A 144,179-nucleotide genomic window follows, 5' to 3' on the forward strand; every position below is an offset into this window, starting at 1 on the left:
AATATTTTCTGTTTGTCAAGAACATTGCAGAGTTTTGTTAACAAAACCCATATACGTGGATGCAAAAAGCCATTGAAGCCTATTATTAGATATGCATTGTGCACGTCAAGGCCTACTAAGGAATGGAAAATAAAATTCTAGGATATGAGAGGTGTAGTGGCTGAGACTTTATTGGGTGTTTTTTTCCTTGCGGATTACACTTTCCCAGGTTTTTCAAAAGCCCATTACACCTACATTTCAAGGTTGCCTTTGTCCCATCTCTGAGCATTTTATATTTGTTATAATTGTGTATTTTAACTTAACTAGCTCCCTGCCAGAATCCTTCGAGGAGTCCAAGGGGAAGGGGGGCTTCGGTTTAGATGCATTTTAAAGCTAAACACTTGTCTTGTCTCATGCTGCTCAATCCCTCCTCCCTTCATCAATGCTCCTCAGCTCTCAGCCCCCTCCATTCTGCTCGCACACAACTTCTCCCCCCTCCCTCGGGACTCAGCACCGGATTCTGGCAAGGAACCAGGCAAGTTAAAATACACAATTATGCAGCATGGGTTGTGTCTGAAGAGGGAAAAAGGGGCTAATATTAGGGTCCTTCTGACCACCCTCCGTAAGTTTAAAGCTCAGCATAAACAGACACTACAGGAGGCGAAATTGAGAGAGCTCACAGGAACTCAATTCCATGCTCTCTTTACCATCAAAACTCAGGCTTGTATTAGGGTTTGCTGCAGCTTTCACAGACTACTACAGATCGCTGAAGATTCCTTGAGATGACTCTTGCTTGGTCTAGGGCCTACTATTTTAGCGTGGATCTGGGTGCTGTACAATTCCTCACATGCTTAGGTCTGTATTAATGGCACCTTGTCTCCCTCCTCCTCCATAGGCAATGGTAAGCATATAAGTTATATGTTCTGGTAATTGAACACCTGATGGCAGCCATTTGCTCTAACAATGCCATATCTGAAATATGCATAGTGGGTCTCACATACAAATGTTCTGCAATTGCAGACAATGTCCTTTTATACATAAGAGACCCTGCTACATCTTTCCCTCCTCTAATGAAAACATTGAACACCTGTGGCTTTTATAGCAACCATAAAATTAACATTATTAAGAGCGTAGCCAGGAGGATAGGCCTTGATGATAATACAATCAACTAAAACGTGATTCCACCTTCTCCTGGTCATTGTCTACCTTGGAATGTGTATTCCAGTGTATCTAACCTCAACATTTACCCGTAATTACAGACATTTTCTACAGAAACTTTAGGGTGATTTAAAAAACTGGACCTCAAAACAACTAACCTAGATGGGCCGCTTGAGCTACAAATAATTGACTGTCCTTCCGAGGATCTTGTATCAATATAAAATAATTCCATTAACCCTCCCCAACCACATTTTTGGTAAGCTACAGAAGATGGTGAAGCACTTTCTCTGGGGCTCCTCTCCACTGAGGATAGCTAAAGCTAAACTTATTGTTAAACTTATAAGTTACATGTGGGTCTAGGTTCTTCCTGAATTTAAGGGATATTATGTGGCGGCTGTATTAGTTCGGGTTCCAGACTAGTTCCATGCAGACTCTGAGAAACTATGGATACTCCTAGAGGGCCTAATATCCTTGCCCCTCTGACCACACTCCCTTGGTGACCTACATTTGTAGCATGATAATCAGCTAGCTAGATTACACTATGTGACTTCTCAGGTCATAAAAACCTATAGAAGCGTTAGTGAAGCCACACGTTTATTTACTACGGATGGTCCGATGACCCCAATAACCGACAACCCAGATTTCCCACCAGGATGGCACCGCTTTTTTTTTTTTTTCTCTACGTAAGAAATCTACATTACCCTTTATGTTACTTCTCTGTGACTCTGGCCTCATACCCCTGGACAATGCGGCGGAATGTGTGCCCTGTTCTACAAGGATGCAGAGGGAATATAATTAACTACAGCACTTCTATGACCCACATAAAAATAAATTGTGCATCCAACTCAGCGATCCCTCACCTGATCTATGAGCTTCTGTTACCTGGGCTAAGTCAGACCTCTCATACACTAAAGTGTGGGAAATGGAACTTGGGAGGACCTGCTGCAAGGAGGACTGCTCCAAATATTTTGAATTTTGCCACCAACTTTTAAGTTCTCTCACGCTGGTACTGGACACCGGCAAAACTTCATAGGATATACCCCTCCAGCCCCGACGAATGTTGACGGTGTAGGCAATCACAGTGAACTATGTCATACATCAGGTGGGAGTGTCCCGAGCAACGACATTTTTGGTCTAGTGTTCTAATGCTACTGAACAAGCTGACAGGCCTTGAAATAGAGGATGATCTGGCTCCTCTTTTGCTTAACATGCTAACGATTGCAATAAATAAAGCTAAACACGCTCTATCTGGGTTTCTATTAATAGAAGCAAGATCCTTAATAACACGTCTATGGAAGTCCACCAGGGTGTCATCTACCTCTGACTTGTTTTCAGAAATCACACTACTACACAGGATGGAAGAGCTCACGGAAGACTCTCTTAACAACACATCAAAACTTGGGGGCCATGGCTAGATTATAAAAACTCCTCAGCATATACTTCCTTTATGTAACTTGGTCAATTTGGATGCCTTCTAGGTGGCCGAGCAAAATCTATAATACCTCCCATAGCCACCCACCCGTTCATATTTACCCTTCTCTTACCCTCCCCCCTTTTCCATAGACACCTCCACTACACTGTCTGGTCCTACTACCTGGGAAGTACTCCTAAAGGTTCTGATCTGAATTGCCAGTGTGCAGCTCTTCTTCCTTTTTTAGCTACACATGGTAATTTGATACTTAGGAGTATTTTGTCAAGTGTTTCTCATAAACAGAAATTTTTAAAATTTACAACAGTTCAACTTGTTATTCATATCTGGCACATATCTGAATAAATGTTTGAACACACACAAAATCTGTCCTGTGCCTAAAAATGCGACGTCTACATTACTTTCCTGCGCCTTTGTGTGCAAAGGGCTACATTGTGCTTATTTATGGTCATCTGGCTATATTTTGACTTAAGAATTTTTATTGAATAAACTGAATTATAGAAAAATACACAGTTATAATGAAATGAAAATGGTCATGGAAGGGACAAAGGCATCTTTGGAATGCAGGTGTAATGGGTTTTTGAAACCTGTCTTCACTGAAAATTAGTCTCTGGTGAAAGGGATTTAGGCTCAGACTATCTCCTTAATTCTGGGGCTGGAACACTCTGCTTCAGCACTCTTGCTGAAGCTTTCTTTGCTACTTTGTCACTACAAAAACCCACATCCAGACTTAGGGATGGACCCTTTTTTAAACACCTTCTTCCTATAGAGTTCTGGGCTCTCAACCAATGATACGACGATATGATAATAATAAAAGTCTTTGTTTATATAGTGCCATCAAATCATAGGGGACATATACAAATATAATATTACATTACAAAGTACAAACAGTCATATGGAACAATAGGAGTGGGGGTCTTGCTTGCAAGAGCTTACAGTATATGAATGCTTTTACTTTCTTAATGCCCTGGTGACAACAGACTGTTTTGTTAGCTTATTTAAAGAGGACCTGTCACCCATAAATCAGGCACCTAGTGCTTGAACAAACGCCGTAGTGCGTCATGCGCCGCGTCATGCGGCAGTCACCGCCCCTCAACACGCCCCAACCCCGCCCCCTCAGGAATACATTGGACCGCTTGGCAAGCGGTACGACGTTTACATGGTACTTCGCCAGAGTATTATTATTATTTCTGGTAACTACATCCTTCTTACTTTAGTAAGCAACTCCTAGTGCCCGATTTATGGGTGACAGTGTTAGGGTAGGATTCAAGACATCCTCTTTTAGTGTGCGTTGGCTGCGTGTTTCTAATCAATAAGCATGCGTGCACATCATAAGAAATTAATTCAGACACATTTGCTGATTTAAATCTCACTCATGCGATCATGGCCATGGGAAATCTGCACTGCTAGAACTTTATTTGGTTTCACAAAACTATATAGAAATTATGGAAGAAGCAGAAGGGGCGGAGAATTCCCAGCTCGTGTAGTCTCTTGATTGGAGAACTTCCTTGCTGTTGCTTATTGACGTCAGGATTGAAGTCTTGTTGACATTCTTTAGCTTTAATTGTTTTCGTTATGATCACGATGCCGGCGCCATCTTATAATGAAGTCTCTGTTACAATGATTTTAGGAAAATAGAACAAGTAGAAATGACAGGATTTGATCTATCAGCAGGTTTACCTTAACAGTCCCCCCTAAATCCTGGAATTTCTCTCGGCTACTCTTAGTCTAGAAGGACCTACAGATCTGCCCATATGTGCATCGTTCTCCTCTTCACCAGTTAGATGACAGCAGACCCCTGTTGGGTGTGGCTTGTCTAACTACTGATACCCATGATACTAGGTGGACTTGATGGGGGGAACCACATAACACACAATAAGTGACAAGAGCAAAATCACAATCCCCAATATCACCCCCACTTACAGGAAACCCTTCCAATCCCCCAACTACAAAGTGAAGGATATAGCGTCCACTTCCGAGTTTCTCTTGGGTTCCCTGGACAGTCCTTCAATCTTTTCAAGAGCATGGGTAATCGATCCATAGGGGGCGATGTCATCCGGGATGTACATGCAACAAGTCACTCCCACCATCTTACAGACTCCTCCCTTCTCAGCAAGGGTCATGTCCAAAATCATGCGGTTCTGGGAAGCATCTCGGATATAATTCACAAATCTCTGTTGATTACAATAAAAACAGTTACCCAACAAACATCTTTGCTCATAGCTATCTGGGGAATAATGATCTGTCATGGGGAATACCTGTCCATATCTGATTGTGGGCCTTGCACTCATCTGGGACCCCCCCCCCCCCTCCCCCTTGGTGCTCCCACTGTATCTGTATAAACATTGTCATCTAGGTGCTTCTCTCAGACCTCCAGAATCCTTTGGGATTCTCTACCTTTACTTTATGTGTCTGATCAAACTTATCCCTGGGGATCACGAGGAAGGAATGCAGAACATTTATCACCGTACACTCACCTTCCCAGCCTCTAGGCCTGACCTGACTCTCCTATCCCCACAAATCCAGTACACATCAGACACTGCTGATACAGGGTTACCTGTGCTGTCAGTGTTATAGAAGGTCATTGTCTTGTTGCACCAACCGTAGGTAAAGTCTCCTACCCTGGGGGCATCCTGGTTACCCCTATAGATACAGTGATAGTCATGGTTGGGGTGTCCCTGAGCATACAGTCAGTCAGAAGAGACCAGCTAGCAGGAAGAATAAGTAAGTTTGCAATAGTAAGCGTGGAAGCATGCTGACTTCCCTCTAGCTTCACAGACGTGGCACTGGTCAGCAGGACTTGGAAAGGACCATTGTAGCGAGGCTCCAGACTCTCTCCCTGGTGTCTCTTTACCACCACGTAGTCTCCAGGCTTCAGGTTATGCGTCCTGAGGTCTCTGTCTGCATCTGAAAAAGGAATCAGAAACACTTTTGCGGACCTTTTCCAAGGCCTGGCTCAACTGTGCGGCATGTTCCACCTGGTTTCCTGCCATCATCTCTAGGGTCTGTGGGAAGTAGGGGCTTAGTCTGGGTGCACAGCCAAAAAGTACTTCAAAGGGGGACAATGCCATCTTTCTGTTGGGGGTGGTCCTAACTGAATAGAGGGCAGCAGGAAAGCACTCGCCCCATGGTTTCCCTGTTTCTTCCATGGCCTCCCAGATCTCTAACTTAAAAGTGCCGTTTAAAATATCTCAAACGCACCACCAACTTGGGAAGGGTATGGGGTGTGCAGGGTCTGTTCTATACCCAGGAGGGACAAGGTTTCAGGTCTTTACCTGTTCAGTGAAGTGGGTTCTGCGACCGGACTCTATGGTCTCTGGAAGTCCAAACCTGCAGAAAAATCTCACTCACCACCTTCTTGGCTGCGGCTCTGGCAGTAGCCTTGGTCATGGGAGAAGCTTCTGGCCACCCTGGAAAGAGATCAATGCACACAGGCACGTACTCCTACGTACCACTTTTTGGTAGCTGGATAAAATCCATCTGCAGTCTCTGGAAGGGATACAGCGGCTTGGGTGTCACCTTCTGTGGGGTCTTTACCACCTTACCCGGGCTGTGGCAGGCACAGACTATAAAGGCTTTCACTAGTCTAGTGACAGGGGTAGTAATGCCCGGGGCAAACCACTAGTGGTTTATGTGCACTAGCGTGGCCATTTTGGATACGTGTGTTTGTGTCCGTGGCCTACTTGACTTACTGTCGGGTGCAGGGCTCTGGGCAGGCACACCCTCTCTCCCAGCATCCAGGTCCCATCGGCATCTGGGCTCCAGCTTTCCTCCACACTACCTTCACTTCTGATGACTCTCGGGCCACCAGGGACTGGAACACCTGTGGATCAAACTTTTAGCTCAGAACTCACCGCTGAGACTTCAGGACAGTCTCTGTGTTCCATCTGTGCAGCTGCCTTCCCCATCCCGTCAGCCATATACTTGCCCTTGGCTTGTGGAGTTACCAAATTGTGTGTGCTTTTCCTTTTATTATCCCCACCTCTTGTGGAAGTAAGAGAGCATCCATGAGCTCTTTAACCAGGGTGCCATGCTTAACGGGGGTCCCTGCAGAGGTGAGGAAATCTCTAGCCTTCCATATGGGTTCATAGTCGTGTTTAGACCCCAGAACTATACCTTGAGTATAGATATTTGCCCTTTTACCTTCCACCAGCTGTAGCGCTTCCCTGAGTGCCATCACTTCACCTCCTGCGCTGACCTGTGTGGAGGGAGTGGTTCTGCTTGTACTACCTCATGTGCGCCACTGACCACTGTATATCCAGTGTAGAACCGTCTGTCTTCTCCTGCAGACCTGGAGCCATCTATGAGAAAAAACTCAACATCTGGGTTAATCACCCTTCTCTCCTCCCCTCTCTGAATCCTGGAAGACTGGTGATAGAACGAAGGATTCAGAGCTGTGCACCTTATCAGTGTATCCTGGGGCATCAGGAGTGCACACTGGAGTCTGAGCTGTCTGGCCTTGGCTCACATGCTTGGGCTGTACTTGGGTGAGGACACTGTGCAAGGTATGTGGGGTTTGCACAGTAACTGAGTGATCTAGGGTCTAGGATCAGCTCACTGGCCATGCTGAGCAGATTGCTGGCTGCAGCTACTGACACATGCGGGACTCCCCTCACAACTGAGTCTAACCGGGCCTAATAGTGGGCCACTGGGGAGGCCACCACGTTCCTGGGCTAGGACACCTGTGGCCTAGATACTCCGTGCAAAATAAAATAAAAGGTCTTATCCAATAGGATGTGCCTAAGGCTGGGGCAGACAGGATTTGCCAGCTTAAGGCTATGGAATGCATCAATTGCCTCCTGACTAAGGGCAAATGGGGAAGAGGCAATTCAGTCAGAAAGGGGCAGCAGACCTTATCCCAGGGCTGCAGGAGCTGGCCAGTCCTAGAATCATGTGAAGAGGCTTAGGGCCTCAGGGCAGGGGCATATTCTGGACTGCCAGCTTTCTTTCCTCTGTCAGGTATCTGCCTGTGGCTGAGAAGCAGTGGCCTAGGAAGGCCACCTTCTCCTGGCAGTACTGGAGTTTGTCTCCGGAAACTTTGCAATCCTTCTGGAACAGAAAACACATAAGGTCAATAAATGCATCCTGGCAAACAAAAACAGTAGGTCCTCCACATACTGAAAAGGAGAACATCCAGTAAGGGGCTAGTCTGCCAGTCTACTCCCTGTTGGGCCATGGGGTATTGGCTGGGTGAGTTTTACCCCCCTTGTGGGAATCTGCACCAGGTATACTGGAATACTACACTGGTAAAGGCAAATAGGTCCTGGCAATCTTCATGTAGGGGTACAGAGAGGAAAACATTTGCCAAATCAATAACGTGAATAATATATCACCCTGGGGACTGCTGCCAGTTTGGGCTAGGGACCACTCATTGGCAGCTTGGAGGTCATAGACCATCCTACAGGTATCCAGCTGTTCTTTCTGGGTCTTTTCCTTGACCGGGAATGGGCTAAAATCATCATCGGGCTAGCAGAGGAGAGTCACACATCAGTTTTACAATGAAAGGCACTAACTCTGTTTGGGGGGGCCGTTCAGAAGGGGGACTGTTCTCGCTGACATCCCTGTCCATTACCACCACCCCTTGTCCTGCCCTGTTGGGGGCGTCTCCGCCACTCACTATAGTAATGTCTCCTCCCCACCGTCGAAAACACGCCCACTTGGGTCGGTCGGTTGAGACTATTGGAAATGTTGTCAGTGTCACTTTGCCGTGGTCTGTGAAACTGGTCTCTGTTTCCCTCTGGCTTTCAGTCACAATCTTATCAATCCCTGTATACGCAAATCTGGTAGAGATGTCTCTAGTCCGTTAACACCTTTGGTAACAACACACTACACAACACTGTCAGGTCATTCCCCATGTATCCCAAAGCTGCAAACCGTTCCCATGGAACTCTTCCATTACCGTGTGCGTCTCCGCTTTATCTCATCCAGACATTTAGGATTCTCTTAACTATCTATAAACTTTTGGCCAGACTCCAACATTTCAACAAAATCCAGGTACACTTATGTTGGTTTTTAATCAAAAAGGAACAACAGTCAGTCATAGGCTCTGTAATACAGTCGGGGGGCTTGTTCTTGCTTAGATTGTTCATGGGGGTACACAGGAGGACATCACATCATACTGTATCCCTGTTCCACAACCAAATAAATTCCTTCAAGTCTTTTTTAGATTGTCAGGGAGAAGTCTAAACGCAGCGATCTGCCCCCTTCTGTAAACAACTTCAGCTTACTGTAGCGTCAAGGTCAGAACAGAACACAAAGTGATAACACAGCTCAGACAGAGCCCTAGATTTTTGGAGAACTTCAGCGTCAAGGCCATGTACATGTCTTCACAAAACAAAACGCAGCTCCAACAGCCCCCACCCTTTTGTTAACCCCTTAAATGCCAGAAAGCAGGTACCAGACACATTGCAACATTTTTTATAGTAATTTTTCTCTAATTGTCGGGATCAATCAATTTTAATAATACTCAAGTAAACAACATCCCTCACTCCAAGACCCCTAGCAGACGCCCGAAAAGATAAAAAAAAAAAAAAAACGTCTGGCAGGACACCCAAGCATGGTCAGATGTTGTCCTACAAAGCCCCACAACAGCTTTTATAGCTGCCAACAGCAATCAACTTTCAGGGACTTGAAGGGAATATAACTTAAAATGGCCGCCACTGAAAAATAAACCGACTTAAGATGGCCGCCACTGAAGAATGGTAGGGCGTGTCATCTTCTCTAACCACCAGATACAGGGGTGGAGTCTGGATTACAGGGGCCATTTTTCACTCAGAGGAAAATATAATGAAATCTCTTTTTCTCAAATTCTTTCCACATCAAAAACTTTTAAATGTCCCTTATCGCCTGTCTCTTTCTTAAACGGCACTCTGAAGGATCCCTGTCACTCTGTCCTGGTCCGTCAGTCAAAGTTAGAGGTTCTCAGAGTCTGTTTGCATGTGTACAAGTTGTACAATCATCAGATCCTCTAACACATCCCAAAACTCTCAAACCTTCATTATTACTTTTTATTTCACCGCAAACCTGTTCCATTAAATCAAATTGCACTTTTCCAGCAGTCCTACTTAATTCATCCTACTTGACTCAACAACCTTCTCTCTACTTACATCAAGCCAATCTTCTGTCTACCTCATTTTTCCCTTCTTTGCACTGAACTATCGCTAGCGCACCAGTGGTTCCCTCTGGGAGGACGTCCTTTCTATTCCGAAACCGCAGCATAATTTGTCCGAGACCCTTACCATGCAGCTGCTCACGGCTTAAGGGCTGACCTTCAAGCTCCCCGATCACCAGTTATAGAGACTTAGCTCACCGCGTGTCAGTTACAGAGGTTTATCAGAAGGTCTGACCTTCAAGCTCCCCGATCACCAGTTATAGAGACTTAGCTCACTGCGTGTCGGTTAGAGGTTTATCAGAAGGTCCCCGCTTAACGATCTCCCTTTTTCTCCTAATTCCTGTCAAATCCCCAGACACCCGTTCTTTACCCGTTCTCCTATTCTGGCGGCCTATGTTTGGCGGGCAAACATCCGTCCTTTTTCTCCTTATTCTGGCGGCCTATGTCTCGTGTGCAGACATCCGTCCTTTTTCTTCTAATTCTAACGGCCCATATGTCTGATCTTCACTGCGGCTTCGCTACACTCCTCTCTATATGAACTTCGAACGTCCTCCCCCTCCCTTTCTGTTCTGGCTCAGCAAAGCGCATACACACAGCAGCCAAGGCACTTCTCATACAGAGCTATATAACAATTCAGACCCCGATGCAGGAGACACCAGGTGGCTATACATATTTACCCTCCAATCCCAGCTGTCTACAGCCACAGGTATCACCACTCCCCGAGTCACAGGCAAGTCACAGGTTAACATATGTTATCTGAAACTTACCGTGATCGTGGGCTGATCAGACCCAGTCGGGAAGTGGTAACCCCGAGGCTGCAAATAGTGCTGGAACGAGGGGGCGTCCTGGTCATCCTGATAGCGAAATCTCAGCAGTGCCTCCAATGTTAGGGTAGGATTCAAGACATCCTCTTTTAGTGTGCGTTGGCTGCGTGTTTCTAATCAATAAGCATGCGTGCACATCATAAGAAATTAATTCAGACACATTTGCTGATTTAAATCTCACTCATGCGATCATGGCCATGGGAAATCTGCACTGCTAGAACTTTATTTGGTTTCACAAAACTATATAGAAATTATGGAAGAAGCAGAAGGGGCGGAGAATTCCCAGCTCGTGTAGTCTCTTGATTGGAGAACTTCCTTGCTGTTGCTTATTGACGTCAGGATTGAAGTCTTGTTGACATTCTTTAGCTTTAATTGTTTTCGTTATGATCACGATGCCGGCGCCATCTTATAATGAAGTCTCTGTTACAATGATTTTAGGAAAATAGAACAAGTAGAAATGACAGGATTTGATCTATCAGCAGGTTTACCTTAACAACAGGTCCTCTTTAAAGTTACTACTGGAGCTACTGGATACAACGTCCAGCACTGATACACCAAGGGGTGGACGAGGATGCTTTAGAGGGGGTTACGTGCTTGCTAACAGGTGACTACAAATAATAAACATTGAACATACATTACATCAAATATGTTAATTAGCAGACACTATATATAATTATTAATACAAGTCAGTAGTCGGCTGAATTGTTCAACCTACCTCGCTCCCTGGGACACCAGGCACAATGACAGTTGTAATCTTATTACATTTGTTATCCATGGCAGTCCTAAAAAACACTTTTAAAGTTGTGCTAATCAGCCTGAGGGGCTCTGGTGGGTTTCACAGTCTTTTACAACAAGCAGAACATGTCACACCCAACCCCCATGCTCTCTCCCCCTCACCCTGCCTGTGTAATCTAGCAGCAGCAGGAAGTGCAGGAGGGGATACCTTTTTTGCTTATTGTAACAATCTGTGAAAAGACATCACTGAGGAGCACTGGAAACGTCCCTTAGAGCCCCTCAGGCTCATTAGCATAATGTATAAAACATTTATTTTAGAAGGATAAGAACTATAGGAAGGTTAGCACAGTTACAGTGCCTGGATCTTAGTGTCCCTCGTTTATCATACTGAATTTTCTTAATTTTAACATTTCCTAGCCAGGAAGTTCTGGAAATGTTGTTGTGTTTTGGCCACTGCAATTTTTACAATTGTAACATGTACAAATAAAACAGAAATGACAGCATAACGAGTTATTCTAAACCCAATAAAAGCATATATTTTCCTATAGACATAGTCACTTCCATGCAATTTTATAGTATCTATGAACTATGTTCATCTCCTAATCATATGTTCACATGAATAAATCATCATAAAATCTCTAAAACTGAAAAAAAACACTGATCTGCTTTTCAGGAAGAAATTTTGAGACTGTCACAAACTGCTAAATATACACATAAAAAAAAAGTAAAGGCAACCCTAATATCCATATATTTTTGAAAGCAGACAAACCGGAAATTGCATTTGTCTTGATCAACAATTGATAGCTCGTTAAACCCTCATGCAACTTTGTGTCAAATGCAAATGATTAAAACAGAAAAATGCATTGAAACAAACATCAAAGCAGTTAAATTTTATATACCATACTACTCAACAGGAACAAGAATCGACACTCCCAGAAATATATATATATTTCCCATTAAGAACAGACTACAAAGTACAAAATATAACTTTATAATTAATACACAATTTTTAGGCACTTTTGTAAAACACACTGGCCCACATTTGGTCTCAGGGTTCTGCATCATGAAGACCTAGGAACACACCAGGCAGGTCTCTGTTGTTGAAGTTTAAAGCCAGATTTGGATACAAAAAGATTTCACAAACTTTAAACATCCCATGGAGCATTGTGCAAGCGATCAAACTGAAATGGAAGGATTACTGCTACCTATAATAATAATAATAATTCCTTCATTTATATGGCACACACAGATTCCACAGTGCTACACAGAGCTTGCCAGATCAGTATCAGAACACTTTACCATGTTCCTGTGGTATTCCCATGGTCCTGTGGCGGTCCTGTACTCCTGTGGCCATCCCGAGGTCCTGCCTTCTCTGTGTCTCTACCTTGGCTGCCACCGTGGGCCTAGTCGCACCCGTGGAGCGACCTGGTGGCTCACCGCTGCAGCAAGACCATCCCACTTTGCAGCGGGCTCTGGCGAAGACCAGGGGTCCACTTAAGACTTCGCTCCCAGCTTGTAGCATCATTCCCCGCGGTGGTCCAGGGAGTCCACTGACTTTAGCCTCAAGAGACTCTCCCACACCCCCGTGCGTGACAGTAAGATCTGGCCAAGGTCATGAATTCTGCTAAAGCCATGGACTGTGCCAAGGACCCACTCCAGCTGCCGGCTGACCTTCCAAGCTAAAGAGATTGCTGTCCAAAAAGAATTCCTGGACAAACTCGCTGCCACTCTTCGACGGATGATTGCCTCCCAGCAACAGGCTCCCACGACTCCTCCTGTAGCTCCAGTTACCCCGCCATGTTTTCTGGCAGTAGAGTCTGGACCCCAATGTTTTATGCCTAACAAATTTGATGGCAACCCCAATTTTTGCAGGAGCTTTGTTTCCCAGTGCTTGCTGCACATTAAACTGTCCTCCCAGTTCACCACCGAACGCTCTAAGCTGGCATTTGATTTTTCTTTGCCCTCTGGAGAGGCCATGGCCTGGGCTACTTCTTTCTGGGATAGTGGTGATCTGGACATGGCTACCTATACGTTTCTGGCAAAAATACGGTCTAGGTTCGAACAACCACAAGTCTGGCTTCTATGCCTGCCCTGCTTGTCCCCAGTATTCTCAGAGTCTCCTCCAGCCTTCCCAGAGGCCGCTCCAGAGTCTCCTTTGGCCCTCCCAGAGGCCACTCCAGAGACTCCTCCGGCCCTCCAGAGTCTCCTCCAGTACTCGCAGAGGCCGCTCCAGAGTCTTCTCCAGCCCTCTCCAGAGTTTCCTCCGGCCCTCCCAGAGGCCGCTCCAGTCTCCTCCGGCCCTTCAAGAGGCCGCTCCAGTCTCCTCCGGCCCTTCAAGAGGCCGCTCCAGAGTCTCCTCCGGCACTCTCAGAGGCCGCTCCAGAGTCTCCTCCGGCACTCTCAGAGGCCGCTCCAGAGTCTCCTCCGGCACTCTCAGAGGCCGCTCCAGAGTCTCCTCCGGCCCTCTCAGAGGCCGCTCCAGAGTCTCCTCCGGCCCTACCAGAGGCCGCTCCAGAGTCTCCTCTGTCCCTCCCAAAGGCCTCTCCAGAGTCTCCTCCGGCCTTCCCAGAGGCCGCTCCGTTGTGAGTCCCTGTCCCCATGGGGATCACAATCTAATCAAAAGGGGCGTAACTCGAGGGAATGCAGAGGGTGCGGTCGCGACCAGGCCCATGAAGCCTAGGGGGCTTATTTGGTATATCTTTCCTACATGAGAAGACTTGTACTACAAACAATACATTATAATTAGGGGCCTGGCACGCATTTTGCACTGGGGCCCAGCAGCTAATCAACCTAACTGTATTTTTTGGAGTGTGGGAGGAACCGGAGGAAACCCACGCAAACACGGAGAGAACATTCAAACTCATTGGGGCAGATTTATCAAGCTGTCTGAAAGTCAGCAACCAATCACAGCTCAGCTTTCATTTTACCAGTGCTCATAAATATTTTAAAAGGGAGCTGTGATTGGTTACCATGGGCAACTAGAAATATTCTGACTTTCAGACAGCTTGATAAATCTGCCCTATTACATTACGTGTGATTTTATAGTCGTTTGGACCTGATGAATGGGACAGCTGCGTCTGTGTGTATTCCTAGATTTTGATCACAACTTTTGCACCTATTTTGCAATATTGATCAGGGGGGGTGACAGAGGGAACCCTCATCCCTTTGCCATCCATGTACCCAGCCAAGCGCAGGTTACTGGCATATGACTGTGGATTTCAATTGTAAACATATAGTACAGTGGTTCTTAACCAGGCTTCTATCGAAACCTAAGGGTTCGGTGAGACGGTCTCAAGGGTTTGGTGGAGCTTCCGCCACAGAGGTCAAGACACACACATATTTGATTTATCACTAAAGAAGGGTTTGGTGAATGTGCATATGAAACTGGTGGGTACCTCAAAAAAGGTTAAAGGGGTATTCCAGGAATCAGCATAATTCATATACAAATGGGCACTCAAAATATAAGCTAATGTGTAATTGGTTGTTATTTAAAATTTTGCTCCCCTTAGCAGAAAATGCTGTGGATATACACTGTAATGAAGAATTAAAATGCTACTGGCCCTTTAATCAGTCCGTTAATTTCCTCCGCGCGGTCCGTTGCAGGACAGAAGATGGCCGCTGGTCACATGTCCACACCACATGTCCTGCACCTGCCTGGGCAGGTCATGTGACCACCACTAAGTTTGGCTGTATTCGGTTGGTTGCACTGCATCCAGTATGGTCGGTGTTGTGGTGATGGCAGTTACACATCATTACTATGGTAACAGAGCAAGAAAACCTGTTAGATCATCACTTTTAGCAGAGCATAAGTGGTAGGAGGAGTTATTGAGAACTAAAGGATCATGGAACTTGTAGTTTCCAGTGGCAGCCATCTTAGTGATAACTCCACCTACTTGAGAGAGGTCATAAATTTTGTAAATGATAAAATCAAATTATTTAAGCTCCATTTTGTGACTAATGACATTGAGTATTGTTGTATTCATTTATTTATATCATCATGGGTTTTTGCGTCAGATGTTCATATTCCCGGAATACCCCTTTAAGAACCACTGGTGTAATATGTCTTATTGTCCCATACTGTAATGAATTGCTGTATCTAATCGTGTAACTAGTAACTTAAGAAAGAATGCAATAGCAACTCCCAAGGTCTGTTTTTTTGGCTGGTGCCACACGTAGCGCTTTGTCTGCGCTTGCAAACGCAAACAAAGTCGTGCCCACCGGGGCAGGCCTCGACCCGATCGCATCGGCGTTTCCACAGAAGACAAAGCGCTACGTGTGGCGCCAGCCTTTGTCTGCCAAGTGTCTAGGTCTTTATAACACCATGCTAGACACTTTTGTACAAAACAATTTCAATAAAGTTGTGTTGTATCCTTAATCAAGAATCTCATCTGAGATCAAAGGAAGCAAAAGATGATGCATCCAAGATAAGAATGAAAAACTGCAACCTGAAAGCCCTGTGCGTCACCAGCCTAAGGCTGCATTCACACTGCGGAAAGGGGAATGTATATACGGCCTACGTACGTCCGATATACGTCCCCCCATAGACGGCAATGGGCGCACGGCGCCCTACAGGAGTGGTATGATGCAGCACCGTACCCTGGAAAAAGATAGGCCATGTCCTATCTTTCTCCGTAGTACGGCGCCGTGTGCCATATGTTCCTATGGAGATGGGCGGGGGTGAGCTGCGCTCACCACCTCCTCCCGCTGCCGTTGCCCGCGGTGCTACGGTACGGTGGGCAACGGCAGTGTGAATGCAGCCTAAGGGTGATGGCACACGTTCAGTTTTTCAGATGCAGTTTTTGAAGCCACAAGCAGGTGTGGATCATAATGGGCGAGACAAATAATTGAAAGGTGCTGCTCCTCCTCCTACTTTTACTCCATTCCTGGTTTGGGCATATAAAACTGCATCTGAAAAACTGAACCTGTGACATCACCCTAAGGGGGACCTCTTCCATGGTAAGACCAGGGTGGTGGTCTTACCATGGAAGAGGCCATTTATTAAATATGGGATGCCCCTTTAACAGTCCATATACCCAAGAAGAGCATTACAGTAACGTGCTGCAGATGGGAAAGCCTCCCTCGCAATGCTGGAGCTCCAGGGATTTCCCTGCTGGCGGATACGGCGGGATGTGGGGTCCTTGGAGATCACAGCTGCGGTGAGCCGCACCCTCTTTTCGTCGGGGCCTGAGGTAATCGGTATGACCGGGCAGAGGGCGGGCCTTCCCCTGTGTGCTCTTGTACGGGCTCTATTACTGCGCCGCCGCTGGGATTTCCCGCGCCATAAACGTTTCTCTATCATGAGCCTCGAGTAGGTGGCGCTGTGGTGCGGGTGTGTGATGAATAGGGGGCGGGACTGGCGGAGCATGGCGCGCGAGAGCCCTCCCCTGCACGGGGGCGGGGTGTGTAAAACCTTGGCGATCCTCGTACTCACAGCCATTCTCTTCTCTTCCTCCCCCCAGAGGGCAGCGCGCTCTGTCCTTGTGTGCTCCGCCATTTTGAAGGAGTGAGACGCAGGGATAAGGAACCATCTACTGACGATTAGCCTGCAGACTACAAGTACAAGACTCCACCACCACCGCAAGCATGAGTTCCCCAGTCAACGTGAAAAAGCTCAAAGTGTCGGAACTGAAAGAGGAGCTAAAGAAGCGGCGCCTGAGTGATAAGGGACTGAAGGCCGAGCTCATGGAGAGGCTGCAGGCCGCACTGGACGACGAGACCACCACTGGCGGCGGCGTGGTCGCTGTGGGAGAAGGAATGGATGCCGCGGAGGGAGCGGAGCTGGAGGCCGGCACAGGAGAGGAGGAAGAAGAGGAGGACGAGGAAGGCATGGAGCTAGGCGGAGAGAACGGAGCCGAGGCGGCGCAGGACGACGGAGCCGAAGAGGAGGACGAGGCGGAGGCGGCAGCAGTAGTCGGCCAGGAAGATGAGAATGGCGACGACCAGGGCTTCCAGGAGGGTGAGGAGGAGGACGATGAGGAGGAGGATGAGGGCATCCCTGTAGGCCTGGAAGAGGAAGAGGAGGAGGAGGCGGCAGTGGATGAGAATGGTGATGAGACCAAACAAGACGAGGAAGCGGCGCCCAGCGGCCCCCTGCCCCTCATGGCCATCAAGTGCGAGGAGGCCGGAGCGTCGGCCCGGGGCGGTAAGTGCTTGTGTACACGGAGCGGCCGTTATTGTGTGATGTCACTTCCGGGAACCCTGCTGTGAGAAGCGACTGTGCCCCACACCTGCTCCCCTAGTCCTCCCCATCTGTGCATTGTCCATGGGTGGGGGAGGGGCAGTGCGTAGTGTACAAGGGCTAGATGGGTCTGCCTAATAATCTATTATACCCCTATGGATCATTAGGGTGCAATGGGAATCTGGATTACTTGAGGTTTGGTGGTAGAAATGGTTAATGATCTATCCCTCTGGGTAGAAACAGCAGCCTGTGGCGTTGTGTAACAATTATTGATGTGTCCGATTACAGGGAGTGCTGGGTGTGAAACCTGAATGTACTGGTGGAGGTGTCTACTCTCTGAGGAAATGCTATAGAGTAGTCTGTTTCTGTGTGGGGGTGGAGTGGCCCCCCTTTTTTTTTTTTTTTTGTAGACTTGAGGTGCATTTACACCTTTTGACTAATGGCAATTGCCACCCCATATTAAAGGGATTGTAAGAGGCTAACAAGGTGGGTTCTGCTTCTCTGAGTGGTGAGTGTTGGACCCAATGTCTGGTAATGCCCACCTATCCTGAAGCCAGGCCCTTATTCAATTACCTGGAATATATTTAGATTTCAGTCCCCCAGACAGATCAGTTTCTGTATCGCAATGTTTAGAAAGCTGCATTACTTCTCATTTTACAATGAATATGCTTGGTTTCATAACATGGGGAGATCCTGTTTGGCTGCTCCAGTTTTGCCTTTTACAGAACGTTTCTATTTGGCTAACATTTATAGGGTTATTGGCCTCTGAATGTGATGAAATGCATCAGAAGTAAAAATACAGATCTCACCAAGTGTTCAGCCCATCAATGGCCTCTGACTCTTCTGTTCAGTCATTGGCTTGTTGATATCACATAGGAAGTGGAGACCGACATGGACTGACCTAGACTTGTGGGGTAGCTTGTTAAATGCTTTTCTGACTAGTTTTGCTAAACAATTGTAATACACCTTTCCTCAAAAATCCTTATAAACCTCACGTAAACGTCTAATGTGTTGCTATGCACAGAAGGAACATTTTAACAAACTGTGGTTGTTACTGCAAAGAAACTTTGATTCATAATTGTGTAGGCTGCAGAGATTGAGTACATCCAACAAATTTGAAACCGCCATTATGCTTCCCCATCGCTTGGCTTGATGGGCCTAGTGTTTTTATAACTCTATCATTTGTTGAATATTTCTTGTTCTCCAGTGAGTTGAGTTCATCCACAAGACAAGCTGCTGGTAACAAGCAATTTGTGTATGTGTATAGGTGATGTGTATTGAGAGAACCACAGCGCCCCCCCCCCCTGCTATAGAATATGAACAGTTGTCACCATTAATAGAAGTGTTCAGAAATAAGACTATTGAAATTGTCTATTGAAATTTGTTTTGTACGTTATTAAAATGTTATATTTTCCTTGCAGATGGCAAAGATCAAAAGGATAAAAAACGTGGTGTGAAAAGGCCACGTGAGGATCATGGCCGAGGCTACTTTGAGTATATTGAGGAAAACAAATACAGCAGGTTTGTAAAGTACATGTTTGTATATTTTTTGTCTTTTGTGTTTTAATTGTGTGATAACTAACCATACGATATTGTGTAGGTCCAAGTCACCTCAACCCCCAGTGGAAGAGGAAGATGAAAAATATGATGAAACAAATGTTCTTCTGGACACATGTAAGTAGCACTGAAAATATTTGAAGAAACCCTGAATTTGTACTTTAGTGATTGTCTATAATATAGCAAATATTTATTTAATGTGGTAAAAGTATAGTCTAATTCTATGTATTTTTACAGATAACTGTGATCTTCACTTCAAAATATCACGGGATCGGTTAAGTGCTACTTCCCTCACTATGGAGAGCTTTGCTTTTCTTTGGGCTGGTGGCAGAGCCTCTTATGGTGTCCAAAAGGGCAAAGTTTGCTTTGAGATGAAGGCAAGTTCTTTTGGGCAAAGGTCTTCTAAGTCAGACTTTTGTACAACCCCCATACTAAATGTGCGTATTTTTTAGGTTACGGAAAAGGTACCTGTGAAACATCTGTACTCTAAAGACATTGATGTACATGAAGTACGTGTTGGATGGTCATTAAGCTCCAGTGGATTCATGCTAGGTTTGTTGTATTTTAAATCCCTTTATTAACCCCTCTCGGTTATCTAGCTCACTGGTGTCATCCAGGGCTGTGGAGTCACTAAGCCAAACCTCCTACTCCTCGATTTACTAACTCCCACGTACATGCGGCATGCCACTGATTCACAGTAGTTTCAGTCAACTTATGACTTAATACGGTGTTTTACATAATAAAAATTTGTTTGGGGTTCAACATAAATGACTATATAGAGTGATCAGGAAAACTGGATTAAGGCAGGACTGTTCAGTGCAGCAATTTCTACCCCTATAACTTGTCTGGGAGGACCTTCACTACAATGCATGTACATAATGTGCAGCATTCCGCAAATAAACACTGGACATTTGATTTAAGCAGTTTATGGAAACTTTACAGATGCTAATTATTTTCCTTAATCCTGATTTTCTGGTCACTGTAGATGAGTGCAAGCATTTCCAGTGCCTGTTTAGTGATCTATATGGGGAGGGGCTTCACTACTGAACATGAGCAAAAAGTGCACCTACATTAATCTCCTCTCTATATCCTTACATCAGGAATAGAACAGACATGACACATTCCATAATTTCCCTAAACTTGTAGAAAAAAATATTTGACACATACTACAGGGAAATAAATGAATTATATGTCGGTCCATTTTATCCAGACTCCACTAAAATGGTCACGACCCCACAGCTCTGGTGTCATCTTTGCAGCGCGTGTGTATCGGACCACTACATGGAGCTGCTGAGGCCAATGGCTGCCTGGCTTTTTATGGTTGGTGAAGCAGGGGATGACATTAAGGAACTTTCCTTATTGTGTGTATTGTTTGCCCCCTTGTATTAATCTGAGCAACTTATTTTTAGGCGAAGAAGAAAACTCTTATGGCTATTCACTAAAAGGATCAAAGTCTTTAAATGGGGTGGCTGAGGAGTATGGCGAGAAGTATGATGAGAATGATGTTATCACCTGTATGGCAGTAAGTGTTTTTTCAATATGATTAGTCTTACTTTGCATTGCTTGTCGTCTTACTACAAATGGTTTCCTTTACTTCCTTTAGATTTCCCTGCTTTTTAGTATTTGCTGATATTAATATAGTTTTTTTTTTTGTTTGTTTTATAGAATTTTGACAGTGATGAAGTTGAGCTTTCTTTTGCTAAAAATGGCCAGGACCTTGGAGTGGCTTTTAAAGTTGGCAAAGATGAGCTCTCTGAGAAACCTCTGTTTCCACATGTCCTCTGCCACAACTGTGCTGTTGAGTTCAACTTTGGCCAGCAAGCTGAACCATTCTTTCCACTTCCTGAAGGATTTGCCTTTATCCAGAATGTCCCACTTGAAGATCGTGAAAGAGGTCCTCTAGGACCTGAGCAGAAAAAGGATTGTGAGGTGAGAGGAGTCCCAACTATATTTCTTTGAAAAGTAAAGGTGTCCTGTGCCATATGGTTCTCATTCTATTTTCCTCTGCATTTTGTAACTTCAGGTCATCATGATGATTGGTTTGCCAGGAGCTGGAAAAACCACTTGGGTTAATAAGCAGGTTGAAGAGAATCCAGGGAAATACAATGTCCTTGGAACCAACAATATTATGGACAGAATGATGGTAAGGTTCCACTAAATGGCTTATAAATTCATGTGGTTCACTGATGTAAAATGGCAAGCCATTAAACTTGGTCCAGTCAATGCAAATATCCTTAAATGTAACTTGTGTATGTAATTTCTTTTTTCTTTTTTTCTCCTTCCAGGTTGGTAATAAAAAGACAACTGATACAGGAAAATTGAATGCTTTGCTGCAGAGGGCCCCCCAATGCCTTAGCAAGTTCATTGAAATAGCTGCCCGGAAGAAAAGACACTTTATTTTAGATCAAGTAAGTTGTGAGGGTTTTTTTTTATTTTCTGTATAATCCTAGATGCCTTGCTCAATGCTTCCTCCTTTAGTCAGTGATTTGGTTGCCACATGTGGTGGCCTACGACTCAAACTGCTTTCTTCACATCCGAAGACTCCCTAAAACCTCTTTAGTTCACTGCAGATTGTAAAGTTGCTGTGACTTCTACAGTTGTACAGATGTGTCCGAATCTCATGGTGCCCACTGCTTATATTGAGACTGTAAAAGCATGTTGTGAAGATTCTCATTGATGTCATAATCTTATGATTTTGTGTTTACATTTCACACAGTGTAGCTCAGGCCGGAAGCCACTTTGTCATCTTGTCTAATAGATTGCCTGACAAGTATTTTGTAATGGTACAAAATGGGTAGTGTAGAAAGTGTGATGGCAATTCTTATTTTCATTATATTTGAATTCCATAAGCACGCAGTCAAAAAGCTGTATTAGTATCTGTAATGAGTTCAAAAGGAGTGCGTTTTACATGTGATAATTGGGCTTCCCTTCCTGTGGAGAGCCAGTGTGGTACAGTCCATGCAATTGTATTGGTTGGAGATTGTAACAGAATATATGCTGAAATATTTATTAAGGTAATGGGACATGTAATGAAGTGCATCTTTACATGAAGAGCCCCCCCTTTCAGACTGAACCCTTTGGATTGAAACTGATCTGATAGAAATCTGTTTTTATTCCGACAGACAAATGTTACGGTTGCTGCACAGAGGAGGAAAATGTGCCTGTTTGCTGGCTTTCAGCGTAAAGCTGTTGTTGTGTGTCCAAGTGATGAGGTTTATAAAGAGCGGGCTCAGAAGAAAGCAGAGGTTGAAGGAAAAGACCTACCTGAACATGCTGTGCTTAAAATGAAAGGTAGGTCACGTGTGTGTGTGTGTGTGTGTGTTGGCTCCTTCCCGTGTAAGGTTGTTTAGTGGTAACAAGTTAAATGAAAATGCGGTCCTTGGCATGGTTTGCATTACACATGTTTGACCTTGTTTATAGGGAATTTTACACTACCAGAATCCAGTGAGTGCTTTGATGAGATTGTTTATGTGGAACTGCAAAAGGAAGAAGCTGAAAAACTTATTGAGCAGTATAAAGAGGAGAGCAAACAGTCTCTTCCTCCTGAAAAGAAACAAAATGTTGGTGCCAAAAAACCCAACAAGAACAAAAACAAATCCAGAGGTGGTGCAGGGCATGGACATGGTGGACATAGAGGCCGTGGAGGTGGAGGCTTTAATATGCGCGGAGGAAATTTCCGTGGTGGAGGTATGTTAAAACGCTGCTCTAGCTTTTGTTTAGCTTTTCCTTTTACTAAAGTGACATTTTGTTAGAAACGTCTGCAAACTGGTCTATAAAGTATTGGCAACCAATATTACTACAAATGTGATGAACAATGTGTTTAGCCAGTGGTATCTTATGGAAAAAGATGTTGGGTATGGAGGGTAGCTTTAGAAGTATTTATATACCTCCTATTGCTTTGGCAATAGTAGTGGAAATGCCAAACAAGACTGTCATAAATATTAACTTAATATTATTTTCTAATAGTTTTTTTAACATTATTTAGTCAATTTTTAACAAATATCTGACGAATATTTTGCTTTTCAGCTCCTGTGAATCGTGGAGGATTTAACAGGAGGGGCAACATGCCCCAGCGCGGTGGAGGTGCTGGTGGTGGTGGAGCAGTTGGTTATCCTTATCCTCGTGCACCAGCCTATCATAATAACCGGGGAGGATACAATAACCGTGGAAACTTTGGACGTGGTGGAGGTGGTTCTTCGATGCAGAGTCGTGGAAACTACAATCAAGTGAGTGGATTTTGTATAATGGTCATGTTTCCTTTACTCAACATGTTAAAGCTTTTAATTACTTCCTGTGATGCATATATACATGTTTAGAACGACTCATCCAGAAGGTGGACTTTAGACTACCCCAGTGTTATAAATTTTCAGGAGTACTAGATTAATGACTAATCAATCAGAGCAAAGACTCCTGGGCTAAAGGCAGCTAATTTGATCTAGGGCCACATCTAAACTTTGTAAGCTGGCGTACTGGTATCCAACCCATCTCTGGCAGATGGTGATGATTTTCATTACACAATGCATGGATCCGTGGTTCCTGAGGAAAAGCAGCAGTGTGGGTTTGTTTTTGTGTTTTTTTTTTTTTTTTGGTTTTTTTTTTCCTAATTTTGGAAACCCTGCTAAAACAAATCCAAACTAATGATTAAGACAAAGTAGACTTAAAGCCTGCTTGGGATAGTCTCAATGGATTCATGTTACACAACACATTTAATTGCTTTTATAGCAGTATTCTAAAACTATAAACTTTTGTTATTCCAGAACTATAGAGGAAGGGGAAACAACCGTGGCTTCAAAAACCATTCTCAGGGCTACAACCAGTGGCAGCAGCAGGGTGTAAGTATAGCAATCATAGTAATGGCTTCCTAACTGGTGGCCAACTCGGTACTACAGCCTCTAACATGGAATCGCCTGACTCTAGACTTGGCCAGTTTCCTTTCTTATATTCCACATACTGTAGGATACATAAGAGTTAAAGGATTTCTTGGTATCCAGTCGTCATTAGGCTCCTAGTTTAATGCATACAAGGCTAAAAGTCATATGTAACACATAACCAAGCAGTTCTTGGTATCTAAGCTTACAAGCTTGTTAACATGTTAATATTTACCCCTTTTTCTAATTGCAGCAATACTGGGGTCAAAAGCCATGGAGCCAGCAGTACCACCAAGGATATTATTGAATACCCACATAAAAATGAACTGATACATATTTCTCTTCAAAACCTTCACAAGAAGTCGACTGTTTTTCTTTAGGCTAACTTTAAAACAAAACATTCCACAAGAGGAAGTGCCTGCGGGTTCTTTATCGGTTTTGTTTAATTATTTTAGTTGCTTTCTGGGTTGGATTTTGTTTATGTAAATTTTTATTGCAGTTTTAAAGTGATTCATAAGAATCCCTCAGAATTGTGCACGATAAGAGAATGTGTCAGTATTTCAGGGTTCTACATTTTATCTGTAAATTTATTTTTGTTTTTTACCATATAAAAGTAAAGATGTTGCTTTGTAACTTGTGTTTTTTTTTTTTTTTTTTTAAAGTAAATTTCACTCCATCAAGCCCCAGAAAGGAAAGTCAGGATTTACTGCTGTCTCTTAATATGATGGCATAAAGGTTGTTGGACTGTATTGTGGTCCTTTAACCTGGGCCATGCAATGAGAATGTGTGTGCTAGTTCTGGGAGTGACCATTCTACTCTGAGGGTGTGAAGGCTGTTTGTTGCCTAGGATAGGGGGAATGTACTGAAAGTACACAGTTGTGAGCAAATTAGTGAGGCTGGAGTGCATGTCTATAGCTCTTAAATTTTCTGCTTGACCTTTGGAAACCGCAGAGACTTTAACTTGTGAAGGTTTAAAACTGTGTTTGCCATTTGTTTAATTCTGATTCTACAAGGAAAAGGCAGATTTGCCTGTTTCTTATTAAACTAAACTTGTTGTAAATCTAGTTGTCTGGGATCTGTATGAAGTTAGCCGTGTTTGTATCTCCACTATCCCTTCCCTTGCAGTTAATTTGCCTAGTATGCTTATAGTTGCACCATCATTGTAAACTAACGATATTGTGAGTTACATTACTATAGCTTTTTTGGAAAAAAAATGTCAGTTCTTTCCATTTTGCCTGCTAACCTCTATCGAGGGTGAGCTGGAATACATCCATATAACACTTGCAATAAATAAAAGTGAATTACACTCTGTTTGGGACTGTCACCAACTTTTAAGAAAAATCCCTTGCCCCCATACAACTGCCATGGCTGTGATATGCTTAGACTTGACTGAATTAAAGAGATCAAAGGAATGTGCCGATGTCCACACTCTCTCCACTATAAACTAGTGGATTGGGATGCCGTCCATTTACAGCAGTTTGGCCTTGGTCCGTATGCACATCTGAAAGGCCATAGCGTGGCAGTCGCCTCAGATATACACCAGCTGCTTTATTTTGCTATTCAAGACCTGTGCAAAGCAGTTCAACGGTGTCCCAACCCTGCGATGAGAAGCATGGTATAAAGTAAACCGTTACATCGAGGGATTTTCACCCATGTCCCATCTGACTGGTACAAAATACTATGGAGCACCTGACGTTCTATGGCTTTAATGCCTGTAAGGTAAAGTTTGTCAAGCCTGCCTCCCGTCTTTTAACTTTTGGATGGGAGCGTCTCCAATGAACTGACTTTGTAAATAAAGCTTGATTTACTATTTTAACTCATTTCTGGTAAGTTGTATACCTCCGTTAATCCCTTTTACACAAAGGGATTTCCCCCTCTTCTAGTCTGAAATAAAGTACTCTCTCATTTCTCTGGTGCCTGGTTAATTTCATGTGTGATCGTTTCCGGGAAAGTGGCAACGTTAACAAATACATTATGGTTTTAATGCAAACTACTTGTATAACTGTTCCAGGGCTGATGTAAAGGATTTGGAAGCATTGGTGTTAATGTCTAGATTTTATGCTTGGCCCAAATTAAAACTGCACCATGAAGGCAATCAAAGGCTACAATAGACAAATGTGCAGTAAGAGGTGTGCTGAAGAGCTGCTCAGGTGTGATCTGTTATACTGTAGAGGGTCTTATGAAATGTCTCACCCTTGTAGTAAGGAAGTGATTGCTATATGTAGGGGCTGTGTTGCTTCTATACCGAGCAAAAGATTGGAAGGTTTTTGTATTGCTTACAAACCTAGAAGTTGCATCTAGGGAAGCCCTACTAAACCTATTTTTTTAATTTTATTTTTACCAAAATTAGTGTGCCGCCTTTTTCTAGTAACTAAACTTGAGACCTTGTTTTGTGGCTTCTATTGCATCCCATTCTCTGCGTTACTGGCAGAAATTTCTGAAGACTGCCTCACATTAGCATGGCAATGGGGCTACAGACAGCTGGTAAATCTGCTTGTTACATTATGGTATGATTCTATTACTGGTGTGTGAATATTTTGTTTTTGTTTTTTCAGAATTCGTTTTGCATGAATTCCCTGTCAAATGTGAGTAACATTCCACATGCTTTTACTAGCACCAAGATTGAAAATGTCTTGAATCATGTCTATAGCCAGGTTAAGAGGTCTAGTTGGCCCTCACGCTGCTCTAAAATGTCTAATCACGTTGTTATGCTTTTGCATACTTACACTTTGGGGCGTTCACTTGTAACCCTAACATTGATTCTGAGTTTAGGGACTGAAAGAACAAGAATATTGTTAATAAAAGATGTCCCCGTTTCAGCAAGTGGTTATTCCATGGAGTGAACTTGGCTAAGAATTAAAGCCCGCCAATCTACATTAGATGGCTGTTAATACAAAAAATCACTTTAAAGGACACCTGTCATCAGGTCTCTGCCACTAGTCCTGTCACCTCTTCCTGTTGGAGCAGTTCACAAGGATCCCATCCCAGCCTTTATCTAGTTATTTCATACATTATTCATTTTCAAATCATCTATTTTTTATCATGTAAATGAGGCTGGTCACATGGTCAAAGGCAGTGATGTCACCCCTGTTACCCCTCCCCTCTCCTCCCCCTGCTCATGTCTGTGTGTAATGTATAGTAAAGCATGGCTAGTGTGTGTATGTCATCTGCTGACATGCTGCATCCTCCTAATATACAGGTGAGAGAGACAGACATCAGCTACACATGAATATGACATGTTCTGCTGTAACATGGCTGCCCGGAGCTGCTGTATCTTTCCTATACGCACGCACGCACGCACGCACACACGCACATGCACATGCACTCACAGGCTGCAGGGGGCGCCAGCACCAGGGAGCACATCATTATACAGCCTCACATCATTATACAGGCTGTCAGTCAAGCACTGGGGGTGTGGCTGTACCTCCCACTCATGAATAGAGTGGACAGCTTGAATATGCTAATGCTTCATTGGACATTTCACAGGTCATTTGCATACAGCTTTAGGACCTCATTGCTTAGGTTTACAGGCATGTAGAGGGACAATGAAGGGATAGAGGCAATGCTCTCTAATGGCAGTTTAGGAAAATATATTTAGTTTAGGGGGGTTATTTTGCATGACGGGTTCTCTTTAAGCTTGGTGGTTTTAGGACATTGCAAAACTCTGATATTTAAGGTTGGATTTAATGGTCATCTTGTAAGGATGTTTCAAACACCCTTCTAAGTTGTAGTTTCTACAGTAGGGTTGCCATGTCTGTTTACATATAAAATCTCTGGTGTACAGATCAGTGATGACAAAACTACAGTCTTTTTTTGTATTGCATCATTCCCTACTTGTCCTGTGTAACACGGCCATTCTGTTTCTTTCAGTAGTTTGTCTTGCACAATCAACATACTTGGTAAGTACTATTTATATTGGTAAGTATTTATTCTCCTACACATGGCGGCTTAATGTTGTAGATGGGTATTGGCTATGCCTATAATGGTAAACCCAATATAACTGATTAGATGTCTTGCATCTAAACTTTAGACCTCATTGTTTCATGATACACTTGTCTCCCAGAAGACTGCTGGTCTAGTATTGTGCAAGCAAAGGTTAATGGAGCCATATATGCTACTCGCCTAATTATTGCTGATTAAGGTGTTTCTCCAGTGTAATATATGTAGTGACCCTCGTTCCTGCTCTGCCACTTTCTATTTGGCAAGGTCTGCTTGTACATATAGTGGGTATTAAGATTATGCTCTTGTACACAGCGATAATCATTTGTAACACTGCAATTCTGGAAAAGAATGAAGTCACTGGCCTATTAAGAGGCCAAAAAATCATAGGTTTTCAACAAGCCATCTTGGTAGACAAACTTTAAAATTGACTAATACTTCCATCATAGTTACTTCCCGAATGACCACTTACCATGGTATTCCGCCTAACCAGAGTATGTGAAATGATCTACCCGTCTAATTTACCTATGGAAAGGTTTTACTAAATGGGTTAATACGTATGACCTGATTGTTACTGCAGAAACAAGGTTCAAGTCTGTGGCTTTATATGGAAATGCATTCCCATTTCGAAAATCTAACATTTGTTACCTTCCTAGTTTGAAAAAAAACATGTGATATGTCTTTTCCCTGTGAAAATGAATCTAAGGATAATTGGGATATTACTGTTAATACAGTAATGAACTTGGTGTCTAGTCTTTTGCTCCTGATGCCTATTAAAATTGCTGTTTATTCTGTGTACCTCAGCATGTAGAGCTCTAATTCTGACAATGGGCAATGCTGTGGTTCACCTCTACATCTCATGATCATTGGTCCATGAGATTGCGCTTGCTTTGCCTGTACTTCTGGGCTCAGACAAAAAATTCCCATAATGGGTATGGAGAACATCAACTTGCATTTCCAGTACAATGCGGTACCTAGCTGTCATGCCATAAGTTTAATTTATACTGAGGATTATCCACTGGTATGATTATGGAAGGAGATGAAGGCAATAATCAACCTAATTTTATTAAGCTTTATACATCTTGTACTACAGAATGTCAATTCTGTCATGGGCTCTTGGTACACAACAAAACACCAAACGGAGATCAGCCCTATGAAAAGTATTTGTGCAGAGGCTTCATATTTGCGGAGTCATTGTCTACAATGTTAATGGAGCCATGTGCAAGACTTGCTATTGACTGCTATTGAGCTTTACTATAATGCTTCGAGAACACTTGCCATGCTTCCAACATGTACCTACTCCAGGGATGCATTTTATGCCAGCACAGAACTTGTTAATGCATCTAATAATGGCAAATCCTGATTCTTTCCTTGCTAAACCAGTGTGAATTTGAGGTGTTGGATAGCACGGTGTCTATAGATTGCCATAACTATACATTGTTGTGCAACCTTAAAAAAAAAAAAGCAAATGGGCCAATACATGAAAGTAACTTTTTACAGTGAAGTTTCTTGGTACTTGGTTAGCAAAAACAAACTGCACTATAAATTTGGAAACCAGCTCTAGAAATTTGAGTTGTATTATTAGCTGGATGGGGTTTTTGTTTTACGTAGGTTTTTTTATTATAGCATTCACTGTGGAAGGTACTTATAGTTCAAAGAGCTTATGAACCATCTTTGAAGATACCTGTACCCATGCCTTGTGCCAAAGATATGGCAAGAAATGCTTAATAAAAATTAAGGTATTTTAAATAACCCCCCCCCCCCCGATTTCCCCCCCCCCCCCCCCTTGTATTAAATAAAAATATTTTGTATAAAACTGCGTTCTTGTGTCTTACTGGCAGTCATCAATCTGGGTGGAATCTTCTATTTCCTTTTCATGGTACATTGGTGCTGGTTCACAACCCTCTTGGTAGTCTGCTGTCATCAGGACATACTCTTAAATGACATCTTCCATCGGTTTTACTGGACTTTTTTATTAACTCTATAGGCTGTAATTGTGGGAATGTAGATTAAAAAAAGCACCTGGAACTTCCTAGTAGGACACGTCTACCATGAGTAAAACTGGTGGTAGATGTGCTTTTTTTAAAGTTTTAATGTTAGTGGGTAACATGTTTAAAGAGGACCTGTCACCCATAAACTAAGCAGCTTCTAGTGCTTGAACAAACGCAGCAGTTTCCAGTAACGCTAACATTGTGGCAGGACTGCTCACAAAGCGGTCAATGTATTCATGAGGGGGCTGTCCGAGGCGCTGCCTCTGTCCCATCTGACGCCCCGCTCGCTCCATAGGGTAGCGGTGACTGTCGCGCGTTATGCGCCAGTCACCTCCCCTAACCGTGCCCCAAACTCCATCCCCTCATTAATACATCGGACCACTTTGCGAGCGGTCCGACGATTACATTGTACCCTGCCGCATTGTTAGAGTGATAGCGGTTACCTCCGGTAACGCCATCTAACACTGTGGCATTTGTTAAGCACTAGGAGCTGCTTACTTTATGGGTAACAGGTCCTATGGGTAGTAAGCAGCTGCTAGTGCTGACATTTTGGGTGACAGGTCCTCTTTAAATCTAGTTTTCCAGCAGAATTCTAAAGAGTTTTCCCACAAAAGAAATTGGGTGCTATCCTGTGGATAGGGACCAACTTGCTGATCCTTTGGGGGCTCTGTGAGAATGCCCACAGATCATGAGAACGAGGGGTATTGATGAGGTCCCAGGTACCTCTGGCAGATCTCTCGTCACTCATAGATTAATGGAGCAGACTGCTGCACATGACCATTCTGGTCCATGGAGCTGAGATCGCCAAGTGCCTTGTGTTGGGGCCTAATGTGTTTCATGGATAAATCTGTTTTAATGTTCAGATCTGTGGTTTTGACAATTAGTTTTCTTGGTTCCGCATTCATTAGGTTAACGGCCTGTATTTTGTATAGATACTTTGCAGCTACAGATCATCCTAAGAGTGTTTAGAATGCACTGCAATGCTGCCTGAAAATCACTTAAATGGATGCTATAGGGTTCCATCCGCTCCAAGGTATTGAACCGAAGTGTGATGTCTTTGTTCCTCTTCCCACTGTCTCCCGAATACAAGTGACTGTAACTTCTGTTTGTAGGGAACATATGAGGGGTTTCTCTTTGTTTTGAGATGCTGAAGCTGGGTTCTAAAATTGAGTTATTGGTCCTCTGACTAATCTGATCAACCTCTACAAAGAAGGTAAGTTGGAGACGGCTGGGAATGGTGTTCATTGATGGTATATCTAAAAGGTTACTGTCAAGCACAGAAAATGGGCTGTATTAAGAGTCCCTGGACACGTTACTAGTCACAGCACATGTATTGTGGCTTCCATGGGTTCTCCTCAGTCGTATCACTCTTGCCCTGTATTTACAATAGAGATTTCTGATGGTTCTTTCACCTGTAATCCTGACAAGGGGACTCTTAAAGATAGTTATTTCAGATTAGGAAAAAGATATGCAGGGAAACCAAGTTACAATATACAAGTACTTGAATGGATAGTAAAGAGATAGTAAAGAGATTTTTTTTTTTTTTTTTTTTTTTTTTTTTTTTTTTTTTTTAACCTATGCCTTCAACCATCACAAGGGAAGATCATCCACACCTAAAGTTATATTTTTTACAATAGGACTTTTTTTAAAAAAAAATTGAATCTCCCCGTTGATAGTTGTATATATCCACCACTGTTGGTATCTGTTTCAATCTGTCAATGCCAGTATTATGGAGTAATTTGCACTTGAAATGCTGTGCACCACGGTTATTGAGGATTTTAGACCATCCAATATTGTGGTGAAGCAAACTAAACAAATCAGTCTTGTACTGCACCTGATTAATCAGTGTCTCTGATGCTGGAGGATTAATCTGCTGCAGCAGAGACCTATATAGTTTTACTGTTCACTGGTCTAAAGACTGATGCGTTAACCCCTACGCGGCCCTGCGGGGGACGTTCTATAACGTCCTGCTTCTGGCACCGGCTCACGAACTGAGACCGCACCAGAAGCAGTGTCTGCTGGCGGTATATTGTAGTTGACACTGTGCTCTAACACCCACGATCGGAACCGGCTCCAATTGTGAGTGTTCCCTCTATGGATCTGATCCAGGTTTGGGCAGCGCGAGGTTGGCAGAGTGCCCTGGGGCTGCCCGATCTTCTTGGTAGTCAGACCCCTTCCGGGTCTGACTGTAAACTGTCTGCGCATGCGTTGGCACACTGATTTACAATGAAATAGTATTGTAGAGCAGTGTATTGAACTAGACCAGTTTGCATAAGTAAAAAAAAAAAAGTTAAAACACTAAAGTTTAAACATTATACACAGAATAAATAAAAAAATAAATACATAAAAATATAAGCTCCTAAAATGTCACTTTCCCATACAAAAACTTAAAGTATTAAAAAAAACACACACAAAAAAACCCCCACATATTTGGTATTGCTGCATCCGAACAATCTGTATTATAAAACAAAATTGTTACTGGACTTTCACGGCAAACAAAAATAAAACCCTAGCAAAAAAAACAGAAAAACATTTTTAAAACTTAAAAAAAAAAAAAAGTGATTAAAAAAAAATGTTATACACTCTAAAATAAGAAGAACAAGCTCTCCCTCCTCCCCGCAGATGGATGCCATGGCAGGACCCCAGAGCTGCCTGATGGTAGTGCCTGAAAGATGGCATTGTTGACTTCATCTTAAAGGCACAGTGTCAGCCTATGCATGTGCATAAGCTGACACTGCTAATATCCAGCAATACATGAGTATTGCAAGCTACTATCATGAACTTATCAAAAATAAGTCTAAATCATAACACAAACCCCACATATAGTATCACCGTGTCTGTAACAACACATAGAATACAAGTAAATCATTATTGAACCTGCACAATGAATTCTGTAAAAAAAAAAAAAAAAAAAAAACTGCCAAAAATCATGATTTTTACCTATTGAATCCCCTGAAAAATGCAATAAGTGATCTAAAAAACAAATGTACTCCAGAAGGATACCATTAGTACAAAGTACATGTCCCACAAAAAACAAGCCATCAACCGTCGCCGTAGTTAAAAAAATAAAATAAAATTATAGGATTTTATTTGGCAAATCAAGTAAAATGTAAGAAAAATATACGACCCATGGAATAAAGATAACATGATTATTAGGCTATACGGGGAACATGAAAAAAATAAAAAGGAAAAAAATCCAGTACAGAATTGATGCTTTTGTACTCCTGCTTCAAAAAAAAAAAAAAAAGTTCCTAAATTTTCAACAATCGGGGCTACCAACCCCATCTTATCCTGCAAGAAAAAAATGCCATCACATGGCCCCTATAACAAAAAAAAAGCTAAAATTCTATACCCTGCAAAAGGGGCCAATGAGGAAACTAAAATCCTGGCAGCTGCAGGGCACTCCTTCCCTCTTGTGCCTCGGTGTGAGCCTATAAAATAAGTAATACCCACATGTTGGAAGTCTCTGTACTCGGGAAAAATCTCTTTTTATCTTTTGGAAATGTGTAAATTTTAGGGCTAAATGTATAACCGAAAAATTTGACCATTCTAATTTTCACCTCCATTTTGATTCAATTACTATGAAGATCTCAAGGGGTTAATCTGTCTAGATAGTTTGAGGGGTGCAGATTTGAAAATTATTTGATTTATATAGGGGTTTTTGATGTTCAATATGTAAAATTTCATTCAAAACTGTATTTATCCCCAACATAGTCAATTCTGAAAATAAGGAAAATCAATAATCGATTTGTAAGCCGCGTGACATCAAAATAAATTATCCAGACATTTCAAAAATTATGAAAATTGAAGAAAATGAAATTAAAAATGTGAAAATTTAAAATGAAAATCAAAAAAAATGAAAATTAAAGAAGTTATATGGGAAATGTTATTAAGCAACTTATTTAGGTGAAAAATCTATCTGCCCGAAAACGCAATGATTTCGAAAATGGCAAATTTTTCAAAAAAAATTCATAATTTTTTTTTTGGGTACATAAACAAAAAATGTATCGACCACAATTTGTGCTGAAAACCCACACTCGGCTTATACTCGAGTAAAAAAAATATAGATTTTACCAGGTTTTTGTGGTAAAATTAGGGGCCCCGGCTTATATTCGAGTATATACGGTACCACTAAAGTGAAGTACAACATGTGGGGAAAAAACAATCGTTTAGATAAGTAACCGTGTTCAAAAGATATAACCATATAAAGCGATGCATGTCAGAATACAAAAAATTAGGCTGAGCCTTAAGCTATAAACTGTCTGCGTCCTTAAGGGGTTAAAAAATGTTATACATTCTAAAATAAGACCACTAAAAAGAACAACGCTTCTCGGAAAAAATAAGCCCTTATCCAGATTTGTCAGCCGAAAAATAAAAAGGTTACGCATGTGAAAAGACGGTGATGCTAAAATTAACATTTTTGTCAAATTACCTTTTATTCAGTAAAATTTAGAAAAAACTAAAAAATCTATATAAATTTGGTATTTTCGTAATCATGGCGACCCATAGAATAAAAATAAGATACTATTTTTATGGTAAATGGCCAAAAAATTAACCCCCCCAAAAAAATCTTCCTAAAAATTGATGATTTTCATTTCCTCCACCAACAAAGAGTTAATAAAATCTCACCAATTAGCTATAGGTGCCCCAAAATTATGTACCAGAAAAGTGAATCTCATGTGGCAAAAAAAATAAGCCCCTATAGGTCCACATTAAAAAAAAGAATAAAAATTATATCCTGTACAATGTGACATAGCAAATCTGATCTGCATGGCGCCTCCTTCCCTTCTATGCCCGGCCGTGCGCCCATACAGCAGGTTACCACCACATGTAGAGTATCCGTGTACTCAGGAGAAATTGGGTAACAAACTTTGTGGAGCCTTTATTCATTTATTCCATTTAAGAGTCTAGCTATTAGTTAGGCCTCTCAGTGTCAATTAGAAGTTGAGCAGGTCCATCTAAATACGGGTTTTGCGGATTTTCCAAAAAATTTTAAAAATGTCACCCAAATTCTGAGCTTTATAACATTCTAGTAAAATATGTGGAATCTTAAAAAATCATCCCAACATAAAGCAGACATTTAGGATATGTAAGATTGGGTGCTATGACTATCTGCACCAAAAGTAGAGAATTTAGAACTTTGAAAATAAAGAATTTTTCCAAATTTGGTTTTTTTATTCGTAATGGTACACATAAGATATCATCCAAACTTTTAAACCTATTTGAAGAGCAATGTGTCTCGAAAAACAATCTCAAAATCCTCTGGATACCATCCAAAGCTATAACTACTTATAGTTACACTGGGCAGATTTGAAAAATGGAGCCGCGTCCTAGAGGCCAAAATAGGTCTCGAACGGGTTCAAGGGAACCGGTCACCAAGGTCCTCATTTTCACTAAAGACAGGTTTTCAGAAGCCCATTACAGCTGGATTGCAAAGATGTTTTCCTGCCTTTACTGTGCATTTGGGTTACAATATAATTGTGTTTTAACTTACCTTGCACCCTGATGGAATTCTCTGTACAACTCCTGCCCACAAATGCACTTAAAAGGCATAAAGACATATTTGCATTGCAGCTGTAATAGGGTCCTGCAACCTGTCTTTAGTGAAAATGAGGTCCCTGCTGAAAGGTTCCCTTTAATACATCTCCCTCAATGTCTAACTTTTCAATTACAGCTTGACAACGACTTCTGCTGTTCTGAAGTCAACTTATTGTTTGCTGCTCCATGGTATCCCACTCTTCTTTAAGGGCAGTTCTTGTGTCAGTGAAGGTTTGGGGTAGAGCTATGAGCCGGTGACTCAGCAAATCCAAAAGGTTTTAAATGGGATTCAGGTATGGAGAAAGCGATGTTCCCTATTAGCGAGACCTGAATAAGCTAGTGCACGATCATCCATGAAGATGGAATTAGGCTTCTGCTCATGCAGAGGGACATTGACTAGATATATGAAGCCATTCAAATAGTATGGGCTTGTACAATTCAGTGTACTGCAGTCCGGCAAAGTCTAACAGAAAACTGGCAAAAGGACCTTAGTAAATGTGGGCCATTATGCGTGTTGATACGGTATATAATAAATGGGGCGCCATATTCTTATATATACAGTGCAGCACGTGGCTTCAAAGTCTGATATATAATACTGAACACAGCTCCTAAAGTCTATTCTTATATATTATGTATAAAATGGATCTGTAGTCTCTTCAAGGTGGAACTTGAAACATATTGAAAAATATATTTGACAAAGCTGAGAGAAGAAGTCGACTGTGCCAGAACTTGGCATAAACTTTAAAAAAAAAATAAACAAATGAAAACATTAATAAAACCATAGCTAGTGATAGAAAAGTGTGACTTTTGGGCTACCATTTATGGTACACCAGTTAGATTATATTTGTGTGGTTCTGATGCTTAGACATCATCTAGAAAGCAGTGTATGTCCATTTTGTGGCTGAAGCTCAGGTCCCGAACATAAAAGGGAGCTGAACTGCAGTATCCAAACATGGCCACCATAGAGTGGATGGAGCCATCTGCTTACAGAGCTTTTTACGATTTGGGTCCAGCGCCATCAGACAACGGATTGATGGCATGTGTCAGACACCCACTGTGTCCATACGTTCAGAGTTAGAATAGTTGTACTGTGCAGTGCCCACATCTACATGAATAAAATAGGAGCACTGTGCTGTACCCATACATTACATGCATGATAGGAATTATGAATGCCTATATATGCAGGAAAGAATGAGTAGTACTGTTCTGTGACAATATATACAGGATAGGTGTAATAGTACTGTTGTTCCCATATATCCATGATAGTAGTTGTAGTACTGTGTTGTTCCCATATATCCATGATAGGAGTTATAGTACAGTGATGTGCCCATATATACAGGATAGGAGTAGTTTTACTGTGCTGTGCCTATATATACAGGATAGGTGTAATAGTACTGTGTTGTTCCCATATATCCATGATAGGAGTTATAGTACAGTGATGTGCCCATATATACAGGATAGAAGTAGTTTTACTGTGCTGTGCCTATATATACAGGATAGGTGTAATAGTGCTGTGTTGTGCTCATATATACAGAATAGGTGTAATAGTACTGTTGTTCCCATATATCCATGATAGGAGTTGTAGTACAGTGCTGTGACCATATATCCAGGATTGAACATTGAAGAGGGACCACGCTACCCAATCAAAAAAATAATATATTTTCGTATGCTTAACACATGGCAACAATTTAATACAGAAATACAACAGACGTGTCAAAGCATAAGATAATACCTTTATTTGTAATCAAAATACATTGGACAAACGATTGTTAAAAACAATTAAAAAAAGGTTAAAACACAAATTTCAACCCAAATGGATGAACACAGAGAGGACTGCAGCACCTGGTAACACTGTATATGCCTAGAAGTTATTTATACTGTATGTATTACTGATAATTTCATACTCCTTGTTTAAAAAATATTCCTTAAAAATGGTGAAAGGTGTATTCTTACCCTTCTGGAAAAATGTTAGTGTGACCTTTGGAGATACGCCTGCCCACATTGCAACACCACCAATGCGGATACATATTGCTGATCTTGTCATATCCAGCACTAAGGGAACACAATTTTCTTTTAACTAACTTTTGGCCTCTGAATGGAAAAATGATGATTCCTATGGATAGAAAACTTAACCTTCATTGTATATGCGGCCATTTGTATGAAGTCCAGTAGACAAAAAAATTGGGGGCATGTCTAGGCCATGGATTTCAAGTGTCCGTGTACAGACCAGTCCAGAGTTAAAAGGACATCTAGCACCAGGATGAAGGATTGTACACTAAGCACTGGTGGTTTCCCCCTCTGGCAGAATCCGCTTTTCTTTTAGTTTCTTATTCCCTGGTTTGTACAAAAAATTGGTTTTTAAAATTATGCAGATAAGCCTGAGAGGCTCCATAGATTTTAATGTGCTCATTTGCATAAGTAAAAAATAAACGGCCATAAGAAGGTAAAACAAGAGCAGATCCTGCCAGAGGGGACACACACCTGTGTGCTTGGTTTTAAAATGCTTCAGCCTGGTGGTAGATGTCCTTAAGTCTAAAACAGGTGAAAACAGGAATTAAAAAAAAAAAAATCCTGGTGATATCATCAACAGCCATAATTTTCACTCAATGCGCATCCAGAAAAAGCACAGCCGCCAACTAATCCCTAGTGCAAGATGATGCCACTTGTGGCAAGATGGCTAAAGGATGTCCACTTCTTTCTGTGACTTCCAGTCTGTTGCATCCTGCCAATGACAATGTGACCCTCGTAGCTCAGTGGCAACTTCTATCTAAAACGTCCTGCTTGACGCCTTGATCAATTGTTAGGAGTTGTCTTTGTCTCATGTTGTCTAAATGTGAACAGCATTTTGTGAAGAGTACTATTTCACCCCTTGCGCCACGAGGACTTGGTGCTGCAAGTAGTGTATGACGAGGGCTCCCGGGCTGAGCCTTCTTCAGACAGGCATATTGCAGCAAACACCTACCAATAACACCTGTGTTAGCCCTTTACATGCTGCTGGCAAAGTTGTACGCCTACATCTAGGCTGTGAATTCCCGGGACATCCCAGGTCATCAATGGGGAGTGCCAATCCACAACACTGACAGTCTGGGGTCTTTAGAAGACCCAACGACTTGTCACTTCTGAAGATTTTACAATGTGCTAGTTGTGTCCTTAAGGGGGTAAATACCAATTCTAAATAAAGCAGAACATTTATTGGACAATTCATGGATGCAAATTTCCATAGTTCCAGCATGTACAGGACACACTTCTACCAAAAGTAGTTAAATTAACCTCTTCCTGTACTGAACTGTATATAATATTATAAAGTATGTGGTGAAATCTAACATCTGTACACAAAGCGTTAGGAAAGGCATTTCAGTGGATGCGGGCCTGGAGCCCACTTCTATACTAATTATATATATATATATATATATATATATATATATATGTATATAGAAAGAACAAAGCATCACAGAACTATACTGTACAAAACAAAAGACACCTAAGAGGTTTTATTATTGGCAAGTTACACATTACAACAGGTAAGAAGAGAGGCCATAAGTTCTTTCCTAGAATAAAAAACTGGGTCAATGTAGAATCTGCTATTGATTTAATGTAGTAAAAGCCACTGTAATGCGACAAATACGTAGAAATGTTTTGTGACAGTCCCATCACCTGCAACAATTCTGCTGCTCATTGCCTGCTCTTAGTTTGGGGAGAACCATCTCTGTGCTGTCCAGTCCATTGCTTAGGATTTGCTGTTGCGGCTGTCGCTTACGGCTGGATCAATACTGCTGCCTTCATAGATCACCTTATTTTTAATCCCTTCTTGTACTATTCTTTGCTGTATCCGCAGTTTTGCATAATTGTATCTACAGTAAAACCTTAAATTAAAAAACATGGTCAATCACACGGTACACTGAAATGTAATCAATATTTACATCCCCTACTGGTACAGTAGGAATATACTGTACAACTGCAATTCACATATATTAATTCATAGGGTTATCCTGATCCTGCCCTCTGCCCATAATACATGGAACAACTTACCAAGAGGCCAAGGTACTGAGGATGAATCCACCAGCAGCCAAGTCACAAGAACGTTTCACTCTGCCTGCAGGGAGGAAGGAAACAAGTTCAGCTCTGACACTGCGCTCAGTTTTTCAGATGCAGTTCCGATGTCTCCAAAGAGGAGGAGGAGATTCTCCCAGTGGTAGATGCTATAGATAATCCTGTGATGATACAGTGGATTGGGCCACAATATGTATGTAATGTAGAAAACAACCAATAACTAAAGTTTTAGTCTGTTTATTACCATCCTGTTGATAAATGCATCTGTGTATACAGGCAGTCCCCGGGTTACATACAAGATAGGGTCTGGAGGTTTGTTCTTAAGTTGAATTTGTATGTAAGTCGAAACTGTATATTTTATAATGGAAGTTCTAGGCAATTTTTTTCCTTTTGCCCCAGTGACAATTGGAGTTTCAAAATTTTTGGTGCAATTGGACCGAGAATTATCAATAAAGCTTCATTACAGACATCTTACAGCTGATCATTGCAGTCTGGGACTATAGTAAAGCATCAAGAGAGCTTCACCAGAGGTCACAGTGGGCAGAGGGGTCCGTCTGTAACTATGGGTTGTCTGTAAGTCGGGTGTCCTTAAGTAGGGGACCGCCTGTATATCATTCTGTTTTAACCCCTTGAGGGCTGTATAATTTTTAAGCTTGTAGTAGGCACCTGATGGCTCATATTAGCCCCTTTACAACTTGGCCATTGACACGGCCCCATTTTTTAATTCTGCCCTGTGTCACTAAAAGTGGTTATAGCTTTGGAACGATACAAGATATCCAGGGCTTTTGACTACTGTTTTCTTGACACATTGTAATAGCTTACATTTCCAGAATGTCTATTTTATGTTGGCATGGTTTTTAAGATTCCACATAATTTTACTAGAATGTAATGAGACTTAGAATTTGGGTGACATTTTTTCAAATTTTTTGGAAAATCATCAAAACCTGTATATAGAGGGACCTGCTCAATTTCAATTGACTGTGAGAGGCTGAAATAATACTAAGACTGGTAATTTACCCCATTGTGAAAACAACACCCCTCAATGTATTAAAAAGAACCTTTGAGAAGTTTGTTAACCCTTAAGGTGTTTTATAGGGGTTAAAACAGAATGGAGGTGCGGTCTACAAATTGTAATACTTTTGGACAATACATTCATTTTGGGCAGAAAATTAAACATTCACAATGGATTAAATGACAAATCTCAACAAAATTTGTCACCCAATTTCTCCCGGGTTTACCGATACCCCATATACGGGGGTAACCTGCTGTTTGGGGACATGGCCAGGCATAGAATGGAAGGAGCGCCATCCAGAGCAGATTTGCATTGTCACATTGTACCAGCTAGAATTTCGCTGGTTCAATGTATTGTAGAGCAGTGTAAACTGTCTGGCATGCTGACATCGGGCTGCCCCGAGGCACTTGAGGCTTCACAAAACCAGCAAATGGAGACCTCTATGGACACTATACTAATTTCGGCAATGCAAACAAGAAGAATCCCGCAATCTTCACCACTACACCACCAACTACACAAAAAAAAAAAAAAATCCTCTGCAAGCCGTATTTTCTTACAAATTCTTCAAATTTATTTTCAAATCTCTATAAAACAAGGAATTCAAACATTACCACATTTCTGTAACTTGAAATGCACATGGTAACATATTAAGAGCATAGCGTCCTGCAGTCCATGAGGTTACACAGAGAGAATAGGTGTGAACAGCGACGTTTCGGAGGTGGCTCCTCCTTCCTCGGGGCTGCCATCAAGAGGATGGGATTCCCCGGCAAACATTTTACCAGAGAAACTATGACGTGACTTACTTGTTGCTAGAAAATTTCCAACACCAATAACCAGGGAGCCAACTGATCCGAAGAGCACAGATTCTCGCGCACAAGGAGTCTTCTGCACATCCAGGATCCATAGCAACTTAAAGGACTAAGATGACAAAACCGTAAGTAACAAAGGATTAACCGATTGTTCCGTTTAAAGTCATACTCCTGTGCGATATCTGTACATTCATCTATGTGCCAACCATAACAAAATGTATTTTCAGAAATTTTAATTGCATGGACTCCTCAGATAGCAATAACAATTTGGATATTCCTTCTCAGGATAATAGCATAAGAAGCAGGTTAAAGGACATCTACCACCATTTTACTAGTGGTAGACAGTCACCAACTCCATGCTCGTTACCTTAGGGGTTTAATGGCAGTGCTTTTCCCCATCTTCAGCAAGCTCCACTACACCAAATAAATACGATTTTAAAAATATGGCAATGAGGCATAGTCGCTCAGGCCTATGCCAGTTAACCGCCTCCTGGCTCTGTCTGATAAAATATGTTCATCAAAATACATTTTTCTGGCCAGCTGCAAGTGCTGCAGACAGCCGGTGACGTCATCCAGCTGTCTGCAAATCTCACAAATGCATTGCGGTTCCATTCTTTGCGCTGTTGCACTTGAAACATTTGGCTGTGCAAGGTAGAAGCTCTCACACATGCACAGGATTTGCAGACAGCCGGACAGAAAAGTTTTGTTTTGATGAACATGAGCCAGGAGGGGGTCGACTTGCAGAGGTTCATATGCATATTTTTTAAAATTTATTTATTCAGTGCAGCTTGCTGAAGATGGGAAAAATGCTGCCATTAAACCGAACATTGAGTTGGTGACAGTCTACCACGAGTAAAATGGTAACAAAATAACACATTCTTTAGTTCACTATTATTAACAAAAATGCAGCATTTCACAGATATAATTCCAACCCGTCTCTATCAGTCCTGCTGTACACAATTTCTGTTGCCCCTGGTTTCCGACCCTGGATCTTCTGACTTTAGCTTGGCAGCCATCTTGCTTTTCTGTCTGTGGAGCTGAACTCTTCTCTGATCTCTGCCTCTAGCCCCCACCCCCTGCATTTGAGGATGAGCTAATACTCACTGACTTCCTGCTGGCAAACAACACATCACATTGTGAGCTACAAGATAGAGGCAGATAAGTTCTTTATCTAAAAGGGAAGGGGGAGGGAGCAGGATAGTGTGTGTAACACGTAGGGGGTTCAATGAAGTTTTTTTTTTTCCCAACATATTCCCCTTTTAGAAAGATACACTTCTCCCAACGTTCCTGCCATTTTTTAACCCCTCCAAAAAATAGGATTTGTCGAACTCTCCACAATACGTCTCTGTCTCAGCGATGACTTCCTCGTTTGAGCTAAATTTGAATACGGGGAGTGCGGCAGCAATTCATAACGCAATTCATGCACTTTGGTGGCGACAACTCGGATGAATGTGCAGGTGTGTTATCGTGGTGAAACAGCAACTTCTTTTTAGACAAATGTGGCCACCAATTTATCATGTAAAATATTAAATTGCCATTCCGGTCGACACACCTACGGCCTCTCCTACTTCGCACACTTTCGTTCGATCAGTGAGTATCATGTCGTGGACTTTTTGAATAATTTCCTCGGTAACCACATCTGCCAGGGGTCCTTGTCACTCCTCATTAAAAACAGATGTTCACCCACGTTTAAATTCGTTGAACCAATATTTAACTATGGTCATAGATGGTGAAGTGTCCCCATAAACAGCATCCAATTTTGCTTTTACCTCACATTTTTTCCCCATTCAAAAACAAAAAGCAAATTACCGAACGATGCTGCTCTTTTTCCATTTTAGGGAATATCACGAAACACGTCTTACTCAAATGGCTGCCAAATCCAAACTAACCTATCGGTCTGCAATTTGTTTTGCCATCGTTTGATAGTTGGCAGCACATGATGACACCAAATTCCCTCTGTCATCAAACATGGGTACTTATTGAACCACGTATGAATCTCATATCTGTCTCATCTCTTTCTGTGTCAGATACTAGTACAATGCTCAGAAGATAAATGAAAGTGTATATATACCTGTAGCCTGATTATCTAACCACATTGCCAGCACACTATCCCACAGCACAGAGCAATCATGAACTGGCTGCTTAGAGTGATTACTAAGGCCCCTTCCACACTAGCGTTGCATTTCACGTCAGGGTGCAATGCGTGAAAAACTGACGTTTTTGCCTGCGTTTTTGTTCCATTTTTCCTTGGAGTAATTAGCGTTTTTGCGTTTTTCACGCGCGTGTTGTTAGCTTTTTTTTTTGCGTTTTCGGCGCGTTTTTTCACGCGCGATTCAATGGGAGACTCGAGCATTTTTCAAAGGAACCATGGTTTGGGATTAAAATGTGTTATTTAATTGAAAAATAATGTCTTCTGATAAATTGCAAACATCTGCGATCTATTCTTCACTGTTCCGCGCGTATATTATCTCCCGACAAGTTAGCAGATGTGAAGAACAGTGAAGAATAGAATAAAAACATTGAACACAGTGACCACAGGATCATTTAAGAGAAAAACACAGTGCAGAACACAGTGCAGAATAGATTACAGATGTTCGGCACATCTGCTTACTTGTCGGGAGATGCGCACGGAACGGTGCGCCCAAAATAGCATGTGAAGAACAATATATATGTGTGTGAAGAACACATTGCAGATGTTTAAATACATCTGCAATGTGTTCTTCACACATATATATTGTTCTTCACATGCTATTTTGGGCGCACGTTCCACGTTCCACGCGTATCTCCCGACAAGCAGATGTGCCGAACATCTGTAATCTATTCTGCACTGTGTTCTGCACTGTGTTTTTCTCTTAAATGATCCTGTGTTCACTGTGTTCAATGTTTTTATTCTATTCTTCACTGTTCTTCACATCTGCTAACTGTGTGGAAGGGGCTTAAGTGATAGGAGCTAAAACAGAAATACAATTGTAAAGTAAGGGGTTAAAATGACCTCTCTTTCACAGCCAAACCCCTTCAATAACAAATAAAATACTGCACGAGCCCTAATTTTTTTTACGCCATTAATATTGGATAGGTAATGGAAAGTCTATTAAAGTCTTAAGTTTCCTTTATACTCTCATTAACCCCTTAAACGACGTGAGATGCAATAGTACATCATATTTCGCCTGGCAATGTTTGGAGAGGGCTACTATTATCTGAATATAATAATGGTTTTCCCAGTGTTTAACCCCAAAATGGAAAATTGCACCCTAACTCGAGAATGCCATTTAGAAAAATATTTAAAAAAAATTTATGAGAAGTGATCAAAAGGCTGTGCAATTCTTAAAATGGTAGTATTGAAAACATCAACAAAAGTCGCAAAAGAACGGCCACAAGAAAATGGTGCAAATGCAGTTTTTTTCGTCAATTTCATAGCATTTTGAATTTTTTCCCCCCTTCACAGTAGACGGCATGGAAAATTAAATAACATCCCTATGAAGTGCAATTTGCAGAAATGTACGCAGAAAATAAGCCCCACACAGCTTTTTACATGGAAAAATAAAAAAAGATATGGATTTTTTAGGTGGAGACTGAAAAATGGAAATGCAAAAACAAAAAAGGGCCTGGTAGGGGGTTAATCGGAGGGCCCAGGAGAAAGCCCAGGAGGAGATGTGAACTGGATCTTAGGGGTGGAAAGCTGTCCTGGAAAACATAAAAATTTCAGGAAGTACATTTTTGTTATTATTATTGCTACCGGAGGACAATCTCAAAGCAATGTGTATCTGGAGCAGTGTGTCCTTCCTCCAACGCATCTGGTGTGCACTGCTGAACCATCATGGGCACACGATGCCGATGGAAAAACCTTTATTATTTTATATAGATTTGTAGTCAATAGGTCCCAACGGCTGACACACACACACACACTGCAGGCACGTCCTACGGCTGACACACACACACACTGCAGGCACGTCCTACGGCTGACACACACACACACTGCAGGCACGTCCTACGGCTGACACACACACACACACACTGCAGGCACGTCCTACGGCTGACACACACACACACACACACTGCAGGCACGTCCTACGGCTGACACACACACACACACACACACACACACTGCAGGCACGTCCTACGGCTGACACACACACACACACACACACTGCAGGCACGTCCTACGGCTGACACACACACACACTGCAGGCACGTCCTGCGGCTGACACACACACACACTGCAGGCACGTCCTGCGGCTGACACACACACACACTGCAGGCACGTCCTGCGGCTGACACACACACACACTGCAGGCACGTCCTGCGGCTGACACACACACACACTGCAGGCACGTCCTGCGGCTGACACACACACACACACTGCAGGCACGTCCTGCGGCTGACACACACACACACACTGCAGGCACGTCCTGCGGCTGACACACACACACACACTGCAGGCACGTCCTGCGGCTGACACACACACACACTGCAGGCACGTCCTACGGCTGACACACACACACACACACACACACACTGCAGGCACGTCCTACGGCTGACACACACACACACACACACACTGCAGGCACGTCCTACGGCTGACACACACACACACACACACACTGCAGGCACGTCCTACGGCTGACACACACACACACTGCAGGCACGTCCTACGGCTGACACACACACACACTGCAGGCACGTCCTACGGCTGACACACACACACACACACACACACTGCAGGCACGTCCTACGGCTGACACACACACACACACACACACACTGCAGGCACGTCCTACGGCTGACACACACACACACACACTGCAGGCACGTCCTACGGCTGACACACACACACACACACACACACTGCAGGCACGTCCTACGGCTGACACACACACACACACACACACTGCAGGCACGTCCTACGGCTGACACACACACACACACTGCAGGCACGTCCTACGGCTGACACACACACACACACACACACTGCAGGCACGTCCTACGGCTGACACACACACACACACACACACACTGCAGGCACGTCCTACGGCTGACACACACACACACACACTGCAGGCACGTCCTACGGCTGACACACACACACACACACTGCAGGCACGTCCTACGGCTGACACACACACACACACACTGCAGGCACGTCCTACGGCTGACACACACACACACACACTGCAGGCACGTCCTACGGCTGACACACACACACACACACTGCAGGCACGTCCTACGGCTGACACACACACACACACACTGCAGGCACGTCCTACGGCTGACACACACACACACACACTGCAGGCACGTCCTACGGCTGACACACACACACACACTGCAGGCACGTCCTACGGCTGACACACACACACACACACTGCAGGCACGTCCTACGGCTGACACACACACACACACACACACACACTGCAGGCACGTCCTACGGCTGACACACACACACACACACTGCAGGCACGTCCTACGGCTGACACACACACACACACACACTGCAGGCACGTCCTACGGCTGACACACACACACACACACACACTGCAGGCACGTCCTACGGCTGACACACACACACACACACTGCAGGCACGTCCTACGGCTGACACACACACACACACACACACACTGCAGGCACGTCCTACGGCTGACACACACACACACACACTGCAGGCACGTCCTACGGCTGACACACACACACACACACTGCAGGCACGTCCTACGGCTGACACACACACACACACACTGCAGGCACGTCCTACGGCTGACACACACACACACACACTGCAGGCACGTCCTACGGCTGACACACACACACACACACTGCAGGCACGTCCTACGGCTGACACACACACACACACACTGCAGGCACGTCCTACGGCTGACACACACACACACACACTGCAGGCACGTCCTACGGCTGACACACACACACACACACTGCAGGCACGTCCTACGGCTGACACACACACACACACACTGCAGGCACGTCCTACGGCTGACACACACACACACACTGCAGGCACGTCCTACGGCTGACACACACACACACACACTGCAGGCACGTCCTACGGCTGACACACACACACACACACTGCAGGCACGTCCTACGGCTGACACACACACACACACACTGCAGGCACGTCCTACGGCTGACACACACACACACACACTGCAGGCACGTCCTACGGCTGACACACACACACACACACTGCAGGCACGTCCTACGGCTGACACACACACACTGCAGGCACGTCCTACGGCTGACACACACACACTGCAGGCACGTCCTACGGCTGACACACACACACACACACTGCAGGCACGTCCTACGGCTGACACACACACACACACTGCAGGCACGTCCTACGGCTGACACACACACACACACTGCAGGCACGTCCTACGGCTGACACACACACACACTGCAGGCACGTCCTACGGCTGACACACACACACACTGCAGGCACGTCCTACGGCTGACACACACTGCAGGCACGTCCTACGGCTGACACACACACACACACACACACACACACTGCAGGCACGTCCTACGGCTGACACACACACACACACACTGCAGGCACGTCCTACGGCTGACACACACACACACACACACTGCAGGCACGTCCTACGGCTGACACACACACACTGCAGGCACGTCCTACGGCTGACACACACACACACACACTGCAGGCACGTCCTACGGCTGACACACACACACACTGCAGGCACGTCCTACGGCTGACACACACACACACTGCAGGCACGTCCTACGGCTGACACACACACACACTGCAGGCACGTCCTACGGCTGACACACACACACACTGCAGGCACGTCCTACGGCTGACACACACACACACTGCAGGCACGTCCTACGGCTGACACACACACACACTGCAGGCACGTCCTACGGCTGACACACACACACACTGCAGGCACGTCCTACGGCTGACACACACACACACTGCAGGCACGTCCTACGGCTGACACACACACACACTGCAGGCACGTCCTACGGCTGACACACACACACACTGCAGGCACGTCCTACGGCTGACACACACACACACTGCAGGCACGTCCTACGGCTGACACACACACACACTGCAGGCACGTCCTACGGCTGACACACACACACACTGCAGGCACGTCCTACGGCTGACACACACACACTGCAGGCACGTCCTACGGCTGACACACACACACACACACACACACACACACTGCAGGCACGTCCTACGGCTGACACACACACACACACACTGCAGGCACGTCCTACGGCTGACACACACACACTGCAGGCACGTCCTACGGCTGACACACACACACTGCAGGCACGTCCTACGGCTGACACACACACACACTGCAGGCACGTCCTACGGCTGACACACACACACACTGCAGGCACGTCCTACGGCTGACACACACACACACTGCAGGCACGTCCTACGGCTGACACACACACACACTGCAGGCACGTCCTACGGCTGACACACACACACACTGCAGGCACGTCCTACGGCTGACACACACACACACTGCAGGCACGTCCTACGGCTGACACACACACACACTGCAGGCACGTCCTACGGCTGACACACACACACACTGCAGGCACGTCCTACGGCTGACACACACACACACTGCAGGCACGTCCTACGGCTGACACACACACACACTGCAGGCACGTCCTACGGCTGACACACACACACACTGCAGGCACGTCCTACGGCTGACACACACACACACTGCAGGCACGTCCTACGGCTGACACACACACACACACACACACACACACTGCAGGCACGTCCTACGGCTGACACACACACACTGCAGGCACGTCCTACGGCTGACACACACACACACACACTGCAGGCACGTCCTACGGCTGACACACACACACTGCAGGCACGTCCTACGGCTGACACACACACACACTGCAGGCACGTCCTACGGCTGACACACACACACACTGCAGGCACGTCCTACGGCTGACACACACACACACTGCAGGCACGTCCTACGGCTGACACACACACACACTGCAGGCACGTCCTACGGCTGACACACACACACACTGCAGGCACGTCCTACGGCTGACACACACACACACTGCAGGCACGTCCTACGGCTGACACACACACACACTGCAGGCACGTCCTACGGCTGACACACACACACACTGCAGGCACGTCCTACGGCTGACACACACACACACTGCAGGCACGTCCTACGGCTGACACACACACACACTGCAGGCACGTCCTACGGCTGACACACACACACTGCAGGCACGTCCTACGGCTGACACACACACACACACACACACACACACACACACTGCAGGCACGTCCTACGGCTGACACACACACACTGCAGGCACGTCCTACGGCTGACACACACACACTGCAGGCACGTCCTACGGCTGACACACACACACACACACTGCAGGCATGTCCCACATGACGGTTTCAGCAGCACATGCACACTATATTATATGCCACCAGGACCCGTACACATTTCCTGCCATTCACTGGAAGAAATCAATGACTGAATTCACCTTTTCTTTCGCTTCCCCTCCTTCCTCATCTGCCATATTGGTTGGCAAACTCGAGCCGACCTTCAACTCCTCTCAACCCGCCAAACACCACAGAGGTGACAAAAGGGATAGAGCGGTTAGTGCGCCTGCCGCTCTATACCTCGCTCTCGCTGGTTGCTGGAGGTAAAGTTCCGCCATATTAGATGTATTACTAGGTGATTCGTATCAGAATTAGAAAATGGGTGAAAGGAGGCGCAACATACTTGTGATATGGAGAGAGGCTGTCCCTGCGGCCGTATAACCAGGGCACGGTGTGCAATGGCGGCGTATGCTGCCGGCAGAAATGTTCATATCCCACACAATGAAATGGAGTCTCCTCATCCATCATCTATACATAACCGATATGTCAATTATCAGAAAGAAGCCCAGATCCTATACGTGTGCCCAGAGCATATGGCACTCAGTACATCACTGAAGTAGCCCTATGTTTTTGGGTATATGGGTGAAACCCTCAAATAGAGGGAGAATTTAAAATTAGGAGCACGTGGACCTACAAGTATAATTCATTTCCTTTGGTCGTTTTTTTATTTTCGTGACATACTTTGTTGTGTCTTTTAATATTATGAATTGTCACAATCGCCGATCTGGAAGGTCAGTCGAAGATGAAGTCCGGCGCGATTCACCAACATTGTGCGCCGAGATCCTGGATCTGTCACTTCCCTGCTAAGGTCCGCCGGAGTTCACCTTCTTCTTACCGGCGTATGTGAGTGCGTGTCTTGCGACACAATTTGCAATGTTAAATCCCGCGGATTGTCTGAATCCGTCGGATTGACCGACGGCCCGCCCCCGATTTGTGTCGTATGAAAGCTGGCGCTGATGCGACAAAATCTGATTGCGTGCCCCAAAAACCCCTGTTAAATATGGAACCAGGGCCGCATCTGCCATGAGGCGAGATGAAAATCTCGCCTCAGGCGGCAGATTGCGGGTCCCTGTACAGGGCGGCGAAATTCGCCGCTCTAAAGTGGGCGATTCGGGCGTCCATTAACGCCCGAATCGCCCACCAGCTAAATAAATCGAACCTGTCTCTTTAAGACACAGGCGCGATTTATATGCGGAGCAACGCAGCGCCTTTCCGCCTGTGTCACTGTGCGGAGCCGCGGCTCACAGGAGAGCCGCGTGAAGAGCGGAGCCGCGCGCCGAGGGAGCAGCTGCCTGCAGGTGAGTATGATTTTATTATTTTTCATGCACTTTCATTAATTCTAATCTGGCTGATAAGGGGGAGTGGGGGCCATAATTGTCATATACTGTGTGTGAGGGGGTGTATACGTTATACGTGGCCATACTTGTTTTATACTGTGTGTGGGGGGGGGGGTTGATATATTATATGGGGCCAGAATTGTTTTATACTAGGGGGGATGCAGTATATACTATATGGGGTCAGAGTCATTTATACTGGGGTGGGGGGTGCTATATATATTATATTGGCCAGAATAATTTTATACTGGGGGGGGGGGGCTGTATATATTATACGAGGCCAGATTCTTCTTTTCCTGGGGGTGTTATATATTTATATGGGGCCAGATTTCAGCTGGGGGGTAAACAGTATATTACTAAGCTGGGGGGGCTGTATATGGGATTCAGTATATTACTAAGCTGGGAGGCTGTATATGGGGTACAGTATATTACTAAGCTGGGGAGCTGTATATGGGGTACAGTATATTACTAAGCTGGGGAGCTGTATATGGGGTACAGTATATTACTGAGCTGGGGGGGATGTATATGGGATACAGTATATTACTAAGCTGGGGGATGTATATGGGATACAGTATATTACTAAGCTGGGGAGCTGTATATGGGATACAGTATATTACTAAGCTGGGGGGATGTATATGGGATACAGTATATTACTAAGCTGGGGGGATGTATATGGGATACAGTATATTACTAAGCTGGGGGGCTGTATATGGGATACAGTATATTACTAAGCTGGGAGGCTGTATATGGGATACAGTATATTACTAAGCTGGGAGGCTGTATATGGGATACAGTATATTACTAAGCTGGGGCTGTATATGGGATACAGTATATTACTAAGCTGGGAGGGCTGTATATGGGATACAGTATATTACTAAGCTGGGGGCTGTATATGGGATTCAGTATATTACTAAGCTGGGGGGATGTATATGGGATACAGTATATTACTAAGCTGGGGGATGTATATGGGATACAGTATATTACTAGGCTGGGGGGCTGTATATGGGATACAGTATATTACTAAGCTGGGGGGATGTATATGGGATACAGTATATTACTAAGCTGGGGGGATGTATATGGGATACAGTATATTACTAAGCTGGGGGGCTGTATATGGGATACAGTATATTACTAAGCTGGGAGGGCTGTATATGGGATACAGTATATTACTAAGCTGGGGGGCTGTATATGGGGTACAGTATATTACTAAGCTGGGAGGCTGTATATGGGATACAGTATATTACTAAGCTGGGGGGATGTATATGGGGTACAGTATATTACTAAGCTGGGGGGCTGTATATGGGATACAGTATATTACTAAGCTGGGGGGATGTATATGGGGTACAGTATATTACTAAGCTGGGGGCTGTATATGGGATACAGTATATTACTAAGCTGGGGGCTGTATATGGGATACAGTATATTACTAAGCTGGGGGCTGTATATGGGATACAGTATATTACTAAGCTGGGAGGCTGTATATGGGATACAGTATATTACTAAGCTGGGGGCTGTATATGGGATACAGTATATTACTAAGCTGGGAGGCTGTATATGGGATACAGTATATTACTAAGCTGGGGGCTGTATATGGGATACAGTATATTACTAAGCTGGGGGGCTGTATATGGGATACAGTATATTACTAAGCTGGGAGGCTGTATATGGGATACAGTATATTACTAAGCTGGGGAGCTGTATATGGGATACAGTATATTACTAAGCTGGGAGGCTGTATATGGGATACAGTATATTACTAAGCTGGGGGGCTGTATATGGGATACAGTATATTACTAAGCTGGGAGGCTGTATATGGGATACAGTATATTACTAAGGTGGGGGGATGTATATGGGGTACAGTATATTACTAAGCTGGGGGGCTGTATATGGGATACAGTATATTACTAAGCTGGGGGGATGTATATGGGATACAGTATATTACTAAGCTGGGGGGATGTATATGGGATACAGTATATTACTAAGCTGGGGGGCTGTATATGGGATACAGTATATTACTAAGCTGGGGGGATGTATATGGGGTACAGTATATTACTAAGCTGGGGCTGTATATGGGATACAGTATATTACTAAGCTGGGGGGATGTATATGGGATACAGTATATTACTAAGCTGGGGGGGCTGTATATGGGATACAGTATATTACTAAGCTGGGAGGGCTGTATATGGGATACAATATATTACTAAGCTGGGAGGGCTGTATATGTGATACAGTATATTACTAAGCTGGGAGGCTGTATATGGGATACAGTATATTACTAAGCTGGGGCTGTATATGGGATACAGTATATTACTAAGCTGGGAGGGCTGTATATGGGATACAGTATATTACTAAGCTGGGGCTGTATATGGGATACAGTATATTACTAAGCTGGGGGGATGTATATGGGATACAGTATATTACTAAGCTGGGGGGCTGTATATGGGATACAGTATATTACTAAGCTGGGGGGATGTATATCAGGTACAGTATATTACTAAGCTGGGGGGCTGTATATGGGATACAGTATATTACTAAGCTGGGGAGCTGTATATGGGATACAGTATATTACTAAGCTGGGGGGATGTATATGGGGTACAGTATATTACTGAGCTGGGGGGATGTATATGGGATACAGTATATTACTAAGCTGGGAGGGCTGTATATGGGATACAGTATATTACTAAGCTGGGGGGATGTATATGGGATACAGTATATTACTAAGCTGGGGCTGTATATGGGATACAGTATATTACTAAGCTGGGGAGCTGTATATGGGATACAGTATATTACTAAGCTGGGGCTGTATATGGGATACAGTATATTACTAAGCTGGGAGGCTGTATATGGGATACAGTATATTACTAAGCTGGGGGGCTGTATATGGGATACAGTATATTACTAAGCTGGGAGGCTGTATATGGGATACAGTATATTACTAAGCTGGGGAGCTGTATATGGGATACAGTATATTACTAAGCTGGGGGGATGTATATGGGATACAGTATATTACTAAGCTGGGGGGATGTATATGGGATACAGTATATTACTAAGCTGGGGGGCTGTATATGGGATACAGTATATTACTAAGCTGGGGGGATGTATATGGGGTACAGTATATTACTAAGCTGGGGCTGTATATGGGATACAGTATATTACTAAGCTGGGGGGATGTATATGGGATACAGTATATTACTAAGCTGGGGGGGCTGTATATGGGATACAGTATATTACTAAGCTGGGAGGGCTGTATATGGGATACAATATATTACTAAGCTGGGAGGGCTGTATATGTGATACAGTATATTACTAAGCTGGGAGGCTGTATATGGGATACAGTATATTACTAAGCTGGGGCTGTATATGGGATACAGTATATTACTAAGCTGGGAGGGCTGTATATGGGATACAGTATATTACTAAGCTGGGGCTGTATATGGGATACAGTATATTACTAAGCTGGGGGGATGTATATGGGATACAGTATATTACTAAGCTGGGGGGCTGTATATGGGATACAGTATATTACTAAGCTGGGGGGATGTATATCAGGTACAGTATATTACTAAGCTGGGGGGCTGTATATGGGATACAGTATATTACTAAGCTGGGGAGCTGTATATGGGATACAGTATATTACTAAGCTGGGGGGATGTATATGGGGTACAGTATATTACTGAGCTGGGGGGATGTATATGGGATACAGTATATTACTAAGCTGGGAGGGCTGTATATGGGATACAGTATATTACTAAGCTGGGGGGATGTATATGGGATACAGTATATTACTAAGCTGGGGCTGTATATGGGATACAGTATATTACTAAGCTGGGGAGCTGTATATGGGATACAGTATATTACTAAGCTGGGGCTGTATATGGGATACAGTATATTACTAAGCTGGGGGGCTGTATATGGGATACAGTATATTACTAAGCTGGGGGGATGTATATCAGGTACAGTATATTACTAAGCTGGGGGGCTGTATATGGGATACAGTATATTACTAAGCTGGGGAGCTGTATATGGGATACAGTATATTACTAAGCTGGGGGGATGTATATGGGGTACAGTATATTACTGAGCTGGGGGGATGTATATGGGATACAGTATATTACTAAGCTGGGAGGGCTGTATATGGGATACAGTATATTACTAAGCTGGGGGGATGTATATGGGATACAGTATATTACTAAGCTGGGGCTGTATATGGGATACAGTATATTACTAAGCTGGGGAGCTGTATATGGGATACAGTATATTACTAAGCTGGGGCTGTATATGGGATACAGTATATTACTAAGCTGGGGGGCTGTATATGGGATACAGTATATTACTAAGCTGGGGGGATGTATATCAGGTACAGTATATTACTAAGCTGGGGGGCTGTATATGGGATACAGTATATTACTAAGCTGGGGAGCTGTATATGGGATACAGTATATTACTAAGCTGGGGGGATGTATATGGGATACAGTATATTACTAAGCTGGGGGGCTGTATATGGGATACAGTATATTACTAAGCTGGGGGATGTATATCAGGTACAGTATATTACTAAGCTGGGGGGCTGTATATGGGATACAGTATATTACTAAGCTGGGGAGCTGTATATGGGATACAGTATATTACTAAGCTGGGGGGATGTATATGGGGTACAGTATATTACTGAGCTGGGGGGATGTATATGGGATACAGTATATTACTAAGCTGGGAGGGCTGTATATGGGATACAGTATATTACTAAGCTGGGGGGATGTATATGGGATACAGTATATTACTAAGCTGGGGCTGTATATGGGATACAGTATATTACTAAGCTGGGGAGCTGTATATGGGATACAGTATATTACTAAGCTGGGGCTGTATATGGGATACAGTATATTACTAAGCTGGGGGGCTGTATATGGGATACAGTATATTACTAAGCTGGGGGGATGTATATCAGGTACAGTATATTACTAAGCTGGGGGGCTGTATATGGGATACAGTATATTACTAAGCTGGGGAGCTGTATATGGGATACAGTATATTACTAAGCTGGGGGGATGTATATGGGGTACAGTATATTACTGAGCTGGGGGGATGTATATGGGATACAGTATATTACTAAGCTGGGAGGGCTGTATATGGGATACAGTATATTACTAAGCTGGGAGGGCTGTATATGGGATACAGTATATTACTAAGCTGGGGGGATGTATATGGGATACAGTATATTACTAAGCTGGGGCTGTATATGGGATACAGTATATTACTAAGCTGGGGAGCTGTATATGGGATACAGTATATTACTAAGCTGGGGCTGTATATGGGATACAGTATATTACTAAGCTGGGGGGCTGTATATGGGATACAGTATATTACTAAGCTGGGGGTATGTATATCAGGTACAGTATATTACTAAGCTGGGGGGCTGTATATGGGATACAGTATATTACTAAGCTGGGGAGCTGTATATGGGATACAGTATATTACTAAGCTGGGGGGATGTATATGGGGTACAGTATATTACTGAGCTGGGGGGATGTATATGGGATACAGTATATTACTAAGCTGGGAGGGCTGTATATGGGATACAGTATATTACTAAGCTGGGGGGATGTATATGGGATACAGTATATTACTAAGCTGGGCTGTATATGGGATACAGTATATTACTAAGCTGGGGAGCTGTATATGGGATACAGTATATTACTAAGCTGGGGAGCTGTATATGGGATACAGTATATTACTAAGCTGGGAGGCTGTATATGGGATACAGTATATTACTAAGCTGGGGCTGTATATGGGATACAGTATATTACTAAGCTGGGGCTGTATATGGGATACAGTATATTACTAAGCTGGGGGGCTGTATATGGGATACAGTATATTACTAAGCTGGGGGGATGTATATCAGGTACAGTATATTACTAAGCTGGGGGGCTGTATATGGGATACAGTATATTACTAAGCTGGGAGGGCTGTATATGGGATACAGTATATTACTAAGCTGGGGGGCTGTATATGGGGTACAGTATATTACTAAGCTGGGAGGCTGTATATGGGATACAGTATATTACTAAGCTGGGGGGATGTATATGGGGTACAGTATATTACTAAGCTGGGGGGCTGTATATGGGATACAGTATATTACTAAGCTGGGGGCTGTATATGGGATACAGTATATTACTAAGCTGGGGGGCTGTATATGGGATACCGTATATTACTAAGCTGGGAGGCTGTATATGGGATACAGTATATTACTAAGCTGGGGAGCTGTATATGGGATACAGTATATTACTAAGCTGGGGGGCTGTATATGGGATACAGTATATAACTAAGCTGGGGGATGTATATGGGATACAGTATATTACTAAGCTGGGGGGATGTATATGGGATACAGTATATTACTAAGCTGGGGCTGTATATGGGATACAGTATATTACTAAGCTGGGAGGGCTGTATATAGGATACAGTATATTACTAAGCTGGGGGCTGTATATGGGATTCAGTATATTACTAAGCTGGGGGCTGTATATGGGATTCAGTATATTACTAAGCTGGGAGGGCTGTATATGGGATACAGTATATTACTAAGCTGGGAGGCTGTATATGGGGTACAGTATATTACTAAGCTGGGGAGCTGTATATGGGGTACAGTATATTACTAAGCTGGGGGGATGTATATGGGATACAGTATATTACTAAGCTGGGGGATGTATATGGGATACAGTATATTACTAGGCTGGGGGGCTGTATATGGGATACAGTATATTACTAAGCTGGGGGATGTATATGGGATACAGTATATTACTAAGCTGGGGGGATGTATATGGGATACAGTATATTACTAAGCTGGGGGGCTGTATATGGAATACAGTATATTACTAAGCTGGGAGGGCTGTATATGGGATACAGTATATTACTAAGCTGGGGGGCTGTATATGGGGTACAGTATATTACTAAGCTGGGAGGCTGTATATGGGATACAGTATATTACTAAGCTGGGGGGATGTATATGGGGTACAGTATATTACTAAGCTGGGGGGCTGTATATGGGATACAGTATATTACTAAGCTGGGGGGATGTATATGGGGTACAGTATATTACTAAGCTGGGAGGCTGTATATGGGATACAGTATATTACTAAGCTGGGGGCTGTATATGGGATACAGTATATTACTAAGCTGGGGGGCTGTATATGGGATACAGTATATTACTAAGCTGGGAGGCTGTATATGGGATACAGTATATTACTAAGCTGGGGAGCTGTATATGGGATACAGTATATTACTAAGCTGGGAGGCTGTATATGGGATACAGTATATTACTAAGCTGGGGGCTGTATATGGGATACAGTATATTACTAAGCTGGGAGGCTGTATATGGGATACAGTATATTACTAAGCTGGGGGGATGTATATGGGGTACAGTATATTACTAAGCTGGGGGGCTGTATATGGGATACAGTATATTACTAAGCTGGGAGGGCTGTATATGGGATACAGTATATTACTAAGCTGGGAGGGCTGTATATGGGATACAGTATATTACTAAGCTGGGAGGGCTGTATATTGGATACAGTATATTACTAAGCTGGGGGGATGTATATGGGAAACAGTATATTACTAAGCTGGGGCTGTATATGGGATACAGTATATTACTAAGCTGGGGAGCTGTATATGGGATACAGTATATTACTAAGCTGGGGCTGTATATGGGATACAGTATATTACTAAGCTGGGGGGCTGTATATGGGATACAGTATATTACTAAGCTGGGGGGATGTATATCAGGTACAGTATATTACTAAGCTGGGGGGCTGTATATGGGATACAGTACATTACTAAGCTGGGGAGCTGTATATGGGATACAGTATATTACTAAGCTGGGGGGATGTATATGGGGTACAGTATATTACTGAGCTGGGGGGATGTATATGGGGTACAGTATATTACTGAGCTGGGGGGATGTATATGGGATACAGTATATTACTAAGCTGGGAGGGCTGTATATGGGATACAGTATATTACTAAGCTGGGGGGATGTATATGGGATACAGTATATTACTAAGCTGGGGCTGTATATGGGATACAGTATATTACTAAGCTGGGGAGCTGTATATGGGATACAGTATATTACTAAGCTGGGGAGCTGTATATGGGATACAGTATATTACTAAGCTGGGAGGCTGTATATGGGATACAGTATATTACTAAGCTGGGGCTGTATATGGGATACAGTATATTACTAAGCTGGGGCTGTATATGGGATACAGTATATTACTAAGCTGGGGGGCTGTATATGGGATACAGTATATTACTAAGCTGGGGGGATGTATATCAGGTACAGTATATTACTAAGCTGGGGGGCTGTATATGGGATACAGTATATTACTAAGCTGGGGAGCTGTATATGGGATACAGTATATTACTAAGCTGGGGGGATGTATATGGGGTACAGTATATTACTGAGCTGGGGGGATGTATATGGGATACAGTATATTACTAAGCTGGGGGGATGTATATGGGGTACAGTATATTACTGAGCTGGGGGGATGTATATGGGGTACAGTCTATTACTAAGCTGGGGGATGTATATGGGGTACAGTATATTACTAGGCTGGGGGGCTGTATATGGGGTACAGTATATTACTAGGCTGGGGGGCTGTATATGGGATACAGTATATTACTAAGCTGGGGGGCTGTATATGGGATACAGTATATTACTAAGCTGGGAGGCTGTATATGGGGTACAGTATATTACTAAGCTGGGGAGCTGTATATGGGGTACAGTATATTACTAAGCTGGGAGGCTGTATATGGGATACAGTATATTACTAAGCTGGGGGGATGTATATGGGGTACAGTATATTACTAAGCTGGGGGGCTGTATATGGGATACAGTATATTACTAAGCTGGGGGGATGTATATGGGGTACAGTATATTACTAAGCTGGGGGGATGTATATGGGATACAGTATATTACTAAGCTGGGGGCTGTATATGGGATACAGTATATTACTAAGCTGGGGGGCTGTATATGGGATACAGTATATTACTAAGCTGGGAGGCTGTATATGGGATACAGTATATTACTAAGCTGGGGAGCTGTATATGGGATACAGTATATTACTAAGCTGGGAGGCTGTATATGGGATACAGTATATTACTAAGCTGGGAGGCTGTATATGGGATACAGTGTATTACTAAGCTGGGGGGATGTATATGGGATACAGTATATTACTATGCTGGGGGGATGTATATGGGATACAGTATATTACTAAGCTGGGGGGCTGTATATGGGATACAGTATATTACTAAGCTGGGGGGCTGTATATGGGATACAGTATATTACTAAGCTGGGGGGCTGTATATGGGATACAGTATATTACTAAGCTGGGAGGCTGTATATGGGATACAGTATATTACTAAGCTGGGGAGCTGTATATGGGATACAGTATATTACTAAGCTGGGAGGCTGTATATGGGATACAGTATATTACTAAGCTGGGAGGCTGTATATGGGATACAGTGTATTACTAAGCTGGGGGGCTGTATATGGGATACAGTATATTACTAAGCTGGGGGGCTGTATATGGGATACAGTATATTACTAAGCTGGGGGGATGTATATGGGATACAGTATATTACTAAGCTGGGGGGCTGTATATGGGATACAGTATATTACTAAGCTGGGGGGCTGTATATGGGATACAGTATATTACTAAGCTGGGGGGCTGTATATGGGATACAGTATATTACTAAGCTGGGGGGATGTATATGGGATACAGTATATTACTAAGCTGGGGGGATGTATATGGGATACAGTATATTACTAAGCTGGGAGGCTGTATATGGGATACAGTATATTACTAAGCTGGGGGGCTGTATATGGGGTACAGTATATTACTAAGCTGGGAGGCTGTATATGGGATACAGTATATTACTAAGCTGGGGGGCTGTATATGGGGTACAGTATATTACTAAGCTGGGGGGATGTATATGGGATACAGTATACATAAGCTGGGAGGCTGTATATGGGATACAGTATATTACTAAGCTGGGGGGATGTATATGGGATACAGTATATTACTGAGCTGGGGGGATGTATATGGGATACAGTATATTACTAAGCTGGGGCTGTATATGGTATACAGTATATTACTAAGCTGGGGCTGTATATGGTATACAGTATATTACTAAGCTGGGGGGGCTGTATATCGGGTACAGTATATTACTTAGCTGCAGGGGCTGTATATGGGATACAGTATATTACTAAGCTGGGGCTGTATATGGGATACAGTATATTACTAAGCTGGGAGGCTGTATATGGGATACAGTGTATTACTAAGCTGGGGGGCTGTATATGGGATACAGTATATTACTAAGCTGGGGGGCTGTATATGGGATACAGTATATTACTAAGCTGGGGGGATGTATATGGGATACAGTATATTACTAAGCTGGGCGGCTGTATATGGGATACAGTATATTACTAAGCTGGGGGGCTGTATATGGGATACAGTATATTACTAAGCTGGGGGGCTGTATATGGGATACAGTATATTACTAAGCTGGGGGGATGTATATGGGATACAGTATATTACTAAGCTGGGAGGCTGTATATGGGATACAGTATATTACTAAGCTGGGGGTTTGTATATGGGGTACAGTATATTACTAAGCTGGGAGGCTGTATATGGGATACAGTATATTACTAAGCTGGGGGGCTGTATATGGGGTACAGTATATTACTAAGCTGGGGGGATGTATATGGGATACAGTATACATAAGCTGGGAGGCTGTATATGGGATACAGTATATTACTAAGCTGGGGGGATGTATATGGGATACAGTATATTACTGAGCTGGGGGGATGTATATGGGATACAGTATATTACTGAGCTGGGGGGATGTATATGGGATACAGTATATTACTAAGCTGGGGCTGTATATGGTATACAGTATATTACTAAGCTGGGGCTGTATATGGTATACAGTATATTACTAAGCTGGGGGGGCTGTATATCGGGTACAGTATATTACTTAGCTGCAGGGGCTGTATATGGGATACAGTATATTACTAAGCTGGGAGGGGACTGTATATGTGGGGCAAGATTTTATCCCTATATAATGAAGGGATGTTTTGTATGTGGGGAGAGTGCGGTCAGTTGTGTTGGGAGGGGTATATATTATTTAGGAGCACAGTGTTGTTTTCCAGGAGACTTTATACTGTAAGTGACTGTGGTATTTTTAGGGACGCCGGGTGGAGTTGTGCTGCACGGAGCTGAAGATATCTGCCCGCGATTTCAGCAGTGATACGTCATGGATTGGAGAACCCGGAATAAAGATCTACTGATGGAAGAGATTGTCATCTATAAGGTACTAGATGCCACTAATGACTCTCAGATCTTGTAGTCAGTCACACAGTGTCAGTGCGCTGTCTGTAGGATTGTTAATTGTTAGTAAAGTTTAAGGATTTACTTAGCGGGGGGGGGGGGCAGCATTTTAATATTCGCCTCAGGCAGCAAATATGCTAGAATCGGCCCTGTATGGCGCACATCGGAAAGCGTCGGGAAACGCAAGGAAAATGTGGTCTGCGGACCCTTAGTAAATGAGCTACATTATTGTCTTTGGGCGGCATTTCTATTGAGAATTTTTTCTATGTGGAAGCAGTTTCCTTGGTTTTATCCCCTCAGTATCTGGTCGATGGAGGTCTGGACAGGGTACTATAGTGCTGCTCTCATTCAGTTGAATAGAAGCCACTATATTTGGGATGGCAGCTTCTGCATCCAGGCTCCTGGAGGTCAGAAGTATCAACATTTCATAGGGGACTGGGAAAGTATTATAGAGAAGTCTATAGAAACCACTTTGTGGAGTTGCATCGTTGTCATTGTAAGCAAGTGGTTCTCATCCTGGAAGTCAAACAACCCTTTTACAGGAAGAACCTCAGCAAACAGGAACTGAGAGACCGCTTCATATCTTAGGAATTGCCAAAAGTTATTGGTGATTCTGTACTGCGCTTTCTCATTGACGCAGCAGTTGAATACCTGACTATGTCATCTCTGCAGAAGGCCGGGTTCCTTATATTATGGCCTGGGGGCACTGTTTGGGTGAGGAGAAACACTACGTACAATTTACAAATTTAATAGGTGGGAACTGTAACAATGAAGTGATATATATTGGTGCTATTTATAAATTGAATAGTATATATAGGGAGGCCTGTATAATTATTTGGGTGCTGTAAATAAAGGGGTGCTATAGATGTATAAGGGGGGGCTGTATATAAAAGGAGGTGCTGTGTATATATATATATATATATATATATATATATATATATATATATGAACAAATTATCTTTAATAATAAGAATATTTATATAGCAGCATCAAATTCTGCAGCACTTTACAAATGATAGGGGAGATACACAAATATAATATTACAGAGTACAGTCATATGGAACAATAGGGCACATTTACTAAGAATGAGCAGTTTGTCTGTGAATAGGGCAGGGTGCGCCAGATTCAGGATTTATGGGGCACATTCTTCGTGAATCTTGCACTCCCTGTATTGCTCTGACAGAGTGCACCACTTTTTTTATGTTTTTTTGGAGTCCTGTTGGACTTTGGGTGATAGATTGTGTGCATAGTCTGACTGAGCATCAGAACACCTATTTCAGTGCATGAATTTGTGAAGCATAGTATAACTGTGCCACTAATCAAATACATGTGAAATCATTCACTGTTATGCCTGGGGAGGCTTGAGTTTTGTGTATAAAAATGGAGAGGGCGCATCTCAATTAGAGGGACCATGTCACATAGTGCTACTAGGTCCTACAACCTCCTGATCTGCTGCGTCAACTTTGCCAGGGACAACATCCCCTGTGGATGATTCTAAAGTGACGCTTTTGTCTTCACTGCCTTCAAATAAGTAAATCTCAGATTCTGTCTCCGATTTGGACTGAATCATGGAGTATGTCTCTTCAGCAAGATATCCCCTTCTTCCCATGATAACTAAATATACTTTTTTATGCTTTTTAATAATTAATAATTCCTTTATTTATATAGCGCACCCAGATTACGCAGTGCTACACTGAGCTTGCCAAATTGGTCCACGTCTTGGCTTTTTTTTTTATATCTGCACATATGGTAGCAGCAGGCCCTATTCTCACTATTCTATTATTTAGTTATATGGTTAAATAATTATAGATAAAGAATATTGTATAAAAAAGGATAATAGGTAGGGGGAAGTAATATATGATGTGGTGTACATAACAGTATAGCAATAAGTTCTGGCAATGGATCTTTCTTTTTCTCTTTTTTCCTTACAAAGAAACAGTGGGTGAGGAGAAGAAAAGAGTGAAGCACAACCGTGAATACACTATACATTACACTAGACAGCCAAGCCGTTAAATAAACTTCATTCTATAAGAAATTTACCATAAAAACACTTATACTACACATATCCCATATTCAGAATTTTTCTCTTCTTCTTTAAAAATCCATAACTTTTCTACTTTTCCATGTTTGGAGCTATATAAGGGCTTGTTTTCTGTGTAGCCAATTGTACTTCCTAATGGCAGTACAGGCGGTTCCCTACTTAAGAACACCCGACTTAAAGACGGCCCCTAGTTACTAACAGACTTGGATGTCTGGATGTAATTTACTGTACTTTAGCCTTAGGCTATAATCAGCGGCTGTAACAGTTACCAAAGGTGTCTGCAATGAAGCTTTCTTGTTAATCCTGGTTTTTATGACAACCTAACGTTTTTCAAATCCAATTGTCACAGAGACCAAAAAAATTGTGTCTGGGGCTACAGTTATAAAGTATAGACTTCTTACTTACAAATGAAACTTAAGAACAAACCTACAGAACCTGTCTTGCAATTACGAGGATACCAAATTTATATAGGTTTTAATAGGTTTAAAGAAAAAGAAAACTTTTTGTACAAAAAAATGTCTTCATTTAGCCATATTCTGAAACAACTTTTTCATACTTTCTGAAAGTATGGACAGGGCTGGGACAAGGCATTTTGGTGCTCCAGGCAGACAAGCAAAATTGCGCCCCCCCCCCAAACCCGATCCTAATGGGAAAAATGAAATACCCCCCATTAAAAATAATAATAAAAGGACAACTGCTGTGGAAACATCTACAATGAGGCCTCCCAGCCATCATCTCTGCAGTATTTGCCACAGAAGTGACTGTGGCTCCGCACTCCCTCCCTAAAAAAAATCACAGTCAATATAATGTCCCCTAGATAACAGCTACGGGCCCCCTGCATTTACAGATAATACACTGCTACCCATAAATATACTATATAATATATACTGCCATATAATTTCCCCATCATTAATCTGATAACCGCCAGCATACTTCCCCAGTATAAAAGTAGCTCATGCCTTCAGTATTTAGCCAATATATATCTAGCCACCCCTGTAGTGTATAGCCAGCCAACCCCCTGTACTATATAGCCTGCCCCCTGTAATATATAGGCAGTCTATCCCCCTGTAGTATATAGCCAGACCCCTGCAGTATATAGCCAGCCTGCCCCCTGGTAGTATATGGCCAGTCTGCCCCCTGGTAGTATATGGCCAGCCTGCCCCCTGGTAGTATATGGCCAGCCTGCCCCCAGTAGTATTTAGCCAGCCCCCTGTAGTATATAGCCAGTCAGCCCCCCTGTAGTATGTAGCCAGTTAGCCCCCCTGTGGTATGTAGCCAGTTAGCCCCCCTGTGGTATATAGCAGGTCAGCCCCCTGTGGTATATAGCAGGTCAGCCCCCCTGTGGTATATAGCCGGTCAGCCCCCCTGTGGTATATAGCCAGTCAGCCCCCCTGTGGTATATGTCCAGTCAGCCCCCCTGTGGTATATAGCCAGTCAGCCCCCCTGTGGTATATAGCCAGTCAGCCCCCCTGTAGTATATGTCCAGTCAGCCCCCCTGTAGTATATGTCCAGTCAGCCCCCCTGTAGTATATGTCCAGTCAGCCCCCCTGTAGTATATGTCCAGTCAGCCCCCCTGTAGTATATGTCCAGTCAGCCCCCCTGTAGTATATAGCCAGTAAGCCCCCCTGTAGTATATAGCCAGTCAGCCCCCCTGAAGTTATATAGACAGTCACCCCCCCTGAAGTATATGGCCAGTCAGCACCCATGTAGTATATAGCCAGTCAGCCCCCCTGTAGTATATAGCCAGTCAGCCCACATGTAGTATAAAGCCAGTCAGCCCCCATGTAGTATAAAGCCAGTCAGCCCCATGTAGTATATAGCCAGTCAGCCCCCATGTAGTATATAGCCTGCCCCCCTGTAATATATAGCCTGCCCCAAAAAATATTACTGCTTTTATTATGAAACCTTCTTCTCTAGAATCTGACATAACCTTGACAACTAATTTTTCACTGCCTGTCCTGAATCTCCAGCCAGCAGAAAGTTATCTATATATGGAATACACAGACTTTGACCTTCTCTTATATGGGCTGTCCTCTCTGAGACTATGTTTGTAAAAACTCTTGTAGCAATGGAGATCCCAAAGGGGAAGGTTCTGTATTGGTAATAAAATATATTTTGCTCTACCCCCAATATAGATTGTACAAAAGGCTCACCTTTTTGGTGGTGCAAAACTAAGGCACAACTATCATTAGGGTGTTCTTAAAGGAGTGGGTGCTGCCACCTTCCTTACTTATCAGAATACAATTGCCAGACTGATTTGAATCTTTCGATATGTTGGTGATTGATGTGGGAAGGACAGGGTGCACACCACATAATAATAATTCCCAGATTACCCAGCGCTACACAGAGCTTTCCAAATCAGTCTATATATAAAGGAATTATTATTAATTATTACTCATAGGAGGTGGCTAAAATATATAATTTTATTTGGTGGTCTATGGGAACAACAGGTTTCGTGGCTCTACGGTCCCTTTCTCAAGTACAATAAGAGACTAAAAGAAGTCTATAAATTCAAAAGAATATGCAAATATATATGAGCATAAATACAGAGCTATAGAGTTTGTAGAGCAAATAAGTTTACAATTTCATAAGTAAAAACAATCCATGAGAAGAAATAGCGTTAAAGGTGCTTCTGATAATTTGATTTAAAAAATGCAATAATTTGTAACAAAAACGTGTCTATTTGCAATTAGGAACACCATTTATATGGGAATAAAATGAGGAAGTATGAATCAAAAGATAAATAAATTAGTACAAGGATACATACATAAACACCATTTCATAAAGTACCCAAATGTAGGAATAAGAATAAATAATCGATAACTCATAATGGGGCAGATGTATTAATGTGTCGGTACAGTGCAGAGTAGAACTAGACAGGTCTCTGTTGCACCAGATGAATAATCTGGTGCAGTATGAGACTGATGTGTCGTACTTTTGCACCTCTTATTAATCGGTCTAGTTTTCTGCACAATATTGAGTTTTCTGGTGCACAGACTTCTATCCAGCAATGCCCCCTAGTTACAGAAGACACACACATTTTTCGGACGAGTCGGAATGCATGTGGTGCACTGCATTGTAGGTGCAAATTACTCCAGTTTTCCGGTGTAGACAGATTGATACATCTTCCCCAATGTGTTAAAATTACTTAAGGTAGTAGTAGTCAATTGTATATGCAAATAAGGTTAAAACAAAGAAATATATGATTACCTTAGGTTAGTGAGTAACTATTAGGAAGTGGATACACTCATAAAAACATTATACTCAAAGCCTTAAATCATTTATTGAATGGAAGTTATATATCACACATAGAATTCAAATATAATTGATTGGTCCCTTTATGTATCTTGATACAATGTAGTGCTATATGAAAGTGTAGGGCATACCATATTGGTCTCCTTGTATATATTAGTTAATTGAAATAAGAGTAGACACCTTGAATTTGGATTTTAGCTCAGCTATTTGTTCTGCATACAGGGGAGTGGCTCACACTCAATCCCCTATGTCAGTGATGGCAAACCTTTTAGTGGCCGAGTGCCCAAACTACAGCCAAAACCCCACTTATTTATCACAAAGTGCCAACAAGGTAATTTAATCAGCAATTTATTGCTCACTGCTCTTCCACAGCTTTCAATCGTATTGGCATATTGAGGACCCCAATAGCATTAAATGAAGGAGGGGATATTCAGATAAACAATGTAGCTTTCCTCCAGGGTCCTTTTGAGAGAGGCCTGTAAATGACATTGTAGGTATACCCAACTATGAGAAACAAAATGTAAAAAAATGCAGTCACATTGTCTGCTTTTTAAAGAATTTCTTTGCAAATTATGGTGAAAAATAAGTATTTGGTCAATAACAGAAGTTCATCTCAATACTTTGTTATACACTGCTCAAAATATTAAAGGGAACATTCAAATAACACACCCTAGATCTGAAAGAAACATGTTGGTGGGTGGATGTTCCAGATGTGCTCAATTGGATTATGGTTTGGGGAATGAACGGGCCAGTCCATGACTTCAGTGCCTTCATCTTGCAAGAACTGCAGACACACTCCAGCCACATGAGGTCTAGCGATGTCCTGGATTAGGAGAAACCCAGGGCCAACCACACCAGCATGTTGTCTCACAAGGGGTCTGAAGATCTCATCTCGGTACTTAATGGCTGTCTGGCTACCTCTGGTGAGCACCTGGAGGGCTGTGCGGCCCTCAAAAGAAATGCCACCCCACACCATTACTGACCGTCTGCCAAACTGGTCATGCTTAAAGATGTTATAGACAGCAGATTGCTCTCCATTGTGTCTCCAGACTCTTTCATGTCTGTCACATGTGCTCAATGTGAACCTGCTTTAATCTGTGAAAAGCACAGGGCACCAGTGGGGAATTTGCCAAACCTGGTGTTCTCTGGCAAATGCCAAGCATCCTGCATAGTGTTGGGCTGTGAGCACAACCCAAATCTGTGGTTGTTGGGCCCTCATAGCATCCTCATGGAGTTGGTTTCTAAATGTTTGGGCAGACTCATGCACATTTGTGGCTACTGGAGGTCATTTTGCAGGCGTTGGGCAGTGATGTTCCTCCTTGCACAAAGACAGAGGTAGTGGTCCTGCTGCTGGGTTGTTGCTCTCCTACAGCCCTCGCCATCTCCTGGTGTACTGGCCTGTCTCCTGTTAGCCTCTGGACACTATGCTGACAGACACAGAAAACCTTCTGGCCACAGTTCGCATTGATGTGCCATCCTGGATGAGTTGCACTACCTGAGCCACTTGTATGGGTTGTAGAGTCCGTCTCATGCTACCACAAGTGTGAAAGCACCACCAACATTCAAAATTGACCAAAACGTCAGCCAGGAAACATTGGTACTGAGAAGTGGTCTGTGGTCCAAACCTGCAGAACCACTCCTTTCCTATTCCATTTGCACAACAGCATTTGCGATTGTCAATCAGTGTTGCTTTCTAAATGGACAGTTCGATTCCACAGAAGTCTGATTTACTTGGAGTTATGCTGTGGTTTTTAAGTGTTCCTTTTATTTTTTTTTTGAGCAGTGTATATCCTTTGTTGGCAGTGACCTCGGTAAACATTTTCTGTAAGTCTTTTTATAAGGTTGGCTCACACTGTTGCTGGTATGTTGGTCCATTCCCCTAGCACAGTGGTGGCAAACCTATGGGCCGGGGACCCAGAAGTGGCACTCCAAACCATTTCTGTGGGCACTCAGGCCATCACCCCAGGGCAGAGTTCACCAAATATGACCAAATCCACCAAACCTTTCTGCAGTCCTAGGCAACCCACCATTCTTCCTGTACAGGGAGACCCTGGAGAGGAACTATAATGAGAGTTTGAATTTGCTCTCTATCTTTCAACTTGGTGGCTTCAGGGGGCCAATTACGATTTAAGATGTGGAAGAACAGGAAGCCATAAGTTACTTCTTATAATCCCATGTTGGCACTTCACATTAAATAAGTGGATTTAGCTTGTAGTTTGAGCACTCTGTCTCCAAAAGGTTTTGCGTGCTGTCAATGGAAAACACAGACTTTCAACTCCCACCAAAGGTTTTCTATGGGGTTGAGATCTTGAGACTGGCTAGGCCTTCAAATGCTTCTTCATTGCCCTGGTGGTTTGCTTAGGATTATTGTAATGCTGAAAGACCCAGCAACGTTTCATCTTCAATGCCCTTGCTAATGGAAGGAGTTTTGCACTCAAAATCTCACAATACATGGCTCCATTCATTCTTTCCTGTACACGGATCATCCATCCTGGTCCATTTGCATAGAAACAGCCCCTTGTAATGATGTCCACCCCCATTCTTAACAGTAGACATGGTGTTCTGTGGATGCAACTCAGCATTCACTCTCCTTTACACACAACAAGCTGTGTTTCTACCAAACAGTTCTACCCCGGTATCATCTGACCATGGGACATTCCCCCAACACTTTTCTGGAACATCCACATGCGCTCCAGCAAACTGCAGCTGGGCCAGGATTGTACTAGGGGGAAACGTCCCTAGTGGACTAGGGTGTTACTGACTGTAGCTTTTGTTACACTGGTCCCATGCAGGTCATTCACTTGCTTGTCAGATTCAGTCCTCCCAGCCTGGTGCAGGTCTTCTTACCATAGTGAAGTTTGGAGTGTGACTATTTGAGATTGTGGACAGGTGTCTTTTATATTGCTAACAAGTTCTAACAGGAGCCATTGCTACAGTTAATGAGTGGAGGACAGAGGAATCTCTTAGGGTGCTGTCACACGTCGCGTTTACCGCATGCGTTTAAAAACGCATTGCAATAGCTGGAGAGTGATTTGCCTAATTAAACAGCTGCTAACACCTGTGTTTACAAAACGCAACCGTTAATGCATTGTTAACGCATGCGTTAACATCGCGGTTAACGCATGCGGTTGTTAATGCATTGTTAACGCATGCGTTAACATCGCGGTTAACGCATGCGTTTTGTAAACACAAGTGTTAAGAGGTGTTTAATTAGGCAAATCACTCTCCAGCTATTCCAATGCGTTTTTTAACGCATGCGGTAAACGCGACGTGTGACCGCACCCTTAAAGAAGTTACAGGTCTCATGAAAAAACTTATATTAAGTGTGTAGAATTGTTGAAATATATGACAATTGGCATCTTTTGAAGTGTCCAGGCAGCTTTTTATAACATCCTGGAGTTTTTACACACTCATAAACACTGACCTGAAGATTGGTCTTTGCAGACCTCAAAAGACTCTCAATCATCCCCCCTCCTGCATCAGGACTTGGAAAGAAAGAAACGGTTTAAATATTCCTTTATATATATTTTTTTTTTTTTGGGGTTCAGGCAGGTCTTGGAGCTTGATGACTATGTAAGGGGGAGGGAGGGGATTATTACAATATAAATATTTGTGTATATTTTGAAAATCGTTTAAATAAAGAATTTGAAAAAAAAAAAAAATTCCTGATCTCTCCCCCTCATTAACACTTTGTGCAATCATGAGAAGCAATTTTAACTAATTACAAGAATAGGTTCGGCGCCAAAGTGGGAATGGGGGCTGCTAACAATCTGCGTGGTGTCGCTGGTATAAATAGTCGGTGACCTGCACCCCAACTATAAAATAGGTTACTTTATAAGGTAACTCTATGAACAAACATAAAAACAAAAAAACAAAAATTTATACCTGTGCCAACCTATATGTACATAACACACTGCAGCAAGACAGTACTAGACCATTCAATTTCCACACCGGTACTAGCACATGTATGTTGATACCACAAACTCAAAACCAAACTAGTATGGTTGTTTGAGAAGAGAATGTAAGTAATTCACAGCAACCAATAGATGTGTGTAGGTACCTGTAGGTGAACGATCATGTCCGGCTTACTGTTCGTGGATACAGCTGTAAGTCCAAGCATTCAGCGGGTGATGGCTCCTTACGTAGGTTTCAATATCCCAGGAGTGATGTTACAAGTCGTTCTCCGCAAGAAATCTTACTTGTATCCAACATAGGCAGGTTCGCAGTGATGTTTCCTGTATAGGGTAGCAGAGCCCTGGCCGGTGGCTTCTGCTCCATTCACAGTTCTGTTACGGTCCGATGGGTGACGTCACCACGCTACGGAGAATCCAGAACGACAAATTTTCCAACGCGTTTCGGAGACGGTCAGTGTCTCCTTCGTCAGGGAATCGCACTTCTGGACATGCATTGTACCATTTATAAACGTACCCTGCCTATATTAGTGAGAGCTGCTGTATGTTAAAATATGTGAGGGTTTGTTGATTATGGGAGCATGTACTAAGTTTAATCTTTAATGTTAATATCAATAAAATATGTGGGAGGGTGGGAAGACTCCTATATCTTTCCCAGTGGCAAGCTCGCTGCGAATCTGGTCCTCTGGCGGAGGTTCATAGACGACGTGCTGTTTGTGTGGTCGGGGGGAGCAGAGTCCCTCCAGGAATTTCTGAATGATATCAATAATAACGATTACTTCTTAGAGTTCACACCGACATTTAGTCAAAATTCTATCAACTTCTTGGACCTAACAATATATATTGAAAACTGTACCATTAAAACTAAGACCTACAGCAAGCCAACTGACAGCAATAGTTTCATTCTAAAAACCAGCTGTCACCTTCCTACATGGCTCGATGCATTCCCCGAAAGTCAATATCTACGACATCGGAGGAACTGCACAGATTCTGAAATTTTTGACAAAGAAGCTTCAATATTACAACAAAAATTGAAAGATAAGGGGTGATGATACCGTTTTTAGTTTTTACAATTTTAACTAATTAATCAATGGGAGGTTCTGAACCAAACAGAGACCATATAAAACAATATGATAAAAAGACAGGGTTCACTCTATGCAGGCTGCCGGTACAAGCTGGGGTGCCCATATTTCTTACACCTCCAGGAAATCAGTAATTTCTTTAATTTGTAAGTTTGTTATTTTTCTCCCTTTAACTGTTTTACCAGGTTGTGTGTCATTTTATTTTGTAATTCTTTTGTTTTGTTTTTTGGAAGCACTGAACTCCCTTTGTAATTAAAGCTTTTACTTTTATTTTGGTCCCTGTATGTTCTGTGAACTTATAGCCTTGTGAAGTGTGGTTAGCTGTGTGACTGCTGTGTGAGAGCTGAGTATGCATGTCTTGTGGTGTGACAAGGTGACTGCTTGAGAAGCAAGAGTTGATGTAGAGTGGGATACTTATTAGTCCCAGTGTAAATTCAATTTATTTTTCAAGTGGTGGCAACAAACAAATTGGAGTGCGAGAACTGTATGAAGTGTGATTTATGCTCAATTTGTGACCTGGGTGAAAGGTGAGCACAAGATTGAGTGGGTTAAACTTACCCGTACAGTCACGTGATGAGGCAGCTTGTTAGTGCCGTGACAACAGGTCTGAGAGCACCAGAAATCTTGCTGGTTTGTAGGTGACCAAATACTGTATATACTCGTGTATAAGCAGAGTTTTTCAGCACAAAAAATGTGCTGAAAAACCTCACCTCAGCTTATACACGAGTAAATAATAATAAAAAACAATTTAAAACTCACCCTCCAGTGTCCCCAATGTTCGTCGCAGCTCCCCGTGTTTCCTCTTCTATCTTCTCTCTTTTGTAGCCGGCAGAGTCGCGTCCATGCGATCTGCCGGCCGTCACACACTATGATGCGGCCGTGTCGCCGCATCATAGTGTGTGACTCTGCCAGCTAGAGAAGAGAGAAAGAGCCGCAACGGAGATTGGGAGCCACAACGAACATCGGGAACAAAGGAGGGTGAGTATTAAGTTTATTTTTTTTATCTGTATATTACATGGGGGCAGGCTGTATGCTACGTGGGGGCTGGCAGGCTGTATACCACGTGGGGGCAGGTTGGCTGTATATTACACCCTCGGCTTATACTCAAGTCAATAGGTTTTCCCAGTTTTCTGTGGTAAAATTAGGGGTCTTGGCTTATACTCGGGTATATACGGGGTATTTATCTTCCACCATAATTTGCATATAATTTCTTTAAAAATCAGACAAATGTGATTTTCTGGATTTGTTTTTACATTGAGTTGAGTTCTACCTATAATGTCAATTACCGGCCTCTCATTATTTATAAGTGGGAGAACTTGCACAACTGATGGCTGACTAAATACTTGTTTCCCCAACTTATGTAACTGGGGATATTTCTAAGTGAACTGTGAATGAGAGTAAATGATTAAAAAACGCAGACAATATATGATGTGCTTTGCGAGTTGCTTTTTTAGGTGCTCTTCCACCTAAAACAGCAGGAAAATAACTGAGCCATAGAAGTAATACTTTGTACTATCGTAGTTGGCAAAAAGTACCTTCAACATGCCCTCCCAGGATTTAAATCCCAACAGATTGGGCATGGCCTGAAGACACATATTTATTAATCTATCCATCCATGTATGTACACAGAACCCAGGGGAAGGGCTAGAAACCCTGAGCTCTTGCATAATACCCTTAGTTATAGCACAATAATGAGCCACTCAGGTCTGTGCTATTATCACGCTTGACTGGAAGACACCACTGATTATGAAACCAGGACAACCATGCTACTTCAGGCTCGCCAGAAAAATGGGGAACTGGCAAATGCGCAAATCCCGCTAGGCCATTCAACAATTATGGATGCATCTCCACTCCTGGACACCGCCTCACCTTCAGCAGACAGGTGGTGGGAAGGCAGTGGGGAAGTGCTTCTGCTCTTAGGTACTCCCCAGGCCACCAACCAGCAGTCCAGTACTACAGTGCCCACACTCTCCTACTCAAGGAGGTAAGTGATCTAAACCTTACGCTATGGCCCAATCTGCTCTCCGTCCAGGGACAGGAAACCACTGAAGCAGGGGGGTGGATCTCTTTCCCTGGTGGTGATGTTGTGGTGAAGGGAAACTAGTTGTTGCCTATAGCAACCAATCAGTCTAGTGTTCCTTTCTCATGAACCTTTGCTAAAAAGGAAAGCTTATACAAAATGAACAAGCCAAACCCTTTTTAAACTGCATTTAAATGTTTTATTTATCCAACACAATTCTTTATTGTTTAAAAAAATACAGTTTTATTTTCTCTTAAGGTGGAAAAAGAGCCCATAAAAGATAATCTGCACCATTTTATCAAAAAAGTATTAGTTCATTGGAAATAAAATGGAAAAAAAAAAACAGGTTAACAGGAGAGAAAGCCATGACTGAAAACATGAAAAATCCCAGAAAAACAAATGGAGATAAGACAATGGAAACACATAACTACCACAGTTGTCTGCTCCGCTGAAGGACGTCATGTAATGCTGCACTGCTGCTATGGTGTGGCACAAAGCTGCCCATGCACTTTGAATAGCATTTGGCCACGTAACTATTCCTGGTCTTCCTTTAGAACAAGCACTGAGCAAGAGAAGATTCAACATGCACAATCCTTTTTTGTTTTGACATAGGCAAGTTATACATTTCCCACCCATTAAATGGTGAAATTCTCGATTATAGTTTCTCTTGCCTGTTATACAACAATATAAAAGAAAACATTAACATGCTATTTTTACCAAATCTGCCATATATAAACATTTTTCAATTAAATGTTATTAAAAAAAATTTACCCGTGTGAAGATAATTTCTCATAAATGTAGTGATAAGGTCCCTTATAAACAAGATTGCTTCCTTGGATACGGCCACCTCTGCTGGAGGGATTGCACAAAGACACAACGGGTGTGTTTATGAAATGTCCAGTAGTTACTGCAGGTCCCACAGCCGTCCTGGGGTAATGGACGCTGAATCCAGGTGGTTAGGCAGGACTGAGCCATCTCGTTTCTAAGGCACAACATGACTACATTTATGAGAAATTATCTTCACACAGGGACATTTTTTTTAATGACATCCAATTGAAGAAATGTTTACATATGGCAAATGAATTAATTTAAATGTAAATTCCCAGGTTAACGCAGGTTATCGGGAATGAGCACCAGGTGTTGCAAGTAAAAAAATTCTAAACACATGGCGCTTGTTCCCAGTTGCACGCGTTTCAATGGAAACCCATATGTGATTCAGCCAAGCTCCAGTCCATTGCACTTGACTTGCATTTCAAAGTGCAAACGCAGTGTGTGAACATGACCTAAGGGGATTTCTTGATTTAAAGGACATCTACAACCAGATTACTGGTGGTAGATAGGTAAAAAGCAAGACTGTGTGGACTTAGGGGTTGATTCCACTGTTTTAACAATGTGTCAACAGTCCGGTATAAGTAGTAATCTTGACTTTATAAAAATATGTAAATGAGCCTCATGGCTCCAGGGCAGCCAATTTTGCACGTCCACCACCAATTATTATTCGCCCCTCTTGGGCCAATATCTTGGCAGATAGCCGGTGACGTCAGCAGGCTGCATGCAGGTCTTGAGCCTTTGCATGCCGCAGGCTTATTTACAGATTTTTATGCATGTCATTTTCCTACTTGTACAGAAACCCTGAAACAATGAAAAAAAAAATCCCCTAAGGTAACAGGCAAGATTGTATGGACAATTTAGTACCAGTAATCTGGTGGTAGATGTTCTTTAAGTCAAGCTCATTCATTATGCTATGAAAACTTTCTAATACACTTTATGTATATGTAACCTTGTTAGCAGTAGATGGAAACAATACAACTTACATTCAGAATCTGCAGACATAAGCATAAGATTGGCTGGGTTTACATGCTTCAGAGGTACTGAAACTACCCCACTTGTGGAGGAGGAACAGGTGAACCCAATCCTATTAGCCCTGTAGTTGTGTAAACAGAACTATTCCAGGTTGCAGTCCCTGAATGTAAACCAAAAAGTGCCATCAAGTGACAGAAAACAAGTTAAGATGCATCTACATGAAATTAGAAACACCTTCATTAATGGAGATTTAAGGTTGAATTGCCAACATGTCATGTCAGGCACCTTGGAAATCCTTGCTCGAGACTTGTGGCCTTTGCATAATAACCAAGAAAGTCCCATTCTCGGTCTCTGCCTCTTCTGCAGAGAAACTAGATAGAGTTTTGATAGAGATACCATAGCATGTGATTTATCATGATGTAGGTCAATCTACAGCTCTACCTAGTTTTCGAGAGCAAGAAATCCACAATGAATAATCCAGACTAAATTAACATCAACCATTCTGGACGGAAAGACAATGTGGTAAAAATGGCGCGTAATACTGCAATTCAGTCAGAAGGGAAAAAATAAATAGATTTGACAATGGATAGATCAGATTGTCTATGTTGCAAGTTTTAACCCAAGAGCATCTATTGCACAAAACTTACTTTTACCTTAGTCTTATTTTAACTTGCCCACTTCCAAGAAATTACTGACCTATTAGAAATCCAACCTGCTCTACAGGACAGACAGACACTTCTTACTTGCAGAACTTACAGTAAACAAGACACATTGCTTCTTAGGCTTCGACCTGTGTTAGTCACAAAATGTTATCAAAATGATAGAATTTGATATCCTGAGAGTAAAGGAACATGAAAAGGATGAAGAATAACACAAAATGATAAAATGCTAACAGGACGGTCACCAGGGAAGACAGGAGACACAAGTACATGAATGGGTGATCACTGTGATAAACGTCCGAAACTCAAGCCCTGGCACCTGCAAGCTCTGGAAAAGCACCAACATACGATAAACCAGACGCCAGGGAAACATGCGTATTACTAGAATTCATTGGGTAGTGCCTATAATAGATCTGAAATGTGCCCCTCTAAAAGAGGCAGTGGTTACACCCGACCTTTACATTGCGATGAGCAGAAGAGATGTGCCAAATTACATTGCTGTTAACATTTTCATTTACAAAACCCAACTGTCCGATTGCAGGAGATCCTGCATATAAGAAGCTCCTACTTGAATAATGTCTAACCCATCGGGGATTTGTTTACCGGATCTTATTACGGTTGTTCTAATTTTTCTTTTTAGTCCTATACTGTACATTACCATTTTTACACTTTTTTGTAAAACTTATTTTTGTTTTGCTTAATAAATCTTGATTGAACCACAAAACCCAATTGTTAATGTGGCGTTTCCACGTTAAAGGAGATCAACCGCTTCCAAAACAACCCCCCAAAAAAACAAAAAATAATCACCTCTGCTCCTCTTAACCTTGATCCCGGCGCTGTCCATTGCTAGTCTTGACACGCAGGGATCACCTAAAAAAGTTAGAATTAGCAGCCCGTTGTGCCGGACATTATGCACACCCCGCGCCTCCCTCTCCCATGTTGGGAGCATAGGAGAAGGAGGTGCGGGGTCGTGCATACATAGCAGCCAGGAGTGCCGAACATCTTGTCCCTGTGCTCATTGCTGCTAATTAGAACTTTCTTTTCTAGGTGATCCGGGCGTGTCAAGACTAGCCATAGACAGTGCCAGGATCAAGGTAAAGAGGAGTGGAGCATTTGTAGCCTTTTTTTGTTTTGTATTTTTAGCGGTTGATTTGCGTTAACACTGTGTTTTGTAAAAGCAATTGTTAAATAATGTAATTAGGCAAATCTCCGCTCCTCAGCTGTTGTGTTTCAAAACACCATGTAAATGCATTTAGGCTTCGTTCACATCTGGCATCTTTAATTGGACGCAAATAAGGTTTACATGTAAAGATGTGTCAGGAAAGCAATGTTTTCTGAAATACCCTGCAAACAGTACAGACAAATATGAATTCATGTCTACCAAGACTGGAATAATAATGCAAAAAAAAAAAAAAAAAATGTGCAAAATAACAACAAAAAGCAAGCAAAATACACACAAGAAACTCCTGTAAGAAAGTTCAAAGTGGCCATATTTACACATAAAGAATAGTGTGTTATGTGATGTGGGGAAGGTGTAAATGCTACAAATGAGAAACCATAAAAAAAAAGGGGAGTGCAAATACCACCAATATAAAAAAACAAAACTTCCAAAAGATACAATGACAAAAAGGCCATGACAGTCATCTCAGCAAACTACATAGAGGTACAACCATCTCTTGCTGGTGACAATATAGAAACATTACATATACTAGGATTAAAGTGGAAACAGGAAAAGAAAAATGTGGGAAAAAGTAGATCCACTATCCTGCCACTGAAAAGCATGAGGAGAATGGTTCCAGAGAAGCTGGAGAAGTGAAGACTGTGCCTCAACATTGGGGAAGACACAAGTAACACACAAGGAAATGTTATCAATAGCAACAACATACATCCTTAATCCTTATATCACATTTACCGAAGTATCTTCCCAGAAAATATTCTTAAAAGTTATAGTCATTGTTTAATGGTTTATCTAAGAAAATATCACATTGACCAACCGCATCATCATATTATATGCCAAACCCGACTACACATTCACTTAGTGGTGAAAGCTTTCTGATAATTAAGAAGCCTGTCTCGTCCCATCAGTCTACCTCTAACTTTATGTGGGGTGATCTCAGTCATACCAGGCTACACTCAAATCCTCCCATCTTTCCTCCTGAAGGTCAAGCTTGTTTGTACACGGAAAACTGACTACATTTCTTATGTGACCCTATCATATGTAGATCCAGAAGGCATATAGATCTTGTATGTCAGCTTGAAGGTGGCCATGTGTGCGACCACAACAACTCCACAGTAATGGTATGAAAATTGTCAATTTGAACTAATAGAAATCAGATCCATCGGAATTGCTGACTGTCAAACCTTAGCATAGGCCCACAGTATGACATCAGTTAGGATAGGATTCCTGGCAGCCTATTAGCAAAAGGGGGGAGGGGGTCACATATCCTTTAAGTGTCATATGAGACTGCTTCATTTAGTCAGCAGCTGGTACCAGGAATTAAACAGAACTGCAGCATTGGCTGTAGTGCCATGTGCCTCTTTGGACTTCACTTCCAAGACCATTTTGATATTGATGTCAAGGAAAGGCCCATACATTACAGCTTAGACGATTAGTTGAGGAGACCAAATCTGATTTTTGGTCAATTTAGAATTTCTGGGGCATTTATAACATTCATTAGGTATTAATACAGTTACATACACAAATGTAATAAGAGTCTTAAGGAGTTAAAGGACATCTACCACCAGGATGACGGATTGTAAACCAAGCACAATAATATACTGGTGTGTGCCCCCTCTGACAGGATCTGCTCTTCTTTTAGCTTCTTATGCCCTGGTTTTTAAGAAAAAAAGGCTTTAAAAATTGTGCAAATGAACCTGAGGGGCTCCAATAACACCTATGGAGCCTTGAGCCCCTGAGGCTCATTTGCACAATTAAAAAAAAAATCCTATTTTGTAAAAACCAGGGCATAAGAAGCTAAAAGAAGAGCAGATCATGCTATAGGGGACAGACCAGTATGTCAGTGTGCTTGGTTTACAATCCTTAATCCTGATGGTAGATATCCATTAAATTCGATGAATGCAACTTTTAAATTCAGTGGACAGGAATCCCACAGATCTATGCACACCACAGCCTTGCCGACAACCCATAGGGACCAACGAATAAAGAGAAACCCTGCCCTAGTATGAACCGAGCATCATAGATGTAACATTTTCTGAATTCCATAAGAAAGCAGATTTATGAATGAAATATGTAGAGATGACAGATAAAGTACTGTTATAGGATCAATGTAGTGCTCACTGCAAATCTTTCTACTGCCAGAACATTCCTCCAGCCATTTTATAGGGAAAATAACATTTAATACACCTTATTAATAAGAGCATTTCTAACTACAATACTCAGTTAACTACCGTGGGAAATAAAGGAGCGCCCTGTTCAGGAATCTCTCATCCTATAGCAAGTGTGTCATTATAGAATGAATTCTCCTAACAAGGGAAACCCCTCTCACAATACTCTCCATTGGGCTTCCATAGCAAAAAGATTAGAAACATCCAGGAAGTTTAGTATTTTCTGCCCACTATGTTTCTGAAACGTTGTAGTAATGTATCTGAAAAAGGAATAGTGGATACAGACATCCTAAGGCCCCATGCACACGAACATATGGAGGAGGCATGTATGGTCACAAGCTCACAGATGTACATATGCCACTCCCCCCCCCCCCCCCCCAATAGTTGGCAATGGCCGCACGGCACGATACACGGGAAAAAGATAGGACATGCCTCATCTTTCCCCGTGTTACGGTCCGTACGCTTCAATGAAGAGGGGAGGGGTCACCGCCCGGCCATATGTCCGTGTGCATGGGGCCAAAGACTTTTCAAATATTTCACAACAGAAGTTGAAATGTACCAGGACCTCTAAAATTTGGTTTGAGTTATGTTGGTGCATGCCTAGTGTAAACAAATTACATAAGGAAGCTGGTCCGACATGTACTATACACAACAGATTGGCACCCATTATGTTATATTCTGTGAATCTGCAGGCAGACATTTAGGGAATCTCCCCTAGGATAGAAAATCCAATACACCCAAATTTGATGCATTTTAAACAGCAGTAAACTCTATGCACCATTTCCTATAGTCAACTACAACAGGGGTCATTTCCAGAGTAGAAGCTCTTTAGATTTCTATGGGATGAACAGGTCTCTGCTTCTTCAATTGGAGAAGTGGTGAAGTACAAAGCCACATGCTCAAGATGACATGGTATGCAGTCATAAACATCTAAAATTTCCTAGAGCCATGCTCCATCACAGCCAGTATGCCCTGAATACTGGAGTCGGCCTGAAGGCATTGCAGGCCATCGAGTAGGCACAGTACTAGGGGCTCTATCCAATTTTAGATTTGAGAATGTAATGAAGTTCTTGTTACATTTTAGATGATGTTCATTACACACATTGGCACAAGCATACTGGAATAAAGAAGATGCAGTCATGGTTTAGGGGTGTGACTCCATATAAACAATGTGGCGTCATTAGTTAGATTCAGGTTTGCCTATGGATTTGCTGGTTTCCCCACACACATTATATAGGGTGCTTAAACCACACATCTTATCTGGAAAAATCACTCTACGATGCAAAATCCCCGATCTAGTAGAAAACACAGCAGTTGGAGTAAGAGGAGTTTCATTATTCTCACACATGGAACCACACTCCAGAACACACACAAAGCCTAGCAATAGTTTCCTGCAAGATTCCTTATCTCTCAAATTACAAAGGGCTCAAAATAGTTACATTAAAAAAAATAAATAAGAAGCTACTATCCCCTTCTGTTCCTATGGCGTTTAGGCCCTCCACCCGTATCTCCATCCATGTTCCTTTAAACACACGTGGGCAGGGGTGTTCCACTGCTACAGCAGGTGAATAGTTAAGAGGGACTAACAGATAACCGAGCAGTGAATATCACACAGGCAGTGTCAAATTGTGAATGTCAGGAATCCATTACAGTTTTCTTTAGGTTTTAAACTCATTCTGAGCCATTCATTTTTACACAACCCCTTTAAAGCGTTTCTGGACTTGCTGGAAATTGATTGTTTAGCAATTTCATTGTTGAGCGTGAGGAAGGTGAAGCCTAGAACAAGGGGAAAACCCCAGCTGAAGCCTTCTAAAACTGGGGGTACTCCTGAAAAAAACTGAAAAGCTCATGCGTGAGAAACCAATGATCATATGTAACTATGCTTTTCATCAGATTCCCATGAGGCCAGCAGTCAGCCTCCCACAGTCATATTTGGTTTTGCTATAACATATTCTGTAGGTCAGTTAAAAAGATGTGGGAGAATACGATGACCATTTCTCAAGACTTACATGGTCTGTGGCTAGAGAAGATGAAACCACTAAAGTGCAACATGTGAATTACCCAGTCACATGAACAATTCTCCTCCCACTCCTATTCAGGTAGAAGTTAGTATGAAATATATGTGCTGCATATAGATGCTACTGGATTACAGAGCTGAGGTAAAACACCTTTGTCAGTTACACATAGAGAATAATAGTCTTTCAATGGTGGGAAAGAAAAACAACAAATTGCTTAATAGAGAGACCACTTTAAACACTGAAAACATAAAAAAAATTTAAGAAAACAAAATCCCAAAACTGTAATGTTGGGTAGATAACTGTATCATACGCCCTGGCATGTGGAATACAAACATGATCCTGAGCAGAAAATCTGTCAAAAGAACGTGGCCACCTATGCCACAATGTGGAAGAATCCTCCACTGAAGAACAGCAGTGTCAGTTGCTGGAGATCGATCTAAATACTTTTATTATCAAAAAAACAAGAACACAGCCTGTCAGTTCTGAATGACTACCCCCTATAGCTTGGTGTGGCGTCCAGGCCTGGGCATTAGTGATGCGGAGGTTGAGGTGGAGGCAGTGGCTGAGGCAGCTGCATCTTCGGCTTCTTCCAGTTCTTCCTGCAGCTCCTGGCTGACACTGGATTGGAGGGCAGCAGGCGTCAACCATTCCTTAGGTAGACAGCTTTGTAGAAAAGGTACACAGGAACTGAAGTATGCCAACCGGTTTACCCAACGCGGGATCTCTTTACCACAAAGGATCTGCAGAAAACAAAAAATGGATTATAGAACCTTACAGTTATTGGTGGTTCTCTATCACTATATTCTCAAGCTGATACTGGAGCCAGAAATAAATGTTGAGAAGCTGCAACGATGCCTATACAAGTTACATTACTACCAGTGGTAAGGGCAATCCAGCACTGTAGAGGCCCCATGTCCAGGAGCCATGGTTATATGGCTGGAGTCTGAGGCCACTTTCAGGTGTCACTGCTGGTCAACAGTTTGATGGGACAGAAATGTTATGCAAAGGTTTCCCAGAGGTTTGTACAAGTGATTTCAGCTGGAATCCGCTACTCACTTCCTCTCAGTTTTCACCATTCACATATCTTAGGGTACGTGCACAAATAAAAAGGAATACAGCGTAATACACTGGATTTCACACAACCAGTGCATGTGTTACCAGTAGGGAAGTCAAAATGTGGTGTATACCCATTTCTTTTCAAAAGGGCATTTCAACATGCAGTGTGTATCAATGTCCTGCTAATATTTAGGCAAACATACTTTTTCAATAGAATAATACACATTCTTTTTAAAGAAGAATAAGTTGTGGACAAAGTATAAGGTGTGGCCATAATTTAAACAAAAAAAAAAAAAAAAAAAAATATCAGAGACAGGAGGATTAAGCAGGAAGGAGACATGGAAAAGCTTAAGAGGTATTCCCATTGTTTTTAGTTTGGGTCTTCTCCAAGAAAAAAAAAAAAAAATTATATATATATATATTATATATATATATATATATATATATATATATATATATATATATATATATATATATATATATATATATATACACAGTGCACCAACTTTAAACCATTATATACCACTTTGTGCTGCCTGGAAATCCTCCTCTACCTGGTAGCTGCCAACGTCACATGACTGGTCATTTCACACCATGGGGCAGATAGACTAGACCCTAATATACTGCACCAGACAGGACTTTTGATACTAGATAATAAAATCGGTCAGAATATTAAGCAGTCTAGTCCAACTTTGCGCCTCCCATTAGTTGAATTCACACGTTGCAGTTCAAACTACAACTCAACTGCATTATTACCAGATTTGATATGGTCTAAGGTGTCTTTTTTATTTAATAGGTGACAGAAATAAAGGAATAGGTGAATCACATTGAAAAAGGTACATTTGATGTTGAAGGGGAAACCTATAGATAAATGGGAAAAATTAATAAAGTGCGGGTGCTGGCTAAAATCACAAGAAGGTCACAAAGCGTTGTCGAAGGAAAACTAAGTCCCATTGACAGCATTTAGCAGGTGAGCAGCAAATTTACATGGATCACAGGAAACGAATTACGCCAGATGCATCAAATACTACAACAACAGAGTATAACAAGTGATCGCCATCTGCCGGACGACAAGGTACCACAGCTCCTTTTTACCAAAAGCCGGAGCTACGTACACTGCAATTTCCACAGGGATCAATACATTTTATTGTATTGAACATAGCAGTGGAGGGTCACACTCCAGGGTCTTATTCTACACCACATAAATCATGCTAGAGCATGTATCTGGAACAGTTTAGATATGTGGAGTTGTACTTTAGACCAGCTATTCTTAAAATACAACAGAATTTTTTGGTGTACAAGAGAAATGCCTAAAAATGGTCCAGCACCTGCAATACCGTACATTGTGGCACTCAGCATTTAAGGCAGAAATTACTCCAGAATACTCGCATACACAGATGGATAAAATATCCCCCTTTCACCCTGAAGAGTCTGCACCTAAAACCACAGATTACAATACAGGTTTAACTACAATGTGTAAACGTACCCCAATGGGAGTGTAACGGTCCTGTACTGATACAAAGTCCTGGATGCAGAGCAACTGAACCGTACGCTCATTTTTTTTTCTCTCTGGGACTAGTTGTAGCATTGTTTTAAAGAAAAGTTTTAAGAACGGTTTCACATAAGAGAGCTAACAGGCGAGTCTGCAGAGTCTCACATGAAATGAGAAGTCGCGTTCAGTTCCGCTGCTCAGTGTTAGGTTTGATAAATACCACAAACAAAAAAAGGGTCTGACGGAAAATGCTCTCTTGCATGAAATCAGCTTTATTAGCTTTTTTTCTAGTAGTGGACAAAAAAAAAAAAAAAAAGCTATTCAATTGTGCATTGTTGACATTATGCTTTAGGTACCATAATTGTTCAACAAGTTAAAGGACACCTGCCATCAGGTCTCTGCCACTAGTCCTGTCACCTCTTCCTGTTGGAGCAGCTCACAAGGATCCCATCCCAGCCTTTATCTAGTTATTTCATATATTATTCATTGTAAAATCATCTTTTCTTTATTATGTAAATGAGGCTGGTCACATGGTCAGAGGCAGTGATGTTACCCCTGTTACCCCTCAGTCAAGCACTGGGGGTGTGGCTGTGCCTCTCACTCATAAGCCGGACAGCTGAATATGCTAATGACTCATTGGACATCTCACAGGTCATTTGCATACAGCTTTAGGACCTCATTGCTTAGGTTTACAGGCATGTAGAGGGACAATGAAGGGATAGAGGCAATGCTCTCTAATGGCAGTTTATGAAAATATATTTAGTTTAGGGGGGTTATTTTGCCTGACGGGTTCTCTTTAATAATAATGCTCTAAAATTTAGGACATACCGTATATACTCGAGTATAAGCCGAGACCCCTAATTTTACCACCAAAAACTGGGAAAACCTATTGACTCGAGTATAAGCCGAGGGTGTAGTATACAGCCAGCCTGCCCCCTCAGGTATACAGCCAGCCTGCCCCCTCAGGTATACAGCCAGCCTGCCCCCTCAGGTATACAGCCAGCCTGCCCCCTCAGGTATACAGCCAGCCTGCCCCCATGTATGTTGAGCACATTTTTAAAAAATAAACTTAATTCTCACCTTTCAGCGATACTCACCCCCGATCCTCTGCGGTGGCTCTCGATCCCCGGCAGAGTCTTCTGTCTTCTCTTGCCAGAGGAGGCGCGTCCATGCGATCATAGTAAGCGCTGGCGGGGAGATCACATGGACGCGACTCCGCCGGCAAAAGAAGAAAGAAGACAGCCGCAGCCGGGGATCGAGAGCCACCAACGAGGATCGGAAGCCGGCGCCGTGGATCGGGGGTGAGTATCGCTTGAAGGTGAGAGCTAAGTTTATTTATTTAATGTGCTGAACTTCGGGAGCCGCCGCCGGTGGATCCGGGCACCGGAGGGCGAGTATTAACAATTATTTTTTTTAATTGACTCGTGTATAAGCCGGAGTGAGGTTTTTCAGCACATTTTCTGTGCTGAAAAACTCGGCTTATACACGAGTATATACGGTGAATTAGCAGTGTAGTGGGAACAAGGGGTTAACACCATAATTGATCAGAGGGGAGCCATAAAAAGAATCTGAAAAGTTTTAATATTTCCCTATTCCTTGACATCCTCTCCTGGCTTTGTAGTATAATAGGATCCTAGTAGGGGATGATCACGTTTGATGGCACACTTCATTCTTGTATGAAGAAGAAATATTACCTTACCTCAGATAAAGCTGATGAAAAATGGTTGCAGTTTTTGTGCATGAGGTGATAGGCGTTCCCTTTGAATTCTTTTCCAAGCTCTTCGACAATCTTTTCAATATCATTCTCTGTGAAATCTGTGCTTCCCAATGCTATAGCTTCCCTAGGAGAAACCATTTAGAAGTCATTTATCTATACACAACTCACTATAAAACAGTGAGGAACTGGACCTCATTTATCAGGAGTCATACGGCTGAAAACTAGCTTACAAGCCCTGAAATGGGCACAATTCCTGGTGAATGGCCCGACCCAGAAACCCCCCCCCCGCCGTGTGAAGGCAGCGCAGTCATCAGTGAACTGGGCCGACACAGGGTGTTCCTGCCCCGCACCGGCGCACTACTGTTCAGGGTTTCATCAGGAAGCCATGGCCTCCTGATGGTGCCCCCAGAATCTGCCGGACTTACTGGTGGAGGTTCAGAGGAGAAAAGTGGGGTCTAAAGGAGAGTGTCCTTTCTGATCTTCTCTATAGTACATTAAAACAAAGACCCATGCTGTAATGATATAGCAGTTCATACATAATAGTCTCAAGAGAGCTGTACATCGCTTGTAGCAAGTCACATGAATGCCACCTAATTACTTGTACCGTGCCCTCCATGTCCCCTAACCTTTTAAGCAAATAAGGAATGTTGTTTTATTTGACATCTCGGCGGTGTTCAGATGTAGTCTGACTGAATGTAGACATTTCCTTAGAAAGCTGGAGATCTGCACTAGATGAAATTGGTGAGGTGTGCAGCACCTCTCCTCCCACATACATGCTCAGACTGGGGCAGGCTTTTCTACTTTGAGGAACAAAGCACAGTAAAAAGCTGCTACACAAAAGGCCTCCCACCATGTGGCGAGCACATAATTACATCCCAGAATGATCATGTAGTGATGAAAGCGCCACCATACAATCCATAACTCGCTACATTTTTCAATAATCAATGTACTACATGATTATTTCGCCTTTTCTGAAACTATGTACTTTTTTTTCCCTTTCGGTCAGAGAAAAGATTTCTGTGGCAAATGGCTCGATGGGAGTAGGAACAACTAGGAAAACCAGCAAATTTCATATTCTGCAAGATATTTCAGGAATGTGCGGCCCTAGTCAAAAGCCTCTCACTCAGCTAAACCAGTTCCCTACACTGTACTAAATAGATGCAACAAGGCTGAACAGCGCTGTCTACAGTTGGGAATCTGTTCCCTCTGGAATAGATATACTGGTTTAGCTTAATCCTACATCATGTCATTAGGCTTTCTGAAAGTCATGCTTGATGGTGAGGGGAGACCTTACCAAAGAGGAAATGTTTTCCTAATCCCCTCCTGGAAAATGTATTTACATACATTGTCACATATCCTATTTTCACTAGTCTTTCCATTTCCCACGCTTTGCATTGGTGGATCTTGCTATGGGCGACACTTCAACATCATGGATTTAGGTTATTCCACTCATACATTAGTGGAATATGTTGTTAGGGATAAACAGATCTATAAACTTAATTCATACACACACACATATATCATATATCTATATCTATAATGAAGGATCCCAAGAAGATGTAAGCAGAATAAGAAACTTGTTAAACAGCTATTTGAGGCCTGGGTGTCATATTCAATAACTTTAACCACAGTTTTCTTTTTTTTTTTAATAAAATCATTAAATAATGTCAAGAGGTGTGGATAACATGGACTATGACCTGGAGTCAGTCAGGATCCTACACAGACATTCATCCTTGGAAGTCACCAGATTCTGCAGAATGTATTGCACCTATCAAAGAGTAAACACATTGCCAAGACAATTACTATAGGATGGCCCTAAGCTGGAAGCTGCACTACTGCCAAGCACAAATCATAGCAGCAACATGATCGTGGAGATCTTGGGTGAATTCTCAGAAACACTGGTGTACTTGGTAAACATGCACACATGAAGCGGGCTACTCACCCCCCAGCATCGTCACAATACTTACTTAAACTTAAATGTGTCTCCCAGTTCTGAAGAATCCCCTGGCGAGATTTCAAACACCCCAGAGAATGGATAAGGGTGACCACCGTAAGCAAATTCTACAAGGACAACAATGGAAAAACATTTCATGGTTTAAATGGGCCGGAAATTATTTATTCACGTCAAACCTGATCACCCTTCTTCTTTTATAATAATGGATACACATGAACACATTCACGCTCTAGAAATATACATTTCAAATGCTAATCTCCAGGGTCGTCACAAGGATCAACAATCACAGGCAAGAATGTGAAGGGTTAACACCCACAATCGGTGAGTCTTCTCCATGCACCCACGCTAGCTGAAAGGGTATTCGGATTCATATCTTAAGAGCTGATGTTTTTGGCTGTGAGCTGGCTGGCATCTACATGTATTTCTATGGAAATTCCTACACATGGCTGTGGCTTACATGGTCACTTGTATTAGCCGACGGCCTGTGCTTCAAATTGGCTTATGACAGTAGCCGAAAATAACAAACCACAAGCCCAAAATTACACACAATGTAATAGAAGAACAGATTGGTGTGTATCCAAGTGGACCAATGAAAATATTAACGGGCTGAGTCCTCTTCATACAGAGGTGGGGGTTTTTGCATTTTGCACAAAACCCCCACCGCTAATAACCGCGTTCGGTGCTTGCACCGATCGCGGCTATTAACCCTCTCAATGCTGCCGGCAAAGTCGCCGGTGGCGTTTAAAAGACGGTGGCGCCGCCATCTTTTTTTCGATCGCCACGTCCAAGAACGTCATCAGGGGGGGTGGCGATCGGTTACCATGGTAGCCTCGGGTCTTCTTTTGACACGAGGCTACATGGCTTATGAAGGTTCGTTACAATGAGCCAGTGGCTCATTGTAATGTATGACCTGCAAAAATGCCATATATTGCAATACTGTGGTATTGCAGTATATGGTAGGAGCGATCTGACCATCTAGGGTTAATGTACCCTAGATGGTCTAAAAAAAATAGTGAAAAGAAAAAAAAAAAAAAAAAAAAGTTTAAAAAAATTAATAAAATATTAAAAGTTCAAATCACCCCCCTTTCCCTAGAACGGATATAAAACATAATAAACAGTAAAAATCACAAACATATTAGGTATCGTCGCGTCCCAAAATGCCCGATCTATCAAAATATTAAAACGGTTACGGCTGGCGGTGACCTCCGAGGCGGGAAATGGCGCCCAAATGTCCGAAATGCGACTTTTACACCTTTTTACATAACATAAAAAATGAAATAAAAAAATGATCAAAATGTCGCACAGACCTCAAAATGGTAGCAATGAAAACGTCGCCTCATTTCGCAAAAAATGACCCCTCACACATCTCCGTGCGCCAAAGTATGAAAAAGTTATTAGCGTCAGAAGATGGCAAAAATTTTTTTTCTTTTTTGTACACATTCGTTTAATTTTTGAAAATGTATTAAAACACAATAAAACCTATATAAATTTGGTATCACTGCGATCGCACCGAACCAAAGAATAAAGTAGGCGTGTTATTTGGAGCGAAGAGTGAAAGTCGTAAGAACTGAGCCCACAAGAACATGACGCACGTGACGTTTTTTTTCAATTTTTCCACATTTGGAATTTTTTTTCAGCTTCGCAGTACACGGCGTGTTAAAATAAATAACATTACGGGAAAGTAAAATTTGTTACGCACAAAATAAGCCCTCACACAGGTCTGTACACGTAAAAATGAAAAAGTTATGGATTTTTGAAGTTGGAGAGCGAGAAATCAGCCGAAAAACCCTGCGTCCTTAAGGGGTTAAAGGACATATTAGCACCAGGATGAAGGATTGTAAACAAGGCATACTGACAGATGTGTGCCCCTCTGGCAGGATCTGCTCTTCTTTTAGCTTCTTATTCCCCGTTTTTTCCCCAAAAAATGAAAAAAAAAAAAATTATGAAAATGAGCCCGAGGGGTTTGGGGCTCCACATGTTGTAAGGGAGCCCGGAATCCCACGGACCCATTTTCAGGAATTTAAAGCCTTTAATTCTTAAAAACAAGGGCACAGGAAGCTTAAAGAAAAGTGGATCCTGCCAGAGGGGACAAACACCTGTATGTCAGTGTGCTTGGTTTACAATCCTTCATCCTGGTGGTAGAAGTCCTTTAACCCCTTAAGGACACAGGGTTTTTTCGCTCATTTCCCGCTCTCCACCTTCAAAAATCCATAACTTTTTCATTTTTACGTGTACAGACCTGTGTGAAGGCTTATTTTGTGCGTAACAAATTTAACTTTCCCGGAATGTTATTCATTTTTAACATGCAGTGTACTGCGAAGCTGAAAAAATTCCAAATGTGGAAAAATTAAAAAAAAAAAACAAAAAAAAAACGCATGTCACGTTCTTGTGGGCTCAGTTTTTACGACTTTCACTCATCGCTCCAAATAACACCTCAGCTTTATTCTTTGGTTCGGTGCGATCGCGGTGATACCAAATTTATATGGGTTTATTGTGTTTTAATACATTTTAAAAAATTAAACGAATGTGTACAAAAAAGAAAAAAAAATGTTGTCATCTTTTGAAGTTAATAACTTTTTCATACTTTGGCGCACGGAGCTGTGTGAGGTGTCATTTTTTGCGAAATGACCGACGTTTGCATTGCTAGCATTGTGAGGTCTGTGCGACATTTTGATAATTTTTTATGTGATGTAAAAAGGAGTAAAAGTCGCACTTCAGACATTTGGGCGCCATTTCCCGTCTCGGAGGTCACCGCCGGCCGTAACCGCTTTTATATTTTGATAGATTGGGCATTTTGGGACGCGGCGATACCTAATGTGTCTGTGATTTTTACAGTTTATTATGTTTTATATCAGTTTCAGGGAAAGGGGGAGATTTGAATTAATATTTTATTAATTTTTTTTCTTTTTTAAACTTTTTTTCTTTTTTTTTTTCATTAATTCTTAGACCAGCTAGGGTACATTAACCATAGATGGTCACATCGTTCGTACCATATACTGCAATACTTGTGTATTGCAATATATGACATTTTTGCAGCTCATTGTAACGAATCTGCAGAAGCCAGATAGCCTCGGGTCAAACGAAGACCCGAGGCTACCATGGCAACCGATTGCCGCCCCCCGATGACGTTCGGGGGGGGGATGGGCGAGAATGGTAATAAAGATGGCGCCGTCTTTTAAATGCCGCTGGCGAGCACCGACCGCGGTTATTAGCGGTGGGGGTTTGCTGCAATATGCAACAACCACCACCTTTGTATGAAGAGGACTCCGCCCTTGAGCCCTCTTCATACATTCCCTGTACCTCTGCGCCGTAGAGCTACGGCGCAAAGTGTTAAGGGGTTGAAGTTATTTTTGATGACCCACATATATTGCAGCAACAGTGTTAAACACAGATGCTTAGTGTAATAATGAAATTTTATTGGCCTACACTACCAAGAAGGGCACCATGTATCAACCTTTTATTTTTCATGTGCCATTGAGGCAAGTTTCACCACTTGAATCACATTATGTCATTATTGGACAACCAGAGAGAGGGATCTCTTGAGTGTGCAGATTAAGAATAAGATCATTAAATATCACATACCTCTACCATACACCTGAATACCAGAGTGGAAGACACCAATCCCCAAGGATGATGTGTACTCGTTGATCCAATACTAAAAAAGAAAAAATGTTTTCTTATATGATAAAACAGCATTGGTTTGGCCATTTTGCAGATTAGCAGCACATGATATATTTACGATATAAATCAATTAAAGGGAACCCGTCATCCGGAGCCCGTTTCTGGTTCCCCCCTGTCCCCATTGACAATACTATGTACATTGATTGCCAAAGTTTTTATAATAAAACAGTATTTTTCTGATAAAAAGAAAAGTTAGATAGAGGTTTACCTTTCTCTCTGCAGAGCAGTGTCCCATGGGAGTGGCCAGGGTGGGGTGTGGTAATTTCTCAGTCATGCATCCATTTCATATTTCCCATTTCTTATTTTAAAAACTCCCATATCCCTCCTATTTGAAATGGAAGCATGACGTAGCTTCCCGAGGGTGGGAGACCACTCCTCACTGGCCACTCTCATGGGACCCTGCTCTGCAGAGAGAAAGGCAAAAAACTTTCAAAAAAATTGGCAATGAGCACACTATTCTCTATGGGGGGAGCCAAAAAGAGGCTCCTGATGACAGGTTCTCTTGTAAATAGGTGCTTAAATGTTACATTTAGATACAGTAACTACATCGCCCGTGGACAATTATAGGCAAGAAACCAAAAATTCTACAACCGTGCAAAATGTTGTCAGGAGTATTGTGCAGAAGCAGTCACTTTACTGGAAATAGAAAAAGTATCTCCACATTTACCATATACACTACACATATTGCAAACAGTACAGCAAATTCCCCACTAGGAAGACAAATCCTAGATTGTGTCCAACAGCATGTGCTGGCTGCGACGTCCGGCCCGAATGCTGACAAACTGAACTAGTCTGACACACCGAGTACATTTCCAGGGCTCAGCGTTTGGGCCGGACATTCCAGCCAGCACACATCACACTTAGTTTGAAAGGGGTCTCATAGGTTTGGAATCCTAAACCCCATCCACACATTCATTATCAGAGTGTAGTACAGGAAAAGTGCAGTCATATAGTTATACAGCTCACTGCCAGCACCTTGATAAAGACTCTAGTGACATATTCCAGCAATAAACCTTGCCAAGAGTTAGGTCAGTCATCAATGCTCCACAGCCTGAAGCTCCAGCGCAAAGCCTCTACAAGAAAGCTTCACATTTATTTAGACACCTCATGTTAGACTCACTTGCTATTATACTGCTGGCTGCAACGATCAGAGAAGCCTGGCAGACATTACATTGTAAAAACTATCCGCTTTACAAGACAAAACATACAAGGTCATCTCCTGTAATGTCCTACCCTTAACATTCAGATTCATTACACCCACATCATTTCATCAAATGTCCTCTAGCAGAAACCCTTCACCCCTGCACTCCCTACCGTTTCTTCACTGTATCATCAATCCCATGATGCATCAGCACAGTATCAGGTGTAGTTAAAGCCAGCAAAGCCTTTTAAATAAGAGCCCATAAATATACAGTCATCTCTATCTATCATCTTTATCATAAAAAGTGACAGGAGATGTCTAGTTATCACCAGTGGTTGTGACAGGAGTTTGTACCCGCCACTGTTCTCATGTCTGCATGAACATAGAAATACAGAGACCCTAATAAACTGAATGCTCATCAAAACCTGGAGAGGAATAGTGAATAAATAATAAGCAGGTAAGCGGTAAAGATAGAGGAAATTCAGCAGGAGCCCTGTATGTGTCTATAACATCACATGGCCATAATATAATATACAACTAGAACAGTCCAACATCTATTGGAAAACAACAATATTCAAAGCAGAGAGCAAAACTGTGCCTCATAACCACATAATAAAGCAGAAAGCCATAGAAACCATGCCCCTGACAAGACCACATGGGGACAACACCAAGAGTAAGGAAAAGATCACCACAGGAGCGAGGGGCAGACAAAAGATCACATCAGCAATCTCTTCCAAGCCAAACACTAGGACACGATTTAGCAGACGTTTCTGAGGTAAAACTGTTATAGTTGCCCATAGCAACCAATCACAGCTCAAATTTAATTTTATAAACAGCTGTGGGCAGATAAAAACTGAGCTCTGATTAGTTGCCATGGGCAACTAGAACAGTTCTACTTAGACACTTCTAATAAGTCTTCCTATTATGAAGGGGTCCACAGTATTTAGCACTAAGCTGCCATCAGACCATGCTGGGTGCAATCCAGAAATAGAGAGTGAAGGGTAAGTTGGGCAGATTCCTGCTCTATTCCTACCACGGAGAGCTGGAACATTTTTTCACTGTATGCTCATACAGGGAGGTACATCTTCCTGTCCCTCACTGAACATCGGTAGGAGCCGGTGATTGGCTGATGTTCTGCGTCTCCTGAGTGATGTAACTCTCCTTTTATGTTGAGAAGGGTTTCTTACATAGCTCTGAGTATTAAGACAGAGTGAATATGCTATTAAGACTCCATACACACACGGTATTGGGCATTCCAAGGGCCTCAAGCAATGGATCCGCTGTATGTGTGTCATTGGTGTCACACGCAGAACTAATCTCAACTAGTTCAGGACCCAACAAAGGGTGGTTGTTCACCCCTAGGTCTATCAGTTAACATTAGGTCTAACAGGTTAGCAAATGGGTACTACCTGGGTAACATTGACCGCAATGCAAAAAAATTGGAATATACCCTCAAAATATAAAGACAGGTATTCGGTGGTAGACCCAGTAATGAAAAATAGCGCCGAAATCATCACTTTGTCATATATATTTGTTTTGTTTTTTTTTTAATTAAATCAAAAGATCATCCAGTCCCAAAACATCAGCACAGGTCCGTAATCAAAAGTATGAAAAGTTAATTGGCATTAGAATAGGGCGAAACAAATAATTTTTACTGTACAAAAGGTTTTAATATCTATTAAATCAAACATTTGGTATCCTCATTATCAAACCGGTCCAAAGTATAAAGTAGAGGTGTCATTTGGAGCGCACCGTGAAAGACGGCAAAACAAAGCTCATAAGAAAATGGTGAAAACATTTTTTTTTTTTTTGTCAATTTCACCAATTTGGCCCTAATACAGCTCCACACAAGGGAAAAAAAATATGGATTTTTGAAGGTGGGGAGCAAAAAATAGAAATTGGGAAAAAGTCCATCAACAGCAAGGGGTTAAAGACCTTTGTTACATGATGGCTGTGCTTTCTGAAGGCTTATCTATAGCCAGCTCAATTCTATGGCAGATGTCTATATGACGGACCAGAAAAATAAACATATACAACAACACAACCTATTGTAAGAAGGCATAAGGCAAGGCACATTGCTTGTATTTCTTCCCATTGAGACCTAGGTAAAGGGAATGTGACGTGCTGTGGTCAGTGCTTCCTCATTGTTCACTTTACCAGTGCCCAATGTTTGTGTAAGGCAGTACAGAGCCCTGACAATGTTAGCCACAGCCCAGGCTTAGGAACAATACCATGCAATTATTGGACATCTGCTCAGATGTCTCACACAGGATTACAGATCATCAAGTCCTGAATAACAGAAATGCTGGAAAGGTACAAGACAGGAGACCTTTTGGTTATGGTTGCATTGTGATTCCGTTTAGGATGACAAAGCCATTGTTTTCCTATTGGAAGGAGTCTGGGATATATGAAGAGCTCTGGATCATCATTGTAGCTCCGATCCTGACAATTCTTTCTGTTTATGGGACCTTGGAGGGAAGCTACAATGATCATCCAAATTTCTTCTATTTTCTGCTTTATTGGTGTCCTCAGGGTGCTGGTATGAATGAAAGCTGTGACAGAGCAGGGAGTATAAATCATAAAATAAATGTATATGTTGGCGCTTTGAGATAAATACGTGGGTCTTGTTTGTAGTTTGGGCACTCAAAGGTCAAAGTCACTAAAAGGTTCGCCATCACGGGATATAATAGCCTTACTCTGTGTGATCAGCAGCGGATACATGTACCTGTACATGGTATATAATATTCCCTCTGTGTGATCAGCAGCGGATACATGTACCTGTACATGGTATATAATATCCTTACTCTGTGTGATCAGCAGCGGATACATGTTAATAGTATATAATATCCTTACTCTGTGTGATCAGTACCGGATACATGTACATGGTATATAATATTCCCTCTGTGTGATGAGCACCGGATACATGTACCTGTACATAATATATTATATCCTTACTCTGTGTGATCAGCACTTGATACAAGTACATGGTATATAATATTCCCTCTGTGTGATCAGCAGTGGATACGGGTACATGTACATAGTATATAATATTCCCTCTGTGTGATCAGCAGTGGATACGGGTACATGTACATAGTATATAATATTCCCTCTGTGTGATCAGCAGCGGATACGGGTACATGTACATAGTATATAATATTCCCTCTGTGTGATCAGCAGCGGATACATGTACCTGTACATATTATATAATATCCTTACTCTGTATGATCAGCACTTGCTACAAGTACATGGTATATAATATTCCCATTCTGTGTGATCAGTACCGGATACATGTACATAGTATATAATATGCTTACTCTGTGTGGGCAGGATCCCTGACTTGTTGGTGCGAGCACAGTGCAGGTAGACGCCTTTCCTATTAACACCCTGAATGATGACTCCAGGTAAATGATGACTCCGCTCTGACCCGACATGACTCATTGACATAGCAAGAAACAAAGGGGAAGCCACTGGTTGCTGCCATCATCTCCTCCTCATGTCCGGACACTACGATATGTCCCAGTGGTAACAATACAACCCCCACGTACTCACCATATCATACACATTGAGAATCACCGGCTGGTTGGCCATGTCTCCTCATGTAACCGCAGCAGCAGCAGCACAGGACAATGCAGCTCCACCTCGTCCTTGTAGTGCGGATTACAGCGGCGCGGACACTGCTCCACGGCTCATGGCCGGACACAGGTTATATCCAGGCAGCGGTGGAGGGAGCCGAGCAGCGCCCACTAGAAGCCGCATCCTCCCGCACTCCGGCTCCCGTTATACAAACATGACTGCGATTAACAATGACACATCTAAGTAGTTCCGGCGCAGCCGCTGCTTCTCCTTCCGCCGCTTCACCGGCCGTAGTGTCAATAATGCTACCAAAGCGGTGACCACTTACGGAAGCCGCGGAGGTACATTGCGGTGGAAGCCGTCGCTGACAGGCTGACCCGGGGGACGGGAGGGGACGTCATAGAGAGGCGGGTTCAGCAGTAATCAGAGATTCCGGGTGCGCGGCCATGGTGCTGCGGGTTGTTTCGTTCTGTTGTCTATTCCGGTAGTATTTATTACGGTTCTTTATGGTTTTGTGTATTGGTCCTTTGTTTTCAGCTGCATTGTCTGAATGCAACCATAGGATTCCTTCACAGATTTTTTGGGGTCATTTATTGTAGATTTATTTAGAATTCTTTTTATGTGCTTTCTTATGTATCTACAAGTGATACATGTCAGGCTGCCAGCGCACAATGAAGAAATGAGCAGGTTCGCTTCTATGGGCTCATTCTATTGATTCCTCAGGCCCATGTGTGAGCTGACCGGCGAGACATAAACGATACAGCAGGTCCTGTCCTGATTGTTTTTGTGCCCTGCTTGTTTTGTGTCATGATCATGAGTGTGTAAGCGAAGCATCTTGTTTTTTTGCATTGGTCAAACGAATGTTGCAACGTATACCTCTAAAAATTGCCAAAAGCAGGTGCCTCGCCATCACATGTTAGCATCTGTTTTTACAATTTGCGTTCTGTCAGACGTAGCCTTTCACTTCATTTAGAAACTAAATCAAAGTGCACTGGCGGTCAGGGCCGGTTCTAGACAAAGTGGGGCCCTGGGCAAAACTAAAAGTGGGGCCCCAAAATAAAACTATTTTATGACCAGTCACAGTCAGCAAGAGGCTCCTTTAGTATGGTAAAACAAACTGTAATATGAGAATTTTATAGGAGATAGATAAATGATAGGGAGTTTTATGGGCAGCATGGTGGCTCCGTGATTAGCACTACAGCCTTGCAGCGCTGGTCAACATCTGCAAAGATTTTGTATGTTCTCTCTGTGTCTGCGTGGGTTTCCTCCGGGTCCTCCGGTTTCCTCCCACACTCCAAAAAATTACTGGTAGGTTGATTAGACTGTGAGGCCCATTGGGGAGAGGGACCGATATTTTCTGAAAGCAGACACTTGCCCCATTTTCAAAATTGCATCAAAGAGTTTATAGACATAGGCGCCTTCATGCAATTTTGATTCAAATTGAAACATTTTATTAAAAATACTTAAAATTTGACTTTGATGGCAAAAAATTTGATACAAACATGGACATTTGTAGAGTTCACAAATGTGCCCTATTGATATGTTCACATGAATAAATCCACATAATATCACTAAAACTGTAATAACTAGATATCTGCTTTTCAGCTAGACATTTTTACACAACCTGCAAAATATAGCAATAAAACAGAATAAAAAGTAAAGGCGCCATAAAACCTATATCATTTTGAAAGCAGACAACCAGGCGATGCATTTGGCAATTAACATTCAAAATTTCCTCTAAAATATGTACAAATCCAGAATACTTATATAAAGAAAATATACTTTCCTAAAACAGTAAGATGAGAGGAGATCATACAGACCCCACACCAATATACTGTATTCACCAAAATATGCAGCAAAGGGAACTGCAGAAAATTCACACAGATGTATAATTGTCTGTTCCTTACACAATGGTAACCCAAATAAATAACTATATATCCATAAACCTCTCTAATGAGATAATAAGTCACATTTAGATCTGCGCCAGTGTATTAGCTGCACAATAACAGAGCCCTCCGCGCTTCATAAGAATGAAAGTGAGAACGTCATAACACAGGTGTAAATAATGGAGGATGATGGGAAATAAAAACTTTATTCCAGGACATGTGTGTGTTTTTGGTGTTACATATAACTTTATGGACATGTTCTGGTCGCGGTGTAGTCACATTAAGCGAAGAGGATTGAATGTTCATCGTATCAGTCAATTTTCCCAACAAAAAATAACTATCACAAAATAAAAGGGAATAAGAGAGAATGGGCCACATTTATCACTTTTGTGCGCCTAAGTGTAGTAGTTGCGCCTAAATTCTGGTGCACTGTTTTCCAGAATTATCACAAGCTACAACCATCTGTGATAAGTATATTTTCTGCCTCTTATTAATCACTTTTCTTTAAAACAGTTTAGGCGCAATGTTAGATTCAGGCACTTACATGTGATCCTGCTACAAGCTCCTCTCTGCTTCTCCCACATCCCAGAATGAAGATAACACTCACAGCAGCACCCAGGTGTGTGACACCCTGCACCCAGTGACCTCCTCAGCAGGGGCTTCTCCTGGAGGGGATCCCTCAGTGCTGGTCTCCTGCTGCACCCCTGAAATTCTGCACAGTATCCCCCTCAGACACACTGGTGATACTGTGCAGAATTACATGGGGGACACCTGTCAGTACTATGTGCAACATTCTGTAACGTTCTCTTCTCTCTTGCTTTGAGCTCAGGATACTGCAGAATGTTTTGTAAATAGAGTCTGCAGCTCCTGTCTGCAGAGTATCTAATATATGTTCTAGTGTCTGCAGAGTATCTCATGTCTGTATGATCTGTTCTAGTGTCTGCAGTGTCTGGATGAGCTTTGCTGCTAGAAATGAGCTGTTCTGCACAGGGGCTCAGTGCTTTCTTTTCAGTTAACGCCAGCTTCGGGCTGGAGTGTTTTTGCGCCTAAATGAAAAGTCGCAAGAGATGTATATCATTAGGCGCATCAAAACATCTGGATTGCTAGGATAAATGAGGGAAAGCTGGTTATTTTTGCTGCGCAGCTAGTTTGGCATTTAGTCGCAAAAATGGCACAAAAACGGTGCACCTGAATGAAAAGGCGCAAAAACAACAGAAAAAAACGATTGATACATGTGGCCCAAAGTGTGCTCTTAGATTTGCATAGAGAAGGGTTGAAAACATGAATATTAGTTGATATAATCCCTTCTCAAAATGTAGTACTAGTAACATATAAAGTGACTATTTCCATTATCTGTGAGGAGCAGCAGCTCCTGTGTGCAGCAAATGCTCCCTGCAGCCTGATGGCTAAGAATCTGGAGATGGGGGAGACATTTCAGGGGGCTGTATCTCTGGTTCTGTGACACATAGAACCTCACTTCTTTTTTCCTATGAAAGAAGAGAGTCTCCTCTTTTATATGAATATAAATATTATAATATATTGTGTTTCTAAAATGTAGAAAAACTGAGATATTTATATCGCCACAGGCGATCGCATATGCGTTTCTATAGAAACAAATACAATCATTAGCCAGCAACCAGTGTATTGTCTTAATGCAAGACACCGGGTGCGACAAAACACCGGGTGCTGGTTGCCGATCGCATGCATTTGCTTAGAAACATATATGCGGTCAGGCTAACCCCCGCCCCCGTGCGTTTTGACTTTGAAGAGAAATTTAAGAACTGTATTTGGGCGTGACGGATTGATGCATATCACTATATACATACATCGTCCATAGACACTTATCTAAAAAAAATAGTAAATATCCCCAGAAAACTTTTTTCAACCAAAAAAAAAAAAGAGTAACAGGACAACAAATGTACATGGTTTATGGATCCATCGTGTCCTTAGACATAAATGGATACACTATAGCGCACCTTTTGATACATTTTTTTCAATGAAAAATGTGTCTTTCAGCAGCAAACAAAAAACAATATGTGAATCCAGCCATACCCGCAAATGACTCAAAGGATATCAACAAGGGTCCACAGGATGACTAATTATATAATTTCCCCAGGGTTAGGACTCTTTGGCGTTGTTTTTAACATCTGCCGCTCAGTGATTTTTCAGTGATGCCTTACTGAGCAATTGTTTTCAATGGTTGTTTCACATTTCAGTTGTCTTCCACTGATCCATTGTCTATTTTGTACAATTTTTTCACGGATGCGGATCACTATAGAAGTCTATGGGTGCACAAAAAAAAACGATGGCAGGTCCGTTTTTTTTCACTGAGGAGGCTTAGAAACTAGGTGTTATGTTTTGTAACCAATGTTAAAAGGGATTGTCCGACTATTAGAAAGATGTGGGGCTGGGGAGGGCTTTTTAAAAGAAATACAGCTTTACGGTCTGTTGGAGCCATGCCCCTGTTTAATTTACAGGGGTACCGCTCTCATGGACAGTGGCGTGGGACACTGGGAGTGCCAGAGGAGTTGAGTGTAGCTTTATTTTTTTTAAAATAAAGCATATCTGATTTTTCTAATAGTTGGACAACCCCTTTAAACCTTAATTTGTTTTTTGGCGTATGTGAAAAAAAAATGACCAGAAACAGCACGGACATAATGCGGTTATAAAAGCGGAAGCAAACGACGTGTAGCACACATGCCAGTGTGAATCCACAAAGGATTCTTCACAAAGAGAAAAGTGCCACCTACATATGTAAAAATGGCTGTATAGAATGAATAATTTAGGAGCCAATAGCAGAGGCAGGTGTAAACTCAAAGGGGCAGTATATGTTCCTCTCTCCCATGCTGCGGTCTAGTTTGGCTCCTTTAACTGCAGGTTTCTATATACAGAGGCTACAACAGTGGCATTACATTGACAGCACATGGCCTCAGCCTACACCTCAACACTGGTGATGACACAAGCCATTCACTGGCCTCATCCACTTACAGGACTCTCCTAGTGTTTCCTGTGATGTTCAGGGCAGAGTTGGGTGGGCAAGAAAGTACAGTGGACAATCAGGCATGAAAAACCAGGGACACCTACTCATAGATCGAGGCACTGTTACTGTGTAATCCTCTTATAGTTGATATCCATGGCCTTCTTCCTTCTAAAATCAACTTTCAAAATTATGCTAATGATGTTATACCATGAAGGAGAACAACTCACCCTCCCACTTTGTGATATTACAGCAGGCAGAGGGAGCTGATAAGAGCTGAGACAGCCTGTGAAGATGCAGCACATAAGGGCTCTGGCAATCTTCCCCGGAGCCCTTCTGGCTCATTAGCATAAAAGTTGATTTTAGAAAAAAGGAGGCTTGGGATAACAAATATAAACAGATTACCACAGTCATAGTGCCTGTATCTACGAGGAAGTGCCCCTGGTTTACAGTGCTTTATTTATTTATTTTTTTTTACAAACTTTACTTGATATAAGTAAATCACACCACACCACCAAAGTCTGGGCATCTGCCTAGTACCCTAATACACTTAACTATCAAAACAGTCAGACGCAATACATAGCATCTGATGATAACCGAAAAAGCAGAATACAATGCAACAATTCCTGAAAATAAAAGAAATGCTTGCATGCTCAGCTCCTCACACCTCCCCCACCAACTCTCTAATTCCTTTTCAGTTGTGTAGATCGCCTTCTTATCAGCCAATATCCATAAGTGTACCAACGTTCCCTTCAAGTTTTCTGTATGATACCATGATGAGAGCTGAAATTTGAGCATTATCTCCCAAATGTCATTATCAATTAGATATTTTTCAAAAACCAGGGTGAAGGGGAGGTTGCCTGACGGGCCGGCGGGCTAATCTGGCTCCTCTTCTCTGAACTATTACTCTAATGCTGCACCTGTCGGAGATCCGGCGCTTCAATATGACCCTCAGGTGTCCGCCGGCTAAGCCTATCCAACTGTTCCAGTTCCTTCAGCCTAGATACCTTAGATAGCGAAGACGTGGTTGAACCAACCTCTGTTCAGTCCGAACTCTTTGGGGGACTAAAACATAAAAATAAACATGTCTTTTCAGTAGTAGACACATTAAAAGATCTAGTTTTAGAGGAGTGGAAAGTTCCAGAAAAAAGGATATCAGTCCCTCAGGAATTTCGCAATAGACTAGTATTCGAAGATAATGCTTTATGGGAATCTATACCAGGTAGGTGTCCAGGTCACAAAAGTGGTTAAAAAAAGCTTACCTCCCCTTTGAGGATATCGCACAACTTAAAGTTCCTCTAGATCAAAAATCTAATCAAAAATCTAAAAACAAATATTGCCTCCACATCTGAGCCAAGACCCTCTTTCTCTGGCTCTCTGAACTAGAATCTCATCTAGTAAATAGAATAAATAGGGAATAAATTTTAGAATCCATGCCCCTCCTTGAATCGACCACTGCATTTTTAGCCAATGCTTTTGCCAGGTTCTCAGCTAAACTCTGCTTGTAGATCTTTGTGGCTAAAACAATAGGGGGGGGGGGCGATTTCAAGTCTAATACCATGCTTCAGGGAGAATTTGTATTTGGCAGCGAACTGGATTCTATCCTTGAAAGAACTGCAGATAAAAAGAAGGGGTTCCCAATTAACAAACCTTCTTCCAAGAAGCCCCTTTTTTCCTTTCGACCCTCTAGGGAAAACAAAACACCATTCATGGGCAGGGGAAAGACGGGCAGATGTAGCTACGCAAAAGGGGTTAAAGAGGTAAACCCGACCAAAAAAAAAAAAGACAATGACCTACAGGCTTTCTTGTTTTGTAGCCAAATGGGAGGAGTCCTTGGGTTCTACAGATTATTCAGTCAGGTTACAAGGTAGAATTTCTCCACTTACGCCCCCAAAATGTTCAAATTCCCCCCAATTTCACCAAGAATCAAAATCTCCAACTCTGAGCCATCATTCAGCAGCTATGTCGTATGAATGTGATTGTTCCGGTACAGCAGATAGAAAGAGGGAAAGGGTTCTGTTCCCCTCTATTTATGGTGAAAAAAACAAACGGTATCTACCGTTTAATCATACATTAAAAAAGCCTAGAATACCTGCTCTTAGTTGCCAAAACAGAATCAGAGCTGAGGGCTCATTTACAGACCTCTCTACTTCTCCTCCAAGATCTAGGTTGCATAATAAATCAAGAGAAGTCAGATTTAACCCCAGAGAAGACAAAAACATTTCTACGGGTAACGTTCGATTCCTTTTTACCTCAAGAAAAAGTTCCAAAATTGAAACCAGCTGTAAGTCTCTTCCAGGAAAAGAATTTCTGCAGCCCTAAGTCTCTTAGGACTCTTGACACCCTGCATCCAGTGCGCGGCTTGGGCTCTTTAGAGGTCTCTAAATCCAGAGAACTTTGTAGAAATCTGTTATTTTTGGGGGACGCCAGTATTGGACCTGTTTGCTACTCGCCAAAACAGAAAGGCGACCCACTTCTTCTCTCTGGACACCAGGGGCTCTCCAACAGGCCTAGACACCTTCAGCTGATTGTGGGGAACAGGCCTAGTTTGTGCCTTTCCCCCTATATCTTTGATGGCCAAGGTCCTACAGAAGTTGAGGACTGAGCAGGTTCTATTGATCCTTATTACCCCATTCTGGCCAAAAAGAAGCTGGTTCCTGGTTATTCAGAGACTGTCTATAGACAATCCCTATCATCTTTCCCACCGTCAGGATCTTTTTATGCAGGGACCGTTATGTCATCAAAACATACATCAGTTAAAGCTTACAGGACGTTCTTAACAGCCAAACGCTTCTCGAGCAAGGTAATCAGTACCATCAAAGCAAGCAGGAAACCTGTTACCAATGCCATCTATCTAAAAATCTGGAAAAAAAAATTCCAATTGGTGCGGGGACCCCCCCCCCCCCTCCCAGGGCGACCCAAATTTAGCTCTAGATTTCTTACAATCAGGTTTATCGCTGGGTCTTAGACTCAGTTCCCTCAAGGTCCAAATTGATGCATGAAGTGTTTTCCTTGACTTTCCTCTAGCAGGCCACCAGTGGGTAAAGAGGTTCATTAAAGGCTGTTGCCGTATCAGACCATACATAAAGAACCAGGTACCCCCTTGGGATCTTTCCTTAGTTCTAAATCATCTTACAGGGCCTCCCTTTGAACCCCTAGAATAAGTTAAAATAAAAAATCTTACACTGAAAAAGGCTTTTTCTGATAGCTATCACTACGGCTCGTAGATTAGGTGAAATTCCGGCCCGTTCCTGTAAGGACCCTTTTTTTAAGAATTCTAGATGATAAAATAATCCTTAAATTAGATCCCTTACTTCTTCCAAAAGTAGTCTCAGACTTTCACCGCAAACAAGAAACTATTCTTCCCTCCCTCTGTTCAGACCCTAAAACAGATTGTGAAAAGAGATGGCAAACCCTAGACGTTAGAAGGTGTGTGCTTCTTTACCTAGAAGCTACACAAGGCTGGAGGAATGATCCAAACCTCTTAATTAATTTTGCAGGGAAAAACAAAGGCGTCAAAGCCTCTAAAGCAACTTTAGCTAGATTAATAAAATCTACCACCATGCCCTGCTACAAGTCAGCAAACGCTAGTCTCCAAGTCTCCAGGTGGGGGCCGTCATGGGAACGTGGTGGAACAATGGAATTAGTCCGGTAATTCAGTTTCCACTAGTGACCACGACAGCCCCCCATTATTTTCCTTATTATCATCCTTATTATTTCCTTATTATTAATCTTCCTTTTTGGTAATGGGTCCAAATTTTTTTCTATGCACTTGCATCCTTCCAGGTGGTACTTTGTTAGACACTGGTGTTGGGTGCTAGGTAGGAGCCTTTTAAACTTGTAACTTCCTGTCCCTACAGGATATAAGGAGCATCCTCCAGGTGGGGGCCATCATGGTCACTACTGGAAACTGAATTACCGGTTAGACTAATTCCATATTTTTCATGTCCCCCCACCTTTCGGCTTCCTTCCTATCCACCTGGATGTATTGTTTTACACCTGCATTTATTTCTGCGATTGTCGGAGGTCAGCCCAAATTGGCACATGTTACACTTATACTTTTACAAATGACTCTGTGTTTGTCAGGCATACAACCACCTATCCACTTATCTGTTTTGGGCACCTTGTGAACATGGGGAATCTATGTTCAGACCCCAGTTATACAAGTAAAGTGGATTCACTAGCCACACATGCTACATGGGTGGCAGCACCCCAATAAGAAAAATTGTAGGTGCTTTCCTGCTGACTTACTGACGTGTTCAGTTTAAAGCATTGCTGCATTACCTCTAGCACTAGTTGATTTGTGTGTGTGCATTTAAAGCATAATAAAAGCTGTGTTTTAGTTATCGAAATGTCTTTCTCAGTGAATGCCTGGCTATGATATATAATGTATGTACCACTGTCCAAAAATGATACTATGATCTTGTATAAACAAGATGTCTGAAGCACACATCGTATTAACCCTTTCCTTTGCAAGTGTTTCTGGAAATTTGCTGTGTTATTGACCAGAGCAATTTACAAATAAAACCAAAATAATATAGAAATTAAAGAATGACACTTAACCCAAACAACTCCTTTAATTTCTGAAAGCAAACATTTGCCACATTTTCAAAATTCCATTACAGTGCAACATTTTCTAAAAATGCATAAAAATGTTGATGGCAAAAAATTTGCTCCTAACAGAAAATAATTAGATTCACATCTCCTAAATATAATAGATGAACATGTGCACAGTTCCTGGATACCCCATAGTCATTTGTTCACATGAATAAATAATCAAATCACTAAAACAAAAGTAACCACAAATCTGTTTTTCAGGTAGACATTGTTAAACCATTACAAGCTGCAAGATCGATTTTAAAAAATTAAACATAAAGAATCCCTAAAACCTATTCATTTTTTTAAGGCAGACTATCTGGCAACTGTAACCACCATCAGGCAACTTTGTGCCAAACAGAAATCATTACCAAAAAATGCAATCATACATTTTAAAATAAAACGCATATCAATGCGGATGTTTATGCACAAATAGGAATGTAAAAATAATAAATTAAAGAACATCGACAAGAATTTATAGACCCAAAAATGCTAAAACAATGCAATGGCCACCCATGTATAGTGTATACAAAAATAACTTTTTAATTAATCTCTTAATGACCAGGCCCTTTTTTGTGTTTTAATTTTTCAAACCCCCCCCCACCTTCAAAAATCTTTATGTTTTCTTGTAAAGAGCTGTGTGAGGGCTTGTTTTCTGCTCAAAGGACACCTGTCACTAGGTCTCTGTTACTACTTCTGTCACCTCTACCTGTTGGAGCAGCTCACAAGGATCCCATCCCAGCCTTTATCTAGTCAATTCATTGATGTAACCCCTGTTACCCCTCCCCTCTCCTCCCCCTGCTCATGTCTGTGTGAAATGTATAGTAAAGCATTGCTTGTGTCTGTTTTTTATCTGCTGACATGCTTTCCCTCCTAATACACATGTGTGAGGCACAAACATCAACTACACATGTACCTGACATGCTCTGCTATAACATGGCTGCCTGGAGCAGTTGTATCTCTAATATACACACACAGTCTGCAGGGGGCGTGGCCGCCAGCACCAGGAAGCACAGGAGGAGCCATAACACCATTATACCTCACACCATAATACAGACTGTCAGTCATGCACTGGGGGTGTGGATGTACCTCCCACTCATGAATAAGCTGAACAGCTTGAATATGATAATGACTCATTGGACATCTCACAGGTCATTTGCATACAGCTTTAGGACCTCATTGCTTAAGTATACAGGCATGTAGAGGGACAATGAAGGGATAGAGGCAATGCTCTCTAATGGCAGTTTATGAAAATATATTGAGTTTAGGGGGTTATTTTGCCTGACAGGTTCTCTTTAACAAATTGAACTTCGTAGTGACAGTATTTAATATTCCATGTGACACGTCTCCTTTATTTTTTGGGTCGGTGCGATCATGGGGATAGAAATATAGATTTTATTGTGTTTTAATAAAAAAATGTAAATCTTCAGTACAAAAATATTCCAAGTTTTGCCATCCTCTTGCATTGCTGTGTGAGGTGTCATTTTCAGCGTGATGAACTGACGTTTTCTTTTCTTCCATTTTGGTGACTGTATGACCTACTTAAAGGGGTTGTGTCACCATAGCAGATAGACATACTCTAGCTCAGTGCACTGTAAGCTATAATTTCACCATTTACTGTTATTAGAAAATATGCAGTCTTACTGAGCTATTCTTCTGTGAGGTGAGTGCTGGCTCCCCCTGCTGGTAGCTATGTCCCGTCCTGCCTTCCCCCCTGGCCGAGTCTGCGCAGAAGATTTCACTTTCTGCTTGTCTGTTTATATCTCTGACTGCAGATTCCTCCACTGCCTCACACTGAAGGAGACCAGCTGACAGGGAGCAGCCAATGGGAGTGAGGGGGCCGAATGAGGTGTGCAGCCGAGTGCAGTGTGATCTGCACTGTATGTTTCAGCATACCTCCCAACTTTTGGGCAAGAGAAAGAGGGACACAAAGGCCACTCCCCCTTTTCTAAACCACGCCCATTGTCCCACCCACAGGCATAGTATAATATCGAACTTGATGGTCTCCACATGGTACAACACCGCTTAATTTGGCCCCCCCTTCCCATGAACCAATATAATATCTCCTAACACAACTCTGCAACATGTAAAACATATAAACCCATCTTTAATTTTATCCTGCCTTTACATTTGGTTTTCCGCTTTTATTTATCTCCCCAAACTTACACATAATTCTATCTGTACTCCTACCCCCAACCCTTCTCACATGGTGTGGTCCCTGTTCTCTATCCTCCTCATAATGTAGCCTCCTGTCCTCCAGCCTCCTCCTGTCCTCCATCCTCCTCCTGTAGCCCCCTGTCCTCCAGCCTCCTCCTGTAGCCCCCTGTCCTCCAGCCTCCTCCTGTAGCCCCCTGTCCTCCAGCCTCCTTCTGTAGCCCCTTGTCCTCCAGCCTCCTCCTGTAGCCCCCTGTCCTCCAGCCTCCTCCTGTAGCCCCCTGTCCTCCAGCCTCCTCCTGTAGCCCCCTGTCTTCCAGCCTCCTCCTGTAGCCCCCTGTCTTCCAGCCTCCTCCTGTAGCCCCCTGTCCTCCAGCCTCCTCCTGTAGCCCCCTGTCCTCCAGCCTCCTCCTGTAGCCCCCTGTCCTCCAGCCTCCTCCTGTAGCCCCCTGTCTTCCAGCCTCCTCTTGTAGCCCCCTGTCCTCCAGCCTCCTCCTGTAGCTCCCTGTCCTCCATCATCCTCCTGTAGCCCCCTGTCCTCCAGCTTCATCCTGTAGAGTCCTGTCCTCCTGCTTCATCCTGTAGCCCCCTGTCCTCCAGCTTCCTCCTGCAGCCCCCTGTCCTCCAGCTTCCTCCAGCTTCCTCCTGCAGCCCCCTGTCCTCCAGCCTCCTCCTGCAGCCCCCTGTCCTCCAGCCTCCTCCTGCAGCCCCCTGTCCTCCAGCCTCCTCCTGCAGCCCCCTGTCCTCCAGCCTCCTCCTGCAGCCCCCTGTCCTCCAGCCTCCTCCTGTAGCCTCCTGTCCCCCAGCCTCCTCATCCTGTGGCCTCCTGTCCTCCAGCCTCCTCCTCCTGCCCCCAGCCTCTTCCAGCATACTCCTCCTCCTGTCCCCCAGCCTCCTCCTGTCCCCAAGGATACTAAAATTATAAGTTTTATAATGTTTTTATACTTTTACAAAAATGAAAACCACCTCTTCATTTTGCCATCTTCTGATGCTAATAACTTTTTCATACTCCAGTGTAGGGAGCTGTGTTTGGTGTCATTTCTTACGAGATCAGATGACATTTTCAATGTTACCATTTTTAGGACAGTACAGCCTTTTGAACACTTTTTATTACATCTTTTATATTTTGCAAAATGGCAAAAAAGTGTCATTTTTCACTTTGCGCGCTATTTTCCACTATTTTTTTGATTTAAACTCTGGAAATAACCGTTATTATATTTTGATAGATTACAGACATGGTGGAGAGGAGTATGCAACCATCGGAGCGACACCCCCTTCCCCTCGCACCGCGGCATGTAAGGCAGCGAGCACTCGGGTTATCGATTGCATCAGTTTCCCAGGAAACGCATATGTGATCGGGCGGAGGTCCCCTTGTGCGCTAGTGGTGCGTTATGAACGCGGCGCTAGCAGAACGTGTGACCGCGGCCTCAGGGGTTAACCCCAACACATAATAGGACTCTCCGATCGCGGGTGTTAGTGATCTGGCACCGGCTTCGTTCAGCAGCTGCTGATAAAAGCGGGATGTAGTACTATGTCACACTGCAGCAAGTCCTTGCCGCCTGTGACGTTGTACTACATCCAATGTTGGAAAGGCTTTAACCACTTCAGGACTCAGCCTATTTTGGCCTCTAGGACGCGGCCCCACTTTCAAGAAGTTTGTTAACCCTTTAGGTGTTTTATAGGGGTTAAAACAAAATGGAGATGTGAGAACTATAAGTTTTTTGTTCTAAACCACTAAATATGCACTAGTTAAAAAAGGACTTTAATATATTTAAAAATTGATAGTCCCCTCAATATCAAACTGACTGGTTGATATTTGTCACAACATTAATAAATTTCATAGCATTTGCATTCACATGGGAATCAAGGTATTAAATTAGAAGATGGGAATCTAGATCTATGACACTCATACCACTGGCACTCTAGTTTTATGACACACTCACCACGGGCACAGCACCCACATATAACATACTCACGGGGCTGTATAGGGTTCAGCTAGCCCAATTATTATTAATCAACAGAAAATTAAATAGGATTTTCCTTGATGTCACGCTAGATAGAGAAACGGGGACATGTCTATTCAATTATCACACCACAATAGGATCATTCACCTTCATCACTTGTACACATAAGGGTATTAGGGGACAATTTCAATCACCTACACACACAATACTTATACAATATCACTTATGTTTTCCTTTGTTTCATCATTTTTTTACTCACAGCACAGCCTGTCACATTACCACATGTATCTGAGTATTTTTATAATACCCACACACAACAAAAGGATGGCCAGCATTACTCACAATTTATATTCTTAAAACACCGCCCCTTAGGCAATCTTCTAGGTCTTTTCAAACAATAACTTATCTGCACTTTCAACACAGTTCACTACACTATTAAACTGAATAGGACCAGTCTACATAGATATAGCGATAATAACATTCACATAAATTAAAATCTAAGAGAATCGGAACTCATAGGAATAGCGGCAATAACATGGACATATACTAAAAATAATATTTTGTTCCATCCCTCTTGTATCTTACACCTTTTATCATTACCTGTGAGCGCATCCCAACCACTGACGCCGCCGGTGACGACTCTTCCGACAAACACTTGAGCGCATGCGCACGCCCGATCATGAGAGATGGAATTTCTCTCTGTTTCGGGACTGCGCAGGCGCGGCGGTGGCCGGAAGAGGGTCGTCGCCATCTTACTACAGGCGGAAGAAGTAGAAAGGCATGCGCCAGTTAGCAGGCGATTTCACAAAACAAATGATTGACAGATATTTTCACCCATCACAGCTCTTCTATAAATCACATGCCAAACACCTCAGACCTTAAATAACAGGACATATCTCCCAGTTAAACACGCCTCCTGAGGAAGCATTAGGTGAAACGCGCGTCGGGGCGCGGGGCAGACAAACAGCCATAGCAAGGTAATAACCTCTATACCAGTGATGGCGAACCTTTTGGAGACAGAGTGCCAACATGGCATTTTAGGCAGTAACTTATTGGTATCTGTTCATCCACATCTTTCAATCCTATCGACCCCTGAGGCCACCAATACAGTTGAAAGAAGGAGAGCAAATTCAGACTCTAGTTGTAGCTTCTCTCCAGGGTCTCTCTGTAGAGGAAAAATGGTTAGTCCAGCAGGAAGACCTCCAAAGATATTGCAGTTCTGTCAACACCTTCTCACTTTTCCCGCAGTTTCAAACAGCCAATGAAGTGTGGCTTTAAAATAGCGGCGAGAGTAGCATCTCTTAAGTTGCCTGGTACTTGCTGGATTTGGTCCTATTTGGTGAACTCTGTCCTGGGGTGATGGTCTGAGTGCCCACAGAAATGGCTCCGGGTGCCACCTCTGGCACCCGTGCCATAGGTTCGCCACCACTGCTCTATACTATAGACTACAGATATGAAATGCACTTTATTGCTTGATACATTGTTCAAAAGTATAATGAGTGTACTTGAGATGAACTGCTGAAGTCTCCCCTATTAATTTGGGACCATTTTTTAATTTTAATTATTGTTTAAGTCAATGTTTGTGCTAGTTTTAATTGATATGAAATAAAAAACTTATAAGATTTTTAAATATATTAATCTTGAGTTCCCCTTATTGTTAGGTGTTTAATTGAAGTACAGGGGGAATTCTCCTGGATTGAGTTAGAGGACGTATTTAGTTTGGGGTATATAAAAAATGGAGATGTGGTCTACAAATTAAAATATTTTTTCACAATACATTCTTTTTGGGTGGAAAATCAAACGTTTGCAATGGGTTAAATGAAAAAAGGCTCCTCAAAGTTCGATGGGTGATACTCTTCCATTCTTCTATCATCCTCCAAACTGGGCTTGGTTTGACTGGTGACCTTGGAGGTCCCCTTGGACTCCCTTCCATTGTCGTCTAATATATGGACTTTAATTGTGATTATATACTACTTATTGTATGTTGTTGTACTTCATAAGCACATGCTAGTGTGGGGTATTGCTCAGGTATAAGCTAGGTAGCGGTCGCAGACAGAGGGAAAGAGACAGTTCTCAGTTCAGTTCAGTGTTTATTCACACCACAAAACAAATGGAACAAAAAATCCAGCATTGTCTTCATGCTTGTTTAAAACATAAACATACAGACCAGGCTTGGCCTTCTCACCCAGAAGCAGGGTCTTCACAAATAGTCCAAATTATTGGTGTAAGTTCACACCTTGCAGAAAATGCTGTATAGCACTTAGTCCATTTAAAGTCCAACAAAAGCCAACCTGTCTTCCTAGACAGGACACGTGTTTGCTCTTGGAACAAGCCTCTCCCCCCCTTGTGCACACTTCCAGCTCAGCTTTGTTAGCTGGAACACCCTGAAAACCCGGTTTGGACCGGAGCTTGAAGTTTGGTCCGGTGCTTGATTTCAGCTTGCTGCATTACTCTGAGCAACACAAGCTGAGAGGATAATACCTCCCATCCAGCAACAAACCCCTGACTGTGTCACATACCCCCTCCCTTTGTTCAACCTTGAGGGGATGAACACTCGCCAGACAGTGCACCCGGGACAGGGCATCTGCATTCCCCTGTAGCCGGCCTGCTCTGTGTTCCACTGTGAATTTGAAGTTCTGTAGAGACAAGAACCATCTGGTGACCCGAGCATTCCTCTCCTTGGCCTGGCTCATCCACTTGAGAGGTGAATGGTCAGTCACCAGTCGGAACTTCCTCCCCAACAGATAATAGCGGAGAGACTCGAGTGCCCACTTGATGGCTAGGCACTCTCTCTCCACTATACTGTACCTGGTTTCGGCTGGGGTGAGCTTGCGACTCAGGAACCCAACAGGATGCTCTTCCCCATTAACTTCCTGAGATAGTACAGCACCGAGGCCCACTTCAGAGGCATCGGTCTGTACTACAAATTCCCTGTTGAAGTCGGGTGTCACCAGGACTGGTGACCCGCACAAGGCCGACTTCAAAGCGGAAAAAGCCTTCTCCGCTTGGTCATTCCAGCGAACCATCACTGTCTTACGTCCCTTCAGGAGCCCTGTCAATGGAGCCGCTACAGTAGCAAAATGGGGAATAAATCTCATATAATACCCCACCATCCCCAGGAATGACTTTATTTGCCTGGTGGTGACAGGTCGTGGCCAACTCCGTATTGCCTCTACCTTATTCATCTGGGGTTTGATGACTCCACGCCCAATGATATAGCCCAAGTACCGTGCCTCCTCTAGCCCTATGGCACATTTCTTTGGGTTAGCAGTTAGCCCGGCCCTACGGAGGGAGTCTACTACAGCCTGCACTTTTGCCAGATGACTCTCCCAGTCAGCACTGAAAATGACAATATCATCGAGGTACGCTGACGCGTAACGCCGATGTGGACGAAGCACAATGTCCATTAAACGCTGGAACGTGGCCGGGGCGCCATGCAGGCCAAAGGGTAACACTTTATACTGAAATAGTCCCTCAGGTGTGATAAAGGCAGTTTTCTCCTTGGCAGCCTCCGTCAAGGGCACTTGCCAGTACCCTTTAGTGAGGTCCAAGGTAGAAAAATACCTGGCCTGTCCTAAGCGCTCAATTAGCTCGTCCACCCGGGGCATGGGATAAGCATCAAATTTGGACACTTCGTTCAGTTTACGAAAATCGTTACAGAAACGTAGCGTCCCATCTGGTTTGGGTATCAAAACTATTGGGCTTGCCCACTCACTTCTTGACTCTTCAATTACGTCCAGCCGCAGCATCAACTGTACTTCCTCCGTGATGGCTTGTCGCCGAGCTTCGGGCACCCGGTACGGCTTTAGCCGGACTTTTGCCTGGGGCTCCGTGACAATGTCATGTTGGATTACGGAAGTACGTCCAGGGAGGTCAGAGAACACGTCCGTGTTCCGACTAATGAACTCCTTGGCCTCTTGAGCCTGTTTAGGGGAAAGGCTGTCAGCAATGTGCACTGTGGCAACCGCTTCCCCGGGAACAGTTGGAGGTACTGGTTTCCCTTCCCCTAAACATACCGGCTGCGGGGTGCTCCCAACGCAGGTCTCCCTATCTCTCCAAGGCTTTAGCAAATTGACATGGTAGACCTGCTCTGGCTTCCGTCGCCCTGGCTGATGTACCTTGTAATTTACATTGCTTACCTTTTCCAGAATTTCGTAAGGGCCTTGCCACCTTGCGAGGAACTTACTGTCTACCGTTGGTACTAAAACCAAGACTCTGTCTCCTGGGTTAAAGCTCCGCACCTTAGCTACTCTATTGTAGACCTGACTCTGGGCTCGCTGAGCCGCCTCCATATGTTCCCTGACAAGGGGCAACACTGTCTCCATCCGCTCCTGCATCTTAGTGACATATTCAATGACACTCTTATGCGGAGTGGGTTGTTGCTCCCATGCCTCTTTGGCCACGTCCAGCAAACCTCGGGGATGTCTGCCATATAGTAATTCAAAGGGCGAGAACCCAGTAGAGGCCTGGGGCACCTCTCGCACTGCGAACATAAGATAGGGCAGAAGCAGATCCCAGTCCCTTCCATCCTTGGACACTGCTCTTTTCAGCATATTTTTCAAAGTTTGATTAAATCTCTCCACCAGGCCGTCTGTTTGGGGGTGGTAAACTGAAGTCCTTAACTGTTTAATCCCCAGCAACTTGCAGAGTTCCTTCATGACCTTCGACATGAAGGGAGTCCCCTGGTCTGTCAGAATCTCCTTAGGTATCCCAACCCTTGAAAACATCTCCATTAACTCCTTAGCTATAAGTTTGGCAGAGGTATGACGCAGTGGTACTGCTTCTGGATACCGGGTTGCGTAGTCAAGGACAACTAAAATATGTTGGTGACCCCTAGCAGATTTAGGTACTGGACCCACAAGGTCCATGGCAATTCTCTCAAAAGGTACCTCGATAATTGGGAGGGGTACTAGGGGACTGCGGAAGTGCTGCTGGGGGCTAGTTATTTGACAGGTCGGACAGGACTTACAAAACTCTTCCACCTCTTTGAACACACTGGGCCAGTAAAATCGTTGTAGTATACGGTCCTGGGTTTTCTGCGGCCCAAGGTGTCCACCTAAAACATGTTGGTGAGCAAGATCCAGTACCATCCTACGATATGCCTGAGGCACTATTAATTGTTCAACATTCTCACCCCGTAGTTGGGTGACCCGATACAGTAAATTATGGTGAACCACAAAACGAGGAAAAACTGCCTCAGCTCCTGGTTGTTGTGGCTCACCTTCAACCATTAACACATTCCCCCAGGCTCGGGACAGAGTCTGGTCCCGGAGTTGCGCCGTACCAAAATTGTCACCAGAGACGTTTAATTCTGACAATTCAGGGCCTGGCGGCAAGTCCTCTACTTCCCCAACCATTACATTCATTGGTAGTGTCTCCCCATCATCCACCGAAGTGGCGGTCACCCCTACCGCTGGCCCTTCCGCCTCGGGTTCCCAAGGTTCTGGTTCTAGGTCTGGAACATGACCTTCAGCTATTGCTCTCCCTGACCCCTGGGGACTGACATGCAGTAACGATGGCCATAGTGCAGAGAATAATGGAAAGTCTCTTCCTATAATTAGGTCATAGGGCAGATTTGATGCTACTGCCACCTCGTGGACTTTCCTCCCAGCAGGTGTTTTTATGACCACCAGTGCGGTTGGATAATCTTTTAAGTCTCCATGAATACACAAAACTCGAACCTTGCGACTAGTGAACTGAGAGGGTAGCGCCAGGGTATCCCGTACTATGGTCACTAGGCTCCCTGAGTCAAGTAATGCATTAGCCCTGCACCCATCAACGGACACTGGGCACATGGGAGGTGCCCTACCTGCATCCAGGACGTCAGCGGTACATACAGGCCGTGCATAGAAGGAAGTACGGCGAGCGTACCCACAGTCCATAGGTTCGGAGGCCAAGGGGCAATTTGCAGCCATATGTCCCAGGACATGACAGCGCCAACAGCGGAGTGTGGGGATCTCCCGAATCTTTGTGGAACGTTGTTTGGACATCGTTGGGGAGCTACTCCCAGCAGAAGGTCGGGGCTTTTCCTCAGTCACTGCAAGTGGGGGTGAGGGACGGGGTGGCTTACGCGTAGGGGTACAGTCCCGCACAAAGTCCTGGGTGGCTATATAACGTTCGACCAGACCAACCAGCTGGTCTAAATTACCTGGGTCACCTTGACCTACCCAGCGCTGAATGGCAACCGGCAGAGTGCGCACAAAACGGTCTACCACCACCCTCTCCACTATTTGGGCTGGGGTTAAAGTCTCAGGCTGAAGCCATATTTTTACCAGGTGCAGTAGGTCATAAGCTTGAGACCTGGAAGCTCGGGATTCCACAAACCCCCACTGATATACACGTTGGGCCCGCACATAAACATTGACTCCCATGCGTGCCAGGATCTCACCTTTCAACTTCTTGTAGTCCAGGGCATCCTCCTGAGTGAGGTCAAAATATGCCTTTAACGCATCGCCAGTCAGGAACGGGGCCACCACTTCAGCCCACTGGTCAGGCTGCAGCCCCTCACGCTCTGCCGTTCTCTCGAACACCGCCAGGAAGGCCTCTACGTCATCCTCCGCTGTCAGCTTTCTCAGCGCAGTTCGGACTCTCTCTCTGGCCGCAGGCTGTAGCTGGGTCACCACTGTTGGAGTCTCACGCAGCGCCTTTATTTGTTGTAGCAGTAAGTCGTTAGTCTGTTGCTGGGCCTGCATAGCCTCAGAGTGTGCCATCTGCTGTTGAACATTAGCTTGCACAAGTTGTTTAATCAGCTCCTCCATCTTGTCCGGTGATGCTAGCTGAAACTTTGCAGGTTTAATCCACGACATGCAATGGTGCCCAGGAAAAAAACTCCGGTTTTGCACCACCCTCACTGCGTTTTGCCCGCTCCAAGCCACCAATTGTGGGGTATTGCTCAGGTATAAGCTAGGTAGCGGTCGCAGACAGAGGGAAAGAGACAGTTCTCAGTTCAGTTCAGTGTTTATTCACACCACAAAACAAATGGAACAAAAAATCCAGCATTGTCTTCATGCTTGTTTAAAACATAAACATACAGACCAGGCTTGGCCTTCTCACCCAGAAGCAGGGTCTTCACAAATAGTCCAAATTATTGGTGTAAGTTCACACCTTGCAGAAAATGCTGTATAGCACTTAGTCCATTTAAAGTCCAACAAAAGCCAACCTGTCTTCCTAGACAGGACACGTGTTTGCTCTTGGAACAAGCCTCTCCCCCCCTTGTGCACACTTCCAGCTCAGCTTTGTTAGCTGGAACACCCTGAAAACCCGGTTTGGACCGGAGCTTGAAGTTTGGTCCGGTGCTTGATTTCAGCTTGCTGCATTACTCTGAGCAACACAAGCTGAGAGGATAATACCTCCCATCCAGCAACAAACCCCTGACTGTGTCACACTAGATACTAAATGTTGTAGACGAAAAATTTGCACTCCTTAATTCTTATGTTTTATCAAAAGACATCAATACTCACCTTATATGTCCTCGCCAGCGTGGTTTCACAGGAGCATATATATGGGGCATGACTTTGCCCCTCAATATGCAGGGTACACCGGATGTTCGGACACCAACCTGTCCGAGATTATTTCTCGGCACAAATGTTATGTTGTCCTATACTCATACCATTTTGAATGGGACGATGTTAAGAGACTGTGGTAGGTAATACTTGTGTCAGGCTAATCCTAACAGATTATTACTTTTTCAAGTTTAAGAGCGTTGAAACTAAGACTTTTAGATCATATGCCAAACGTTTCATTGCATTGGATCTTGTTGGCATTTAGTAAACTATTGACACACGTTCATTACATGCTACAGGACCTATCGCTTCAATTTTCTATTCCTCCGTGCCTTCATGCACGGGTAGGTGCGACATAACTATTTGAATATTGGTGGCTGGGTTATTATTATTATTTTTGTAAATTCACCGTACTTTTGCAAACCACTATGCGTTTCTTAAAACCGGTTTTGATAATTGGTGCTTGGTTACCTGTTCTATAATTCGCCGCACTTTTGTAAATCATTATGTGTTCTTTAATGCCGATTCGGATAACGGTTGCCTAGTTATCTAGTTACCTGTTCTATAATTCGCCGTACCTTTTCAATTTACCTTCAATGCCGGTTTTAACAACTGGTTGCCTGGTTACCTCTTTAACAAAACCCTGGCCAGAGTACGCATGCGCAGTGACACATCGTGGTGCGCATGCGCACTGGCATACTACGATTGGGCACTTCCGGGTTTTGTACTGAGACGCCGATTGAGCGTCTCTTCCCGCACATTGAGGGGGGACATATAAAAGGTGAGTTAACAGGGCATTTGACTACTGACCCCTGAGGAAGTCGTCCGGGTGACGACGAAACACGTGGGGAAATCTTACCTCTTCGCCTGCCTCCCCTCCGCCTGCTGACCAGCCATGCAGTAGCTATTCATTCATCCTCACTGCCATGACTCAAGAACATCTTGCAGTAACGATATATTTTGTGGGATAGTTTATCCTTGACTAGTATTATAGCACATCGTTGAAGCACTTGCACTTTGTGATTTTTGGTCATTGTTTAGGGGATATTACTTTGCACTTATAATCATTTGGTTGCTGCTTGAGTCTGCGTTTGGATACTTTTTATATGTGTACTTAACTATATACTCCCATTACATTTGGAGGTTGGCTGTTTGACACTATTAAGTGTCGGAGAGAGGATGGGTCACCCTCACCTGGGTCCCCGGCCTGTTTTGTTTGTATATTTGTGTTTTAGATGTTTTTAGATGTATATGGAGTTTGTGATGTTCGTCTTCCTATTTTCAATAAAGATTGCTGTATATATCTTCAGATTTATATTTGTTTGGCCGTTTGTTGTGCACTGCTTTAGCCTTGTCAGTTCATTCATACATTTCCTTACACAAGGCCACTTTTCTGATTAATTCAGATGGTGCTAGCCATTTCTTTGTTTGGTACAACGTGTGTGTATATATCTATCACAAGTTAGTCCTCAGTATAGTATATATATGTTATATTTTATGAGAAAAAATATTTATAAAAGCTGTCTATATTGCCCCTAGCAGCCAATCCTAGCTCATATTTAATTTTTTTTATGTGTTTGAAAAACGTATAGCTTAGCTGTTATTAGCTGTTATGTGTATCTCACATATACGGTGACAAGGATTGAAAGGTGAACGAAACAGTGTCATGGCTTTGGTGGAGGAGACATGGCGTTTCTTTAGCAGAATCAGCTGTAGTAAGTCTAGGGACTACTTTAACACATCAGGTGGAAGCATACCCTATGAGAGAGAGACACCCGTAAAACATTATAGGACTTGTGGTTGAACTGCCTCTGTCAGTGCTGTGCATGAGCCCGCTAGGCCCCTCCCACATCTGCTTTTCTGTGACACAGAATAGATGCTGCAGAAGCATCAAAATAACAAATAAAAAAGTATTTATAATTCCAGGTAACCATTATGAATATATTTTTGAAATATTTTAACCTCTTTGGGAGCTTTTTGAAGTAATTCGTTTCGTGGCAATTTTTTAAAATGGGTCAAGATGTGCTGTTTTAAAAAAACGACAGATTTTTGGTATATTTCTGAAACTTAGGCCTAATAAAGCAATTTCACATCTTCCATGGTCCCTAACAAAATAGTTTTGAAAATTGGACTTAGAACCCTTCTAACAACCTTAGATAAAAGGATAGTTGAAAAAGTTAAGCCAACATAAATCAGACATATGATAAATGTTAATAACTTAATTAGTTGGGTGGTACTCATACTTATATTTGTGTGAAAAGCGGAAATTTTCACATTTTAAAAATAGAATTTTTTCCCAAATTCACTCTGTTTTCATAAATAAATGTAAAATTTGTCATTCAAATTTTTATACTAACAAAGTTCACTGTGTCATGAAAAAACAATTTTAAAACCACCATGGTAAATGAAAGTTTTCCAAAGTTATTATCATCAAGTGACACATGTCAGATTTGTAAAATAGAGCCTGATCATTAAGATGAAAATAAGCGTCGCTGATAAGGGGTTAATGTCTATATAGTAGCTGAAGCCGCCAGCATTGCACGGGGTAGTAAATAACTGCTCTTAGTTATAACAAAATAGAATAGGTTAACAAAAATATATTATGGGCTTATAGATCACCAATCTAAGACATCCTTTTTATTATGAAAAATCAAAAAATAATAGAAGCATTTCAAATTTTATATTCAACATCACAGCTATACAACACAGATGGAGTATTCAAAATTATCTGACAATAGATAGATGATTACAGCTCTGGATGTGACTGGAGTATTTAATGGTAAGGATAAGACTGCAGCTCTAGATGTGACTGGATTATCACAACTGGATGGGTCAAATTTACTTACCTGGTCCAGTTGCGATCTCCGATTCGGACGGGCCGACAAGGATGAAGTCCGGCGTGATTCATGAAGATCGTGCGCCCGAGTTCCTGCATCCGTTGCTTCCCCCGCTAAGGTCCGCCGGAGTTCACCATCTTCTTACCGGTGGTTTTAAGTGCGTGTCTTGCAACACAATTCTAAATGTTAAATCTTGCGCATTGTCCAAATCTGTCGGGTTGTCCGGCCACGCCCCCCAGATTTCTGTCACGTGCAAGCCGGGGCAGATGCGGCAAAATCCGATTGCATACGCCAAATACCTGGGGCAATTTGGTGCAAAACGAAAATTGTCGGGAAACCCGACGAAAATGTGTTCTGTGGACCCTTAGTAAATGAGCCTTGATGTGTCTGGATGATCTTACATATCACTTTTCAGATTACCTCACAGATAAGTTATCTTATACTCATTGCCTGTAGTAAGCAATCCTTGCTCGGAGCTCATTCTAATGACCTGTGGCAAAATAGAAACTGAGCTGAGATTGGTTGCTAGCTGGGACAGAAGGTAGAAGGCAATGGCTCCTGTATATGATGGTTAATAAGTGTATTTTGTAAAGTGTAGGGTGAAAATTTGGACTGAAAACCAAATCTATGACATTCCCTGGGTCACAGGGAGAGGCTGTGCAAAATTTGGTGATTATAAACGCCATGATGCAGATCCCTTTAGTGGACATACATACACATACCCACACACGTACACATACACTCAGCTTTATATATTAGATTTTGGAATCAGAGTCGGCCCTTTATTTTCGACTCCAACTCTAATTCCACAGCCCTGCTGGCAGCAGTTGGCGATGTATCAGAATGTTGGGTTTGTACTTAGAGACTAAAGTAAGGGTTATGGAGCTCAGGTTCAAAATGCCTGAAGTTTTCCTATTTCTTTAATTGTTTCTGCTTGCTTTCAGAATTCATTTTTTACTCTCATTTTTTTTTTTGGGGGGGGGGGGTATTCTTTTTTTCTTCTTATTTTAACATTCTATGTGTATGAAAGCAAATTAGGCATTGGTGCATTTATATGTTGCGCCAAAATAGGAGATAATTTTAGGTTTATTAACAAAAGCGGCATATGCAAACATAATTCTCTGAGCATGGAGGGTGGTCTCGCAGGACCCCAGCGGTAAAACATATCAAACATTATATTGCAGCAAAATAACAGGCTGCAGGGTTGCGCTGAGGCAAAAGTCACGGGCATATTGGCAAATTAGGGATTAGCATGTTTATGTGTTGCGCAAAATAGGTTGGTATAAGTTAAACAGTTTTTAATGCACATTATGGTTGGCATTTGGGGAATGGCACATTCAAACAACGGACAAAAAAAGATGTTATCAGGGTCCGGTAAAACATTTTTTAGGTATATTATAGTATATAAACCTGATAAATTGTGACGCCAGCACTATGCCATGGAAGAAATTGGAATAAGCAAAATATGTCTGGACTTGATGTTACAAATATACACTCACCGGCCACTTTTTTAGGTACACCATGCTAGTAACGGGTTGGACCCCTTTTGCCTTCAGAACTGCCTCAATTCTTCGTGGCATAGATTCAACAAGGTGCTAGAAGCATTCCTCAGAGATTTTGGTCCATATTGACATGTTGGCATCACACAGTTGTCGCAGATTTGTCGGCTGCACATCCATGATGCGAATCTCCCGTTCCACCACATCCCAAAGATGGATTGAGATCTGGTGACTGTGGAGGCCATTTGAGTACAGTGAACTCATTGTCATGTTCAAGAAACCAGCTTTATGACATGGCGCATTATCCTGCTGAAAGTAGCCATCAGATGTTGGGTACATTGTGGTCATAAAGGGATGGACATGGTCAGCAACAATACTCAGGTAGGCTGTGGCGTTGCAACGATGCTCAATTGGTAACAAGGGGCCCAAAGAGTGCCAAGAAAATATTCCCCACACCATGACACCACCACCACCAGCCTGAACCATTGATACAAGGCAGGATGGATCCATGCTTTCATGTTGTTGACCCCAAATTCTGACCCTACCATCCGAATGTCGCAGCAGAAATCGAGACTCATCAGACCAGGCAACGTTTTTCCAATCTTCTACTGTCCAATTTCGATGAGCTTGTGCAAATTGTAGCCTCAGTTTCCTGTTCTTAGCTGAAAGGAGTGGCACCCGGTGTGGTCTTCTGCTGCTGTAGCCCATCTGCCTCAAAGTTCGACGTACTGTGCGTTCAGAGATGCTCTTCTGCCTACCTTGGTTGTAACGGGTGGCGATTTGAGTCACTGTTGCCTTTCTATCAGCTCGAACCAGTCTGCCCATTCTCCTCTGACCTCTGGCATCAACAAGGCATTTCTGCCCACAGAACTGCCGCTTACTGGATGTTTTTTCTTTTTCGGACCATTCTCTCTAAACCCTAGAGATGGTTGTGTGTGAAAATCCCAGTAGATCAGCAGTTTCTGAAATACTCAGACCAGCCCTTCTGGCACCAACAACCATGCCACGTTCAAAGGCACTCAAATCACCTTTCTTCCCCATACTGATGCTCGGTTTGAACTGTGGGAGATTGTCTTGACCATGTCTACATGCCTAAATGCACTGAGTTGCCACCATGTGATTGGCTGATTAGAAATTAAGTGTTAACGAGCAGTTGGACAGGTGTACCTAATAAAGTGGCCGGTGAGTGTATGTTCAGTTTATACTCCTTGCCCACAAGCTTTCTTTCTCCGTCATCGCATTGGACTCGCTCTACACTCTGACACATATCTGTTAAATAGATCTTTTTATACATGCATTTTTTAATGCTGCCTGTCTGCGCTGTGATGCGTCAAAAGTAGAGCATGTCCTACGTTGATGCGAGTCTGAGGAAAAAAACGCCCATCCTAGTGAGGTCAGTTTTTCCTGCAAGAGTTTCAAGAAAGTAGCTGAGACACAGTTGAAAGATGATTTGCTACAAAAAAAGCATTGTTGCATAGCACTTGGACAGAACTCTGAACAATGGGGCTCATTTACTAAGGGCCCCCATGGACCGCACTTTCGTCTGACATCCCGTCGATTTCCCTTAAAAGGGGTTTTTGGCGCATGCCGCGGAATTTAACTTCAAAAGTATGTCGCAAGCCAAGCACTTACATGCACCCGGAGGAAGATGGTGAACTCCGACAGACCTGACTGGGGAAGCAACAGATGCAGGAAATCGGGCGCACGATCTAAGTGAATCACGGTGAACTCCGGCGTACCTGATCGGGTAAGCGACACATGCAGGATATTGGGCGCACAATCTTGGTGAATCGTGCTGGACTTCATCCTCATCGGATAGTCCGGATCGGGGATCGCGATAGGACCGAGTAAGTAAATGTTCCCCAAAGGGGCACATTTACTTATCCATCCCTGGTGCGTTCCCCAATCTGCATTGTCCAACTGGAATGCACTGTGCCGCGATTCACTAAGATTGTGCGCCCGATATCCTGCATGTGTCGTTTCCCCGATCAGGTACGCCGGAGATCACCATCTTCTTCCTGGTGCATGTAAGTGCTTGTTCTAGTGACACAATTTAAATGTTAAATCCCGAGCTCAGTCTTAAACAGTCGGATTGCTCGACGGCGCGCCCCTGATTTCTGTCGCATGAAAGCCGGCGCCGCTGCGCCAAAATCCGTGCGACGCGATCCCCTTCTAAATGCCTGTCCCACCTGTCCCATTTCCGACGGAAATACGATATGCGGACTCTTAGTAAATAAGCTCCAATGGCCCACTTTTACTAAAAACAGTTCAGTGTGCCTGTGTAATGTGTAAAGGGCCCCAGATTCGTTATTTCTGGCGCACGTTCTGCATGAATCTGGCACCCTCTGCACTGCCACACTGCCACAACAGAGTGCACCAATATTTTTTTTGGGGTAAACTATTAAAGAGGTTTTCCCAGGAAGAAAAGTTAGGCCCTTTCTTCGGGATTGGGCCTAACTTGCAGATAAGTGTGAGTCTCAGTGCTGAGACCCCCGCAGATCATGAAAACGAGGGGTCCGTCCTACCGTTCTGCTCCATTAATCTCTATGGAGCTGACAGAATTTGCAGAGCGTTGAGTGCAAAACCACTCAGCTCAGGGATTAAACAAGATATGATCCTGTATCCGTGTAGTTACAGCATTCTCAAGGAATGTTTGGTTCATAATGTATCAAATCAAATGGTAGATTTCCTTTAAAGGAAACCTACCACCACAAATCTACCTATAAAGGTAGATTGGGTGGTAGTTGGATCAATGGGACGTGAGGATAGCCCTTTTAAGGGCTAATCTTCACGTCCCCACACTTTTTTGATAACTTTTATTAGATATATATTCAAATTTACTTATGCGGCTACTGGGGCGTGGAGTAGCCGCATCTGAGGTTACACAATGCGGCTACTCCACGCCCCGGTAGCCACTTTACCCCTCCTACTCACCCATCTTCGGCGCGTAGCTGCGCGCCCTCGTCCGGCGATCCTGCCGTCTGCGCAGAAGAGCAGGCCCGCGTCTGCGCGGTCACTGCTCCGAAACAGGCGCAGGCCTGCTCTTCTGCGCATGCGCAGACGGCAGGATCGCCGGACGAGGGCGCGCAGCTAGGCGGAGCTGCGCGCCGAAGATGGGTGAGTAGGAGGGGTAAAGTGGCTACCGGGGCGTGGAGTAGCCGCCTTGTGTAACCTCAGATGCGGCTACTCCACGCCCCAGTAGCCGCATAAGTAAATTTTAATATATATCTAATAAAAGTTATCAAAAAAGTGTGGGGATGTGAGAATTAGCCCTTAAAAGGGCTATCCACACGTCCCATTGATCCACCTACCACCCAATCTACCTTTATAGGTAGATTTGTGGTGGTAGGTTTCCTTTAAACCCTAAGGGACTCAGCCTATTTTGGCCTTATTGGCTTATTGCCCCACCATCTTTTTGAAGCTTCCGGCAGCTTTGCTGGAGGCAAGGGACTGGATAACACCTGCTCCCAGTATGCAGCAATATGCAGCAAAGACTTACCAGCTGTGAAGAGGGCTCAGCCGGTGAACCATCTCCATGCACCTGCAGCGGGCATTAAAGGGTTAATGGCATGTTTTAGTTTAGTTTTAGAGGGGAGTGTGTGTTCGGGTTGATGAGCCGTGTTGATGTTATTAATTCACACAGATGCGGTTTTTTTTTTGCACAAGCAAATATAGCAGTTTTTACCATTTATTTACGCATAGTTTTACATTCTTTATTTATAATGGGTGGGCCCCAAATGTCATTTTCTCTGGTGGGCCCCAGATACTCCAGTCTGACCCTGTGTGCATATATACAAAAAGGAGAGTTCAAAGCAACACAGTTAAGTAAGGGTGCAGCAGCCGTTGGTCCCTTGGCTAGGGTCCGTTCAAGTAAATCCAGAGAAGAGGCAGCACTCCGTAGTAAGTGGAATAGGGTGAATCTTTATTCCATGTGCAACGTTTCGGCGTAGAAGCATGCCTTTTTCAAGCATAAAGTGCAAGGTGCATATCCAGACTTTTAAGGACCAAGCAGGTAGCTGATTGGTCAAAGTACAAGGTGACAAACATCAAACATGATGTATAATAGAAATTAGTACATTTCATAAAGTGCTACTACATTGTACATACATAGGTGAATATAAAAATTGTGTCATAATTCGTGAAAGAAACAGTGTAAATCGGCATAGTATAAATACATAAAAATTACAATAATCCCATCGGTATGTCAATCCCGCCCACGTCTCCTCCTCTTCATTCATAGAAGTTCGGTAGCTCGTCTCCATCCACCTGTGTAGGAACACCGTTCTCACCGCCAACCGAAAGTGCCAGACGCGACCTCCTGAGAGACCCGGAAGTACTATACGCAGTGAGTGGCTAGGAGCGCGCATGCGCTCTGAAGATGGGAGATTGCGGCGGCCATTTTGGGTATGGGCAGACCTATTCCAGAAACATCAGGATGCATAGAGGTGTATATGCGTATAGCAGGTAAGGTTAGCACGGACATTGAAGCGGTGTCTATGATGAGTTCCATTTGTAATTGGTACTCACCCTGTATTGTACCTCCAGTTGGGCGCACAGCTGATCATGACAACCAGCCTGTTGCCTTTGGGGATTCCGGTAATGGTACCCAAGTACTAGTGTGCAAATAGATCCCACCTCGATGCGGAATTGAAAAATTATAGTGGATGGAGAGAACGGGCCGATTGTCTGATGGAGATGTGAATGAAGGATCGTTGGTGGTAATGGTATGAAAAAGTATCTATTACTAAAGAGAAAAGAAGCATGTTAAACTGGACATCTCCCAATAACAGTTTACATCAATAGGGGTAAGAGATTGAAACATACAGTATCCAATTGGTACGGAGCCACATATAAATGAATTTTTTCAAATGACACTTGTAAGGTTATATTCAATATTAAGGCCATGTGGTTGTAAAGTATTGAGTCGATGGATCCACATGAGTTCGCGTTTTCTTAATAATAGACTTCTATCACCTCCTCTTCTCAGGGGGGGTATGTGATCAATAAGTGTGAATCTGAGTTGGGATTCAAGGTGTCCAGCCTCACAAAAGTGGCGGCTGACATATATATATATATATATATATATATATATATATATATATATATGTATATATATGTATATGTATGTATATATATATATATATATATATATATATATATATATATATACATATATATATATATATATATATATATATATATATATATATATATATATATGTTTAATACTGTCAATGCCATATCTTTAAATTATGTATTACAACTAATTTCTCAGCTGTAGTGCACAATGATTTATAATTCATGGACATACAAAGGAGAGAGTGCATGGCCTGCGAGGAAATGAAGCCCTCATCATGTGCCCTTTGTTACGATACTAGTTCTAATTAATTTTGCATATTGGTACCTTTGAGTTGTTATAAGTAAGCTCCGACTCCTGTGAACATGCAACGTGTGAGTTAATGTATATAACACACAAAAGGAGTGTGAACAAACAGTTAAAGGGGCCCCCTCTCACCCACTACATTAACATGCTATTATTCAGTTAAAGAGGACCTGTCACCCATAAAAAAGCACCCTAAAGCTAGCAGACACTGCTGCGAAGTACAATAGGAGACACTGGACGGTCTGGCATATTCATGAAGCATGAAGCTCGCTTTTCATCCTCAGCCGGGCGGTCCGTGGAAGAGGCAGGGGTTCCTGTTGTACTTCGCAGCAGTATCTTTTTTTTTTTTTTTCTTTCTTCACATTATACAGTAAAAAGATAGGATGAACCAACCTGTAAAGACATTAAAAAGAGGGATACCTTTACCCCAATAATTCATATCTTGTCATCCTAACATTAATACAAAGTCCTCCTTAAGTTAATTAGACATTTCACATTTCATGACTATACATAAACCAAGCCCTGACCCTCCCACCTCCCCTTCCCCAGCAGGAAACAAAAAAAAAAACAAAACAAACAAAAAAAAGGATTCTCCTTTTTCCTTTTTCTTTAATACCAACCCGACAAGATACTTTCCCATTTGGATAACTGCCCCTTCCTAACGGAATACATTTTTTCGCATTGACTCACTCTCAGGGAGAGATTATGCCACAATTTTTTAGAGGGAGGGTCTCTGTCGCCCCATTTGCGAGCCGCACAAACTAGAGCTATATTCATTAGTTTAGATATTAAATTCCTCTGGGATTTGGTAACCCCTTCAAGCTCGACTAAACCAAGTACAGCAACCCTCACAGATGGTCTAAGGTTCTGGCCCAATGCCCGAGATGTATAGTCGAACACTTCTCTCCAAAAATTCTCCATCTCCGGGCACTCCCATATAACATGTGAGAAATCAGCTTCAATTCTGTTACATTTACAACACCTCGAATCTTCCTTAATTTTCATTTTAAATAACAAATCGGGGGTATAATAAATTCTATATACCAAATTCATTTGTATGATCCTGTGATTCCAATTCAATGAGCATTGTTTAAAATTACTATACACTCTCTGCCAATCTTTACCACCCAGTGTCCCAATCCCCCGTTCCCATTTCGTTTTAGATCCATGTGAAAATTTACACGTTTACTCCTTCAAAATGTATTTATATACTTTAGATACAATTCTTTTTGTGTCCCCTATTTTTTTTAATGAACTCCAAACCCTCATGTGTTTCTTTCTTTAACCTAATCAAGTGTTTTCCTCTTCTTAGTGCATGTGAAAATTGCATATACCTGAACACATCACCCCTGCTTAATCTACATTTCACTCTTAATTCCTCAAAAGTCGCTACCTTTTCTTCCAACACCACTTGAGATAAATATATGACCCCTTTCTTGATCCAAAACCCCTTATCTGGTATCGTTTTCATATCTGGAAGATTGTCGTTAAACCATATCGGTGTTTCGTCTTGAAATCCTTGTATTGCAAATATTTTCTTTATCTCTAACCAAGATCTAAACAGAGTGTGACATATTAAAGATTTCGAAAATGGTTCGGCTAGCGGAATAGAAGATTCAAGTAGCTCAAAAATATTACTAACTTTACCCTCCGCCAGTCGAACCAGATGCAAAATAGTAATATTGGATTCCCATCTTACCAAGTTGCTTAACCGGGCTGCCAAATAATATCCCTTAAAAAACGGTAAACCTAAGCCGCCTTGATCAATTGGTTTGTATAAATAGCACATCTTAATTCTAACCCTCTTTCGCCCCCATAACAGATCGTTCAAAATCCTCTCCAACATGTTAAAAAAACTTTCATTTATCCAGACGGGACAGGCTGACAGGGTAAATAAAATTTTGGGGAGCAGGATCATTTTAATTAAACCTGTCTTATCTGCCTTTGTCAATGGTAATTTGCCCCAGGTCTTCACTTTATTTCTTACTCCCTGTATCAAGGGGCTTAAGTTCTTCTTCTCAAAATCGCTCAATTCTTTAGAAACGACAGTACCCAAATAGGTGAAATGATGCACACATAGAAGTTAATTTTTGTTTGAAAAAACTTCCTGCACTTCTGGGCATAAGGGCAAGAGTAAAGATTTCTGCCAGTTAATATCCAGTCCAGAGTGCCTCCCATATTCCTTAACCAAACCCAGTACGCTCGGGACAGATTGTAAAGAGTCGCTCAGATATAACACCATGTTGTCAGCATACAGACAAATTTTGTCTTCTATGCCACCACAACCCCCACCTCGAATACCCCTATCTTCCCTGATCATAATGGCCAGGGGTTCTATATACAACGCAAATAAGAGTGGGGAAAGGGGGCAGCCCTGGCGAGTACAGTACAGTACAGCTGAGAATATCCTGAGCATACAGTCACTTATCTTTCTATCTGGGATAAACCCCTTCTGATCACTGTGTATGATATATTTCATTACTTTTTGAAGCCTACAGGCTAATGCTTTGGCAAGGATTTTAATGTCTGTATTTAATAAGGATATTGGGCGATAATACCCCACCTCCAGTTGCTCTTTGCCTTTGTTTGGAATCAAATAATATTGGCCTCTGCCATTGTTTTGGAGGGTGACTCTGAGGCAGACCCTTCCCTAAATGTATCTAGTAAATAAGGGAGAATCTCTTTCCTATATCTTTTATAAAAACTAAAAGGGAGCCCATTGGGCCCAGGAGTAGAATCCCTGACACAGGAGTCCAAAGCGTCCGAGATCTCCGCCAGAGTCAGCTTTGGGATGGAGATATTGTGGGGAATACGACCCTCCCCAGAAAGTGGTCAATTTCCGCCTCTTGCATATACGATTGTGAACTATAAAGATTAGAATAAAATTCACTAAAGACCTGTACAATCTATCCCGGGGCTCTCTTTATCTCCCCCCCTCATCCATAATTGCAGTAATAACCTTCCCGTTTGCCTTAGAGGTTTGTACCATATCAGCTAATAATTTCCCGGGTTTCCTACCCTCTAAAAAGTATTTCTGGCCCTGAAAAAAAACTCCTCAAGATGATCTCTGGCGTTATTAGCTATCTGTCTATTTTCCTCAGTGGGATCCTCCCACAAATCTCTCTCCGCTCCTACTAATATTTCTTTCAATTTTCTTTCTCTGTTTTTTTTATCGTGATCATAACTGGACCATGATCTGATATGGAACAGGTTTCATATGACATCTTGTAAATAATTAAAAAAAAAATCAGGGTTGGCCAGACAAAGATCAATTCGAGATAGAGTTCCATATGACCGGCTCATGCAAGAAAAGGCTCTTCTATTGCCATATAATTTGCGCCACACATCTATCCACTCTAGTTTGTCACAAAAGAGTGCCAATGGCTCCCTCTTTCCCTGACGCAACGTGCAATTAGCTTCTGAAATTCTGTCCCGACACCTGTCCATGGTTGAATTAAAATCTCCCATAATCATGAGTGCACAGTTCCCTTTTTTCTTCCAAAAACTAGAGCAGATCATATAAAACTCTAAAAGAGAAAGGTGGGGGATTATAAATAAATGCCACTGTTGTTCCATATAATTTCCCGTATAGGAAGACGTATCTCCCCTCTTTATCAATCTTTTTCTGGTCTATCACAAAGTCTATATTGGCATGAATTAGCACTGTGACCCCTCTAGAATATATGTTACCAAAAGAGTGGATTGTCTCAGTGGCCCATTTTTTCTAAATCTATATACATGTTTTTCAATTAAGTGAGTTTCTAACAGACAGATAATTGCTGGCAGATGTTTATTCACCACATTAAATATCTGGCATCTTTTAACCTTGTCGCTGGCCCCGCGGATGTTCCAGGCAACTATTCTAACCATCCCCGCCATTCATATAGGAGAGAAAAAAAGAGGGGAGGAAAAAAAAAAAAACAAAACCCATCCTGCTGGGGAACCCTCGCCCACCAACCCTCTTTATCCCTTTAAAACTGGCCCTGGCTTTTTGTGTGTTCCTGGCAAAATCGGGGTAGATTGAGATCTTCTGCCCATTAAAAGTGATTTCTGATTTCTCTACTTTTTTTTCAAAATAATATCTCTATTGTATGAGCTAATCAATTTCGCCAAAATGGCCCTAGATAAACTGCCTGGCACAGGTTTTTTCATCTGGACCCGATGGGTTCTCTCTATCCTAAATGCTGTTGAGAAATCCTACCTCCCAAAAGTATCTACTAACCACTTTTCTATCTTTTTTGATAAATCTCTAGGCTCTTCTGCCTCCGGAAAGCCCACTATTCTCACATTTGCTCTTCCGGATCTATCTTCCATATCTGTTATTTTTTTATTGTAATCCTATGTTTTCTTTTTTCATTTTTTTCAATGTCTGTCTTAAGATCGCTCACTTGTGACACTGCTTTTCTACAACTTTCCGATATCTCCCTGTTTTTGTCGCGAATTTTATTCATTTCTTCTCTAATACGCTTAATGTCAATTTGTTCGTTTACCTTATTGATTGCCACTTTCGATACCTCAACCGAGCTCTTAGTATCCTTCACCACTGACAAAATTTCCGTCAATAACGTATTCAGCTCTTGAGGGAGATGCTCCCTCTGTAATCCCTCTAGCCTAAGGCTCCCTTCTCCCTCTTGATCCTATTGTGTATCCTTGGCAGTCTGTTTAACTTTTGGAGGAGGGGGTCTTCCAAATTTTTTCCAGTCCCCTTCCCCCCCGGACTTCCTTGCACTCGCTTTGGGAGGCATATTACCCAACAATATTTAAAGCGAGTCTACAAGTTTAGATGTTACACGATTATAACCCCGTTAGTAGATTAGTGATTTGTTAAAGATGTTAATACGTCAACAGACAAAGTTGGCTTGCAATGTCAACCTCAGAATAAACCCTGTGGGACACACACCCGTAACCACTCTTTGACAATTTTTACAGTTCTAACAATGTAGATTTTTACAGTTATAGCAGTATAAAGTAAGTGCAAACACAGTAATTAGATTTCATCCAGAGCCAGCAAGGCTTCGCTAATGGTTAGTAGAGTAGAGAGTAAAGCATATTAATCCGTCGTCACATAAACAAACCAAATTTCAGACAATCTCAGCGTGGAGCCAGTCTGTCCCAGATATTAAGTGGTTTAGACAAATTCGACGAAATAGATCAAATCGTTGTCACATCCGCCATTAGAGAGATCTATAATCAGATTTCAAACCACCTCATCCAGTTTCCAAAAAAAGCTGTCCCTGTGGTTTAGATGTTAGTTCTGGCAATATGTTCTAAGGCTGGTTAGTGGGTTAGCAAAAAGGTCAAATCAGCCACCAAACCAAACAGCCCAGCCAATGCTGCGCCTAATAGTCATAGATATAAGAATGGCTAAAAAATAACGTATCTTCAGTTTTCGCTCAACAGTTGTGATAGCCTTGACCGCCAGTATCTTCTATGGCCGGGGCTTTGGATGCTGCCTCCTATCCTCTGATACCACCATAATCACCAGCCTGTGCAGGCCTGCTCCAGTTTGTTCAGCATGGGACATGACCGCAACGTCGGGGAAGACACTGAACCTCACCCGCAATCGCAGCCTCAGCCCACGGAGATCCGCTTTCTGAATGGTGGCACCAGCGTGCCTACCACGCTCCACGTGCCATGCCGCAGACCTCGCTTCGGAGTACAGGAACGCTGAGCCAGGTACCGTCAGAGAGGACGCCGGGAAGCTCCCATGCCGGGCAGTGAGAAGCTGCAGGGGGCAGGGGACGCGGCTCTAATGAGGACCTCACGTCATGCCGTCACATGCCCCCAGCAGTATCTTTACGGAGGGTTCCACTTCTGCATTTCTGATAGCGATTACTTTAGTAAGCAGCTCCTAGTGCTTTTTTTGGATGACAGGTCCTCTTTAATTTCAATGTAGCCTTGTTTATACTATACTTGCATATAACTATATATACACTCACCGGCCACTTTATTAGGTACACCTGTCCAACAGCTCGTTAACACTTAATTTCTAATCAGCCAATCACATGGCGGCAACTCAGTGCATTTAGGCATGTAGACATGGTCAAGACAATCTCCTGCAGTTCAAACCGAGCATCAGTATGGGGAAGAAAGGTGATTTGAGTGCCTTTGAACGTGGCATGGTTGTCGGTGCCAGAAGGGCTGGTCTGAGTATTTCAGAAACTGCTGATCTACTGGGATTTTCACGCACAACCATCTCTAGGGTTTACAGAGAATGGTCCGAAAAAGAAAAAACATCCAGTGAGCGGCAGTTCTGTGGGCGGAAATGCCTTGTTGATGCCAGAGGTCAGAGGAGAATGGGTAGACTGGTTCGAGCTGATAGAAAGGCAACAGTGACTCAAATCACCACCCGTTACAACCAAGGTAGGCAGAAGAGCATCTCTGAACGCACAGTACGTCGAACTTTGAGGCAGATGGGCTACAGCAGCAGAAGACCACACCGGGTGCCACTCCTTTCAGCTAAGAACAGGAAACTGAGGCTACAATTTGCACAAGCTCATCGAAATTGGACAGTAGAAGATTGGAAAAACGTTGCCTGGTCTGATGGGCCTCGATTTCTGCTGCGACATTTGGATGGTAGGGTCAGAATTTGGCATCAACAACATGAAAGCATGGATCCATCCTTCCTTGTATCAACGGTTCAGGCTGGTGGTGGTGGCGTCATGGTGTGGGGAATATTTTCTTGGCACTCTTTGGGCCCCTTGGTACCAATTGAGCATCGTTGCAACATCACAGCCTACCTGAGTATTGTTGCTGACCATGTCTATCCCTTTATGACCACAATGTACCCAACATCTGATGGCTACTTTCCGCAGGATAATGCGCCATGTCATAAAGCTGGAATCATCTCAGACTGGTTTCTAGAGCATCTTTGGGATGTGGTGGAACGGGAGATTCCCATCATGGATGTGCAGCTGACAAATCTGCGGCAACTGTGTGATGCCATCATGTCAATATGGACCAAAATCTCTGAGGAATGCTTCAAGCACCTTGTTGAATCTATGCCACGAAGAATTGAGGCAGTTCTGAAGGCAAAAGGGGGTCCAACCCGTTACTAGCATGGTGTACCTAATAAAGTGGCCAGTGAGTGTAATATATAATATAGTTATCTGGTTTTAATGGGTCAAAACAAAAATTAGACTCATATTCCCTGTATTTTTTTCCCCTTTTGCCTCCAGGGCCCTAGGGATCTTATAAAGTAGTATATTGATTCAGATATTAAGCCAGAACTCATTTTTCCCATTCAACTTTATTGATCCGCATTGTAAAACAAACTGAGGTTACCTACACATTGAAGACTGTGTAAGCTGTTTCGATAACTATTTTTATTTACAATAAGCAAATTCTTTATGAAATAGACATATAGGGCGACATTTATGAAAAAAACAATGTTTTAGAATAAATAGATTTATAATATGCTGCTTGCAAAAATAACAGATTCTCAATTAGACAGGAGGTATATTATCTTAGGTGCCATTAGCTTTTAATTTTTTAATTTCAGCTTCTTTTCTTAGTTTACTTTTTGTATATTTTGACCTTGTGTATACGTAAGCTCTCATGCACACATACATATTTTCTTCAGGTGATATGGCTGTGGTTTTTGAGGCTTACTCTTTCCACCATTTATTTCTATGGGCTCATACACACAGCTGAGGATCATCATCTCTGAGCCTAAGATAAAAAAAAAAATCAGAGCAGGTGCTATTCGTGGCAGTGTTTGCATTTGTGTTCTCTAATAGAAGTCTATGGGGATAAGAAAAATACTGACTCAAAACAGATGTCATCCATGTGCCGTCCCTATTTGTGGATCTGTTGCTCAATAATGCTCAATAATCATTTACCAACCACGGATGACACATGGCCCATTGTTGCGGATCTACAGCTCAGAAAGTATAAAAGTACACTGAAGACATGCTGGGGGGATATTTATCAAGTGTCTGAGAGCAAAACTCCCCTAGTTGTTCAGTGCAACCAACAAGAACCCATATTTCATTTTAGAAACTGCTGTGGGAAAATGAAAGCAGGGTTATGATTGGTTGCCATGAGCATCTAAAGCAGTTTTGCTTTCAGACACTTCTGATTAATCTCTCCAGCACCAAAATCGGATAAACAAGCCATAGTTTGCGACCCTAGATGAAATATGGTAGTGTACAGGAGGGCTAGGGCATAAACACACTTGCCATGATATCAGTGAAAGCAGGAGCTCTGTGCATCAGACGTCATGGAGTTCCTTTCCCGGCAATGTGGTCTGTCCGTGACACAGAACTTTTCATGTTCCACAATCACAGACTGATCCCGACAATTGTGTTTAAACTCTGAGGATTATATTTTTTGTATCGTTTTAGCATCTTTTTATTGTACTTTGCATTTATTTAGAGTACTTCTAAATCTTTATAAAATCATTATTTGTATCCCTTCTTCCCCACATTATAATGTTTTTGATCAGTGAGCCATGATAGTGGTTAAGACTTAAAGCTTTTGCAGGGGGTCTAATTCAGTAATGGAAATATTTGTGTAGGACATTTCTCAGGTTAAGCAGATGAAGATCACCTAACTGTGAAATTGTTTAACATCGAGGTACATTTCAGGAGATTGTCCACATTACCTATTATTGTATATGCACAACTTATGGGAATCCCCTACTCAGGGCTTCCTTTTGTGATCCAAAAAAAGAGAAATGTTTGACTGTCTCCAACTTTGGGAAGGAAATATGAAAATCTTTCAGGGTGGCAGCTTCATGACTTACTGGAAGCCCAATCACATGATGTGGGATAATAGCTAAACCAGTATAGAAACAGAATTCCAACTGTGCACAGTGCTGTTTCAATGTTGTATCTGGCACTTGTACCGTCCATATATTAAATCGACTTTAACAATTAACTTCTCTAGAAGCCATGGCAAGAGAATTGTCTAACTGTAGCTTTCCTTGACCTTTTTTTAAAAACTACCCTGCATGTATATCTTCATATACAAGTTATTTCCTATCCACAGTGTTAAGTATTTGGTATACTAGAATGCCCACCAATCATGTGAGACTCTTTTGCCCCTGACTGAATGGAATGGCTTCCATGCTGTTTGTAGCCAAGTACAACACATTATGGGGGTTCAAGAAACCCTTACTCTTGTCTTAATGGTTGGACCTCCCCTAATGAACTATTTCTATATATGGTATACCTCAAAATATAGAAAATACTACTTTAAAACAGCGCAGAAATTATATATTGTATCATACAAGATGTGCATGTATTTTCATATATTTTACCCTACATTATATATAGAGAAAGAAGGAGCAATTGAATTGAAGCTGATGGTACCATTAAATTAGTGTATCGATGCCCATAAGCTTTAAAATTCAAGCAAATTGTGTTAAAAAATTAGGCAACTCTGATATTTGTTGACATTTTTTGCATTATTTTCAACATTTCTTGAATTATAATTTTGACATCTGCTCCATTTTTTGAAGCAAGAAGTGAAGGTTGGTTGAAAGGAAAGATGAGTAGAAAAGCACCCACATGAGCAGGGGGCATTTGGGTTGAATCTGATATGTAGTACAAAGGGAACTGATGATAGTTAATGGCACTCCTGTGCGAAGTCCACACCACATTGTTTCCACCTGTCTTGGCTCTGGAAGTTCTTAGAACTAATGGCAGTTTTGAAGCACCTAATCTTTTAGGCATATTCATTTTTTCTCGTAGAATGGAAGTCAATGTCTTACGAGGACTCATTGGTGCCTTCCCACTTGATATAACCTCTCTGCCTATAATATCTTCATTTAATCCTAGTAAAGTGTTTTCTGTGATATTGCAATTACAACTTATCCCATTGAATCCCTTGTGGCCTAATGTTTCTTCACTATTTTTGTGTAGTTCACAATGTTGACAATAAGTACTTATAGGACTCTCCAAGTGATCAAAATTTTCTTTCAAGTTACCATGTTGTATCAAGTGTCCTATTTCATATTCATTAGAACTTTGTGTAATGATATCGTAAATGTGGGATGTTTCTTGTTTAGAAGACCTTAAAATATTAGAAAGGCTACTGGCTTTCCTACTTTGGTTTCTTTGCATATCAGTTGATTTGTAGTTGAGAAGGTCAATGATATCATTAATCAAACTTTTTTTTACAGTTACATCATTAGGGCAATCTACAGACAGTGCAGGGCTATAGTTCACCTCTAAAAGCCATGGCTTTAATGTATCATCAATTAGAATGTCAAAACCAAAAAGCTCAAAACAGTTAGGATACTGAGGTATGGATGGAGCAATGGATAGTAAGGTCATGGTCACTATGTTATATATTCTCTGCCAAAGTAAAGCATCATCAGCCTCTATGTTACGGAGATATGATCTAAACTGACCAAATGTCCACTTGCATCCACTCCCAACTCTCTCCTTGTCTGCTGAGTATGAGGTGCTGTACTTGTTAATACTGGTGTTGGTTAGATGTGCAAATATATTATCAAGTGAACTGAGATTGAATTTCTCAGTTGCAAATCTGACTAGTCCTTCTTGGTAGATATATATAGTTAGTGGACAGAAACTTGTAACACACACATAAATGCGTAGGTCAAATTTGTACCCAGATATTAGTAGTGGATTGGTGATATATTTTTGAACAATGACAGTAGAATCATAAGCCAAGTCCTTTAGATCTTGGAATATGAATATCCCCCTACCTCTTGACATATCAGTTGGTTTACAGATCCAATAACTGGATCTTTTTTCATGTCTTTCTTTGGTATAGTCAGCTAAAAATTTTGTATAGTCATTTGGTAAAATAAACACAACAGGACTAAACTCAAAATATGATGATCCATATACACCTTTCATTCGTTTTAAATGTCTGGCCAGACAGTCTTTCTTTGTCATCTGTGCTGTCTTTGGATGATGATTAAGCCGTTGCCAAGGCTTTATGTTATCATGGTCGGATGTTTGGAATGCTGATGTTCTCCAGTACAGGTTCCACTCTGTTTCACTTTGTGTCTCTTCATCAAATTCCTCCCAACCACGTTCCAGTAATACTTCCCTGACAATGCGTGGAGCATTGACATGAAGACGAAACACTAGAGCCTGTGATGCGTTGTCATCATCTTCCCTCTCAGCCATGATTGCATTTCAGTCTTACCATTAACTTTTGTCTGGAAAAGATAATCATCAGTTGAATAATCATATCATGAAAATAATCATGAAGCAAGTGGAGGTACTAGGCAGGGCTGGGCCCTATGGCAAACTTGAGGTTAAGGCTTCCGTCAACGTAAAGAGAGTCTAGCTGCACTCAAAACATAATCCGTTAGCAGCATGCGGTAGGAAAAAAACACAGTTTCATCTTAATTATTTTTATCTGTTGTGCCATTTCTGAGATATTTAAATTTTAATTCATATGAGGCAGAGTGTGCACCATGGTCATGTCCTTGGGACCTCCAGCATCGCTTCTCTCACCTGGACCACTGCCCTTTCTATCATATAAGCTTGAGATTCATCTTGAGAGAATCATTGGACTACACTGGAAGAAGAGGCAGGAATAGCAATGCCCAGGGTGTACCAACTGCCTCATTTAAATATGGATTAAGCATATCCTGTGGTTATTTTTTTACTTTTTTAGAACCCCTACTTTTTTCATATTTTTTTAAATTTTTTTAGAACCCGTCCTGTGGGGTGGGGGGTGGGGGGGGGTTGGGGTCTGATCATTAATACAATATACTGCAATACAACTGAGCAGATATTGTTGTCACAGGGCCTCTCTGAGGCCAGTAGTCAAAAGGGCCACTCCATAGCCAACTCCCTGTCCCCCTAAATAATTAGTGTAATATTTAAATACGAAAAAATATATATTGTACTACGTCTTTGTTTCTAGCTGAATCAGGACTCAGGACAGATATGAAGGAAGATAATAATGCTGTTGCCCTTCCCAGGTCAGAGTGTGACACAAGCAATGAAAAAACTGTGTCAATGGCATCTGTGTCTTAAAAATGTAGATGCTATTGACTTTGGTAGCTGCAAGAATAGTACTTGAGCAACTGGTTCTGTTCACATCAAGTACTTTTACTGGCAGGGTCCTTGCCATTGTGCCCCATTTCTGGGGAAGGAGATCCTTGCCATTGTGCCAGGTGTTGGGGCCCACCTGTGGGTTCACAAGTGGGCCAGTCCTAGCCTGTACAACACTATGGTAGTTATAAACAACTCCCTTCAGCAACAGACATCAGTTCTTCCTTCTCTTTAATTGATGATGTCACCATAATTAAGATAGCTCTCACCATCAAAATCTTACTTGCGCGGGCCATTTTAGTCTTTTAGTTATCTTCTGTGTTCTAATACTTTGTTCTACCTTCAGTTAGCAAACCAAGATGCGTGGTAGATAACAATTCTTGTTTGATTTCTATGAGTAAATAGTCTACTCCTAGCAATGAATGTGCATTTCTCTAATATAAGACTTGTGTGTTGACTTTCCAGCATAAATTTAAATATGTAAACACTTTGCAGGCATAACTAGAATATGCATCATACTTAATAAAGAGCTTTCTTTCAGACATTTAAGTGCAATGACCCTTGTATTTACAATTGTCAATGGAAGCTGCTCTCGCCTAGTCATGTCTATCTACGTCAGAGAATGATCACCTCCATTGTCTCTTAAACAGGAAATGTCATTGCAATCTTAAAAACTTTGGTCATTAAGGTTATGACTACAAAGATACACTACCTTTACATAGCTCCTTTTACTAGAATGCACACATTTGTGTGACTGTTTTTTTCTTTTATTAAATTTGATGTTATTGTCATGTAGCAGTATTGGAGTATAAAAATTGTACAAGAATGTAGAAACGGCAAGAATAGAATGACACTGTCATGGTTGGTCCCACGACCCAAGTCTCGGGTCGCAATGCCCCCGGTGTGCCCCTGCTCTGCGGCACATTCACTTACACGTCCTTGCTCCTGATTCTGGGTCCTCGAACGTGTGCATGCGCCCTAGGGTAATTGACGCTGGCCTTACCCAGAATTTTATTTAATGCAGCCTCTTCCCCACACCCTGCCATATCTTTGTGCCTCATAGCCTTAGAGAAAGCTTGTTCCTGATGCCCTGTGTGATTGTTTTGAATTCCCATTGTGACTTCGATTCCGTTCCTGACCTCGCTTCCGTGCTGCCTGTCCTGACCTTCCGCTACATCTCCGACTCTGATCCTGTGCTGCCTGTCTCAACCTCCTGCCTGTCCCCGACCACACTTCTGCTTCACGATTCTGTACTTCGCCTTGGCCTCGGACAAAGTCTCACTTGTGGAACGACCTGGTGGTACCACCCCACACCAAGTCCAACCCGCTTTGCGGCGGGCTCTGGTGAAAACCGGGTGCCACCGGTCCCTGGTATCAGCTTACATCATCGGCCGTGGTGGTCTAGAGGATCCACTACCACTGATCCTGACAGACGCACTGTTACAGAATACTCTATAAATCCCCCAACAAAATGTTAATTCTCAGAGCTCAACCAAAATTTACTATTGGGATTTCCAATGCAGATTATTAAACACAAAATGCACAGTTCCAAAATATTATGCACAACAAAGTTTCAAAACATTTTGTAGCTTGTAAAGAACTGAAAATGGTCATTTGTTGAATTTGCAACAAACAATAGGAGGTTTGAAAGAAAAAGCTATTTCAATCCAAAAAATCCTAACAGGTCAATTTACATGTTAACATAGGAACCCTTCTTTAATATTCTTGGATCCATTGAACTTGTGAGTTTTTGGAGAGTTTCTGCTTGAATTTCTTTGCTTGATATCAGAATAGCTTTCAGAGCTTCTGTTTTGATATAAACTACCTCCCACCCTCATATTTTTTGATTGATGATACTCCAAAAGTTTTGAAGTCAGGGGAAGATGGTGGCCATTGTCATGCATGAAGACAATTTTGCTCTGGGAGGCACAATTCTTCTTTTTGTGCCGTGGAAGAAACTGGTCACTCAGAAACTCTATATACTTTGCTGAGCTCATTTCCACAACTTCAGGAACCCTAAAGGGGTCTACCAGCTCTGTTTCCCATGATCCCGACCCAAAACATGACTCTGCCACCTCTTTGCTGACGTCACAGCCTTGTTTTTGATTTCAGTGAATGGGACCTCCATAACAGCCATAATAGTTATTAAATGTGTCTGCAATTAAGATTTATTGTTAATCCTAGTTCTTACGACAATCCAAGCTTTTTAAAATCCAATTGTCACAAAGGCAAAAAAAAAACTTATCTGGAGCTACATTTATAAAATATACAGTTCCTACTTACATACAAATTCAACTGAAGAACAAACCTACAGAACCTATCTTGTACGTAACAGGGACTGCCTGTATACTGTTATTATAGGGAGGTTTATCAATTAAATTTGATTTATACTCTAACGCAGTGGTGGCGAACCTATGGCACGAGTGCCAGAGGTGGCACTCGGAGCCCTTTCTGTGGGCACTCAGCACAGAATTTACCAGATAGGACTGAAGGCTTCCTACTGTTGTATAAGACAACCCAGGACGTGCCACGCTCAGTGCTATTTTAAATACACATACTTGGCTGCCAGGACTACAGGAGGAGCGTGGACAGAAGGCGTGTGCAAAGATGGATTATTGTTGGACCTCATGCTTTGGGTCCCCTGATTCTTCCTCTTTAGGGGGCCCTGGAGGAAAGCTACAATCCAAATGTCTCCTGCTTTCTATTGTATTGGTGTCCTCAGGACGCCAATACAATTGAAACTTGTGATACAGAAGAGATCAATAGATTACTGCTCAAACTGTCATGTTGACACTTTTCAACATAAGAGTGGGTTTTGGTTTTAGTTTGGGCACCCTGTATCTAAAAGGTTTGACATCACTGCTCTAACGTGTGTTGACTTTTATTATACTGACTGTCATTTGCATCAACCATTTAGGAAAATCAGAGATAAACATAATTTGCATAATCATTTGAAATGTGGTGTATACTTTATTTCACTATCCATATTAGGGACAGATATTTTAAAGAACATGTATGCAATATCCTGTACTTCTTCTGTAGGAACCTATTACCAGTTATAAATTACCCTCTGGTGACAGGTTCCCTTCACATGGTTATCAGATGGCATCTACCATGTGAACTGTTAATTAAAGTTGCAATTAAAGTATTTTAATATACAGTGTTCAACTGTACTACCCATTCATGTCCTAATTGGCTGGTCCCAAATCTATTAAGACATGAATAGGCAGAGCTGGATTCATCTTCTCCTAGGCTCTGTAGCTGCTGCTACTGGTAGCACTATGGTAACGGCATGTAAGGAGCCACCATAAGTGCAGAGATTTTAGTTGACTCTAAAGACACTGTGGTCATAGCAATTGCATGATCTAAATGATATAGCTTATGATATGATATTACTTTACTTAATTCTGCCAGCACCCTAGAGTGCGATCCCAAGGTATCATCTTTATGCCAAGACACCTGGGGGCATAAAGAAGGCCCTCAGAATGTCTTAATCTAGGTTACTATCTAGGCTCCATTTGAGTCTTGGATTGAGCTGCACAGGCGGTCCCCTACTTAAAGAGGACCTGTCACCCTGGAAAACCCACCCACCAAATGTGCCCCAAATGATACTCCCCCCAGCCCCTTTCTCCCTAGCCATTTTTTTAAAAATTGATTTAAACCGATCCGACCTCTTAAATAAGAGGTTGGTTCGTGTAATTGGTGTGCTGGCAGTCGGCCTTATTCATAAGGGGGCCGGCCAACACACCCCCAGCATGCCCCTGCCAGCGGTCACATTGTAGGAGAAGCTGGCTGCTGCACCGCATTAACAGCGGCTTCGGCCATATCCTGAACTCACATTGCCGGCCGGCTTCTCCTACAATGTGACCGCTGGCAGGGGCGTGCTAGGGGTGTGTCGGCATGACCCCTAATGAATACCATTGCCTGCCAGCACACCAGATACACAATCCGACCTCTTATTTGGTAAGAGGTCGGATCGGTTTAAATCAATTTACTACACATAAATTAACAAAAAAAAATGGCTAGGGAGAAAGAGGCTGGGGGGAGGATTATGGGGGGCACATTTGGTGGGTGTGTTTTCCGGGGTGACAGGTCCTCTTTAACCCCTTCCCGACATTTGACGTAATAGTACTGCATGGCGGGAGGTGCGTTCCCGCAAAATGCAGTACTAATACGTCAAACTTCTGGCCCCGGCTCCTGAACGGAGCCGGGGCCAGAAGCTGCGGGTGTTGGCTATATATTATAGCCGACACCTGCCTCTAAATAAGTAAATAAGATTTCTCCGATCGCGAGTGTTAAC

The 144,179-nt window shown here is 42.8% G+C and overlaps 4 protein-coding genes and 1 long non-coding RNA gene across 7 annotated transcripts in view; 1 reads left to right on the forward strand and 4 right to left on the reverse strand.

Annotated features, from left to right (window-relative positions):
• Positions 1-3,963: 3,963 nt before the first annotated feature.
• On the reverse strand, positions 3,964-15,130 carry LOC140121514 (uncharacterized). Its single transcript, XR_011854122.1, has 2 exons — positions 4,490-15,130; positions 3,964-4,178 (listed from the first exon to the last, which is right to left on the reverse strand). It is a non-coding gene; the product is annotated as an uncharacterized lncRNA (long non-coding RNA).
• Positions 15,131-16,633: 1,503 nt separating this feature from the next.
• On the forward strand, positions 16,634-29,264 carry HNRNPU (heterogeneous nuclear ribonucleoprotein U). Of its 3 annotated transcripts, none has more exons than XM_072141200.1 (15): positions 16,634-17,378; positions 18,836-18,935; positions 19,015-19,088; positions 19,209-19,348; positions 19,424-19,523; positions 20,381-20,493; positions 20,637-20,900; positions 20,995-21,114; positions 21,257-21,379; positions 22,094-22,262; positions 22,392-22,658; positions 22,998-23,197; positions 23,729-23,803; positions 26,395-26,424; positions 27,710-29,264. In XM_072141200.1, the coding sequence occupies exons 1-15, from the start codon at positions 16,820-16,822 to the stop codon at positions 27,710-27,712; spliced, it is 2,337 nt and encodes a 778-aa protein (XP_071997301.1). In that variant the 5' UTR covers positions 16,634-16,819; the 3' UTR covers positions 27,713-29,264. The 3 variants fall into 3 exon arrangements, with proteins under 3 accessions (XP_071997301.1, XP_071997299.1, XP_071997300.1); XM_072141198.1 differs by having other exon boundaries at positions 27,713-29,264; XM_072141199.1 differs by lacking the exons at positions 26,395-26,424; positions 27,710-29,264 and adding an exon at positions 24,093-25,748 and having other exon boundaries at positions 16,635-17,378.
• A 7,756-nt stretch (positions 29,265-37,020) lies between these two features.
• Positions 37,021-49,891, reverse strand: COX20 (cytochrome c oxidase assembly factor COX20). Its single transcript, XM_072141202.1, has 4 exons — positions 49,733-49,891; positions 41,173-41,287; positions 39,337-39,400; positions 37,021-39,170 (listed from the first exon to the last, which is right to left on the reverse strand). Exons 1-4 carry the CDS (start codon positions 49,766-49,768, stop codon positions 39,035-39,037), a joined length of 351 nt encoding a protein of 116 aa, XP_071997303.1. The 5' UTR covers positions 49,769-49,891; the 3' UTR covers positions 37,021-39,034.
• A 31,420-nt stretch (positions 49,892-81,311) lies between these two features.
• DESI2 (desumoylating isopeptidase 2) lies at positions 81,312-97,457 on the reverse strand. Its single transcript, XM_072141201.1, has 5 exons — positions 97,074-97,457; positions 92,285-92,357; positions 88,716-88,809; positions 86,731-86,872; positions 81,312-83,223 (listed from the first exon to the last, which is right to left on the reverse strand). Exons 1-5 carry the CDS (start codon positions 97,110-97,112, stop codon positions 82,981-82,983), a joined length of 591 nt encoding a protein of 196 aa, XP_071997302.1. The 5' UTR covers positions 97,113-97,457; the 3' UTR covers positions 81,312-82,980.
• A 37,822-nt stretch (positions 97,458-135,279) lies between these two features.
• TTLL2 (tubulin tyrosine ligase like 2) overlaps positions 135,280-144,179 on the reverse strand; it is an 11,939-nt gene continuing 3,039 nt past the window's right edge. The window contains exon 2 of the mRNA XM_072141203.1: positions 135,280-139,032. Coding sequence (XP_071997304.1) covers positions 137,270-139,000 — 1,731 coding nt within the window. The 5' untranslated portion in view covers positions 139,001-139,032 and the 3' untranslated portion in view covers positions 135,280-137,269. The remainder of the gene's footprint in view (positions 139,033-144,179) is intronic.

Source organism: Engystomops pustulosus, chromosome 3 (genome assembly GCF_040894005.1).
Source record: "Engystomops pustulosus chromosome 3, aEngPut4.maternal, whole genome shotgun sequence".
In the NCBI taxonomy this organism is placed as follows: Eukaryota; Metazoa; Chordata; class Amphibia; order Anura; family Leptodactylidae; genus Engystomops; species Engystomops pustulosus.

What these genes read in the sequence shown, in the direction of transcription:
- HNRNPU (XM_072141198.1), top strand. Translation starts at nt 16,820, where the DNA reads ATGAGTTCCCCAGTCAACGTGAAAAAGCTCAAAGTGTCGGAACTGAAA. An exon ending in AAGTTTGCTTTGAGATGAAG is followed by an intron (nt 19,349 to 19,423) that starts GCAAGTTCTTTT and finishes CGTATTTTTTAG; the next exon opens with GTTACGGAAAAGGTACCTGT. An exon ending in TGCTGTGCTTAAAATGAAAG is followed by an intron (nt 22,263 to 22,391) that starts GTAGGTCACGTG and finishes CCTTGTTTATAG; the next exon opens with GGAATTTTACACTACCAGAA.
- COX20 (XM_072141202.1), bottom strand. Translation starts at nt 49,768, where the DNA reads ATGGCAGATGAGGAAGGAGGGGAAGCGAAAGAAAAG. An exon ending in GAGGGGAAGCGAAAGAAAAG is followed by an intron (nt 41,288 to 49,732) that starts GTGAATTCAGTC and finishes TTGTCATCTTAG; the next exon opens with TCCTTTAAGTTGCTATGGAT. An exon ending in CTCAGTACCTTGGCCTCTTG is followed by an intron (nt 39,171 to 39,336) that starts GTAAGTTGTTCC and finishes TTTTAATTTAAG; the next exon opens with GTTTTACTGTAGATACAATT.
- DESI2 (XM_072141201.1), bottom strand. Translation starts at nt 97,112, where the DNA reads ATGGCCAACCAGCCGGTGATTCTCAATGTGTATGATATG. An exon ending in GGAGACACATTTAAGTTTAA is followed by an intron (nt 86,873 to 88,715) that starts GTAAGTATTGTG and finishes GGTTTCTCCTAG; the next exon opens with GGAAGCTATAGCATTGGGAA. An exon ending in TTTCATCAGCTTTATCTGAG is followed by an intron (nt 83,224 to 86,730) that starts GTAAGGTAATAT and finishes TGTTTTCTGCAG; the next exon opens with ATCCTTTGTGGTAAAGAGAT.